Consider the following 102948-nt stretch of genomic DNA (forward strand, 5'->3'; position numbering starts at 1 on the left):
CATAAATCAGTATATGCATGAAATTACCCTTACTGGTTTCAGGGAAGAAGCTCTAAGTGCCAAAGGTGTTTGAGAAGAAGCTCAGGTATCTCTGAACACATCACACTAAGATGAGCGGGATCTGAGGCTGGAGTAGGCTGTGCTGGCCACAAAGGTCACAGGGGTTCACCTCCCAGGTACTGCAGTGGGAGTTTCACCTTCTTGAGAGACCTGGAGCCCATTCCAGAGCGGTGGTTGAACCCAAGCGAACCTTTCAGAGAGCCATTTAGTTGTGAACTAAGAGGCATGCAGTCACGACAGATTCGCTGCTCTTCACGAGAGGCTGTTCCAGCGGTTAATTGCTCTCACTGTCAGCATCTTATTTTCCTCTGGAATTTATCACACTTAAGTCCAATCAAGTGCTCATCTTATGAGCACTCTGTTATACGAGTTCAGTGAGAAGTGCTGGGTCTATTAGAGCAAAGATCCCTGTAGTAGCAGATGCCTGTGTTGACACTGAGATTCCACAGGCAAATAGTCCTCTAGAGCTTTCTTTTGGCAGGCTGAGCACACTGAACAATGCCTCTGTGTGCAGGTGTGTATGCTGAACCCCTAGCTTTAATGCACTTGTGCCCCCCTCTTAGAAGGTGAAGATCCAAACCAAATGCCACCTTTCAGCAATTATCTTGCCATCTTTATTAGTGGAGGCTATATCACTTGCTTGCTTCAAATCAGGATGCCAGGTGACAGATACCCTTCACGCCTCAGGACGACAACAAGAAGGGCACACTCATCTGTTTATGTACAGCTACACCAAAACTTTTTCAAATTTACCACTTGCTGGGATATATCTAGGTTTCAACCTCCTATAGCCCATCAGTGCTTCCTACATCTTTTCTTTCTAGAATTTTGCTATTGCTTTCAGTGGTATTGAAACATAAGTTGTTTGACTTATGTCCAGCTTGCCAAAGCGAAATTCAGAAAGCTCTGTGCCCGCAATCTGTCTGCACCGTTACTTGTCATACCATCAATCCTGATTGTCTACAAAATCTGAGTTTTTCCACACAATGAATAAAAAAATATTTCAAAGACCAGGACCTAAATATACTGCAACTGATACAATACTGAACAATGGGCTACAGCATAGTACTACTTACCATTTTGGAAATATCAAAGCATTTTGTCCGTTCATATTGTCTAGATTAATTTTTTTAAAAAGACTTTTTTCTCCAAGCAGAATGGTCCACAGTGGTAACAGAGCAGGTCCCAGAATTCCAATTCAAAGGTTTTTTTTTTCTTTTTTTTTTTCTTTTTTTTTTTTTTTCTTTAACTGGAAGTTATTATTTCACTGAATAGTTTGGGGATGGCTTTTTTCTCCCCATAAAATACTGTTGTTTTATTAAACAGTCCTTCCATTTAAAAATAAATAAATAAATGAATAAATAAAAGCTTTGAGGTACCATTTTTATTAGACCAGCTGTGATGGTTGTACAAGCAAAAATCCTACTTTCTCCTATCAGCTTGACTATTGTAAGTATAAAATCACTGTTGGTGTATTACACCTCTATAGTGAGCAACAAGTTTATTTGAAGGCATGCAAGATAAAAATAAAACTTTTATCCTTTTAGCTCCATTCAAGCTCTGCTGAAAGCTGAGAAACCTGTTTCAGTGAAGTGAAAATTTCAAAATTTCTTTTAATTCTGCTCCATAACAAGCTCCAAGATTGCAAATCCTACATGCAAAAAATTCTAAACATTTTCCTAAGATATTAAAATGGATGTTTCATTTTGTCCTTAAACCTTGAAATTCTGCTCACAGTTTACGTAAAATTTAATTGAAAAGTGCTAATACAGTTACATAATTTTTCCATTACCAGAAATCTCAGTGGTTTTCCTTCTTGAGTTAGTGCCTAACACCAGAGCAGCCCATGCAATCATACCTACTTGCCAAAGCCTCTTCATTTCAAGGGTCATCACGCATTTTAGTCTTGGAGTTCATCTACTTGACACGCATTGGACCAGCTCTCACATTTTACTCACACAGAAAGAAAGAATACAGCAACTGAGGTTATAAAAAGAGACATTTTCCCAAATGAATAAACCCCACCACATATTACATCATACCTGATTCTCATCATTTGATAATCTGTAAGATAAAATGTCAAAATTTAGAAGCCAGGGCTTTCTCGGTGTGGAGTTAATTACTGATGTGGTATTTGGCAACATGTTTATGCTCCCAATGACTACAATATAAAAATAAAACAAGGCAGGACTTGCTGGTATGAGCTCATGGGCTAAGCTGGAGTGAGGGGCTGCCCTGTTCCCTATGGCTGTCCCACCCCGAACAAGAATTTACATTTCTTGAAAGATTTAGGAAGAGTTTATATTAATTTTCTGCCCTTCCTGAGCTCTGGAAGGACCACTAAGCAAATACAGTGCCTACCATCCCACACCAGGCCTCATAAAAGGACATGGGGACCACCACAAATGGGCCAAGGGGAAATGAGGGAGGCTCTCAAGGACAGCTGTGTGGAGGGGAGAAGAGTTGGAGGGAAGCACTTGAGAGATGAGACTACTTCCTTTTTGCTACTAAAACCCACTGAATGGAACCTGACCCAGCACAAGCTGAAAGCCATAAGTCAAATAAAAGGACTCTGGTTGCACAGAAGACTCTGGTCTTTCCCCAAAGGCCCTCATCAGCTCTTGTGATACACAGATCAGCCTGCCTACAGCTGGGCAATGGTTAATCATGACCAGCATCACTTATTGGCATATTTTGTTAAAGGAGTCATCCAGTGACCGCACGCCAGCCACCTGTTCCACCTTATCCCCATCCTAGGCCATGAATGGCATGGCCTCCATTTACCTCATGTACATCCTGAGCTGGGCCCAACCGTAGCCTTTGGGACACATCCACCATACAAATATTAAGTAACGATAACAAATCCCACCCAGCTTTAATAAATCTTGCCGAAATGCAAATCCCTGCTACCCTTAGAGCTAATGTTATTACCATGGGGGCTGGTATACAGCAAGTTTCTGCAGAAATAAATAAAACCAGCAGGACACAACTGGTCTGCCAGACTGTTCCTTTCTTTTCAGTTTCTGCTGAAAGCAGCTGTCATGCTTCAAATTTGTATAACTTTCCTGAATTCTCTGAACCTTAAACCTTTTAAAAAAAATACACACAAATAGCTTACATTTGGGGATTCCTCCAAGTAGGTCTCAAACCAGAAGATGCTTTGGTCTTCCACAAACCTCCTGCCTGTGTTTGAAACTTCAGAACCCCTATCTCATCCACACCCCACTTCTGTCCAAGGGCTGTTAGGATTTGGTGCCTTACAACTCTCCTGGAGAGTCTTCTTTCCCTCACATTTCCTGACAAACTCAAGCACAAACTTCAAAGTCATCCAGCTGAGGTTCTTCATTGCAAGACTATGGGAAAAGTTATTCAAGACTCAACGCTACTCCCAAATTGAGATATTTATAATAAATACAGCCAGAATACATAATCTGGCATTCTCAAATATATGCGTCTGCTCTGATTTCCTTTGGCCACCAGTGATAACGTAAATCTGGAGTACAACTTGTCAAAAAAAAAAAAGAAAAAAAAAAGTTTAAGAGCATTTTCAGAAAGGTTCTTTTCTCTTGCAGTTGCTCAGTCAGGGCATCATGAACAAGATAATACAGATGGACAGAAAAATGGTGCCAAATATTTTTAGGATAAGCAGACATAGAATGAGAATTTGACTTATTTTCTAAGCCTTAAAATCAATGGAATAACCTACCTGACAAAGCAGGAGGCATACAGAAGCATGTATGGATTAATGCATTACAGATACCCAAATGTGAACCAAACAGCTGTAGGAACTGAGTAATAATGCGTGTGAAGAGTCACTTGGGGATTACATATTAGGAGCATACCATTAGGAGCATGCCACCTGTGAGCTAAAGCAGGAATGCAGCTCTTCAAGGAACTTTGAAGAGACTCGAGAACACTTTGGATTATAAAATACTTCTACTTTTGTCTCTTATTCTTAAACACATTTTCAGGCATGGTTAATTATATCATGTCTAAAAGTCAGCCAAGCCTTGAATTTAACATTCTACAACGAAGTTAGGAGTTTCGCAAATGAATGTGTATTTTGTCCTTTGGATCCCACTGCAAAGAATTACTTTGATTTTAATAATGCTGTTGTTAGCTGAAAATCTGTTGTTTGCTAGTGGTATCCTTTAGCCACCTATAGAATACAATTTATACAATAAACCCAGGTACTGCAGTGGTAATTAAAATCCTAAAGCAATTAGCCTTTTGTTTATTTCACTTGGGAATCTGACTAAAACTTCAATGAGAACACACACACAAAAATAAATAAAGAAATAAATTAAATTAAATACATTTCCAGTTTAGGCATAGGCCCAGATGTCTGAACGATGTCCTAATTAAGCTGTACTACAGCATCAAAACATAAGCAAGCCCATATGTATGTGTATATAGGTATATGTGCACACTTTATTATGCGCTGTACAGTTCTGACAGCTTCAACAACTCATTTCTAAGATCTGAGCATGTGGTGGAAGCAGAGGGGAAAATAATAAGAAATAAAAATAAATAAATAAATAAACCTGCATAAAACTTTAAAAGAAGTGCCCTGGGAACCTGTGTGTCCATCTGTGAGGATCAGCAAGGACTGTAAGCTACCTTAATGACAGAGCCCTGTAAGACTGCTGCACAGGGACATGTAGGCTAGAGACAGGCTGCCAGGTTCAGCAGAAGGAGGTGAAAATGACTGAGGTTGAGTGGAGTTGCACAAAACTTTCACCACTTGTAGGTCAAACCTAAACCTGCCAATGAGCTTCTTGTCTGCTTTGTCCCTCCTGACCCACACAGAGGGAAGATGCAGCTCATCTCTACAGACTCTAAGATGTGACCTATTAATGAAGTTTCCATCTATGTTAATATTTCTTAGTCTGCTCCCCAAAAGGGGGAACTCACCTTTCTGGAGCTTTTTAAAGACGGGACAGACCAGGTTCTCAGCAGGAGCCAGACACCCAGGGTTGTTTCTGGTCCTGGTTGCTGTAAGTGAGCAGGATTAAGACAGGAAATATTTTCCAAGAGCAGAAGAGCACCTGTGGAGAAGTACAGGTTTGGGAAAGTACAGGAGGGAAAAAAAAAATAAAGAGGAAATTAATTCTTTTTGCCAGGCACCAGGCCCTGAAAACCCCCCTGGAAATGCTGTACTTGACTGCAGAAACCAGCTAAATAATACCTTGATGATATCAGCTGCCTGACTGTACTCCCGTATTCAGTAAAATCACATGCAATACTCAGGAATATTCTTATGCATGAAAATATCACCACCATGGAGCACGTCCACCCAACCTCTTCCTTGTGCATTATTAATATCAACCCCCAGATTTGCATAGCTGCATACTCTACATGTGTTTATGAACAAATTTACCTGCAAATGTCTCTAGGAAAACTGAAGGATCACTGCTTGCTCTTGGTTATCATGTTGCAAATCTGAGCTGCAAACATGGAGGGAGGAGCAGCAACTGATTCTAGCAGTGCAAAAAGAGAGTAAAAGTGAGCATTTTTAACCGAAATGTACATATTCAGAATGGGTATTTGCTTTTTAGGGTACTCTATTTAAATAGAGTTCAATTGCCTTTAATAAGTCACAGTAAACACATTCAGCTTTACATCATATTTCAAGACTTCGGAAGATGCTGAGCAAGAGGGATGATAAACCAGCTCTTCTATTCCTGCTACAGCCGAAATGCACAGAGGGAGGTGAGCCGTTAGGTGAGGTTAGCAGGAGAGCTGAACACAGCCAGATAAAACACTCTGCTGTCAGAACTGGTCACTAGCGACCCATTTGTGAAGGAGTTTAAAGCAGGTTGGTTATGCACAGCTTGGAGGCTGGATCTGCCTGAAAACATGACAGCATTTACCCATGCCCAGTTCCACACCAGTATGGCCCTGTGCCATACTGGTGCATGGTTATCCTGTTAAATGCTTTGCCTGCATCTTGTTTCGTGGAGCAAACTTTGCTGATAAAAGCACATTGCTTTATCAGCTAAGGGCTATCAGAAGCACCAGCCATTCCTTTGTCCCTTGTGCTCCAGACATCCTTTATCTGTCCCCATACATTTTGGGCAACATTTTTATTTTTCTCCTCTTGCAGGAAAACAGAGTCGAACACTGTCCAGCTCCATTTTTCCCCCCAGCCTCTACAATATTTTTATGGGCTGTCCCTGAACTTATCTCATATCATCTCCTGTCTGTGGCAGGCATCCAAGATGACAATTGTATTTCAGAGAAAGAGCATCATCATGGCTTTTCTAGGAGTGGCTTAATCCTTCCAGAGGCTTTCCAAGAAGTCCTCAGCAGAGCAAACAAGCTGGTTTTCCCGATCTTTCCTGATGTGCTCCAGCTACAGTCCCAGCTTCCAGCCATTTTCCCCTCTCTGAGGATATTGGAGTTTTGTGGGCTCTCGTAACCTGTGGGAAAGGCAATCAATACTTTAGTATCAATATAGCTTGCACTGAACTTCCTGAAGGTCTTCAGAGCAAATATGCTACAAGGCTCGTGCCTCGAAGTGTGACCGGGCTGGGTTCAGATCTTGCAGCACTGCCTGTGGGCTCCCCATCCTCAGCTTCACACAAACCAGCTCCAGCTTTCACCTTGCACTGAAGAGTTAATCAAGAGCACCCAGACACAGCATGCATGCAAACAACAACGAAATTAAAGTCAAACTCAGAAAAGATCCCAGTCTGTTCTTGCAGGTTTTTCTTTCCTGTTGCCTCCATCTTCCTCCACCTCCAAAACATTCATTTTGCTCTCTTCCTTGATGGAACAACTAGCTCAAGCAGAGAAAGGGATAAAATAAACCCAAATACAGAAAAGAAAAAGAAAAAAAAATAAAATAAAATAAAAATAAATCCATAACAAACCCTTTTCAAATACTCACCCTTCAAAAGGATAAAATGATTTCAATTTTGGTCTGTCTCATTCTCTTCCCTCCCCCCGCCCTCCTAAGGTGTATATACATATCTGTATATTTAGAGAGTATTTTTTTTCGGTATTATTTAGTTAATATGAATTACAGGCCTCAAGCTGCCTCCCCTCTAAACCCAAAATGAAGAAGCTCTCTTTTTTTCTCTTTTTTTCCCCCTCTTCTTTCCCCCTCACCAACACGATTTACATTCTCAATGTAATGTATTAAAAAGTTGACAGGGCCGAAAGGATTCACATGATGTCGGCTAAGAAACCCAATTTCCATGATGAATTGCCCGGAGCCCCTGAATCACAAACCATTTTTTCCGCTGCTCAGAAGTTGATTTTTTTTTTTTTAAATCTTCTTAAAGCTTCTCTCCTAATCTTCGGCTAGAAGAGATGGGTGAAAGGATTTTTTTTTCTAAACTAAGGAAAGTATTAGCATCTTGGTTGTTGTGCATCAAATTTGAAAATGCAAGGTTAGTAATATTTCAAATCGGCTACGGTCCAAGCCACTTGATAAGTATGCTTGCTGTCTCCCTCTCCCCCCTCGCGCCAAGTTTCTGCTGGCAGGAGCGCAGTACTCCCGCAGGGACTGCGTGTGCAGGTAGGGCAGTGGGAAGGGACCTTCAGCCACCCCTTTTTTCCCTTTCTCCCCTCTTTCCATACTGCACAACTTCCAGAGGAGACCAAGCCATTCCCGTTCATGATGGGAGATGGGCATCATGTAAGACATCACCTTACACGATCAGTAAATGAAGCAACAGCCGAATCCAACACCAACATTTCCCATTTGGGTGCTGGGATATGAGCCCCACGCCCCGCAGGCACACTGACACGTCCATTTGTTTATAAATGAACTCCTTCTCCCCATGGAGCTCTCGGGAATAGTCATTTTGCCCACTCTAATGAGACACTCAACCATTCCCAACAGCAAGGTCTTTAATGAGATTTTCCTCCCTGCTCCCCTCCTTCCCCAGCACAGGAAAACCAGGCGGTGATCAGAAGGGCTGTGTGGATTTAGGAAGGACAGCAGGATTAAGGAAAGACAGCTTCTTTCCCCCACAGCTGCCACTTCCAAGCCCCTGCATTCCCTTCTCCATCACTTGTAGGGTGCCCCTACAGCTTACCCCCGAAGGAGGAATATGCTGGCAAAGGCGCTGTAGCCGGCCGCCTGAAGCGCTCGAGGCTTTCAGGAAATGGCTCACGCTGCAAGTGCCAGATGCAGACCCCAGGAAGATGAAGGAGCACAGACGTGAAGGACTCCCAGCAGCAAGTTCTGCATACAAAGAGTGGGGTCAGAGACAGGGTTAGCATAGCAAGCCATTTCCAGGGAATGCATCGCATTTTTCCCACTTTATGCTCCAAGTCAAAAGGCCTGGGACACTCAAGTGGTCCGTCAAGTCGTGCTTTGCCTCTTTCTCACTTGGGGCGAACAGGACAATAGCTGACAATGGTAGCCCATCTGTGACCATTTATTGAGTATGGGAAGGAAACTGCAAATGCCACAGAAAATACCAGGGCCAGGAGGAAGTCACTGGGACAGACACAGCACCTGCACCACCAGGGGCTGGAAGTGACCCAAAACACCAGCACACCTGAGGGATGGTCATCCAGCACTGCAAGAGCCAGCAGCTTAAACATACACTGTGCACAGAAACACCCCCCTTTGTCCATCTGTCTCCTTACCAGCATCATCTCACATCCTTGGTTCTCGTGCTGAAAGAGACACCAGACCTCCTGCTTCTGAGAAAGGAAAGTTGTAAACCAGCGACGTGTCTCACCTTACCAACCACCGATCTCCAAGCTTGCCTTCCTCAGTGTTCTCCATCTCTTTTAGCCATTTCCCTAGATGCCTAAAGGCAGGGAGTCAATTGTATTCATCACTTTGCATACAAATTTCACCCACTGAAGGAGAAAAAAAAAAAAAAAAAAACAGCTCTGCACTGTAGCCAGGAGGGAAAAAAATGCCTCAAATGTTTTTTGGTTTTTTTTTGTTTGTTTGTTTGTTTGTTTGTTTAACTGGGAGTGGTTCTTCTATGGGATATTGCCAGAGATGCTGGAAGGATTGAGCCTCTCATGACCTTGGCAGAGCTCCTGCATGAGCCTCCTTTACCTCTGCATCATGACCGTTCGTTCTCTTTCTCTTGGTCTCTCCCTGGTTGCCTCCAAGACAGGCTGCATTGCAATACTTGCCTCCAGTACTCAAAACGCCCCCTTTTCTCAGGATACATGTTGTTAGAAATGTGGAGTAGCACACCCCAGTACGTCATCAAAGCCCAGTTTTCTTTGCTAGAGCTGTGTTTGTTAGCCCCATCTCATGCAGAGCTGTAGGATCCATGTCTGACAGTCATCTCAACCACTTTCCCTGGTGCTAACATTACTTTCATTTCAGGGGCACTTCTGATAATTATGGCCCAAGGCCTGATGCTGTCTTCCAGATACAAACTTCAAGGCACAGCTGCCCAGGTGGCAGATGCTCAGCACTGTCTCGAGCAATTCCAGCCCCTACAGGTTCAGGAGGAGCACAGGACTTCAGCAGCTGGGTGTCGGAGCCGGTGAAGCCGAGCTCTGCTCCTGCAGACCCACCACCAGATTTTCCTTCCCTGGATTTCCCCAGGAAAACGCACACGAAGCAGCAGCCAGAGGGGGCTGACCAAGCAAGCACTGCTAGGAGCTAATCCAGGCTGCTCAGAGGGATGAAGGCCCCCTCCTGTGTCCTGAGCCCTCGATTCCTGCACGGTTCTGCCTTGCAGAGGGGCCTGGGGAGCCCCCAGATCCCACCACCCCCTTCCTCCTTCCCTGCTGTCAACCCTGGAGATGCCCAAAGCATCACGCAGTGGGTACCTGCCAGTCGCCCCGCCAGCCTTGGCTCACAGCCTACCTGCAGAGTGCCCATCATTTATTTATGCTCCTACCCAAAGCCACCAGCCCTGCCCTGCTGCCCTTCCAGGGCAGGGCCCCAGCTCTGCTTCTCCAGCCCCACACCATCCCAGGGCTTCACCACCAGCCAGACCAAGGGCGTGCAGGGAGGCATAAGGTGGAAAAAACTATCTGGACACCTGGGAGAAAGTAAGAAGCATTATCTGCAGTTGTTGAAACCTTGTCAGAACCTACACTGTGAAGGGGTTTGAATGTAAGGCATTATAGCAGGCAAAAGCCCAGAGGACTTCTACAAAAGCAATCACCAACCCCCCCCCCCCCTCCCCATTATAATTCTTGGAGAACTATGGAAGTGCTTCCCTTAGACTTAACATGCACTGGTATCTTTCAGTGGGGTTTTCCCTCCCTGCCCACTGAGGAAAGTATCTCCAAAGTCAAGCAGATAAATTATCAGCACCCTTACAAACTATGCCCTTTTTCCAGGACTTTGTGTCCTCTATGTGTGAAACAATTATGGCCTGTTTTCTTTATGATTCTCCTGCTCTGCAATTACTGCAGAAACTCTTGAAGCCCGGAACATTACCCATACCTTTCTTACTTCTCCAGACAGCAGCAGAGAACCTGCATGGCTTGCAGTTCCCACAGGTGCCACCTTTTGTCTAATACGACTATTGTCCATAACATTGACCCAGTCTCACCACACCTTTGAATGTCCAACTTGGCGTTTGCTTCACACCTAAGCCTGGTGCTTTTGCAGGTTGTCCCTTATCTAGATCGTGTTCCTTGCCGAGGAGCTTCAAAGTGATGAGAAGAACAAGTGTGGGGAGGTTAGGCTGAAGGAAGAAGGATGTTTGTACCTCACCAGGCTCCTCGGCAGCTGGGGTGGCTGCACGCGGTGCTGAGCAGCAGGCAGCAGCGCTGCGTTACGGGGCAGGATGAGCTCAGGGCCACGGGTGAGCCAGCACCTCGCCCACCAAGATGCAGTCCCACAGCTCCTGAACATGGCAGCCTGTGATCTGGTTTATTTTTTAATTTTTTTAGCTTCTACTGCCAAGAAGGGAGGATACTTTCCAGCCCTGCTCAGCTATGGGCTGCTGGAGGAGACCCAGGTGGCCTCCACTGTATCTCGTGTCTACACCGTGCTGCCTGGGCAGAGCTCCTGGGGGTGAGCAGGGCTTGCAGGCAGCTGCCTGCGACTGCAAAGACAGCAGCAGCCTCCAGCGGCCAGCTGGCAAACAGCACAAGCACGGTTATGCGTCCCGTGTCCCACGGTGAACACCCGTGGGGCCTCGTGTCCAACATCCCACGGCAAGCACCAGCGTAGTCTCACAGCTGACATCCCATGGTGAGACCATGGCTTCGTGCCCCATGTCCCATGGCAAACCCAAGCTTGGCTTTGCGCCCAGTGTCCTTGTGTGGCATGGCACCATCAGCCAGATGTGGTATCATGGTTGGCCTATAATAGCCAGAATTATGCCCTTTTAACCAAAAAGGCAGCTTTTTGACCACAGCAATGTGAAGGGGGCTCGTTCCTTTTCAGTTCCCTTCTTTCTAGCACCATCCTGGCAGCAATTACGTGATGTCACCATCCTTGGCTGAGCATGACTATAAATATGGCTGTAGTCCTCAGTGTCACCATGCCCCCAAAGCCCTTCTCAGCCTCAAGTGATCTTCATGACCACGTTGTGCCCTGGGTCCCCATGCTCTCACCCTTCCCCAGCGTCTCACCCCATGCGTTTCCAGGTTGTCCTCCTGGGAAAACATCCTGCAGAGGAGGAGCCCACCCAGGTGCCTGGAGAAGCTGCAAAATGGGAGTGGATGAGCTTGTTTTCTTGTTGTCTCCTTTTTCTTAGTCCTTTGAAATAATCACAAACATAGCAATTATTGCAGAGATAAAATAGCAAGGATTATGAAATCCTTACAGGCAAAGCTCTCCATCAATTAACTAAATCAATCCTTGCTTTAAAATATAATCCACAACAAGGAGCCACAGCAAGACACAATTAGAAAAAAAAATGACAGTAACAACAACAACAAATATCTTTGTGGAAGAGAAGAGTGGGGAGGAGAGAGGAGATTTTTATCAGACAGCAGAATAGTTTCGGGTTTTTGCATGCAGTGTAGAAGTACCAAAAATATCTCCACAAGCAGCACACCAAGACGGGCTGCTGAGGTTTTGAAACGAGGCTGAGGGACCTGAGGGGTGTCAAGACTTTGGAGGCACACCAAAAAAAGGCTTAGATCAAGATTTTTAAAAGCAGTACGTAAAATTAGATTCCTAAGACCACATTTGAAGACGTATAACCAGGAAAGCTCTATGGGACCACAAAATCCAGTCCCTCACAGCGCGGGCAGTGCTGGTGTCACCACTCACCAATATCAGGGTGCATCCATCCCCAGACAAGGTGCAAAGCCTGGTGGGCTGGTGGGGGCTCCTCCACAGCCTCCTCCTTGCTCTGCGATCAAAAAGCAGTCACTGGTGGTCAGCTGAAGTTTCTCCCAGCTTTGCCCCATTTCTTCCAGTACCGCTTCTAGTTGAATTAGCTGCCAGCTGCCCCAGTGCCTCTGTTTTGGGAGGAAAGCAAACAGCCTGCTTCTTGGCAGCCCGGGGTCTCCTGCAGCATCTACAGATGAGGTTGAGTGCTTGCTTGATTCATCAATTACTATTTAAAGTTATTCCTAGCGACTCCAGGCAGGGGCCAAATCACAACACAGCTATGGTGAGTTCCTGCCCTGAGTTCCTCCTGTCCACACAGCCCCAAACACTTGAGCAACACAGAGCCCAAGGTTTGCATCCCAGAAGTGCTCCCCTGTGAAACCCACAGCACCCCACAGTGCCTCACACATGGAGGTTGTGCAGTCCCCATGGCAAGATCCCCAACAGACGGGGGAGATGGCAACCTGGAGTCAGTGACGGGACACACACCCTTCTGGGGCACCCCAAAAACAGCTCACACATGAAGGACACAGGGGTGGTGAACACTGATGAGAATCATACGAGGCCTTGGAGATGTGTCCACCAAAAGCTGTAGGCCCTCATGACACTCAGTTTTGACCCTGCAGGATGGAAACAAAGCAATACTGATTTGCCATAGAGCTTTAGCACTGGGCTGGGGCCTTGAACAAGGATCAGTATCCTGTTTCACCAGGTAGGTAGGTAGGTTTGGGTGTATGGCCCAAATTTCACTTTGTAAAAAAAAAAAAAAAAAATCATTCTGTGCTGGAAGAGCAGGGAGAGAGCTTGGGCTTGCCAGGCAGGCAGGGCTGCATCCCCAACCTCACGCCTGCTTTGTCTTCCTTCTCAAACCCAGAGCTCTTCTGCTGCGGTGGAGAGAAACCATAAGAGACGATCAGAAAGGTTAATAAAAAGTTGAAAATGTTCTTAAATGACAGCTCAGGCTCAAAATGTGAGCCTTCTGTTTGTTTTTCTTTGTAGCTCGACTTGAATATCCCTGCTAATTTTTTGAATATTGCTGTAGTGTACAGAAGAATTGCTGATGACACATTTTCCTAACGTGCGCATTACACAAAAGGAGATTATATTTTAGCCTCTTTTAGAGACTATAAAATCAGATTCATCCTAATGAAACAGCAAATAAAAAGGGTTTTCCCTTTTCTTTCTCAATCTCTTGGCATTTTTTCCTCCTGTGGTTTTATTCTTCTCCTCCCCGCTCCTCTTTCTTACGTTATCTGTGTTTCCTGCTCATTTCAACTTGATGACATGTTGCTGGGACAACTAAGTCTCGTAACCTTCTTAACTTTGCCATTGTTACTGCCTGGAGTGTATTTAGGAGGAGTGTTTTAATTTCTTTTCGAATGCACAGCGCCTGCCCCATAGAAAGATATTAGAAATGGAGGGGGGTTTGGGGGAAGAAGGCTTTTCTTCTATAAATGTATGCTATTCAAATCATCTCTTTTTTTATTTCCTTTAAACCCATCATTTGTATGCTGTAGGTCGCTACTTTAAAACCCAGCTCGCTGTCGCTGAAAGGATCACCCGTATAATGATGTCATCCATATTCAGCTGAAACCTCGGCTCCGACGGAGCCCAGCACTTCCCCCGCATCCCCAGCCCCAGCCCCAGCCCTGTTCCCAGCCCCAACCCTACACCCGGCCCCAGGCTCCCAAGCTCGCCCCAAATTTCCCATGGGACAGCTCACGCTCCCCGACGGGGCGGTGGAGGCACCGGTGTGACATGAGCCAGGCTGAGAGATCAGTTTGCATGGGAGCATCTTCCCTACCACCACCAGCCATGCACCATGATGGTTCTGGGAGAAGGGACCAGCTCCTTCCTGGGGGTTATCCCATGGAGGAGAACAGGTCACTCGCACCGAGACCAAGGGATCCACCGTGCCAGGATTCACCTGATCTGTCTGTCCCTACACCTTTACAGCATGAGGAGAACCAAGTCCTGCAAAAAGGGTTTCACGGTACGGTGTAACATCACCCCAAACGCAGGTACCCAACCATCCACTGCAACCTGACGGCATAAAAATCCTAATCATACGTGTGCTGTTTGCACCATCCCTTCAGTGTCACCCTGACACACTTACTGTACCTGGATCAATGCTCTTTTAACAACTAATTGATCTTTTATTAACATATAATAACTTACTTATTAAATCTAAATTAAAGACTTAATTGAGACGCTTAATCTAGAGTGGCTCAGTATATCACCCTCATAAGCATAATGTATAATTTAATTAATTGACGGAGCTGATAATAGCGTGTCATCCGTCACCGTTTCTCCTGACCTGGGAGCTGCAGAGTCGGGAGAGGCTCTGCGGGGCTCAGGCTGTGCCTCTCGATCCGCCTGTGGGCCAATTCCCCCTCTGAAACACACACAAATGAATCGTCCCCTGCCTTGGATCGCAAATCGATGTTAAAACGTTATCTGTTCGGGAAGAGAAACAGGGAAACGTGTGCCACGGTACAGGCAAGGGCAACGTTGCTCTGCCTCTCCCCTCCCTCCGAGCAGAGGTTTCAGTTCCTCTCCCTCCCTGCTGCTGCCCCAAAGGGCGAGAGGTTTCCAAAATCACCTTCACCTCCTTTCCCCACGCATCTGCCATGAAAATGGGGCCAAGGAGGTGAGGAAGCGTCCCGGTGGACTGTGCTCTTCTGCCTCCCCCCCCCCAGCACTATTCCTTCTGCTGCGGCTTGGATTTGGGTCCATGCACCATTTTTCGCAGCAATTTCCATCGCTTCGCTCCCCCCAGCCCACCGCCGACTCCCCGCAACAGAGAATTTCATTTTAAAAATGGCAAGATTTAATTTAAAAATACAAAATGGCAAAGGGAGGGTTTCTTAAATAAAAAAATAAAGGTAAAGAGATGATGGTTGGAACAAAATGTTCCGGAAGAAAGCTGTTCCCTTGGGGTTTCTTTTCTTTAAGCTTTGCATATTACAATTTGAAATTTTTGTAAAGAGATCCCCATTTTATATTCACACTGGTAGCCTGAATTTAAATATCTCTCTCACCTGAGATTAATACAGGCTTCACCCTGAATTACTTCCCGGCTCTGAAGTACAGCTCTGGAGAGCTCAACTCTCCACAAATTCACTTCTCTTTTAGAGGCATAAAAGCTTAGGAAATATATGAAATATTAAAATAGCACGTGTGCCGGGCCAGAGAGGGGGAGAGAGAAGGCTGGGTCATGGGGGGGCTCCTTTGATATGAAAACCCACTTTTCCTCAAATGAAAGTGCGGATCTGCCAGCGCAGGACAAGAGCTCCATTAAACTCCAAAGGCAAAGATTTCAACCCAAAGATGATGGTCTTTGTTTTATTTTTTTAATTTATTTTTTTTTTTTAAGCCCTGCAAGGGGAGCAGAATGCAAGCCATGCCATGTGCTTAAGAAATTGACATTTCCGGCAGCAACAGAAAATATCAAGTTTCTCTGGAGCAAAACAACATATTCCCCACAAATGAGGTTATAAACAAAGTCGAAAACGCCGGCTCCGTATTGTGCTAGCTCAATATTAACCAAATCCACCTGATGGGGGAAAAGTGCCTTGTTTTACGTGCTGAGGGCCCATTAGCTAATTGCCATAGAAATCCAGCATTCTATATAATGATTTAACCCTGGCAGAGCTGTCACACCTGAGGAGGAGGGCACCGCAGGGTCACAGAATGGGCAGGGCTGGAGGGCACCTCTGGGTCCCTCTGGTCCAACCCTGTGCCCGTGCAGGGCCACCCTGACTATGTCATGGGCCATTGGTGGGAGATGCGGAGAGGGAAACTGCTGGAGACCGACGGAGAGGCAGGGACAGCCCAAAAGGTGCTGCCAGCGGCACCTGGTGCCACCAGCCCCATCGCTGCTTCCCAACCTGGGCAGGTTTTCCTCTTTCCTTAGACGGAAAGCTCTCTCAGGCTGTGCAGAAGCTTTTACCCTGCTCTATTTAGGCTCTACTTCATGCTGTAGCTCCCCTTGCAGGCACTTGAGAGAGCCTGGAGCTTCAGACAGCCAGCAGGAGGGTGCTGCCTGCGTGCTGTGGTGTTCTGAGGTTCTTTGGGGCTGCGCTCACCCCCACCACAGTGACCTCCCTTCAGACACACGGCTCCATTAGAAACCTTTCTCAGGGGATCACCAGCATTAAAAATGGCAACATCTGGTGCTCCCTGGAGTCTCCAGGGCTTGCAGGGTGCCCGCGGTAGCCCCAGAAAACATGAGGTTCACAAACCAAACCCAAAGAGATGTGGATGACCCGCCCATGTGGATGACCAACATGTCTCCACGAGCATCAGGACCAAACAAATTCACAAATCAGCTCAGCTCCAGTGCGGGACGTGCCAGCGGACCCCACTCCCGGACATCCCTGGGGCAAGCATCACTGTCTTCTCTCGAGCCCGGCGCTCCCCCAGGGCTGCTGGAGCTGGGTGAGGATGTGCCAGGAGCAGTGCAAGGCTCGGTCACACCACTTTCACTTCGCAGCTGCATTGCTCCACGCGCATGTGTGTGCATGTGTGCATGGCTTCACTACAAAGGTGCTGGCAGCCACGGCAGGAGGACTGGTGTGCCGCAGCTCCCTTCTGCCAGCTGCAATAAATTTCTTTGCTTGCGCTTCTCCTCTGAATCGAATAGAGTTTGTTTCATTTTAAGAAGTCTTTTTTTTTTTTTTTTTTTTTCATTTCAGGAAAATGAATGTTAGAGCCAGATAAGAAACTATAGTCTGCTTTCAAGAAGGTTACAAGAAAACTGCATCTTGCATTACTAATCCTTTATCTTTCATGTTAACAAAAAGATTACTGACATATTTTTGAATGAAAGAAAATAAAATAGCAAATGCATCTAAAGAACTGTGTAACTTTCATGCAACACACAAATCGGATGTTAAACGTGGAGGAAAAAAGGAGGGGAATGAAGGGAAGATTCATAATACATTTCCCTTTGTAAAGTGAGCAAACCAACTTTCTGTAATAAGAGAAACTACTGGAGGACCAGAGGAGCTCCTTTATTAGCGGAGAACAACGTTACTGTTTAACAAGAGGCCAGATTCGGAGGGGAGAGGAGAAAATCTCCCCTGCCCGGGTCCCTGCTCTGAGGGTCTCAGCAGGAGGGGGGATCGGGAAATGCCACCCCCAGGGGCAGGGTGGCCTCTGGGGAGCCACGTCCACCAGCTTCAGTGTTGGAGAAGCCTTTGGCAGAGCAAAACCCAGATATGGGGTGATTGTTTTTGGTTAGGGATAGGGGACATGGGCACTGGCCCCTCGGGACGAGCTGTGCTGGGGCTTCTCAGCCCCGATCCCAGCCCTGCTTCTCCAGGAGGAAGCCTTGGCACATGGTGCTTCATTAGGAAACCCATAATTGAATTCCCTGACCATTCAGCTCTAAAACCCCTTTGATCAGGAATTAGTTAATTACATTGGGCCCGGTATATTCCTTGTTACAAATTTTGCCCGTGTCCCCCAGATATGCAGTTGCGGGCTCTGCTCGCATTGTGTCCTTTGAAATGCGCTGAGGAGCCTTTGAAGCTCTCCCCCCTTAATGACGCATTGTTCCTTAATAAGTCTCCCGTAACACTTCCCCGTTAGGAAATCGCTGCCTGCCGCTCGCTTGGGCTTGGACGAGGAATAATAATCCCGATGTAATTGATGATGTTGCTGAATAAATGGGGATACGCGCTACCTGGAGCAGGGCCGGGGGGAGCGCGGCTCCCCGCCGCCGACCTTGGCTCCGACCGCCCTGCCAAAAATCCATTTGACTTTCAGACGGGCTCAAATCCGGCCGATAAGGGCTGGAGAGACGACAGGGAGCGTGGCGGAGAGCCGGGAAGCCGGGTAGGAAAGGAGGCAGATGGGGAGATAGCGGTGAGATGGGGAGATTGCACCTCGCTCGTGTTGGCAGGGAGGGGGTTAAGGAGATGATTTCTGTCTCACCACCCCCCCTCAAAAAAGAAAAAAGAAAAAAAAAAAAGTCTGTGTCTCCATGTCTATGTACCCAGACAGGAGCACAGCCCTGTGTGTCCATGCAGAGCTCCTGTCCTGACCAGGAGGGCATCTGCAGGATCGTGGATTTCCTGCCACAGAAACCCTTCCTTGCCAAGACACCCCTGGGTAAACCCAAGGAGCCAGGGATGGCACTGTCACATCAGCACTTTTCGCTTTAAAACTGACCCAAATTCAAGGAAGTTTAACCAAAGGGGTTAAATACCTCCCTCCTCTTCCTTCTGAATCTCTTCTTCTCCCTCCAAACACAAAGCGATTCAGTCTGGGCTCATGAAAGCATCATTTCACTTTAACTCCTGCCAAAATACCCTTGAATCACTCCATTTTGCTTCAACCTTCTTCTCAAGCCCTGACAAACATTGTTCCCCTTGCACATCGCTCCTGCCCGCACATCACTTCCCCATGCATTGCTCCTTTTGCACATTGCCTCCACCTGTCCCTTGCTCCCATTTGCACCTTGCACATCGCTCTCTACATCATCCTGCTTGCACGCCTCTCTGCTTGCACATTACTTCGCCTGCTTGCATGTCACCAGCTCGAAAACTGTTCCACTTGCACATCACTTGCAGTCTTGTCTCTTCCATTTGCTTCTATTGCCCTCTGCTGGGGACTGCCAAAGGGACGGCTGATCCCTCGGGCACTGCCTTCACCTCTCCATCTCCCTCTGCAATTTCAGGGGATCCCCAAGCTGGGGTGCCAGAGCACTGGGGACACAGCCTCATGCAAGGCTCGGAGCAGTTTGGCTCTGCTGCTGCATCTACTTGTGCACAGCTTGGAAGCTGTCCATGTCCAGAGCTGGGCCCGTTGTCAGTGGAGGAAAGGTTTCTCATTGAGTTTGTAGATGTCTGGAGGCTGAAGAGCATCACCAACTCCTCCAGGGGATGGAGAGCACATAGGAGGCTACCAGATCACGGTGGGAGCTCCAGCCAAACCATGCTGTGTCCCCAAGTTCACACTGTTAAGGCCCAGCAGCAATTTTGGGGGGCAAAGCAGAGTGCAAGCATCCCACCAGGGCCACACCGTGATCTCCCTGAGATTGCAGAAACCCCAAGGTGCGTTGCTTGGTCATGAAAATAACCCTGCCTCCACAGGCAGCTTGGCAAGGGAACAAATGGACAGCACAGGGAGGAATATTCTGCCTTTCCAACCATGTAATTTCTGTCCTCTGGCAGAAAAGGGGGGGAAAAATAGCAGCAGGATGGACGGGCAGAGGAGGGGACTGGTGCCCACCCCACAGCTCCTGCTTCAAGTCCTCACACACCCGCTGGATTACGGATGATGGAGGAGATGTACACCTTACAGCAATTAATTCCCAAAGTGTAATTAACATTTGGGCCAGCTCCGCACGATCCCCAGCTGCTAATGAAGCATGGCACCGCTTTAATTCCTGCAACGCCGCACCATCTTCTTATTAAATCCAGGGGTAGGCTCCAGCACATTTCCCTTCAAGGGAAAAAGGGGAAAGAAACAGAGCAGGATTTGTCTCAATGCAATATGATAGATTAGAGTTTTCCGGATAAAGAAAGTGGGGGGGGGGGGGGGGAGAAATTTCACATTTCGTACATGCGCGCCCGCATATTCTCTTTCGCAATGACCTCCTTATGCCCCATCCATCAGCCTGGGGTTGGCTTATTCTAACTAGCAGAGTCTTTTCTCGTGTAGAACAGGCCCATCAGACACAATCTGCATGCCAATTACTGGAGCAGACCCCCTGATACCGAAAAATGGAAATTAGCTGTCAAGCAATGGCATCAGCAGGCTGGGTTGGATTGCCTGCGCTCCCCGCTGCTCATATGCATATGGGCTCGGTTGTGCCGTGACAAGGGAGCCCCCGATGGAAAAAGTAATCTAGAATAATAATAAAATAAAATAAAAAGCACACAACTAGCATATTTTATTGTTATTTGCCTTGGTTGCCAGCTCTAGGGGCACAATGCAAAATTCACTGGAGGGCAAAAGCCAGCCGGAGGATGGGGAGGGGGAAGAGCTGGGATAATTGCATTCTGCCAGCGGGTACCTCGAGCGATGGACGGGAAGGACACAGGGAAGAAACAGGGAAGAAACGTGACCATAAGGGCAAAGCAGAGCCTGGTTTGTCTGATGCCCCATGCTGGAGGAGCCCCAGCACCCAAAGGCATCTTCAGCAGTACAGGACAAATCCCACCGTAGGACACAGGGGATGGGGAAGCAGCACATGTCGGCAGAGTCCCCAAAATCAGAATGAGGTGGTTGGAAAGGCAGCAGCTGGCACGCACCTGCCTGCAGGAGTCCTCCCTGCAGAAATGGGGACAGCAACAGGCTCCCTGCAGAACCCTGTGGGCAGGGCGTGCTCGAGCCAGCGCCTGTGCAGGCAGCCCTCGGAGAGCTTTGCCAGGAGCTGGGGGGAAAGGGGAGCTGGAGCTGGGTGCTGGCACCCTTGGTTGGTCCTGGAAGTGTTTGGAACCTGAGCTGTCTGCATCCTGAATCCATCCAACCCCTCTAGGACACACAAACCAAGAGTCCACAACTCTGCTGCCTTCACAGAAGCACCGAAACCCCGGAGGAAAGGAGAGAGGTGAGGGAAGGCAAAGGGGGAACAGGGGACAGATGGGGACACACATCACCCTTCGCAGGGGGCTGCGCTCCCCGGGGGTCACGGTGCCTGCGGCTTGACAAGTACCGCTTAACCTGCCTCCCCCTCTGTAATAACCTCATACATCAGCCGGGGGGCGACAGCCGGGGGGGCTCTGCTTCTGCCACCATCATTATCCCAGGGTCCCTCTGCTCCACCTGCAAACGGACCAGGCAGCCCCAGGAGGAGAGGGGCCCGTGCAGCCAGCATCACTTATCCTGCGTGGGCACGCATCCAGCCTGACATCTAGCGGCACTGGGCAAAACAGGGCCTTCCAAACTGGGCTGACTGGGAGCGCTGGAGAGCCTGACAGCCCCCTTTGCTCACTGCACGTCTCAGGAGCCTGGGGACCAGCTCCTTCCCTTCCCCTCCTACTCTTTGGGGCCACCCAGCAGCAATCTCGCATCTCAGGGCAGTTTTGAGAGGTGCTCACCGTCTCGGTCCTCTTCTAACTGCCCTGCTTTTTGTGGCCCTCCCCTCATCTCACACCTCCAGGGAGCACCCTGACACTCAGGGCTGCCAGGGTCCCCACGGAGGCTGTGGCCGCCACCCTCCTGCTCTGTCCCCTCTGCCTCCCACCCTTGTCCCAGTGCCTTGTGCACCATGAGAGGGACACGCTCCCTGGAACACAGGACAGCCACTGCCACCCAACCCAGGAGCAGAGGGACAGAGGGGACGGGGCCAGCGCAGAGGAGGAGGACAGCAGAGATGGAGGCTGTGCCTGGAGGAGGCTCAGCTCCACGTCACCTCCAGCAGGGCAGGGACGGCTGGGAGGCAGGCTCGCACGCAGGAAAGAAGCAGGACAGGCTGAACTGAGCGACTCAACTGCTTTATTGGGGCGGGGGGGACGGCTCCTCTCTGCTCACTCGGCGATGCTGCGGAAGGACTGGACGGCGGGGCTCACGGCTCCCCACTCCACAGGCTGGCGGTACTCTCCCTTGGGCAGCAGGTACTGCCTGCCCCGGTAGTTGGGGTGCTCGTAGAACACCCAGACACCCTCCAGCACCCGGCAGGCGTGGACCTCACGGATACGGCACTCGTCCATGATGGAAGGGCAGTCCTCGGTGGCCTCGAACATCTGCCCACCGAAATCTCCCTTCTCAAACACCTGGATGTGGCCCCTGCCTCCACTCGGCTGGAAGAAACAGGGAGAAAATTGTAAGGTGTTTGCTGAGGCACCGACAAATTCTCCAAGGGATGGGAGCAGAGCCAAGGCACAGCTGGGCTCAGGTCAGGCACCAAGCACTCCCAGCACACTGGGACGGCACTGAATGGCTCCTGTCAGCCCCCCAAACGCACAGCACGGGGCAATGCCCAACCACGCATCCCATGCAAAGAGGGCACTGAGCCCAAGCTGAGCAATTTCAGCTCAAAGCCCCACCACAGCCCCGCTTCAGGACGGGCATAGGGAGGACAAACAAGTGCCGGGCTCTGTCCCAGACACGCCGCCTGCGCAAACCCTTTAAGCTGCTCGGTGAGATCCGAGTGGAGCGATGCACCCCCTCCGCTCCCCGCTCCTCCGGGCAATGAGGAGTTTAATGAGCTGGTGACCCCAGCTGGGTTGTATTACAGCAGAACGCAGCGCGGGTATTTTCCACTGTGATTTCAAGCGCTGCGTTGCCTGAAGGCACTGCAGCAGTTTTAATCTGCAGCTGCCTGGACACCGTCCTCCCCCACCTCCCCTCCCGTCCGCGCTGGTTGCCGGCCCCAGCTGAGCTCTGCGGGGTCTCACGGATCCGTGATGCTGCTCCGGGTCCTCTGACCCTAGCCCTCCGAGCAGCCAGTCCCTGTGCATGGGAGGGGAGGCCAGGCACCGGTGGACGTGCAGCATTTCATGCTGGTGGAGGGAGCTGTGCTGCTGTTACACCTCCCGCATGCTCCTGCTCCATCCCTAGCACCAGACCAGAACTCTGAGCTGGCTGGAAACCCTCCCTGCTCTGCGCTGAGGGACTTACACCCACCTCAAACCCACAACAGGCTCAGAGTGGCGTTAGACCTCCAGACAAAAGCAAAGCCCCCTTGCTCCACGTGATGCCAAACCGTGGCAGCGCTGCTCACATCAGTGATGCCCAGATCCCCACCAGCATCTGCTCCACGGCTGGCAGACACAGCAGCACCAGCGCTGGTGTCACAGCCTCACACACCCACGCTCCCATCCTGCTGGTTTTAAGGCTGCTCCTCCAGGAGCTGCTCCCTCAGGGACTCAGCACCACTCGGATTCAGTCCCCTGGGCAGGGCTGTGGGAGCGAGCCCCCTCCAGCCGTCCTCTCCCCGGGCTCTCCAGGAGGACAGGGCCACCTCCAAGCACGCCGGAGTGGCAGGCACATAACCACAGAGGCCCCTCGGGCAGCACCACACTTACAATCTGGACAGCCCTGCAGGAACCGAGGCGGTCGTTCAGGCCCATCCAGTGGTGGTAGTCGGGATACTCGCCCTGCGTCAGCACGTACATGTTCCCCGAGAAGTCGGGCCTCTCGTAGGCCACCCAGGTGCCTCCTTCCACCCGGATGGAGTTGCAGCGGCTCAGGTAGGTGTGGAAGTCGGGGCAGTCGCTGTCGCACTCGTAGCGACGGCCCAGGAAATTCTTGTCTTCGTAGAAGGTGATCTGAAACACAAGGAATAGAGGGAGATGGGGGTGGTTCCTCACCCCGCCGTGCCCGGGGAGGCGCGAGCAGCCCGCGTGAAGGCACACCGGTGCAGGCAGCCACGAGCAGCGTCGGCATTGCCGCTGGAAGTGTCGCTCCAAAGCACACAGTCACACTCGGAGGTGGTCTGTAACCCCTCCTGCCTCTAACGTGAAGAGGAATAGAAAAAAGACCAACAATTTAATCTCCAAACTTCATTTTTCCAGGGAAAAGGCAGCCTTCCCAAGTCGTTTTCCAGAACCTGTATCCTATAGAGTCACAGACTGGTTTGGGCTGGAACACACATTACATAAGGATCATCTTCCACTAGACACGGCTGTAGCCACATCATGGTTTGAAATATTTGCAAACAGAGCCTTCAGGATGTCCATAAGTCGTCCAGCCCACCCACAGAGCAGGATCAGACGCATCCAAACAATCCCGGCAGCAGATCCACCAGTCTGGCCCCAACATCTCCAACCACCACCCTTCTCCAACTCTTCGGCCTTCCCAGCACCTTGCTCTGTCCCAGTCCAACCCCTGGAAAAGCCACTGTTTTCTTTGCAACAAGTGCTCCCACCTTCTCTAGATCAATAGTAACTAAATTACAGCCAAGGGAGCCATCAGTAGTCAATGGACCATACTAGGCAGTTGGCTTATTGAGCATTTGTAGTCAGGCCTCTATGACAAGGGAGTGGTGAGATCTCTTCCCTCCTGGGCCTTGTTTTCAAGCCCTGCGATCATTCTCCTTGCCCCTACCCAACCTGGTCCACAGTTTGCTTTTGAGAAAGTCGATGCCAACAACTGGATATCATTTGAGCTTTACCCATGAAAAAAAAAAAAAAAAAAAAAAAGTGCTTCAAGTATGTGGGTAGCTCAGTTTGTATCACTGATTGTGTTTGCAGTTGGCTTGTTCTGCTTTGGTGCTTTGCTGTTGTCACCAGTTTGACACGGCCAACAAATTCCCAATTCATCACCGTGCTTCTTTCCAAAGATCTGCACTACAGCCGAGCAGCTGACGGCAAAGCACTTCACTCAGGGGTGCTTTTTCCTCTTGCTTCATCACAACCTGTTCCAACCTGATCTTGAGAGCTGGTGAGCAGATCCCATCCCTCTCGCCCAAGGTATCACCAGGCCTGGAGAAGTGATGTCCACAGACTTCAGAGGTCCTTTGATCGCCAAGTCCTGGAGCTGCCCTTTGTGCAGCCCTCATTTTTGGTCATTCCAGATGACAATTACTCAAGAGCTGCTCTTTGGAGTAAGGGTTCCCAAACCACCACGTCTATTTTTGACTATATCCCTTGCTTGCTTATGGTACAGTGAAGTCAGACCATGACAAAAGCATTCCTACTATGAAGTGCTGTCAAATTTCTCCTAGAGAAAATTGGTTTGACATGAATCAGTCTCTTACTCCAGTGTCTTCTAGAGCCTTGCACTGAACCAACTGATCTGCAGGTCAGTGATCCAACGCAGTACAAACTCAGACAACATTCGACCTTTCCATTTTCCTAGGGTGGTTGGTTGGTCAGTGTGCCCCTTCAGCCCAACCCTAGTCTGGGGAGAGGATTTATGTCCTTGGTTATCTTGCCCTGTCACAGCAACGCTTTGCTGAATTGGTTAAGCTGGCCCTCTATTTCTAACACAGAAGGAGAGCTCATTTCATGTTCCTTTCCCACCTTGAGGAACGCAAGGGAATTTCCATTTGGCGATGCTACCCGCTGCTCCTTGGGAGATCTTCTCCCTGGACTTATAAAGCCACGAAGCCAAAACCAAATCTGAGAATGCATCAAGGAGCAGTGACCAACTAGAGGCGTGGTTTGTTGGTTTATTCTTTGAGCACTTAACAGGAAGATGTAAGGAGCAGGCTCCTGCCCACCCATTCCCCACCATCGCCCTTTGCACACCCCCTCAGCTCATTCCAGACCCTCAGACCCGGCACCCCTCAGCTTTCCTTCGGGGCTGTGGGCACAAGCAGAGCAGACTGATGGTTCTCACCAGCAGGATAACGACAGGTGAATTACAGATTTCAATTCCAGATCCGTAGGTTGGACACAAATCACCTCTGTCAGCAAAGCCATGGAGCTGCCCTGCTTGCAGCTCCGTCCCTTTAACTGCTCACTGCCCAAACATTGCTCTGGGGCTTACCTGGCAGATAACAGATTTGCCACGGCAGATCTTCCTTACACAACTGCAAAACTCTCCCTCCCTCAGCCACCTCATAGCAGTTATCACTTTTCTTCCCAACAGCAGGTCTGTTAGAGGGACACTTGTGAACAACATCCTTAAGCAATACCTGGCAGCACCCATGGCGTTCTATAGAGGCAGCATGGGGATGGTGATCCCTTTCTAGGGCAGACCACTTGCTTACGTTGTGGGAAATAGCACTTAATTCTCTCCTTTGCCTTTTTCTTCTCTCCCTGGAACATGCTACATGAGAGCACAGCACAGAGAACAGATAAGATTTGGGCTCATGCGCTGACTTCACTCATCCCAGACGTTTTGCTACACCACAGCACACAATCAGCCAGGGCAAAGCACTTTAACAGAGGACAGGGCTTCCAGCAGGGACAGCACACATTTAAGTATCTTCATGCAGATGGCAGGCAGTTACATCCTGCAGCACCTTCATGCACGGGTACATAAAGCCTGCACAGCTGCAGCCCCCAGGCTGGGAGGCAGTGGCACACCACGCTCAGTTTCTAAAGACCTCTCAGAAATAGCTCAATCACTTCAAACCAGACAAAAGGAGCAGGGAAGCAGAGAGTGGGTCCAGACCTTCCGCAGCACAGACCAGTGCCTGCAAAACCACTCTGCCCCCGAGCTCTCTGCCCGCTGGGCCTTAAAGCCTCCGCGGGCTAAGAGGGACATAATCTGGCAAGGGAATACAAGGGGACGCCGTTCAGCTGTCCACAGGCTCTTAGCAGTTGTTCAACACTTCCCAGGGGAAGCGGTCCACAAGCCCCAAGTTCTCACCCTTACCCCTGCGCCCCAATCCCAAGCCTACAGCACTGTCTGTGGGAACAGCCAGCAGGGCTTTGCCACCTCCACATCGAAGCTCCCAGCATCTGAGCTGGATCCCCACCTAACACACACTGCCCCAGCTGAAGGCGAGCGTTGTGACCTACCTCTTCAGTTTAAGTCACCCCTCCTGATTCCACCAGATCACAAATGGTTCTCCTCCCTTGTCAATGCTACTGCCTTTGGTGCTACAGCCATGATTCAGGCATCGGTCTGTCCCTTTGCTCCACCACAGAAGGGGGATTCAGCAGCTGCTGGTAGGACTCGGCTCATCCCAGGGAAGCTTTCCACGAGATCTCATTCTGCAAACGCGCCTCATCATGCTCACTGCTGGCACCGCAGCCTTCACCATCGATTTACAGGGCATCAAACCTCAGTGTACTTGAAAATATCGTGTGTAGGTTGCAAATAAACTTACCTTGGTTCCAGCTCTGGACATTTTCTGTTCCAGCCAAACTTCCCAGTGCTGGAGGCACGTCAGGACCTCTTACAAACAGCCAGGATGCGAGGCGCCCCTTTTATAGTGGGCTTGTTTTAAACCAGCCAGCCGCTTTGTCATGAGAATAGGATCCAAAAATTGAGTCAGTGATTCTGAGGCTATAGCCGGTTTCCAGAAAAACAAACGGGATTATGGAATAAAGGAAGGCTTCGCTGTCCTCCTTTTGTTACCATTTGCTGAGTCAGAACACCAAAACTCTGCCAAACGCACTCAAAGCACACAGCCCCCTGCCAAGCCCTGGAGGATAGGGTAGGGGGGAGGGCATTTTGGCTGCTCTCCCTTTTAAGCATGTTAAACAAGAAGCATCCTAGTCAGCTCTAAAAAGGCCCATCCCCGTTTGCAAGGAAGAAACACAAATATTTATTAGAGAACGTTCCCATGCAATGAAGGGTGCAGCTAGGAAAGGGTGAGCACGTGCTCAGAGCAGACCACAGCTCGCAAAGAACAGCCTCTGCTCAGAGGCTGTGCTTCAAAAGCCCTATGTGGAAACTTCACTGCAGCAAAGGTATCATGCATTTTTACAGCACGCCCTCAGCTGAGCTATGTTGCTCTAAACGGTGCCTGACATCAAGGAGAGGAAGCATTTCTGGCCATACACCCCAAAAGTGACAGTAAATAGCAAAGAATGCACCTGAATCTCTGAAGAAGTCTGCCACTGACACAAGTTTAACTCAGAATTCTTACCCCACTGCTTGCAGTTTAAGCAAGGGATCATTTCTTTTAACTGGCCCACCAAGCAGGGAGGGCGAGGAACGCTGGCTTCTGTACACCCGCACACCCCTGAGCCTCCACAATACAAAAACCACCCCTGCAGCTATTCACTGCACCAAACCCGCAGCTTAGCGGAACAAAGGCACAAAGCTGGCACCGCTGCGCCTGAAGCACACAGACCCCGATTCAAATCTGTCAGGGCAGTCTCACGACAGCGGCTCCACATGCCACCCCACACACGCTGCTGCAGCCCTGCTGAACACCGGAGGAATTCGCAGTCAGGTATGACCATCGGAGACAGACAGGTGCTCAGCAGCATCTCATCCTACTCCCATTTTAGGTGTCTTCAATCATCTAGTGCTGCTGCTCACATCTCTCACTGCCAGGAAGCTGTGAAGCCACTCACAGATATTTCATTTTTTAAATCCAAATGCTGTCCTGCAATGACCAAAGCCCGACCCAGACCAAGACCCTATTAGAAAGCAACCCAGTAGGTTCAGGACAGCTCCACTGCAGACAGGGTCTGCTAGCACAAAATGAGCACGGGATTCATTCATGTTGATACTCTTTGCAGGAAATAAAGGCAGGAAACTGTGTTTCTATCAAAACATTGCACTAAGATAACCTTCAAAGCCTTCAGCTCCTTTGCTGCTAAGAATTTGGTACTTTTCTCTCAGCTGACCGGGTCACCTTTCATCAAAGCTGTGAAGATGCTGTGTCCCTCTAACACCAACTGTGTAGGTAAAACTCATTCCCTAGAACACATGCCAGGCTTTTCTGAGAACTCTATTTTATTGACACTTGTCAAAACAAAGCAAACGTACAAGAAAGGTAATTCCACAAAAATCATATTGCTTAAGTGCCATCTTCGTATTTAAAAAAATCTATAGAATTTCATTCATAAAAAAAAAAATCAAAACATTTGCTTTTCACATTTATAAAAACAGTGCAGCTGGCTTGTATCATAAGGATGTGTGGGACAGCCAGGGCCCTACGTCCAGGGCCACACCAGGAGAGGCTCCTTCGGTGGACACCTGCACACCGCAGATGCTACCTGGCGCCAGCTGCCCTGCGACAAGGGGCAGGCACGCTTGCTCATCTTCCTCCAGCAGCATGCACTTCCTCAGTTACCAGCAGAATAGTTACAGCACATTCCTGGGAAAGTGGCAGCAACTGAAATCCTAAACCAGAGAGATGTCCAAATCCACTCTGAGGCTGGGCATCAGATCCACATCAAGCGTGTTCAGTCGTGACCGCTGCAGAGTTGTGATGAGAACAGCCTTCAGGGTATTGCTTTCTCTTCCTACAACTCTGTAACAAAGGAGAGGAGCAAAGTTTAGGCCCAACACTAGCAAAGAGAAAGCAACACGAAGACTAAAGGGGGAAAAAAAAGTTTGTTATGGTTTGAAATATGCAATAGCCGAAGAACAGGATAGGGGCCTGCCTCCAGCTTCTGAATCACTTCTGCTTAGGAAGAGAAAGAGACTGCAAAATAATTAAAGTCTCGCCCAATTCTCTTAAACAGAAAGTGAGTCAGGTGAGTACAGATATTAATACACAGCTTCTTTAAAAAGGCAGCTGTTCAAATAAGTTTTTACTTCAGATTATGTACAATAAGCCTATCTGTCTTCACAGATGCACACAGACGACCCCAGCAAATCAAACACCACCTGTGGAGAACAAGGAAGGTGCTGTGTACACACAGAACAGGCTTAAACTAAAAACAGGTTTTGACTGCAAAATGAGAACTAAAACCAAATGCACAGCTCTCGGGAGAATCTCCACCAAGCAGCTTCCAGCTTCTTCCTCCTCTGCCTAGGCTGTATGTACAAATACGGGACAAGTCTTCCAGATACAGAAGAGTCAAGAGAAGCCCTGTACTCACCCTTCCTTTCCTTTTGTTGCACAGGAACACGATGCTATCCTGCTGCCTGCTTGGAGCCCACAGCAGGAGGGACAAGGCTATCCAGCTGCTGACGGTTCCCTGTCTGAATCAGCCATTCATAGAACTTGCTTTCCACCAGCATCTGGAACTGCTTCCTCTGATCCCTGCAACCAAAAGAAGATGATCAGCAAGGAAGCATGCAAAAGTCATACTTTTTTTGTAGTATTATTCTTCTAAACCTCACCTTCTCTACCTAAACAAGCCTCTAAACATATCAGCTAAGAGCTGGGCTTGGTTCAAGAACTGCCTGTACCATGAAGAGAAGGTTTTTACCACGTGAATGTAACTAAAGTTAACCCCAAAGGTAGAACTCAGCAGTTATACAAGCGACACAAACTTCCCACTCCTTTAGCAGCCACCCTGCTCCATAAGGCTTCCTCTGCTTTAATCTTAGAGCACAGATTAAAAACCATCTGAAAAGGTAGAGAAGGATCAGTAATGAATGTTCAAGCAATGGAAACAGAAAATTTGGTTGTGACAACATCTGGAAAAGAGAGAATGGAGATGGGGAAAAGACATACGTATAAATATGAAGACATACTCCTCAAATAACTCCCTTTACTAGGAAATAACTTTTTTTTTTTTTGGCAAGACCAACAATAACAGGGTATATCACCTCTATCACTCTCTCTGGCAATGATCAAACGTCCAAGAGCAGCACAGTCTCATGGCAGTATTTCTCCAGAACTTCCCAGCCATCTGGGATCACTTCAGCTCCTGAATTTCTTATGCCAAAGGTGGCGTTAGTGTTGAATAGCTCCTGACAGACTTCTTTTTCTATGAGCTTACACAATACATTTCTGAACCAAAGTAAAACATGAACATCTTCAATATCCTTTGGAGATTTTGTGTGGTTTTGCTTTGACTTGTTCCTAATTTGTTTTGATGCTCCTATCCTGTACTGGGAAAAGCAGCAAACCATCCCTATTCATTTCTGCGCCACTCAGCTTCAGAGGGGCCCAGTTTACCCACACCCTTTTTTCAATTTAAAGGCTCTTCTTCTTTGTACTGTCACTTCCATTGGAGACATTCACTGACAAATTCCCCAGAAAGCAGGCTTCTAGGCTGGAAGCTAACCTAAATTCCTCCCCAGTGAACGTGAACACAAAGGCAGTCACTCCTCTCTTCTCTCATGGCTTTATCTTCTCCACGTGCTTATTATACACCTCGATCTGCTGCCGACCCTGAAAGACTTTGTCTGATGTGCTCAGAAAACAAGCAAGCAGGATTTGACGCTTCTGCAAGTTGTTCCTCCAGCTCTCTTACTGGTCCTGTCTTATGGGGTTTTTACCTTTAGCCTGGCAGGATTTACATTCTTTTATATTCTTTTTTTTTTTTTTTTTTTTTAAAGCCAACTTTCCTCATTCGGACAACTTCAAGTTTTTGAAAGATGGCTTTTACTGATAACAGTTTGTTTCACCTCCCTGCTCAAGCACCAGCAGCTTTTTTCTTTCCGCACACCTGATAATCTGCTTGATCCAAGTTGTCTGTCTAGTCCTCTCCCTGCCTGCAGGGGACAGACACACTATACACGGTCAGCTGCCCAGCTTCTTTTCAGCAACCTTCTAAACCTGGTCCCCTTCTTCCCCTTTTATGAAATAAAGAAATCCAGTACCAAGCTCCCACCTCCTGTGACTGCTATAGAGGACACTAAAACTACGCACATCATCCGCATTATCTAACATTCCTTCAGCTGTAAGATTTTGATGGGCAAAATACCTTCGTAAAACCCTGAGGGAAGAGCAACAGCACTGAGAGGGCAATGGCTGCAGAGACAAGAAGCACCTCAGATGAGGCTGATAAACACAAGGATGACTCCAGCACAACAGTCAAGGTTCAGATTTTCCTCTCTGCTGCTCTTTAAGATTTAAGGGCTTAGAGTTGTGAAGGTTTTTATACCTTTGTCACCGCTACTGGGTCACTTCTGCTCAACCATCCTCTATTTGTAGCAGAATCCCACCCAAGAATCCCTTCTCCCCCCCTCATTCTGGAGCTCTTTCAAACTGCAGGCTCCTGAGCTCTCTGAATGCCACAAAGGGACAGGGAAAGCTGAGCGAGCTGCTCCAGAACAATGAACAAACAGACTCAAATTCCTCAGCTTTGTATGAAAGGAACTATTGACTGACCCAACAGGTGGTTTTCATATTCCCTGTGTCCCACAGACCAAACCCCTCTGAGATCCCTGCTTCTCACCCAGTTACAAGCCCATTGCAACTCATCAGCTGAGCACAGAATAGGAAGAAAATATACACAGTGCAAGCACAGCTTAGGGATCAAAAGTTGTTTTCACCTCTTCAGGTCTTTAAAATCAACTATCTGCACTTCTACCCCCATTCTCTGTTTGTCCCGAAGCCAAATCCTTCAGGTTGCTACATCAAAATGGTTCACAGAAGATAAAAGCAGCAAAACTGAAGGTGACAGCTTTTTACACCTGCCCAATCTGGCTGGCTGCTCAAGAAAGTGTGTTAACAAAGGAAGGAAGGTGAACTCTTTCAGAACTCCCCAACAGGTGCTGAGAAAGCAAATGGATGTGTATCAGTACACAAGACAGGCTAGGCTGGGACTACTTAGTAAATGCTGGGCAGAGGATTTTAAAAAGAACTTTAAAAGCTACTGTCCGTGAGGTGATTTACAGTAATGGTCCACATGCATATTCTCAGCTCACCTCAACAGGTGGGACAGTAATTTAAAGCTTCGATCTCAATGTAAAGGTTGGGGCTAAGAATGATCACCCATCAGCTGCAGGCCAATAATTTGTGGAGCTGTTGTTCAGGGTGCGTGCCCAGATCTCACCCAGGTCAGCATGCGGCACTGGAAGCAGAACAGAGACAGCAAGGAGACAGTACCCAGCGTGAGGTAAGCTGTAAACTCGTGCCACCAGGACAGATCCCTCGCCTCGGCCCTCAGCAGCATCTAGGCATGCTTCCCCTTGAGCTTTGCAAGCATGCAATCAGGAGAAAGCACCTCCTGCAGAGTTAACTGTAAACATTATTCCCCTTGCCACAATACTGAAGATCAGGATCTCAAGATTGCCAAGTACTCGTACTTTAGGACTGGCATGCAAGACGTAACTCACAGAAACCGACCCATTACTAAAGCACTTTTGCAGAACCACATCAAATGAAACTTGTTTGTACGACCGCGCTGAGCTTCAGCGCAGCTCACACCCGTCGGGACGCGGCACTCACTTGCTCAGGCACGCCTCCTTCACCATTTTCTGCCAGATCTGTACCTTCTGCTCCCGCTGACTCAGTGCCTTCTGATAGGCGTGGGGAAGCCCCCCCGGCGTCTCCGTGGTGTCTCCTTCCATCTCAAAGGGGATGACAAAGGTGTAGAAGTCTGAGGGCGGCAGGAGGCGGAAGACGCTGGTGTCGCTGCTCTCCTTGCCCAGCAGCATGGGGCTGTCCCAGTAGTTGGGCAGGGTGGCCAGGCCCACCTGAGCCATGTGGTCTTCCAGCATGGGGTAGTGCGTGTGGAACGGGGCGAGGCTGACCGCCTGGTTACCTGCGAGGATGAGGGGCTGGGTGGGTGTCAGAACGTGGAAAGTACAGCCCGTGGTGGAAGAAAGGGACAAGCTGTAGCACACCGCGATGACCTTGACGTTGTCACAGCTGTGGACGTGAACGGACACCTGCACAGGGCCGAGCACGAAAGTGCTGTTCCGGCACTTCTCAATGGTCACAGAGCTGCAAAAGAGCAACGGAACGAAGACACAGTGAGCAGGAAAGACTGCAGCCAGAACTTTTTCGCTACTCAATCCACCTAACAAGAGCTTAGCACTCGAACAAACGCTGAAAAAATATTTGGCTGGGCCTCAAGGGAACGAAAACTCACCGAAGAGGAGAGAGGAGATAAATGAAGGACTCATTGCAGCGATGAATTCTTACGTGAGCCCCCACCAAGGTGTCCGAGCTCTTGGCCAGCGTCTGTTTGTACACCTGGCTCATTATCACCATGGGGAATACCTCTGGCACCACAGGAGCATTGCAGGCAATCTTTGCTCTCCTGGTTGTTCCCTCTACTGCAAAATAAAGTTAATATATTTAAAATGAAGGAAAACAAAGAGGCTATACATGCCTCCTACAGAGACACAGACACGATGGTTCACCATCCATGTTGCCTGGCAATCCCTCCCGAAAGGAATCAGCCCAAAACCTGACAGTAGCACGGTGACACCGTGTCACCACGCAACAGTCGTACCACCCACAGGTGCCTACTAGGCAGGACACAGCACTCAGAAGCTCCAGGGCACACCGAAAAATAAAAAAACCTTCAAAACCATTCAGAGCAGCCAAAGCCTCCTGCAAGCCAGGACACGGGCATCTCCATTTCCAGTTCCAGACACAAATCTGAGCTTGGCAGGAAGGTCTTTAGGGCAAGTGTTCAGCGTTGTGTTGAAAGTATGGACAGCACACTTTAAGACATGCTAAACCAGCAAAATGCTCCCCCTACAGCACAATCCTTGAGCAACCTCACTGTTCTACCTAACGCACTGCCACTCTTGCTATTGTGCGGTCAAATTAAAAAAAATAAACTTTTTTTTCTTCTTTCTAAGGGGAAAGGTGCCTTGGCTCTCCACAGTGCCGTTGTGGCCGAAGGGCTGGGATTCAAGGCATGAAAAATCCCAGTCAGTTCTCGGCTTTGCCACAAACACATCACATTATCTATTTTCTGAGTTTGGCTGTACTTGAATAATGAAGGTTGCAATACTGACCTTCTTCAGGGGGGTCTTTGAAAACTAAGTCATTAACATTTGCTCACAAAAGTGATCTGAGGACTGGAAAAGCACACACAGGTGGGGCACTCCTGCAGACTCACCCCTAAGCTCTCACTTTCCCCATCTTCACTATCAGCTGGAGGAAAGGCAGGCAATTCCCTGCCAGATCCTTGCTAAGCAAGAGGAATCGAGGCAGGAAAATTATTTCTAAAAGTAAAGGCAAGGCCTGCAGATACCTTGCTGTGCCCAGGCAAGCTTCTTCCCAGACCTGAGGCAGGCAGTCATTCCAAAAGGGTTTGTCGTCAGGCAGGAGCGCAGCCAGCTCTCCAGCTTGGGGAAGGAGAAGGCGTTGTTGTTCTTTGAGTAGCCGTTCTTCTCTTGACAGGGCTGCCAGAGGGCAAGCTCGTGCAGAGGATGGACGGTCCCTGAGCCCTCCACAGTCCCTTCAATGAGAAAGCTGAGGGCACAGACGGCTTCGTAAGACACCAAGCTGTTGCTGGTGGCGTGGGAGGAGGCGCTGAGCTGCTCCGGCTCCAGCAGCAGTTCCAGCATGTCCGAGAGGTGGGCGAGCAAGAAGGCAAGGTGGTCCTGGTCGTTCCAGTTCTTAGGGAGCAGAAAACCAAGAGTGAGGTGAGTTCTTAGAGAGATGACAAACTCCACCACTACCGTACAAACACCCTTGCCTAACTCGTTTTAAAGGAGGGGAAGATGGTCAGACATGGTGCCTGGTCCCACTGCTCTGCCCTTCCCAAACACAGAAAGAAAACCAGACTCATCAGCAAGTGCCTCCAAGAAGGAAAAGCGTTCTTATTCTAACTCCAAACACCAGCTATTTCATTCTAGAAAGCAGAAACGGATTCCCCTGCAATCCCTCCCACAGAAACTCAGCCAGCTGCTGCTAGCACTGAAGGTAGGAAACAAATCAATAGCTGACAGCCAAGGTCTTACAACTGCTCTGCTGGAAAATCGCTGCATCTGCTCCAGACCTTCAGCTATGATTAAGTGCTTCTGATGAGGAGCCGCAGAAAAAAAAAAAAAAAAAAAAAAAAAAAAAAGCAGGGGGTCATTTCTTCGCAGGCAAGTGGACCAATAAAGCAACCAACCCCTGAAAAAAGCACTAGTTCAGATTCTAAAGGGCTCCATACCACGAAGAGTGAAGGATTGGAGCCGCAGCAGACCTTAATAAAGACAACCTTTGCTGACCCGTGAGCTGCAGAATGAACACCCAGCTGCGGTTACACGTTGTCCTCACCACGTGAGGGGGCACAACATGCAGCCACAAGCATCTCCTCTGGAGATCCCAGCGTTGTGACAGAGACTCTCTCATGCATAGAGCAGCCTCGTTCCTGTTCAGAGTTTTGTGTCAAAGTGACACCTGAGCAGCAGTCTGAAGACAACATCAACTTTTCAATTCCACTGGGTGCTCCGGTGCCACCCGTCTCACAGCCATCTATCAGGTCCTCTCATTTCTTTCCTCGTTTGTTAGATCTCCTCGTTAAATCTAACAGGGCTACCCATTTTCAGTCACTTCAGCTTGCCCTGCCCGTGCTTGCACAGCTCAGAGCAGCCCAGCCCCAACAAACCTGCTGAGGTTTGCAGCCAGCCTTTATCCCGATGGGGTCAACCTATAACTCAGAGCTACACCCACCTGAAATCTGCTTTCAGGACACCTTACAGGTGGTGTTTGTGCTCCAGGTGGCTGCCTGACTGCATCACAGCCTCTCTGAGGCACAACCTCAGGTCAATTTGTCAGGGAGCACCCTGGGACCCCCTGGCTCTGTAAGAGGAGGTGGGACAGCAGCTTTTGAGGAAGGAAGAGCTGCCTGAAAGCGGAGGCTGCTGCTTCTTAACCAGCGAGCCGGGAGGGCTCCAAGCGAGCTCCCACAACCTGTGGGAGCACTGGTGCAGACCCCACACCCCCCTCGCATCACTTATTATTTAACCAAGCTCCCCCAGCCCAGAACCCCCACCACACGCAGCGCCTCACTCCCCCAGCCCAAAAACAGCCGTTTTTCCCCCAAAAAAAACCCCTGGAGGGGCGCTCACCTTGCTCTGCCCGGCTCCTTTCCCCGCCGGGCCGGGGGCTGCGGCCGCGGGGCTGGGCCACTGCTCGCCGCGGAGCGCCGTGCGCAGGGACAGGCGGCTGAGCTGCTGCAGGTAGAGGAAGAGCAGGAACTGCAGCGTGTCCACCGAGAGCTGCGGGGGGGCGAGACAACGACACAGGGACACACCGCGGCGTCAGGAGGGGCACAGGCGGACCCCGACCCCCAGCCCCATCCCCAACCAGCCCCAGCCCCAGCCCGGCCGTGCCTTGCTCCGCTCCCTCTCCAGCTCCTCGGCGCTGCCGCACGCCGCCTCCGCCTCCGCTCTCCGCAGGCTGCGGGGCGGCGGGGCCGGGAGGAGGCGGAGGAAGCGCTGGAAGTAGAGCCAGGCCAGGCCGCGGCCCAGCCGCAGCTTGCCGCAGGCGATGTGCCGCCAGCGCGCCCAGCGCAGCCGGGGGAAGCAGCCCTCGGCCGCCCGCCGCCGCGCGTACGCCGCCATCTTGCGCAGGTAGGGGCGGCCCAGCCGGCCGGGCGGCGGCAGCGGCAGCGCGCCCAGCAGCGGCGGCTCCGTACGGACCCAGAGCACCACGGCGGCCGCCATGACGGCCCCTTTGCCGTACGGCGACCGCCCCCACCCCGCCTCTAAGCGCGCTTCCCATTGGCCGCCGCCGAGGCGCCGGTGAAGTGTGCGCCGCGGATTGGTGGAGCGGAGCGGGCGGGGCGCGCTCCCATTGGCTGCAGGCGTGAGGCGGGCGGGCGGGGTGGTGGCGGTGCCTCCTCTTCGTCGCCCCGCTGCCGGCCCGCCGCCGCCATGGCCCCCGGGCGGCTCGGCCGCCTCAGCCTCCTGCTGCCGCTGCTGCTCTGCCTCTGCGGGGAGGCCGCCGCCGGGTGAGTGCCCTCAGCCCCCCCCCCAGGCTCCCCTCAGCCCCTCTCAGCCCTCCCCAGGGCTCCTCAGGCTTCCCTCGGCCGCCCCCCTCAGCCCGCCTCAGGCTCCCCTCAGGCGCTGACGGGGCCCCGCCGCCCCCCCCGTGTCTCCCCGCTGCAGGAGGGATTTCTACAAGATCCTGGGGGTGTCCCGCAGCGCCTCGGTGAAGGACATCAAGAAGGCGTACCGCAAGCTGGCGCTGCAGCTGCACCCCGACAGGAACCCCGACGACCCCCGGGCGCAGGAGAAGTTCCAGGACCTGGGAGCCGCCTACGAGGTGAGGGCCGGCGCCGGGAGGCTTCGGACTGGGGTAGAAATCGGCCCCACGCCCCCAACAGGGCTTCGGGGAGACGGAAACCCCCCCTCTGTGAGGCTCTGGGGAGACCCGGCCTCCCCTGGTCCTGTGCTGGATCTCAGGTGTTGTGCCTAATGAGAACAGGTGGGCAGAGAGGCTGCTGGGCTGACCAAAAAAAGTCGTTTTATAGTTGTTAGTCACATTAACGTAAGGAGTTCTGTTGCACGACAATAGAGCAGCATGTGAATAATAATCGATAGCATAACATACCACGTAAATTGTGTGTAAACTGCTAGCCAGGTGTTTTAAGTCAAAACCTGCTTTCTCCTCTGCCACGTGCATGGGCATGGACACAACTCACCGGGCAGCTGCTGCTGTTTCTTTCCTTTTGCTTCCTCTGCCACTGCTGGTCTCCTGCCGCCCCCTGGAGCAGAGGGCTCCTGAGGAAGACAAGAACACTGACTAACAGGGAGCCAGGTTGGGGGCTTGGTGTTACCTCAGAGGAGTCGGGCTGTAGGATGAGCTGGAACCAAGAGCTGTGGTCAGAAGGAAAGGGGCTGTCCCCCCTGTGCAGCCTGGTTGTGCAGCTAAACCTCTGGGTGCTGCAGGGCTCCAACTGCCGCCCCGATACTGCTCTGTTCTTCCGACATGCAAATACAAAATGAACGAGGAAGTGAGGTGAGAAATAGCACATCAGAGTCCAAGCTGTTCGGCATAAAATTGGGAGTTGTGGTGCCAGCACAGGCAAAACAAACACAGCATGCTCTCACCTAAACCAGGGTGGTTTTTACCACCCATAAAACATCAGCCTCTCCAGTGCTGCTCAAGGTTTGTCTTGCTGAGTATCTAGAGCAAAGTCTTTAGGAAAGAAATGTGGGGGAAGTAGGTTAATTAAACAGCTCAGTGTCCTTCCTTCAAACAGCCTGAGTGATTTTTAACACACCAGCTGAGTGGCACAGACACAGATGCTTCAATTAAAGGAGACTCCTACATGTAACAGCAGCTGTTAATCTCAGGATGGTTTGGGGATGAAGTTTTTGCTGTCTTTTTTATTTTTCTGAGCTTACCCGCTGTAGCTGCTTTGCTTTTGAGGCAACTTAGCATAACAAACAAGAGCTTTCCTTGTGATGTTTGGAGTGGTGTGTTCCACTGAAGCCTGCAGAAAGAAGCAAAATGAATGGAAAGGCAAATGTTTTGTTCTTTAATTCTTTGTTACTGCTTGTGATACTGTCAGTCGTCCACCAGGAGAATTCTGTTCCTTCACCAACAGATCACAGAAGGAAAAACTTATCCCGCTTCTATGAAACGGGTGCTTTAATGCAAATCTTAGGTGGCAGAGGGAGAACTGAGCTCTTATCTCTAGTCCTGGAAAGGTGAAGTTGATAGTTAAAGTCACTGTTTTGTGGGTTTTTCTTTTTCCTCTCCTTCTCCTTTGTTGCTGATGTTTATCGCTGGCTACGATTTCAGGCTGTTGATCATCATTAAGCCAGTTTCTCCACCTGTTCCCACTCCTTTCTAGCCTTCTGAAAGCTAACCTGGCAACCGTGACCTTCCAAAACATCATCAACTGGTCAGGAAAGGGAAGGGAGGCTAAGTGTGACTAGAAATTTGCAGATCTATGCCTGAGGAGCAAGAGCAAAGATCAACACGTAGGAATTAAAACTTTAAAGCTTTACAGCCTTGAGTGCTGTGTGTTGGGATGCGTTATTGTACCTTAGTACTGAGGCTGCTCCTTTTGAATTTGGCTGCTTTTAGAAGTGAGGGTCAGCGTTGGAGCTGGTGCAGAGTTAGGATACCTGGCAGATTCAACTGGGTAGGTAAACGTGCATTCATTGCTAAGTGTTAGGAAACACTTGTCAGAGGAATACGTGGTCCAAGGGTTTAAGAACAAGCAGAGAAATGAGGGGGGGCCTTGAGCGTTGTTTTCTTTTTCATTGAGAAGCAGTTCCTGCTTTGTAAGAGCTGGTTTTAAATTATTATTCCCTTCTTTCTCAACTCATTAAGATAAACTCAGTATTGTTCATATTTTCTGCATTGCTTCTGCTGTTTTAATAAACTAATTTTAACTTAAGGGCTTAACCAACAAACATTTAACTTCACAGCGCAGCAAACAAGTTGTAGCCAATGCTTCTGTACCCTGAAGCATTGCTGCTTGACCCCTGGTAAGAGCCTGGCACGGCTCTTCTCTGCCCCTCGTTTAAATAGCCCTGTTCAGCTGTGGGCAAAAGCCTTGTCCCTCTGTGTCCCACTGCCAGGTGCTGTCAGACGAGGAGAAGAGGAAGCAGTACGACGCCTATGGTGAGGAGGGGTTGAAGGACGGGCACCAGAGTTCCCATGGAGACATCTTCTCGCAGTAAGACTTTGCCACTTCAGGTTACTCTGTAGTCAGAACGGTAATTCTGTGATGCTTATGCATGCATTTGACAAATTCAGTGTTAAGGGCTTTTACTGGCTCAGGGGCACTGATCTGAGGTGACAGCTGAAGGTTTGAAGAAACACGTTTGCAGTGGATATCCCACATGCCGTTACATTTGTCTGTCTCATGGTGGCCCTTTCTCCAAGAGCAGTGAGTGGGAAGCAGTGTTGTCTGTCCACACGGACGGCTGTCACTCACGTGGGTGACTTGTGAGGTGCTGCAGCTGCATTAAACACACAGCTTCCCCCCTGCATTTTCTGCTACGTGGTCATTTAACATTTTATCACAGACTGTGTGTGCATGTGGGCGTTCTTTTCTTCCTTTTGCAAGGTAATGCTGGAGTGACTTCCAGAGAGCAACTGTAAAGTTTTGATCAATAAAATTGGAAGGCGTTCACTTGTTGCTCAGGCAGAACCTGATCTCGTAGTTGTTTCAAGGCCCTTCTGTTTCTGCTAGGAACTAATTTGCTAAAATAATTCCTTAAGTCGCTCCTCTCATGTAGTCCTGAGTGAGAACTTCCACCGTCTGCTGGTCCATTTGGGAAAGAACACCCAGACTTGTCAGGGTTTTTTTTTCCTCGTACTGCTTGTCCTTAAACTTGTGAAAACCAACCTGCTAGCGCTGACTTGAAGAGCTCAGAGCTTGTGCCTCAGGGTGAGGGTAGCTGAGCAACAGAGCCGTGCGGAGAGGCCTCCCGTTAGGCAGCTATCAGGTTCTGAGGCATTGCTGCTGCCTTGGGTGGCTCTCTTCAGCAAAGCCACCTTTGATCAGAATTCCTTCCTGAACTGACCGATGTCCTTCGCTCTAGCTTTTTTGGGGACTTCGGGTTCATGTTCGGAGGTAACCCTCGCCAACAGGACAGGAACATCCCGCGGGGCAGCGACATCATCGTGGACCTGGAGGTTACGCTGGAGGAGGTGTATTCAGGGAACTTCGTAGAGGTAAGTCTGCGGGCCTGTTGGGCTCTCCAGTGTGTTCTCAGCTCTCAGATCGCTGGCCAGGCCACTCTCTCTTCTCCAGAAGAAGAAAACTAAAACAGATGCTTGTTTTCTCAGTGTCTTGTCAGTGGATGATGTTATGATGCTGCTTGGTAGCAGATAAAGCAATACATTGTTCCGTCAGTTATCTTTGCCATCTGGCAACTTGCCTGTATGATGCTCTTGTGACAGTAACTTACTGCCTGTCAGGGCCTAGCTGTGGCCAGTCTGCAGTAGCACGGCTGGAAAATGTGTTAGCGGTTTCTCTCCAGAATTTATTGTTGTTTGAGGCTAAAACACTTAATTTAGTTCTCTGGTTTTCAGCAATCCTTAGAAAACCATGCTGTGGATTTTTTGTCACTTTTTTTTTTTTTTTATGTGGCCAAGCACATCATTATGAATCTCTGGATTGCATACTTAACAAACATATAGTGGCATTTTAATTATTATTTTTTAAGCAAGCCGTATTTCTGGTGCTCACAATCTCTGCTGTACTGTGTTAGAGTTCAAAATGCTCAAATTTATGTTATGAGTGGGTAAATGAGAAACTCAAAATAATTTTGCCCAGCGTATGGAACAAGGAAGCTATCACAACCAAAGCCGTTCAGGTTTCAGCTGAGGTTTCAGCCTAGTGTTACCTTTCCTAGTTAGGAAGGTGGCAATAGGACCTCAGAGATGGTTTTCTGGTGCTTGGGAATTTAGTGTGCGATCAGTGGGAGGCATAAGGTGAAAACCGCTTAGAGAAATTAAGGAGAAAATCACTTAGAGTTTTGCCAAGATCACATGCGGCTACCATGGAGGCAGCAGAGTGTGAAAAAACAAGTTATGTTCAGACTGTTTGGGGAATCAAGGCCCAGGGGTGCTGGTTTGTCTGCTTACGTCAGCCTCTTTTGTGCAGGTGGTTAGGAACAAGCCAGTGGCAAGGCAGGCACCTGGCAAACGGAAATGCAACTGCCGGCAGGAGATGAGGACCACGCAGTTGGGCCCTGGACGTTTCCAGATGACTCAAGAAGTTGTTTGCGATGAATGTCCCAATGTCAAGTGAGTTTTGTGCTCTTCAGTGCTACGTGCATGTTTATTCAAAACCTGCCACTAGATGGAGAAAAGCGCCTGTACAACCAGGAAGACCTGGGCAATCTGGGAGCATTTAACCCAGGTTTCTCGTGGCTAAGAAGAGAGAGTCTTTATTTTTAGAGTAGTAAGGGCCAGCTCTGTTAGATGAAGAGCTTACCAATTTAGTCTTTCAGCTCTTTACTCCTTGAACAATCAGTTGATGTAGTAGAAATTCCATATTGATATCTGAAACCTACAGAAGCAAAGTTGGAGAAGCCCACAGTTTCCAGCTGGGGACAGCTGGATGAGGAATGCCGTGTTGTAGTCGCGTATCTAGATGCTGGCTGTGCATTTAGGAGCGTAACTTTGCCCTCTCTCCTAGATGAGTATTAGTGTGGGAGAAAGGCCTCCAGTTTTAGATGTGAGCAAGGAATGTGTTAATGTGTGGGGGTGTTACCATTCTCCCAGGAACATAAGGAGCTGCTACCACCTGATGCTGGAAACTCAGCACTTGCTTGTTCTTCCCCTTTGCAGGCTCGTGAATGAAGAGCGAACGCTAGAAGTGGAGATAGAGCCGGGTGTGAGGGATGGCATGGAGTATCCCTTCATCGGGGAAGGTCTGTATACGGGCGCTGCCCAGCTGTAACTTGCTCCTTTTCCTTGCTGCAAGGGTGGTCATCATGACAGTGAAAGGGTCTGAGCCCTGCTTTGGGGATCTGTGGTGGTTTTACTCAGGTGGGCAGCCGAGCTCCACCACAACCGCTCTCTCACTCCCCCTCTCCTCAAAGAGGAAGGGGGAGAAAATACAACACAGAGAACTCGAGGTTTGAGATAAGAAAGGTTTAATTAAAGGGAAAGGGAATGGGGAAAAAACAGAGACAAAAGAAGCAATCAGTCCGCGCGGAAGCACAGAGAGAGGAAAAATTATTCTCTACTTCCCATCAGCGAGCGGTGTTCGGCCACGTCCTGGGAAGCAGGGCCCCAAACGCGTAGTGGTTGTTCAGGAGGAACAGCCCCCTCCCCCACGAGAGCCCCCCCTTTTATTGCTGAGTGTGACATCAGGTGTTATGGAATATCCCTTTGGTTGGTTTAGGTCAGCTGCCCCAGCAATGTCCCCTCCCCATCACTTGCCCACCCCCGGCCTGCTGGCTCTTGGGGGCTTGGAAGGAGTCCTGATGCTGTGCCAGCACTATGCAGCAATAGACACAACACTGGAGTGATATCAGTGCTGTTCCAGCTACGAGTGCAGAGTACAGCACTGTGTGGGCTGCTGCAGGGAAAAGGTGACTCCAGCTCAGACAGACCCAACACAGGATCTAATCAGCACGTGCTATTGGAAGTGCTGTGTCCAGTGCGTGCTGCTGAAATCCAGGAGCATGTAGGGTGTTATCCACGCTTAGCAAAGACTGTGATACACTCCCTCTGCTGGTATTGGACAGACACGCAAGAAAGCCCTAAATCAGATGTTGCAGATGGTAACTTGAACAGAAACACCTGCTTCTGACTTGAGTTTGTGTGGGAATCCCCTTAGTCCAAGGAATTCAAGTCCTTTAACAGGAAAAGGACGGATATTGTTAGTGTGTGGGCAAGTCGTTACAACAGCAAACCGAATTAATCACAGAATCACAGAATTTCTAGGTTGGAAGAGACCTCAAGATCATCGAGTCCAACCTCTGACCTCACGCTAACAGTCCCCACTAAACCATATCCCTAAGCTCTACATCTAAACGTCTTTTAAAGACTTCCAGGGATGGTGACTCCACCATTTCCCTGGGCAGCCTGTTCCAATGCCTCACAACCCTTTCGGTAAAGAAGTTCTTCCTAACATCCAACCTAAACCTCACCTGGCGCAACTTAAGCCCATTCCCCCTCGTCCTGTCACCAGGCACGTGGGAGAACAGGCCAACCCCCACCTCGCTACAGCCTCCCTTGAGGTACCTATAGAGAGCGATAAGGTCGCCCCTGAGCCTCCTCTTCTCCAGGCTGAACAAGCCCAGCTCCCTCAGCCGCTCCTCATAGGACTTGTTCTCCAGGCCCCTCACCAGCTTCGTCGCCCTTCTCTGCACCCGCTCAAGCACCTCGATGTCCTTCTTGTAGCGAGGGGCCCAAAACTGAACACAGTACTCGAGGTGCGGCCTCACCAGAGCCGAGTACAGGGGGACGATCACCTCCCTAGCCCTGCTGGCCACACTGCTTCTTATGCAAGCCAGGATGCTGTTGGCCTTCTTGGCCACCTGAGCACACTGCTGGCTCATATTCAGCCGACTATCCACCATCACTCCCAGGTCCTTCTCTGCCTGGCAGCTCTCCAACCATTCCTCTCCCAGCCTGTAGCTCTGCTTGGGGTTGCTGTGCCCCAGGTGCAGGACCCGGCACTTGGCCTTGTTGAACTTCATGCAGTTGACCTCAGCCCATCGGTGCAGCCTATCCAGATCCTCCTGCAGAGCCTTCCTACCCTTGAACAGATCGACACACGCACCTAACTTGGTGTCATCTGCAAACTTACTGAGGGTGCACTCGATGCCCTCGTCCAGATCATCGATGAAGATATTAAAGAGGACCGGCCCCAGCACCAAGCCCTGGGGATGGCACTAGTGACTGGCCTCCAACTGGACTTGGCTCCATTCACCACGACTCTTTGGGCCCGGCTATCCAGCCAGTTTCTAACCCAACGAAGCGTGCGCCAGCCCAAGCCAATGAATTCATTGAGGGAACGCTCTGAAAATCCTGGGTTGTTTAGCAAAAAATACTTGTTATCAGGGTTGTAGTCATAAGAATCAACTAGTTGCGTTTTTCCCTCGAACACGTGAGCTGCAAATCTCTGTCATGTATACATGTAGGTATTTGCTGTTTGTTGTAAAGAAACAATGCGCTGTTTGTTTCTGCAGTTGCACCAACTGGCTCCTTTAAACAGAGCTCCTCTTTCTTTCACAGGTGAACCCCATGTGGATGGGGAGCCAGGAGATCTGCGTTTCCGAATAAAAGTTCTTAAGTAAGTGGCTGGCCCTGTTGGACCACTCTTTCTGGTTACTGTAGAGGAAGTTTGCGAGCAGTTTTCTGGCCGGTGTTGCCTGCTTGGCTAGTGTGTAGCTTACCCTTCAGCAGAGCTGGTACCGCCAGGGGCCCAGTAGTCAGGGCTGTGCAGGATGTTCAGCCCCAGGGATGCTGGAGGGTTCACCACTGCTGAGATGCTGCCGTAGTATTCTGCTTTTGTTGTGTTTGCCCCGAGTTCTGGCATGAGTTAGCTCCTGCCTGAATCACATGAAGTATCTCCTTTTTCCATAAACATGCGATCTCCCTATTGTAAGAGAATGTAAGGAAGATTGCTGGGTGAGTCATCGCTTCTTGACACACCTTGCCACTCATTGCCCTAGAAATAGAAAGGTTATTAGTAGTACGCATCTCACACAGGAAAATGAAGCTAAATTTCATTCATTCTTCACTTCCTCTCTGACTTCTGTGAAATCTCTACACCCTTTCACAAAGAGAGGGGAGGAAGCTAGAGGACCCGCTTTTCCTGTAGGAAAGAAGGGATGTTCCAGTCTCTTTATTTCCACAGGCACCCAGTCTTTGAAAGAAGAGGAGATGACCTGTATACAAACGTAACAATCTCGCTGGTCGAGGCACTTACAGGTTTTGAAATGGATATCACCCACTTGGATGGGCACAAGGTGAGGAAACAGTTTGCTTTCCTGCTCTGTGTAACTAAAATTTAGCTGCCAGGCCTCTTGTGCTGAGGGCTGGTTTGCATGGGGGCTGTGCAGCTGCTGGCTGTGCCCAGCGTCCCCTCAGCTAGAGACTTCCACAACAATTCCTTCAGAGCCAAAGCGGTGTGTGGTGAGAACCTGGGTTCCCGGCTGCCAGAGCAGTATTGCGTGGGCTGTCTTTGGTGTTAGCACTGCCACGTGTCCTGGCAGTAATGCTCCCGGGACCTCTAGCATGTTGCTATCTCTGGCAAGCAATCAATAGCAGTTGAAGTTGTTCAGTGGGCTGCAAAGGGCGTTTGGGGGGTTGGGGTACGTACCCAGAACAGTAGCTATGAACCAAAACTTCTTTTGTCTCTAGGTCCATGTTGCTCGGGATAAAATTACAAAACCTGGGGCCAAACTGTGGAAGAAAGGAGAAGGTCTTCCCAATTTTGATAACAATAACATCAAAGGCTCGCTAATAATCACATTTGATGTGGAATTCCCCAAAGAGCAGCTGACAAATGAACAGCGGGAAGGTGGGTGTCTGACGGCTGGCGTGGCTTCGGGCTGTGCGGTTCTCTTAGGAAAGCTGATGAGAAGTCGGCATAACCGAACCAGGGGTCTGTAGTGGTCAGGAGGGGATTTCTTTTCCATGAAACTCTTGTACAACACAACATGCTTGGCCCAGTGCCCTCTGAATAGCTTTCAGTTTCTTCTGAAGCCTGTGAGCTTGGCTGCTGCAGTTGTAGGGAACAGGATTGGGTTGGGATGTGCCACTACTGGAATGTTGCACTTGGCAGACCTGGCGGCGCTTTGTTTTGTAGCTGGCCATCTGTCTGAAGCGAGGGACTTACTGGGCTTAGCCCGTCTGCTTTGCCTTTCCTGGAGCAGGATCACAAGCTGCTTTCCAGCCACTGCTTCTACCTGGGGGCAGTGCTTGTGAAAATCCCTCTGCAGTCAGGGGTAAACAGTGCCGTGCAGCATCCAGGGGGATTTGTGCCTCCGTACATCTCCCTGTACCCTCAGTGCCTCGGGCGTGCTCGGGGAAGATGTGTGCGGTGCAGACCTGTGGTTGGAGGGATCAGCTACTCAGCTCTCAGGGCTGGAATGGAAGCTCGTGAGTGAGGTGTATGGGAATCCTAAACTGATGGGAGGGCAGATGCTGTAATCCTAGCTGGAAATTCAGCTCTGCTTCAATGGCTTCTGCAGTAGGATCTGCTGCTCCGCTCGAGGCATCACAGTAGACATCAAGGCAAGACATCTTTGCCCCATCCTCTGCTGGGGGGCAAAGGAGTTCCTGGCCCACAGCAGTGCAGCTCTCCTGCAGAAAACCCTGCTCCCTAGCACTTCTTCCTGCTGGACAGGGCTATCGTACCTCCTTCTGAATGTGCCTTTTTACTGGACTCTGGCAGCTGTCCTAGTGGAGAGAAGCAAATGTGCAGCTTTTCTGGACTCCTAGAGTTTGTAGAGGGCGGCCAAGCCCCATGTGGTCTCTTCTCAGCCCTTCCTGCTGTGTCAACACTGTTGTGTGAGCTACCAGAGGGAGTCCAGCTGGTGGCTGCAGCTCCAGGGCTGGCCCATCTTCTGCGGCTCCTCCTGCTGCAGTCAGGGCTGCAGCTGCTCAGGCCGTGAGGTCTGTGTCCGCAGCAGTGCGAGGTGTCCTCCTTCCAGGCTCTGCTGTCCTTCTCAAGCCTGTACAAGGCAGCAGCGCCTCTTGCATGGACGTGAGGTTCTTCTGGCTGCTGCTGGTGGCAGCTTGAGGAAAGGCTGAGGGCAAGAAGCAGTGACCAAGCCCTGGGTGTTGGTCAGAACCACGAGATAGCGTGCCCAGGAGCTGGGAGGTGATGGTGCTGGCACGGGTGTGTTCAGGCGCAGGGTTTTTGGGTGTTTCATACCCTCCTAAAGCAATTCCACCCTTCCGAGGGGAAGGTGACTGGGTAAGCAGTCAGATGCGTTCCTGTGCACTGGAGTATCTCCAAACATCCAGGGATTTCAGGGTTTTTATGAGGGAATAGGTCTGCTCGTGTAGTGTGGCAGCAGCTCAGCGTACACACTCAAAGGAAGACTGAAGGCCTCAAAATTCAAAACATCCCTTTCCTTGTTGTTGGCGCTGTTCCTAATTTCTTATCTCCTAACCATATGGATGGCTCCTGGGGCAGTCAGAAGACACTGAGACTGAGAGCACTGCTTCTAAGCTCTTGGGTCAGAAACAATCTGCTCCCCTTCCTGTCTGCGTAGGGTCAGGGAACTTACTGCCTGCTGATCCGAAGTGACTTTCTCTCGTTTCTTACACATCTCTACCAACACTCATTTGCTGTCTTTAGGGACCCTTAAACCTCCCTCCAGAGTGCTCAGAGAGCACCAGCAGGCAGCACAGTGACTGTGTTGTGTTGTAACCTGTCACCTGCCAGTGGTGTCAGGAAAACTTGAAGCTGGCCCTAGTGAACGACTGAGGGTGCAGTGGCACCAAACGTCAGGCTTGCTGGCTGCCAGGACCAGATCCCCAACACTGGGGTTGGGGCATCAGATAAGTGTTAAAACTTCCTGCGCTCTAACGAGGCTATCTTTGGGGCCAGCGTGCATCTGCCTAAGAGCTAGTCAGCAGGAAACGAGGTACGAGAGTGGTGCAAATCCCACTTTTTCTCAGGATTGCTGGAGCTCACCTTTCTTCAGCTACGTCCTTCCTTTTGAAAGGCTGCACGGCCAGAAGGTACATCCGCTTACACATGGGCCAGGAAGTAGCTCCGAGCCTCCTATTTCCAGTTCTTTCCAGGACGGTTTTTCAGTATTTTAATGGAACTTCTGTGACCTTGTGTGCATCGAATAACCAGTCCTGAAGGACAGTAGTGTCTCTAGCCAGAATGGGTTAAAGTTTGCAGGGCAAGGTTTGCAGGGAGATTTGTTGCCTTTTAGATGGTCCTCCTAACAAAGGACTTGCATGCCTGGAGGCTTGTTTGTTTGTTTATTTTGTTTTGTTTTGTTTTTATGAGTGAGTTGGTTGATCCTTAATAACTGGTCTGCCTCTCCCTGCATGTGTACCCTGCCTGAAGGTGGCAACCACTGCAGAATTTTCCAGGCAGCCGAATGTGCTCTGCTGTGCAGACAGGCCCAGCACCCGCCCCCCTCCACCAGGACTCTGGCTGCAGCTCAGCAGGCTGGTCTGAGGCAGGACAGCAGTCCTCTCCTCTGTTGCATCGTGGTGCAAGCCAGTGTGCTTGTTTTGAGGCTGATGCTGTTTTGGGGCTATCCAACATCAGAATTAAAGCAATTCGGCTTTTTTTTTTTTTTTTTTTTTTTAATTTATTTGAAAGTTTGCTCTCACAATCCTTTCTGGTGCTGGTCAGAGCAGAGGTGTGCCCCGAGGGGCCCCACAGCCAGGGCTGGGAGTGCTGGCACTGTGGGTGACCAGGCTGACTCTGAACAGGGAGTCCCCTCTGATTTATCCCTGGAAAAAGTGTGACATGTAATGTTCTTGCCAGTCTGCTTTCTCTGGTCAGTGCAAATATGACCCTTAAGTAGCACTAAAGCCCTGCCAGTCTTTTCCTGAACGTTCTGACCCCAGTAGATTAGCTGCTGTGGTTTCAGTGCTGACTCACCCTCCCGTTCTCTAATCTTGCTCTGGATGCTGATAGGACATCAGGGCATGAATTCTTTAGGGTGTTTTATGAATGGGTTTTCAAGGGTGGGGAGGATGGCGTTTGTAAAGGCTGAATCCAGCCTAGCGATGCTCATCTAGTTACAAACACTGGCTTTCCAAACAGAAATGCGAGTTGTCTGTAGAGCATTCAACTCCACAGATGCGAGCAAGAGAACAAACTTGCTCTCCAGGGACTATTTTCGGTGAACAGTACTGTCCCCGGGCACCACACGCTGGTGTGAAAACCCCTGCTCTGTAATTATTCACCTGGCTTTCTGTAGCTGGCAATTCCAGAAGGAGCCAGATGTAGCTGTCCCAAACATGCTGCCAGAGGGTTTCTGTTGGGCTGTAGAGGGAGCCTGGGGAGACGAGCTAGACGGGAATTAAACTCTGGAAATGCTCTCAAAGCCGTTTCTTGGTGTAGTTATACTTAAGATGGCAAACTTGTTCTCGACTTCAATAGCAAAATGGCTCTGGGAGTCGGAGCTTTATCTCTAGCTTTATCCCTCACAGAGCTGTGAGCATCTCAAGGTGGTGCTCTCGCCTTTGAAGTGATAGCGGAGGGGATTTTCTCCTTGGAATCGTTGCCTTTTTGTGGTTCAGAGAGCGTGTGAAAGCGTTGTGCTGGCACTACTGACTTCAGTCCTATTTCTCCTTATAGAAATGGTGAAGGAGCACGTGCAAAGCTGTTTCACCTCTGGGTTTGGGGGGATTTTGGTGTTTTGTTTTTCTTGTTTAAATCATGCTCAGGGTGTCAGTGTTTGACAGCGTTACTCAGATACGTGGGCTCAGCCTCGAGAGGCTCGTGCCAGGGGCCTACAAGTCGATGTATAAATGTAGCAGGAGCTGCTAAATGCAGCAGCTGCAGCGTCCTCCTGCCTGTGCTGTGCAGTAACGCCTCCGTTTCTTTTGCAGGTCTCAAACAGCTGTTGAAACAAGGATCTGTGCAGAAGGTGTACAACGGATTGCAGGGATATTGATGTGGGGGGAAAAAAAGGACTTAAATCAAAAGTCAGATTTGTTTGCAGTTTTTTCTCCTGCCCATTGTAGAATGGGAAGAGGGAGGGTGGGGTGATTGTTGAGGTATATATGTCTTTTTTTTTTTTTTTTTTTTTTAAACGGTGGAAGCACTCAGATGAGCTGGGGGGCATACTAGCCTGTTCAGGACACAATTGGTGCTGCCTATCCTGTTCCATGTCCTGGAACAACAAAGACTCCTTGAGCAGGAAAAAAAAAGGGGGGGGGGTAAAGGAGTTTTAAATTCCACACAGATTGGAATTTCTGTTTTTTAAATATATTTTGATGTGACTTTTCTGCACCATCTCAGCATATTTCCATAGCATCTCCTATTTTTGATGTCCTTTGTGTCAGTCTCTTCTGAATTTTTGTATTTTTTTTTTAATCCTAGTCCTTCCCCTCTGAGTCCAGAGTGTGGTATTGCTTCAGAGTGTGTGTTTCTGGGGCAGGAGTACAGCTGCTGTTGGGAGTGGACTGGCAGGAGGGCCTTTACAGAATGTGTTAGACCCACACTCAGCTGGGGAAAAAACTTTCTGAAAGATCCTGTGGGCTCTCATCACTACCAAGTACTCCTCTTGGCCCAAAAGTTAATGTTCACTTTTAGATTCAAAGTCACAACGGTTTAGCAAAGATTCCTCGGACCTTCGGCATGAAATTTCGGGGAAAATAACGGGAACGGCTCCTCGTGGTTCCTCCCTGCCCCCAAACGTAACCAGGGGCTTGTCTGGAAAAGCTCACTCACCTCCTGCACTCTGTCCTCCGTGAGGACAGGGAAGCTAACGGCGCAGAAATAAAGATGTTTGAGTTGGAATGGCAAAAACTACCTGCTTCTGTGTCTCAGCAGCCCTTGCCCTGGGACAGCTGCAAGTCGTTGGACTAACGAGGTAGGGCAGCTTCACCCTCGAGTCCCTGCTCCTTTAAGCACCCCTGTCAGAAACGCGCATCCCTGCGTGTTATTTGTAAGTAATTTTGGGAGTGGTAGCGGAGAAAGTTCCCAGAGGTGCCTGCGTCAGTCAGCCTCGTGCTGCTGCGCTGTGACGGGGAGGTAGGAGCGGGGTGAGTCAGCTGCTGCAGGACGGAGCTCTGCTCCCTTAGCCCGTGCTCCTGCCGCATCCCCTGAGCTGGGAAACAGATGGGATCTGCCTCTTCCACGTGGAAATGCTTGCCGGGGAGAAGCAGCAGGAGACACAAGGTTGCTTTTTGGGGTTTTCCTTTTTGTTTTCAAGGTGGAGCAGCTCAGGTCTGAGCTTGGTGGGGAGGTGGGGAGCAGTGGCCCAGCCATTGTGTGCCGCAGTGGTCCAGCCGCGTCCCACCCAGCCCTTGAAGTCCAGCAGCAGCAGCAGGAGCTGACGCAGCGGAAGCGGCAGCACCGGGAAGGTTTCCTGTTGGATCCTTTGTGCGTTTGCTTTGGCAGAGCAAAGCTGGGGCTTCGGGAACGGCCGGGAGAGGGGCGAGGTGAGCCCCAGGTTGCCAGACCCTCGGTCTCAGTGCTCATCTTCCTCAAAACCCTCACTCGAGCCTAAGGCGTTCATCCTGGCTGGGGCTGCTAGAAGAGCATCAGCCCCTCGGGCCAGCTGTTTCCAGGTCTCTGTAGGTGGCTCCGTGCCCCGCTTCCCCACTGATTATGTTTTGAAACCTCTGACTGCACAGAAACCCACCTGATGGCCCTGCGCAGGGGGCTGCTTCGTGCTGTCAGCCCTGCAAGGGTCCATTTGCTGACTGCTCCATGGCCCTTTCTACCCTACCAGCATGCCCACACTGCCAGCACAGCAATAAAGCCAAAAACCTTACAGCAAAGTCTCGGCTTCTGCAGGAGATTTTTGGCTGCGACATGACCCTTCTAGCCCTGCCCCCAGCAGCAGACAACACGCTTATTCCGAGCACAAGTACTTGTGCTTGCCGCTGCTTTTCCTTTCCAAGCTAGTTCTTTTCCTTCCTGTAGTCTTTTTTTTCCCTTTCTATTGTGGATTTGTGCTGCTCCGAGGGGCCCGTGCTGTGCTGAGCAGCAACAAGAGCTGCCAAGCCATGGTTTTACCAGGGCGAGAGCGAGACACAAGGCAGCAGAGACCAGCTCCGTTGTTGTTGTGGCGCGGGTAACTCACTGAGATGTGAAAGAGGAAAAAGCCCGAAGCCCTGCCAGGCAGCCCTGCTTCCTCCCAGCCTCCTTGCCCTGCTGCACGGTGTGTGTGCACGGCTGGGGCTCGCTGCTAGCCCTGCCTTCAAGCCGGGCACCCGGCGCTTCCACGCTTCCTTCCCGAGCAGCAGCGCGCGTTGGTGCTTGCTGCGTCTCCTACGGACGCCCCACTCATTGCACTTCAACCCCCTCGCTTCAGGAGAGCTGGGCGCCTTCTGTGACGGCAGGAGGTGTGTTCCCAGCTGGTGGGGCTGGTGGGATGCGGGTCGGTGGCGTTGACGTCCCGTGCCCTCTGTTCGGTAAAGCTTTGCCAGCACGGGTGAGTCCTGGCGCGTGGGGACTCCGCTATCTCAGAGCCAAGAATTGCTGACCCGTCAGACACGGGCACCTTGTGCCACTCCTTCAGCAAGATGCCTGACCTCGAAATGTGTTTCTAGAAGTTCTCGCCCCTTTGGGAAGGGCTTGTTACATGAGGAAGTGGCTGCTGCCTGGCTGACACGGGATCCCGCTTCACAGTGATCGCTTCTGATCATCTTCTGAAGGTGTTTCTTCCACGTCGCACGCTGCGCTGTCAGCACGTTGTTGCCCTCCTTTGGCTGCATCCCTGCTGCCTCTGCATGGGGTGAGGACCCCCAGCCATGTCAGACCCCATTTTCCTGGCCATCACCTGGGAGGGGATGCTGCAGGTGAGGCCAGGAGCAGGTAACTGCATCTCTTCTCGCCAAGCAAGCGAACACGTGCCTCTGGCCTGCTGTTTTCCATGAGATAACTGGGCAAAGGGTCCCTTCGGTTCTTTGTAGGACAAATATCCCACGCAGAGCACTTGCATGGGGAGGGAGAGGCGGCTTCCCAGTAACTGCTCCATGACGTCTAAGCCTCGTCAGGGTCTTACCCTCTATGCTCTGGGCTTGCTGCCTGCAAAGCCACATCGCATGTGCCGAAGCAGCTGTTGTGGTTTGGAGACCACACGCAGGAGCAGCAGCGTTGGGTGCATGGGTCCCGAGGAGCCGCCTGGCCCGAGGGGGATGTTTCCAATGCCCTCAGCCCCACGGAGCTGCTGCTCCCCTATTTCTCCGCCCAACGAGCCGAACTGCTTGCCTGGAGCATTCCTGAGTCCGGGCAGGGGCTGAAAGCGTTCCCAAACAGCAGTTTGTCCTCCATGGAAACTTCTGGAAGCGCAGTGTAGGCTGGCCTGTTTTTTCCTAACAGCTTGTTATTCTAAAGCGCTTATCTGTTCATAAACTCGACTACATCTGAGAGACAGGCGGCAGAGATAGGAGGGGAGTGACCGCTGCCAGGAGCAAATTGCTGTCCTGAAGGCGCAGACCTGCGGCAATCCCCACGTACAGCTGTTCAAACAGGGCTGGAGCCCTCAGGAAGGTGAAGGGACAGCTCCTTGCCCGCATCTCTTACACCATTTTAGGTGGTTTTTAGGTGGTCGGCATCAAGCTGAGCTACTCGCTGCAGTCGGGCAGGGGCTGGCTCGCTCAGACCGGAGCTCTCCCTGGCGTGGGGACAGCAGCAGGGATGTCAGCGCTGCTCGTGCTGCTCCTGCCCCAAAAACCTCCGCTTGCCCGCCTGCCACATCACCGCCCGGTGTTGACTGTGGCCGGGGTCCAGCTTTCCCCTCCTGTTTCCGCAGGCTGGGTCAGGCATGCTGACCTGGGAGGTGAGAGGAAAGGGAAGAGGGCAGTGGTGGGTCCTGGGCACCCCTGTGCCCTGCAGGGGGACGCGTCGGCTCTGCCCCTTCTGCCACTGAAGCTTTCCGTGGGTGCTGCCCGCTCTCCCCTGGGAGCAGGAGGCACCGCTGGGCAGCGGCAGTGTGCGGTGGAAGAGGGCCTGGGTGCTTCCTGGTAACCCAAACGAGGCAAAAATACGTTACCAAAAAACAAACAAACAAAAAAAACCAAACAGCAAACCAGCAAACCACCCTCTCCCTGGAGGCACTGGCTAATAGCAGACACATTCACCCTGGTGCAAGAGCAGGGTTAACAGGGATGGCTGAAAACTGGAAACTCCGCGCACGAAAGCAGCCGGGGCTGTCGCAGGGTGACCTCTGAGGACAGCTCAGAGCACGGAGCTCGCTGAGGCCCGAGCGGCGCTGATGACACCAGCGCAGGCTCTGCGTGCGTGGGGGTGTTTGTGAGGCTAAGCCCTTCTTCCTGCCCTGCTGACGAGCAGAAGGTGCCGCAGCTTCAGCTGGGGCGAGGGGGACCTGAATCTGGGGACGGGGTGGGAAGAGGGACGCGGTGTGCAGGGAGAATTCCCGCACCCCCCTGCTAGACCCTGGGTCAAGGGGAGATGTGCACCCGTGGGGTAAGCGTGGAGGCGAAGGGGAAACCTGCCCCTACCCCGTGGGCATCGCCTTATTCCCTGCAACACCACAAAGAGCTCGAGGCTGGGCGCCTTATCTCCAACTGAGCAGTGATAGCAGCCTGAGTGATGGAAACCACGCAGCAGACAAAAAGAGAAACCCTCGTGGGGAGGGGGGACCAGCAGTGTTTGCTTTTAGTGTTTGCTTTCAAGGAGACGCCGCACAGGGGGCTGGGGAAAGCCCCTGGGGGGCTGTGGGGAAAATAAAGCAAGGAGCAAACTGCGCTCGCCCCTTGGATGCGTGCGGCGAAGGGCTGGCACCCGTCCCGCGAGGGGAGCATGGCCAGATTTTAGAAAGGACGGGCCCTGGATGCGGCTACCAGCTCCCAGAGCGATGGTAAATATTTAAGCAGTGTCTGGGAGCTGGCTGCAGCCAGCCCTTCCCCGCCTGTGACCCGGCATGCCACACGTCCCCGGCGTGCTGGTGCAGGGGCAAGTGGCGGTGACCCTGTGGTGAGGCAGTTTGGGGGTGGAAAGAGGAATTTTGGGGCTGGGAGGGGCACGGATGCTGCTGCGATAACCTTTCCCTCCGCTCTGTGTCATGCGTTGGGCGCGGGTGCTGGTCACTGCCGGGGAGGTGGCTCTGGGACAGGGGGGTGCTGGCTTTGGGTGCCCGGGGATGGCCAGGAGCCATCCTGGGGACACGGCAGGGTGGCAGCAGCAGCCTCGGATGTTTTGTGGAGCGCCCGGCCATGCGCAGCACACAGAGGCCTGGCAGATGGGAAAAGGCTTCCCCAGAGCTGCTTCAAGCGGAGACTTCCCCAGCCGCCCCAAAGCCGACGCGTTTCAGAAGCAAACCAAGCCCCGTCCTTCCACCCCCAGCCCCAGATCCGGGCCCTTCCTGGGTGCCCCCTGGCCGAGGACCTGGCAGGAGCCACGCGACCCCTTGGGAGAAACGTGCAGCTCAAGGCACTGCAGTGGATACTGCGATGCCCCGTGTGCCAAAGCAGAGCCCGTGGGGACATGGACACGGCCCTCACACCCCGCTGGAGGCTGTTCTCCGAGTGTTGACGCTCGCCTGCCGTGGTGTCAGCGCTTTGGAGGCTCGGGCCTCTCGTGCTCTGGCCGAGGAGCCCCCTAAAGGGTGGGGAGCAGCGGGACGGCCGAGCACGCCGCTCGGGGTGGAGGGCGGCCAGGGCCACCTGGCAGCTCCAGTGGATCAGATGAGATTTTTGGAGACCTCCTCCTTCAGCCCTCTCTGTGGACACCGCTGTGTCATCCCCCCATCCCGTTCCCGTTTCGTTTTCCATCTCCCCCTTCCCCTGCCTGACTCCCTGCTCCCGCGAGAAGCTGTGTGTTTGCAGCTCTGCTTTTACACAAGGACGTGCTTCACCAACAATCCTTCTCTTTATCCCCCCCAAAGCCCCTTCTATCCCCAGTCCCCGTCTCTGGGCAGTCTGTAGGTGACAGCAGTGAATGCTTCAGCCTGCCCAGGAAAACGGCCCGCGTCCCTCCAGTCCCCCTTGGTGTGCCAGAGGGAGATAAGGGAAAGAAAAACAAATTGAGCTGGCTGGCCCCGGGGAAAAATCCCTGCTGCAGTGAAAACAAAGCGGCGCGGGGATCACGACGAGTTCAGGCAGCGCAAGCCCCATGAGCCTCCCCCGAGGCCGAGCGAACTCAGGACGCACAGTCCGGCCCCAAAGCAAGACAAGGCAGCACAAGGAGGTGGGCAGAAGGGGTTTTATTGCACCAAAACCAAAGCAGGGCTGTCGTGCGTGGAGGTGGATGGCCACCGGTGGGTCCTCGCCCAGGTGTGCCACCTTTCCTTCCCCCATTCCTCCCCTACCGGAATGGGGGCGAGTGATGGTTTGAGCGCCTTTGAATGCTTTCTTGGCTTTCTTCTCTGATTTTTCACCGCTCCCCTTCCCCGTTTTTTCCATCCCGGCCAAGCGTGGTGTTGCGTTAAGCCTCGGCACACAGCGTGGGGACTGTCCCCAAGGCAGGGGAGGGACATCCCAGCCGGGGGACCCGCCAGCGAGGAGCTTGAGGCACGCAAGATCTGTCCCCTGCCTCCGTGGGGTGACGCTGGGTCGGTCCCCTGCCTCCATGGGGTGATGTGGGACAGCCGTGGCCACCGCTAGCAGCTGCCACCCGTGCACAAGAAGATGCCCCCGGCCATGCCCAGCACCGCCAAGACCCCCACGCTCAGACCCAGCGCCAGCGGGGCGTGCGACCGGCTGCTCTGCTTTCCTGCAAGAGATGAGAGGAGGTGACAAGGGCAGGACACCCCAAGCCCCTGCTCTCAAGGGACGAGCCCCCGGGAGCAGGGGACGATCCCCAGCCACCCCCGTCGTCCCCGGCACGGACCTGTCTCAGGGCTCTGAGCCCGCAGGATGTCCACGCAGGTGGTGTTGAGGAAATACTGCAGGTCCCGGGTGGTCTCCGGGTACTTCATCAGCTCCCGCTGGGCGAAGGAGGCCACCGCGTCCCTGCCGGGCCAGCGGCGCTCCCAGGTGGCGGTGGGGACGTGGAAGGTGAGGAAGGCCGTCCCGTTGAGGGTGATCTCGTAGAAGCTGTGAGCTGTGCCGTTGGGGAAGAGGCAGCAGCCCAGGCGGCAGCACAGGCTCTGCGTGTCTGCAGGGAGGCCGTGAGGACGGGCAGGGGACCAGAACCACCCTCAACACCCCCAGCGCCGAGCCGCCCTCCACGCACCGAGTTATCACGGCCCCGTCGGCATCCCCCCTTGCCCCAGCACTCACAGTTGATGGGCCTCTCCTTGCTGAAGAGCCGCACCAGCTCGCCGAAGTAGGTCAGGTAGTTGCCCACCGTCTCCTGCCGCCGCTCCCAGGTGGCCGGGGGCTCCAGCGGCAGCACCTGGGTGACGTTGTGGCCCTCCAGGAGGTGGCTGAGCCGCCCGCCCAGCGTGGCGTTGCCCCAGAAGTCAGAGCTGCCCTTGGACACCCGCGTCCACTGCAGCATGGTGAAGGCGAGCGGGGCTGCCGGGAGACGTCGGGGTCACCGTGGCTGGCGGTGGCAGGGTGACCCCAAGCCCAATGCTCGCCCGCCAGCTTGGCAGTGCCCCGCATAGCCCTGGGTGGCCTTACCTGTGCCTTGTGCCCCGCAGCCCAGGGCCCCGCAGAGCAGCAGCAGCAGCAGCAGCATGACGAGACGGGACGGGACGGGATGGGATGGGAGGGATGGGATGTGTGGGGACGGCGGCGGTGAGGGAATTTAGCGGGGCCGGGGAGGTGGAGCTGGAGGAGGAGGACGATGGTGGGAGTCCGGCCAAGGCGCTCCCATTTCCTTAGCCCGGGACAGCCGCACCCCTTCCCTGCCGGGCGCCACGGGGGGCCTGGGAGGGGGTTGGAGGGACTGGGGGGAACTGGGAAGGACTGGGAAGGACTGGGGGGAAAGGAGGGTTCTTGTAACAGCTGCAGAGTGGCCCGGTACGGGCACGGGGACTGCACGGCGGGCTGGTGTTGGCACGGCACGGCTCGGTAGGGCTCGGTAGGGCTCGGTACAACACAGCACGGCTCGGTACGACACAGTATGGCCCGGCACGGCTCGGTACGGCTCAGCACGGCTCGGTACGACATGGCTCGGCTTGGAACGGCTCGGCACGACACAGTACGGCCCGGCACGGCTCGGCACGACATGGCTCGGCCCGGCACGGCTCGCTACGACACGGCACGACACGGCACGGCCCGGTACGACACGGCCAGGTACGGCTCGGCTCGGCTCAACCCAGCCCGGCCCCCTACGCCCCCGATGCCCCCGGCCCGGCCCGGCACGGCTCGGCACGGCGCCAGCAGGGGGCGTGGCCACCGGGAGGGGGGCGTGGCCACATTGGATGGGCGTGGTCACCCGTGGGCGTGGCCTCTCGGGGGCGGGGCGGCGGCGGCGGCGGTGGCGCCGGTGCCGGGAGCGCAGCGATGGCGGCGGCGGAGCTGGAGCGGCTGCGGATGGCGGGGGCCGGCATGGCCATCGCCGTGCTCACCAGCGGCGGCGACGCGCAAGGTGGGGAGGAGGGGAGGAAGGGGGAGAGGCCGGGGGTCGCTGCCGAGCCCCCCCCCCGACCGCGGGGATGCGGCGGGTGCGGAGTCCTCGGTGCCGCGGGGGCCTCTGGGACGCGCCACGGGGACACGGGACGTGGGGACACGGGGGGTGCGGGCACGGGGCGTGGGGGGCAAGGGATACGGGGACAGGGGACGTGGGGACATGGGATATGGGGACATGGGACATGGGGGACATGGGATTTGGGGACACAGGACATGGGGGACACAAGATATGGGGACATGGGACATGGGGTACAAGGGATTTGGGGACTTGGGACATGGGGGACAAGTGGTATGGGGACATGGGATATGGGGACATGAGATATGGGGACATGGGACACAGGGTACAAGGGATATGGGGACATGAGATACAGGGACATGGGACATGGGGGACAAGGGATATGGGGACACGGGATATGGGGACACGGGGTACAAAGAATATGGAGACATGGGGGACAAGGGATATGAGAGACACGGGGACATGGGGGACACGGGGCATGGGATACGGAGGACACAGGATAGAGGAGACATGGGGACATGGGATATAGGGGCACAGGGTATGGGGGACACAGGATATGAGGACATGGGACTCGTGGGATATGGGACACACAGAACATGGGAACACGAGGGACACAGGACACACGGGGACAGCCATGCCCCAGCACGATGGAACTGTCGAGGGTCCCCTCCTGGCTGGAGGGGGTCTCCCCGTGGAGCCCCCCCCGTGCCACTCGCTGTCACATCTCCTCTCGGCAGGCATGAACGCCGCCGTCCGCGCCGTCACCCGCATGGGCATCTACGTGGGAGCCAAGGTCTTCCTCATCTACGAGGTTTGTCCACCCCCTGCTCCCCCAAAAGCCGCCCGGCCCTATTTTCATTCATTCACCCGTTCGTCCTGCGCTCGGGGACCTCACCTCCGCGTCCCCACAGGGCTACGAGGGGCTGGTGGAAGGAGGTGACAACATCAAGCAAGCCACCTGGCTCAGCGTCTCCAACATCATCCAGCTGGTAAGCCTCGCCCGGCGCCCCTCACCCTAACCCTAACCCACCAGAGGAGCCGGGGGCCATCACCCCCCCCCCCCCCCTCCCGTGTCCCCTGTGTCCCTCCCCACATCCCCGGCAGGGCGGCACGGTCATCGGCAGCGCCCGCTGCAAAGCCTTCACCACGCGGGAGGGCCGCCTGCGTGCCGCCCGCAACCTGGTGGAGCACGGCATCACCAACCTGTGCGTCATCGGCGGCGACGGCAGCCTGACGGGGGCCGATATTTTCCGCGCCGAGTGGGGCGGGCTGCTGGACGAGCTGCTGCGGGACGGTGCGTGGGGGCGAGGGGGGCGAAGAGGGGGATCCCCTGGGACGGGAGGTCGGAAAGGCTGCGGAGCTCAAAGCCCGGTGTTGCGGGGAATCGGGGGGAGCAGGGCAGATCAGCGAGGAGGTGGCGAAGGCGAACGGGCGGCTGAACATCGTGGGGCTGGTGGGCTCCATCGACAACGACTTCTGCGGCACCGACATGACCATCGGCACCGACTCGGCGCTGCACCGCATCATGGAGGTGATCGACGCCATCACCACCACGGCGCAGAGGTGAGCGGCACGTGCTGCCCCTCGTCCCCAGCACCCGTGGGCGCACGCCCAGCCTCCCTCCTCCTCCTCCTCCTCTTCCTCCCTTCGCTCTCCTTGCAGCCACCAGCGGACGTTCGTGCTGGAGGTGATGGGCCGGCACTGCGGGTGAGGAGCACGGCGGGGGGGCAGCGCCACCACTGCTGCGTTTTGGGACCCTGGGGACACGCGGGTGCCAATGCCGCTCCCTGCAGGTACCTGGCACTGGTGTCCGGGCTGGCCTCGGGGGCCGACTGGCTCTTCATCCCCGAATCCCCTCCGGAGGACGGCTGGGAGGACATGATGTGCGAGAGGCTCGGGGAGGTGAGAGGGGACCCATCCCCTGCGACCCCCACCAGGGACCGCAGGAAGGGTGCTGGGTGTGGGGACAGACCCAAATAACGCTGACTTTGCCAATGTGTTTTTTTTCCTTCCCCCTCCCCACGCTACGCCAGACGCGCAGCCGAGGGTCGCGGCTCAACATCATCATCATCGCGGAGGGCGCCATCGACCGCAACGGCAAGCCCATCACCTCCAACTACGTGAAGGACGTAAGGCCCCCCCCCTCCGCCTCCACCCGCTCCCCCGGCCGCGGCCGGATCCTGCCCGGCCTGACGGCCTCTCCGCTCCGCAGCTGGTGGTGCAGCGCCTGGGCTTCGACACTCGGGTCACCGTCCTGGGCCACGTGCAGCGCGGGGGGACGCCCTCAGCCTTCGACCGCGTGCTGGTGGGTCCTGGGCAGGGGGAAAGCTGCTGCGGGAGGGGGCCGGGAGCTCGGAAAAGGGCTGGGAGCACGGCAGAAGGGGGATTTGTGGGTACCCTGCCCCATCACAAGGATGTGCCAGCTTGGATCGAGCTCATACAGTCCCCCTAGGCGCAGCTGGGCAGAGCAATCACCCCATTTCCCTTAATTGGCTGTGAAATCACCACTTTTAAATAATTCAGTGGCTTTCCGACCATAAATAGGAAATGATCAAGCACGCCCCGCTGCTTGATTCCTAACCGTGCGCACCCATAGCGAGGTGCAGGCATCAGCGAGGGTGGCCCCAGAGTGACGCCCCGATGGGTGTCCCCCCCACCCCGTGCCCCAAAACCCTTTTCAGAGCAGCAAGATGGGGATGGAGGCGGTGATGGCGCTGCTGGAGGCCACCCCGGACACCCCCGCCTGCGTGGTGAGCCTGTCGGGGAACCAGTCGGTGCGGCTGCCCCTGATGGAGTGTGTCCAGGTGGTGAGTACGTGGTGGCACCGGGGGTCCCCGGGGGCATGGAGCCCCTGGCGGCACCGAATTTGCCTCCCGTCCCCGGGAGGTTGGGGTGGGCGTTGGGGTCGTCCTGCTCCCATCACCCCAGGCACGGGCGTCACGGCGCTCATCTCTCCCCCAAGACGAAGGATGTGCAGAAGGCCATGGACGAGAAGAGGTTTGATGAGGCGATCCAGCTCCGTGGGAGGTGAGGAGCAGGGTGGTGGCCACCACCGGGGGCCGGGAGGTGTCCCCAGAGGGTCCCGCTGGGATGGGGGCTCTCCACTCGAGCCATCGTTGTCCTCGCAGGAGCTTTGAAAACAACTGGAACATCTACAAGATGCTGGCACACCAGAAGCCAGCGCAGGAGAAGGTAAGGGAGAGTGGTGGGACGTCCCCTCCATCGTCACCTCCGCTTTTGAGGGGGGCAGGCACGTGTGGTGGCCAAGCCGCTGTCCCCATTGTGCCACCACCGTCCCCGCAGAGCCCCTTCAGCTTGGCCATCCTGAACGTGGGTGCCCCCGCCGCCGGCATGAACGCGGCCGTCCGCTCGGCCGTGCGCATCAGCATCTGCCAGGGCCACACCGTCTACGCGGTGAACGACGGCTTCGAGGGCTTGGCCAAGGGACAGGTCAGCGCGCCGGCTCCGAAAGCCCCAAAGGGCTTGTGAGAGGGGTGGCCGGGCTGTCCCCAGCCCCAAAAACGGGCGCTGCTTCTTGCAGATCCGCGAGGTGGGCTGGCACGACGTGGCGGGCTGGCTGGGGCGCGGCGGGTCCATGCTGGGCACCAAGCGGTAAGTGGTGAGCGCCGGGGGGGCACCGCTGTCACCCGGCCTCTCGAGGACCTCGTGGTCCTCACCCCGCCACCCTTCCCCTCCGCAGCACTCTGCCCAAGACCTGCATGGAAAAGATCGTGGAGAACGTGCGGAAATTCAACATCCAGGCTCTGCTGGTCATCGGGGGGTTCGAGGTGCGGGGAGAGCCTTTTGCACGGGCTGGGGAGGGCAGGGATCTGAAAGTGCCCCTCAGTGTCACCAGAGGGAGGTGGCATCTCCTGCGCCTCTGTGTGGGGACACAGAGGAGGGATGGGACCAGCCCCGGGCAACGGGGCGGTTTGGGACCCTGCTGAGGGCTGTGCCCGTGGCAGGCGTACGAGGGGGTGCTGCAGCTGGTGGAAGCCCGCGGGCAGTACGAGGAGCTGTGCATCATCATGTGCGTCATCCCCGCCACCATCAGCAACAACGTGCCCGGCACCGACTTCAGCCTGGGCTCGGACACGGCCGTCAACGCAGCCATGGAGGTGAGGGGCAGCGGCGAGGGGTCCCCCGCTCACCCCCAGTGAGCTTTGCCCGTGTGACCCCATCCCCAATTTTGTCCCGGGGTAGAGCTGCGACCGCATCAAGCAGTCGGCGTCGGGCACCAAGCGCCGCGTCTTCATCGTGGAGACCATGGGCGGCTACTGCGGGTACCTGTCCACCGTCACCGGCATCGCGGTGGGCGCCGACGCCGCCTACGTGTACGAAGACCCCTTCACCATCCACGACCTGAAGGTGAGCAGCCCCCGGGCTCCTGACGGCATCATTGGGGTGAAAAAATGGAAGGAAAACGGGGATGGGGCGGGCTCCGGAGGAGCTCTGGTGGGATCTGGGGGACGTGGGGTGGATGTAGGAGGCCTGGGACGTGCAGGTGGTTTGTCTCGCAGGCCAACGTGGAGCACTTGACTGACAAAATGAAGACGGATATCCAGAGAGGGCTGGTGCTGCGGTGAGTTGGGGGTCCCCCGGGGCGCAGGGGCACCTTGGGGACGCCAAGTGAAGGAGCGGCCCCCCCACCCCTTCCCTCTGCTCCCCCAGCAACGAGAAGTGTCACGAGCACTACACCACCGAGTTCCTCTACAACCTCTACTCCTCCGAGGGCAAAGGGATCTTCGACTGCAGGATCAACGTCCTGGGCCACCTCCAGCAGGTACTACGGGGTCAGGAGGGCCACCAGCACTGTGCCACGTGCCATGGGGGCTTGACATCTGCGTTTTCTTTGCACCCAGGGTGGGGCCCCAACCCCCTTTGACCGCAACTATGGGACCAAGCTGGGGGTGAAGGCCGTGCTGTGGATGTCGGAGAAGCTGCAGGAGGTCTACCGCAAGGGTGAGCCAAGGGTCGGGGGGACACCGGTGGCATGGGGCAGCTCGGCTGCTGTCCCCATGGCGAGGTGACCGCGGCCAGCCGTGTCCCCCCCAGGGCGTGTGTTTGCCAACTCGGCCGACTCCGCCTGCGTGATCGGGCTGAGGAAGAAGGTGGTGGCCTTCAGCCCCGTGACAGAGCTCAAGAAGGTCACGGATTTTGAGTAAGTCCCCGTCCCCTGTCCGTGGGGACCTTCCCGATGCTGGTGGCGAGGGCTGCCGTCCCCGGGGGCCACTGGAGAGCCGTGTCCCCCTCTCGTAGGCACCGGCTGCCCCAGGAGCAGTGGTGGCTGAACCTGCGGCTGATGCTGAAGATGCTGGCCAACTACCAGATCAGCCTGACCGAGTACATCTCGGGGAAGATGGAGCACGTCACCCGGCGCACGCTCAGCATTGAGAAGGGCTTCTAGGGGCTGTCCCCGAGCGCAACCTCCCCAAACCCTGCCTGAAATCACTGGTCCAAGGGCTGGGCCCTGCGCAGAGCGGGGGCAAGGAGGCTTCCTCGAGCCCGGCCGCGCAGCCCAGCCCCGTAATCATCCTCTTCTAGTTTATTGCTGTTATTTAATGATGGGGTTATCCTGATTCCTTCTTCCGTGGCTTGACCGCCCCAACCAAGTGCTGCTTTTAGCTGAGCGCGCTCGGCGCAGGAGGGGAGCGGAGGAGCAGGCACCGCTGTGCCGGAGCGGGCAGGGGGTGGCCCTGGGGGCTTCCTCTGCCCGGTGAAGCCCCCGGCCCCATCCCCCCGGAGTTGTTTCGACGCAGAGGTCTCAGCAAGCCCCTGTCCCCGGCCACCTTGCATGATGCTTGGCTGTGACCACCACCACTGTGTGGCCCTGGGGCCGTTTCCCATCATCTCACCGCCGCTCCGTGACCCCGCCGCACCTCGTGCCGCTGCGGCGTCGCTCGCATCTAGAGATAAAAACCGCTGGAGCCAAAGCTGCCTTGATGGTGTGGTCACTGGGCGCTGCGTCCCCATGGGGAGAACCAGGGTTGATGGTCCCCATGGGGTGGGCATTGGGATCAGGGGACAGTCCCATGCTGAGGCTGGTTTCTGGGGAGTGGGCGTGAGAAAGCTGAGCTGCGGGCGACGTGCCAGAGCTGGATCAACGCTGGGATGGGAGGTTTCCATGGTGTGTGCATCCCAAGCAGGGGTCCTGGGAGAGCAGAACCACAGGCGGCCTCTCCCATGCGCGGGTCCTTCCAGCGGGTGCAAAGTCAACATCCCTCTGCGGGGCGACCTCGCGACCCTGGAGGAAAATCACTTCCCCCTTGGTTTGGCTCCCACCTTCGAGGGAAGTTCAAAGCTGACTTCTCGGGGTGACACGCGTGGCTTTCACGCAGTTTCTCAGGGTGGCTGCCAAGCGCCACAGCCCTGGATCGCAGCACTGGGGCTCAGCTGATGCCAGACATCAAATTTCCCAGGACTCATCCCTCCCGGGGCCAGGCCGATGGGACATCACCAGCACGGGGATGTGTCACGGTCCTGGGGTTTGGACACAGCGTTGTTTTCTGTCCCGTGGAGTTGTCCCCAGTGGCGAGCCCCCTTTGATTTTAAGGGCAACGCTGTTTTCCCCTAGCTGGCCACGGTGCTTATTTTAAGCTCTGGACAAAGACGATGATTAGTGCATTGTCCCTGCCAGAGCTGAGCATGCAGAGAGACAGCAGAACTTGCTGATGTAGGAAACATCGTGGCTTTTCCCGGGCTGTACCTGCTCCGGGGACCCCAGGCACAGCTCCTACTGGGGCCAGGTCCCCCAGGGGACAGGGGGACGGCGGGCTCGGGAGCAGCAGGGGCACTTGGCGGCCGGAGCAGTGGCAGCAGCCAAGTATGACAAGCCCGGCACGTAGGCGGGGAGCTGTGCACGGGGACAGTGGCGCTGGTGGGGATTAGCAGCACAGCTTCTGTGAGCTGGGAGAGGAGGAGCTGCAGTGGAGCAGTCCCAGGCCATGGCAAACCCTCGCTCCATCAGCTCCATCAGCCACCCTGCCCCCCTGGCAAACCATGATGCCTGCTCTGGCCGCTGTCCTCCTGGCAAAACGGGGGGCACCAGGCCAGGGGGTGTCTACCAGGAGTGGTTTCTGCCGCCGAGCAGGCTGTTGGGGCAGCCTGGGAGAAGACTTAACCTCGGCACAAGGGCAAGATGCACACGAGATGACGGGTAAGTCTCTGGGGCCTTGGCTGTCAAGGGAAGTCTGGTGTATTATAAATCACACTAACTGGTTAAATGCAGCCGGGTTTAACGCAGCAGGCAAGAACTAGGTCATCCGAGGAGTTGAAAGCATCAGCAGTCCTCACCCGGAGGACAAGCTGTGCCCCCTCACACCAAGGCCACATAGCAGCCCGTGTCCCCGAGGAGCGCTCCCTCCCACCAGCGTGACACAGCACGGGGGGCTCGGGGGCCTGTGCTGACACCAGGAATAGAGGCACGAGAGGCCACCAAGGGCCACGTCCCCACTGCCTGGGTCCTGCCCCGGCAGGCTTTGCACCTCTGCATGAAACACACCGAGCGCTGCTTGATCTCTTTTGCTTCCTGCAGCCACTGTGCACTTGCTGCTGCGAGCAGCACCCCCGGAAAGCAGCTCGGCAGCAGGGAGTTACTCTGCTCTCGAGCAGCACTGCGGTTGCATGAAGCATTTCATGTCCAGTGGAGCGGGAGGGAGCAGGGGCCACCAGCCGCCCCGCGGCTAACAATGCGAGCCGTGACCCAGACATAACAGAGCAATGCCCAGAGTCAGTTGTTCTCACGATGGCTGCTGAGCCCCAGCCACAACTCAGGCGTCCTAGAGGGAAAATAGCTTTTATTTGGTATGTCACAACGTTTCAGTCAGTATGTAACAGCTCTGTAAAATTTTAGTAAACTCATCTTTCAGCTTAACACCGCCCTGGATACCTGTGCAATCAGATAATAGCGCCTGGCTTTTCTCCCAAACCACAAAATGCACAGGGGCATCTCGCTCCGAGGTTAAGTTTCCTTAAGCTGCTCTAATGCCTGCAGGGACACGCAGAGGTGAAACTACAGCTGAGCATTCAGGATGTGCTGTTTCACCCAGGCTGCGCCAAGGTTTTCTTTGGGCCACCTCATTGCCGAGTCAGATGCTGGATGTGCTAACGAGGGCCAGAAAAAGTCAGAGTTTAAGATAAATGAAGAATTTGACATTGACCTTCACCATCTGCACCAAACAGTTCTTGACGATTCTTTTAGGCAGCTTCTTCCCAACAGATTCAAACAAATCTTTGTGGCAGAAGCTGCCTTCAGAGCCTGCTACACACAAAGCTGGTGCCGTGACCGGCTGCGTGTTGGTCCAACAGGGAACAACCTAAAAGCAGCGATCTTCCTGGCTGCCAGTGGGCTTTGCCAACGCCTTCAGTCCCAGAGCACAGCAGCACCTCTGTCTGCAGCTCTGCTGGGTTTCGCTTGCTGATCCCCCTGCGGCTCCCACTAAATGGCCCCAGCCACACGCGATGTGATTTAATGGAGCCTGCTATGCAAAGAGGAAAGCTCCCGAGAGCTGGATCCTGCCAGCGCGACGTGCACAGCCAGGGGCAATGTCAGGAGAGCTAAAGGGGCAGTTTCCTTGCAGCCAGCATCACCCCGTCCGCAGGGAAAGCGCTGAGGCTTTGGCTGTAGCCAGGCATGTGTGGGCAGAGCGGTGCTGCTGGGCTGGGGCAGGCTCCCCGGCTCAGAGCGCTCCAGGGAGCTTTGCAACAGGCTCCATCACTCCTCCTGCAGCTCCTTCTTCCGAAAGGCCTGCAGCCTTCTCCCCACGGTCTGCTGGACGATCTCCAGACCTTCCGCGTCCAGTTCCTTCGTGAGAAGCAGGATGGCATTCAGCACGTTGTTCTGTCGGGACGAGACAGACACTGCTTTATACAAGCACGTTAGCGCCAGCCCCGAGAACGGGGTACTTGATCTTCCAAGGGCTGCTCCTTCTAGGAACTCCACCACCACTGCTGCCAGCAGTTTGCAACAGGCACCTGCACCTACGGGGACAAACCAACCCCCCCTGAGGCCGAGAGGGGCAGAGGCTGCCTGGGAGGAGGCTGACAGGAACGCAGGACAGACTCGTCCACCCAGTCCTGCACCAGCTGCCCACATGCCTCTGCCTCCTGGGCACCCTCCAAGCTGGCTCTGGTAAGGAAAAGCACGTTCAGCTGAGCAGTCGCCCTCCCTCTCCAGTGTGAATGTGTGTGGAGTGGGAAAGGATGTGTCCCCACTGCTCTGAGGCAGAGAATCCCAACAGCAGCAGCTGGAGGGAACCTTTGAAGGTCCCCAGCCCAACCTCCAACCAAGGTGGGACCGCTGCCAGCACCGCGCAGCAGCTCTGTCAACCCACGTCTTGAAAACCTCCAGAGGGAGATTCCACAGCCTCCCTGCGTACCTTGTAGGGAAAATGTTTTTCCTAACGTCCAACCTGAACATCCCCAGCTGCAATCTGTGGCCAAGTCCCCTTGTTTAATGTTTTCTTTTCCAGAAAAAAAAAAAAAAAAAAGAGAAAAAAAAAGAGGAAAAAGGCCAAGGCCTGCAGTACTCATGGTACTGCAAAGGAAGCTTAAAACATGAATGAATGAAACTGCGGGCAACAACTAGTGGAACGAGGCAGAACATGGTCCAGATCTGGCTCTGGCCTTCCTGTGCCAATTGAAGCGATGGCACCGAGCCCAGCATGCAGCAATTCCCGGCTGGGCAGCCAAGATCCACGAGGTTCATCTGGGGCTAAACCACTGAGAGGGCTGAGGAACCACCTAAGCACTGGATTCGGCAGCCTCCTGTCCCCCAGCTGCCCGATTTGTACGTGCTTTTAGCACAGCCCCAATGTAAGGACACGTGTGCTTATGTGCAGACAGATGGAGAGTACAAACCCCGCCAGGCTTCCTCCGCATTTGGTGGAAAAAAAAACAAAAACACTGCATGGCGTCTTAAGGATGAAAAGCACTTGGGTCTTTAAAGATACTCACTCTCTTCTTTCGGCTGCAGTCCGTCGCTCGAGGTGAAAAGGAGGAAAATTTGTCCCTGGGAACAGGCTTCATACCGAGCTGCTCTCGAATTTTGCTGAAGAAAAAGGGAGGAAGAGCAAATGTTACCAGGACCAGATGGCAAAACCTGACTCTGGCAGGCCAGTCCCCTGTGATCACAGGCAGCCATGCAGGGAGTATCCAGCCGAAGGACTCAGAGCATGTCTATTCACACACCGCCACTGCCTGCAGAACGCAGCACCCCGAGCAAAATTCCCCCCTGGAGTACGAGCCTCACGGTCAGAAGATGAGACCAGGCGTGCCGCCACCAGGAAGCTGCTCTCTCCTCATGCCTGAGGCTGGCTGGGACTGACCACATCGACATGTGCCACGGGCAGACGTGCACCAGAGCACGCTGCAGAGGAGCTGAGCAGGACTGGACAGGAGCTCACCTACCAGCGAGGATCCCTGCGGCCGATAGTAAGCAGCCAGCTACAGAAGAGCCGGTTCTGCAGATGGAGAACCAGAGCCACAAGCGCCACTACCCCAGCACGGCTCCACCACGCTGACTGGAACAACAGGAACCCGCGCCAGCTGCCGGCCTGGCCGCAGAGTATCGGGCTCGGCTGGCAAGGTCCTTTCACCCCGCCCCGGAGCTCAGCCCGGGAGGCCCAGCAGCTCACTTTGTCTCCTCCAGGCTGAAGTTCAGCAGCTCGCTCTCGGTCTCCGTTGTGGACTCAGCAGCACTGGGCTCAGCGGACTCGGGGCAGCCGTTCCCCACACTCCTCCTGACCGGCGGGGCCGTGATCTCCTCCCCATCAAGCAGGGCCTGGGACAGTTCCTCCTCTGTCACGGCTGCAAAAGCCAAAACAACAGCCTAGAGCCTGCTGCAACGAGCTCCAGCAGCCCAGGAAGACGGCACCCGTGACCAGGAATGTGCTGCTGCTGCAGAGCTGCGCGACGGGGGCTTCACCCAACAACTCTCCTTTGTACTAGCCTTTTGCTTTCACCCTTCTCCTGCAGGAAAACCCACACAGGAGAACACTGGCGGCTGTCAGCAACCTCCCAAAAGGAGAACGATATCAGGGAGGGATGCAAAAGATGCTTCGCAGGCTCCAAAAGCCACCAAATTACTGCCAGCAGGTGGAAAAGCTCTTTTTCTGTAACCGCAGATCCAATTACAGAATCCATCTTTGGCCAGAGCAAAGGAGAGAGCTCTGGAAAAACCACTAATTAGCAGTACATTCTCGGCTATAATGAGCCTCTTTCAGTCCCAGAGTGCTAACTCTGGAGCTGCAGGGCACAGAAGGGAGAAAACAGCTCAGGAGCGATGGCTCCCGGGGAGCCTCCGCCTGGCTGAGCCTCGCCAGCACGGAAGGGCCAAAGGACAGGCAGCACGGGGAAGCAGCACGAGGAAGCAGCACGGGGAAGCAGCACGTCCCTGCTCTCCAGCTTCGCTTCCCTGCCAACACCCACCTTGGTTATCGAGCTTCTGCAGGCTGGGGAGGTTGCGCAGCACCGTCATCCTGTAGCGGTGGGGGTCCGGCCCGCAGCAGGGGTTTTCAGACAGCCACAGCACCCTCAGCCGGGGCAGGTTTTTGAGGTAGAAGAGCTCGTTGAGGCTCCCGATGTTGTTCTTCCTCAGGTAGAGCTCGCTCAGGTTCTGGCACTGGTTGAGGGGCTCGAGGTCCGAGATGCCGTTCACGCTGCAGGGAGAGCAGGGGATGAGCGGGCGGGGGGAGCCCACCCGCCCTGGGGAGCCCACCCTCCCTCACCACACGGCAGCTCTTCAGCCCCTTTTCCTGCACCAGCTTCTCCGAGAAGCCTCCCAGAGAAGCAAGGGCAGCGTTAAGGAGCTTCACAGGGAGCAGAAAGGCAGCATTTTGTCTCGGTAACCAGAGGAAAGAATTAAAAAAGCGGGCACTGCTCTCTGCTCAGTGACAGCTTTTGGTTCCCCCGGGTACCCGTCACACTGACACCCTTTGCTCCAGCAGCTCCTCAGGCCAGGAGAACACACTGAAGGTTCCCAAGCCAAAAAACGTAAATTCGAAGACAGCAGAGGTTCTGCGTGACCCCCAGGACAGATGAAGGATGGGAGAAATGAGCTTTGTGAGATCCCAGAGGCATTTCAACCAGCCTTCTGCAAACTGGCCCCACATGGAGGCCCTGAAAATCCCATCTAAACCCTGCAGTATGACTTAGGGAGCAAAAATCCTGAGACATTTGAACTGCTCTCGAAACAGGGACTGTTTTCTCAGGTAGCAAGGGGAAAGGTGCAGAGGAGTGAGCTGAAACATCAGCATTTCCACATCTCTGACACTTGAGGAATGGGGCAAGGACAGCCCAGCAGCTCGGGGACACAGTCCCAGAGGCAGTAAGGAACCAAAGGCCAGGACGCGGCCCCACGAGGCACGTGAGCTCCTCCGCCCTCTCCAAGGCCGGCGATTTGGCATTCACCTGAAGGAGATCACCTCGACGTTGGGCAAATCCCGGCATATCGAGATCTGGGCAGGAAGAGAGAGAAGCAATAAGCGGCACTCCCAGGGAGAAGTAAACAAACACACACAGTGATTTTAACTGCACCCAAGTGAGATAAGAGCAGGAGAAGGAATTCAGGTTTGCTTCAATCCGACCCAGGCAGCGCCAGAGGGATTTGCTGCCGGAGCCAGCGCGGATCCAGCAGCTCCTCCACCCCCTGCCCCACCAGCATCCCGCTGCTCTCCTGCGCTGGCACCTCCGTGCTGGCTCCAGGACGGATCCGTCCCTCTTACCGGGGCAGCCCTTTCCTACAGATAGGGTTTGTGTGCGTGCAGGCTGCTGTCTGGTATGTGGGCACAGGCGGGGGCTCGCTGGGGCGGGCGGGTGCCAGCCCCGAAGGCTGGAGGCCAGCAGCGCGGTACTTACATCGGTGAGGTGGCTGCCCCTGTGGGAGGAGAGGGGTGTCACGGGAGGGCCAGGTGTCACCGCACCGCCCCAGCATCAGCCCTCTGCCCACCATCCCCTCACCTGGGGGACAGCCCCAGGCCTGTGCTGTGCCCCCACCACGTCCCTGCTGTCCCCTCACCTGGGGGACAGCCCCGAACCTGCCCCATGCCCGACCATGTCCCATCTGGGACCCTGAGGGGTGTGTGTCACCCACCAGCCTGGTCTGTCCCCACCCACTGCCTGTCCCCATCCCCTGCCCCATCCCCATCCCCTGCCCAGTTTCCAACCCCATCCCCTGCCTGTCCATCCCCATCCCCATCCCTGTCCCCATCCCCTGTCCCCATCCCCACCCCACCCCATCCACTACCCTGTCCCCATCCCCTGCCCTGTCCTCAGCCCTGCCCGACCCAGCCCTGCCTGTCCCCATGCCTGTCCCCATCCCCTATCCCCATCCCCTGTCCCCAACCCCTGTCTCCATCCCCATCCCCATCCCTATCCCCACCCCCTGCCTGTCCCCATCCCCGTCCCTGTCTCCACCCCCATCTCCTGCCGTGTCCCCAAGCCCTGTCCCCGTCCCCAGCCCATCCCCGTCTGTCCCTGTCCCTGTCCCCGTCCCCCCCCCACCAGCAGTTCAGCCGCCGGACACCATCGAGCGCGGCGGCCTTGGCGCGGGCCAGCACGGCCCCGCGGGTCAGCCTCATGGCCGCGCCGCGCCGCGTCACGGGGGCGGGGCCACTCGGCGAGGGGGCGGGGCTTCTACGCCCGGGGGCGTGGCTTCTACACGCCGGGACGGGGCTTCTACACCATGGGGGCGGGGCTTCTGCACCCCGGGGGCGGGGCTTATACACTCGGGGGCGGGGGCTCTACACCAGGGGGCGGGGCTTCTACTGGAGGCAGAGAGAAGGGGGCCGGAACGCAGCGGGAGCCCTGGGGAGCCCGCTGCAGGCGGCCGGCCGCAAGGAGGTGAATGAAACGGCAGGGCCTGGGGGCGAGGGAGAAGGGAAAAAAGCAGAGAAAGCCCCAAAAAGATGTCAGGGGCATTGCCGGCAGCGCTACAGCCACGCGTAAGGCTCCGGGTTTTGAAACAATGACCCAAGTGGTGAATCTGGGAGTTGTGTAAGTTATATTTTAAAACAGCTGTGGAGAAAGGCTTTTTTCAGCAGGTAATAGAGGAAAGAAAAAGTGCAGGGGAAAAAAGTGGAATTTCCCTTAATTCCTGATTTCAGGTGTGTTTGAGTGTGTAATAATACATCCACCAGCACAGCTTCTTTCTAGGAATGATAGAATGAAAACTACATCACAGAATCACAGAATTTCTAGGTTGGAAGAGACCTCAAGATCATCGAGTCCAACCTCTGACCTAACGCTAGCAGTCCCCACTAAACCATATCACTAAGCTCTGCATCTAAACGTCTTTTAAAGACCTCCAGGGATGGTGACTCCACCACTTCCCTGGGCAGCCCGTTCCAATGCCTAACAACCCTTTTAGTAAAGAAGTTCTTCCTAACATCCAACCTAAAACTCCCCTGGTGCAACTTTAGCCCATACTTGGTGCATCTCATGTGTTTTATCTCTATTTTTTCACTTCCTGATTACCAAATTAGAGAATTACTTGCTAACGAAATTTGTACGCGCTGGCACAACACGAGAGAGCAATAGGTCTTGTCAGACATGTCCAAAATGTGCCATTTCAGACCTCTGAGCCAGAAGGATGACCTGCCTGTGGCTGAGCAGCCTTGCATAGCTAACAGATAACCATGTGCAGCTGGAGTAGAGGAAAAATCCACTCCCACGAATAATGCAAGAGGAGGAAAAATAATTATTTTGACACATAGAGCTTTGTGATGTAAAAGGCAAGGTGGTGATGCTCATTCAGGGGTTGATAATAACTTTGGCACTAAGTGAGCAATAAGCAGTAATAACTAAGTGAAATGTGACTGATATTCCCAACCTACCACTATTCAAAGCAAAATTTGATGTGGGGAGTCAAATCTGACTTATACAGATACACCTAGAGGGGTAAATTTGACACAGGGAGTAGGATTTAGGCATTTATTTCCCATGGATGTCACCAGCTCAATCTATTTCCTTTTTACTGAGGCAGCAAAATGCTTGAAATCCAAGTAAGGTGGAAATATTCCCCATATACTGATTTTTTCTCAGATAGCATCCCCGTGAAGACGCATCAGAGACTGCACACATTCAAGTCCCACGTCAACGACATGCAGATTCCCTGTCGAATTCAGATGCTTTCAGCCAAAACCCTCCGCTGCGCATTTTGGGTGAGTATTACGGTTTCTAAACACAGCCCAGAATTTCTAGGTCACGCTCCTGAATGCTAAGCGGCTATGACAGCTCATGTCAGATGCTTCTCAGTACAGGATGTTCCTTCTTCCCTTTGTTACAAGCAGCACAGAGAGAAAACTGATAATTTTGGTGAGCTTTTCAGTGATTCAGTAAACTTCAGAGGTGCTTTCTGTGACCACAGCCCTCCAGGCCTGCTCATGTACAGCACTGACTGTGCCGTAAGGCCAGATGACTGCAACGCATTGTGATAAAACCGTTAAGAAGCAGCGTTAAAAAAAGCTCTGTGGTATCTTTAAACCAGTGAAAGCTGAGGAAATATCACTCATCTTCCTCTTTAGAGGTTGATATATTCATCTTCATGTTCTGGGGCTGGGAGGGAGAGGGAAGGCAGCTGAGCAGCCTGCAGCTTGTCTCTTCTCATGAGTGTCAAAGGCAATAAAAAGGGAGCTGGGCCAAAAAACGAAAAACGGAGCTGAACAGCCCCTGGGCGTTTCAGGAGCCATCACCTGGAAATCTGCAGAGCTGGAGCTGCTCACCGCCCAGCAGAGCTCGCCGCTGGCCAAATCGCTGCCTTTGCTTTGCTGCCTAACATTTTACTGCTGGGGCCCCCAGCTGCCACCTTTTAAATCTGTGTGGTGAATAACCAGAGGGAAAAAAAAAATTTGAAAGATACCAGGCCTTCCAGCTTTCTGCCTTGCTGCCTGTTTAATGGCAAGCCACGCGCACAGCATTACCCCTACTCTCACTACACAGAAAACGTATTTAAGTGAAAAAAATAAATTGTTGTTTTCGTGCCAGGTGGAAGCAGTAGCAGAGGGGGATCTCGGCCTTCAGGGGAGGTGTGTGGAGCAACTTGTGCCATGGTAGGTGCCAGCCGGGACCGACCCCTCTGTTTTGAAAACCTCCACCCTGGCACAGCCCCTCTGCTTCCAAAAGCACTTGGTAAGTCAATGCAGTGGGGTCAGCATTTTAAGTAGTGTCAGTTCCCTCCATTGCCTGATTTTGGACTCCCTGTTTGCTAGATGCGCAGGCAGAGCCGCGTTGCCCCTGTAGGGATGGATGGCGGTGCTTTACAACCACCGCGCCTCTGAGGGGGGACGAGGGTTGTGTCTCCCCGCAGATGCACCACGGGTTTTGTGAAGGGATTATTATGACGGGTTCTGTGAAGGGATTTACGAAGGAACGACCCAAGGGCTGAGCCAAGGTGCTGTGCTGATGCTGTGCTGCCCTCGCGTGGGTGTTTCAGGAACATCCCAGTCCTCCCAAACGAGCGCTGTTCAGCACCTCCTCCACAAAACCCGATGCGATCACAGCCATTTTTTAACCGTTCCCGTAACAAACACGCCGTCTGGGGAGGCGGCTTTGCTTTAAAGGCAGCGGGGGACCCCTGAGGGGGCTGGGGACGGAGCAGGAGGGGGACACACGGGGGGGGGGGCGGCGGGCGGGAAGGGGGGGGGGAAAACCTCGCCTCAGGGCGGGCATGGAGGGGGCGGGGCTTATTGTAATGGGGCGTGGCTTATCTTAGAAGGGGCGGGGCTTCCCCTCAGCGCGGCCGCCGGGGTGGGCGGGGCGTGGCGCGCGCGCGCGCCGCACGTCACTTCCTCTGCGGAGAGCGCTGGCGCCGGGGACGGTCGGGTGGTGTCGGCGCGGCGGCGGCGGCGTTGGGGAGCGGCGCGGCGGGACCATGAGCGACAGCGGCGAGCAGAACTACGGCGAGCGGGTAATGCACGGAGCCGCCCCGCCCCGCCCTGCCCCGCGCCGCCCCGAGGGCAACGCCATCCCCCCGAGACGCCCACAGCGCTCCGAGCCGCCTGGGCTGGGCGGGGAGCGCCCCGCTGGGGGCCGGGGCCCGGCTGGGCTCGGCGGGGGAAGATGGCGGCCGGTGGAGGGGGGGGGAGGGGAAGGAGGGAGGGGGGCGCGCGGCGGGGCCGCCCGGCGCCATCTTGGGCTGGTGACCGGGCGCGCCGAGAGGGACAAAATGGCCGAGGGCGGGCGGGCCCCGCCGCGCCGCCTCTGCCCCGCCGCCAGCGTGGCGGGGACGGGCTGGGGGGCGCGGAGCCTGCGGGATCCTGAGGGATCCTCGCCCTCCAGCCGGCTCCCGGCAGGTCGCCCTGCGGCGCTGCCCCCCCCCCCCCCAGCCTGCTCGCCACCCTCCCGGCGCAGCCGCAGCCCCGCGGCCCGGTGTCCGGGGCTCTCCTTACACGCAGGCGGCGCTGGGTGTGCAGCCTGCGGCGGGTGGCCCCGGGGAGCTGCCCTGCTGCTAATGCCGCAGGCGTGCTGAGCTTCACGTTGGTAGCCAAATCTGACAAACCCATAGCTCTTCTTTAGTGAACTGGGCTCTGATTTATTTTTTTTTTTCTACCACAACACACAAGTGCACTGCAGGGGTCGTTCCTGGGTTTTGTCCTTGGCATCAGCCCTGTAGCTTTTTAGCTCGTCGCAGCATCAGAGGGAGGTGTGGAGGTGGCAGGAAGTTGAGAATCTGAACCTTGGCTAGGGCAAGCAAACATATTAAGTGCTGATTTACTAAAGTATCAAATAACAATCCTGAGAGAAATTGCTATGCCTTGTAGTGTTGTTCTTCGGTGAACGTGGCACTTCTTATTCAGATTCACTCTGCTAGGCCTCAGGATGGGAGCGGTACTGCTTTGGGGAGGTTAGGCTAGAAAAATTTGGTCTCCTGGAAGCTGAACTTGGTAGGTGGAACTGAACACTGAAAGACTGCCATTGAAGGATTACGGACATGTTCTGCCCCAGTCAATCCCATTTGCACTGATACCGCTTCTAAGAGCGACATGAAGATCTGTTTTCAGTGCAGGGAGCGTTCCTGCTCGCGTGCTCAAGATGGATTCCTGCATGTTAATTAAAAAAGTTGATCTAATTTATGTCGTGTGAGTCAGGCAGAAAACCTGCTTAAAATGCTAGCCTAACTTTGGTAAAGCTTCTCATGCTAACCCGCATTGTATTTGCAATTAGGATGAATGCAAATGTTAAAACTCTTATTGTAAAGTCTTTTAGAAACACTTTGTATGGGATACTAGGACAGCAGTTGTTCCATACTCTTCTCTATTTTTATCTTCTGTGAATTTTATTTTTTTTAATCATGGGTGGACAATTTTCATCATGAACAAGGCTTAAAATAAGCTGCATCTGCTTGTTTAGAAGAACGTTATTTCTCTGTAACTGAACTTTTGTGATTCATAAATAGGTAAGTTGTATACCACATACTTGTGTTTGTAGAACTACAAGGTAGGACCGTTTAGCTACAAGCCTTCTATTTCAGACCAATTGGGAGTGGCTTTTTGAATATTATTACCAGTGTTGTACATTCTTATTTTTCACCTAGTTAAGGCTTATATTTTACTGAGTCAATGGCTTTTTACTTCAAGGTGGAAGTACTAAAGTCTGCTCTTTGCAGAGTAGGAACGCTGCTTGGGTAAATAATCTAGGATATGACTTTACAACTGTCTGTTAAGCTGTTCCAGGTCCGTGCTGCCAACAAGAATTGTGCTTCTGAAAGTGTGTTCCTGCTTTCTCCCTCGTACTGCTGTTTGTGCAGTCAGTCAGATCTGGGAACTGAATCAGCTGAATTTTTTTCTGATTCCCTTTCCAGCTGCGTTGGTTTGCAGACTTGACTTGATGATGTAGCCACAAGTCCTAATGTCAGCATTACGGGGACGAAGAAGAAATACCAGGTGCCATCCCAAATAACGGGATGTCCCGTTTTGGAGGCAACTTAACCTTAAACTGACTTTATGGCATAGGTTAAAAAAAAAAAATCCCTGTCAAACGATTTTTCAACTTATGAATCATGGTGAGATTAAACTAGAAACTTCTTTAAAAATGAAGAAACCATAAATTTCCAATGCTGCCAATACATCAGATAATGGATTTTTGACAGTGCACTGAAGAAAAAGGCCACTTTTTAAAGACAATTTTGTTTTCATTCATCACAGTTGTGCTCACTGAGATGTGTGTAATTCAGGCATGGACAGGTTGGAAAGAAGGGTGGCTGAAGTCTTTTTTTGAGTATTTGCGAGCTGCAGCTAGCCAGTGGCATCCTGTGAATGCGTTAATAGCAGCAGTTGTTACTTGGTATCTGCCTGGTCAGAAAGTATTTAATACAGTATCATTTTTTTTTTTTTTTTTGTCAGAAGCACTTTAATGTTACAAATACTCATTTCGTAGATCTACTTCCAGTACTTGGTCAGTGTTTTTGGAAGTACAGCCTCTAGTACTAAATTGTGGCCTAAAGAAGCAACGTGGGCAGGTTTAGAACAGCCTGATTGATAGCTTGGTGCCACCAAAGGGGCAGGTCCTTCTCCCTCTGCCTCCTTCGTGAGCTGTTGCTGGGTCTCACCTCTTGGTGGCCGATTGAGCACCCTGAGCAGTCAGAAATCTGCTTGTTTTTCGCAGAGGGGTTGTTCTGGCAGCTCAGCGTGCCCAGCCGCTCACCGGGTCGGTGTGGCAGGGAGCCGGGCTTGGCGCCGAGGGTCTGTTAGATCAGCTCTGTTTTCCAGAGCACCCTCCTGTCTTTTTTTGGTGGAGCTTGGAAACCGTTCACTAAATCAAAACATTTAGGCATTGCTTAGAGTTTTTTGGGAGCAGATAATAGTTACTGAATGGCACGTCCCTGGATTTACCTTGCATTAGTACTGCTTCTTGTTTATAAATCGGCTCTAACAGGGGCCTCGGCAGAACGCTGCTGTGTTTCTTGTTCTGCGGGCTGCTGCCAAAAGGCCTTGCTCTGCTTTCCATCTGCGACACGGATCCCCAGCCCCCAGCAGCGACCTGGTGATCGCGTGCTTCGCAGCGAGAGGCAGAAGCTGTTATTTTTTTTGTTGGATCAGCTGCTAGATTCAGTACTAGCAAGGTTGAACGAGTGTCAAGTTAGCCCCCTTGCACATGGGATGAATCTGGAGTCGCGTTAGGTAATGCACGATGGGGGGGCTCTGCCTTTTGGAAGACAAGTGGGAATTGCTCAATCCATATAAACTTAGCTTAAATCATAGTAATAATTGTGTTTGACTGTATTTTAAGTTGTGAAATAACTGAAATCTGTAACTTGCATTCCCATGAGGTTCAGTTGGATTGCAGAAGTACCCAAAAAAACTCAAACCCTTGGACCTCATTTGCATACCTTACAGCTCCTCCTGCCTGTGGAAATTTTTATCTCCTGTCCCCAAAGTCATTCTGCTGTTGTGGCTTTCCATGCTTAGAGGTTACTGTAACCTGTCCTTACAAATGTGCTCAGAGGTATTAAAAACAGTCTGTAATGCTGCACGGAAGATATTTTAATATGCCTAAAGTATGGAAAGAATAACTTGGAAACCACAACCCTGGACTTCAGGGCTTCCCCTGAATTCCAGTGGGGGCTGATGACTGGGAAGAGCTGCAGGTGAAGATCAAGGGGTCTGGTGGTTGTTAAAATCCTGCACTTCAAAAAGTCAAGCTTAGAAACACCGGCTGGCTATTTAACGGTGAGCACCGGCTTTGATCCGCTTCCAGAAGTGTTTGCATATAGGTGGGACAGAACTTTTTCATCTCTCTTCTTCCACATGTCATGACATGAAATTGTTTTGCCTTTTTTTAAAGCTTAAAAGTCTCAAAGAGCAAAAAGTAGAAAAGGAAATCACGGTGTTCAGAACCAAAGCAAATTGTAACTGCTCTCCGCTTCAAGCCAAACGTGGGAGAGGCTTGTGTAAACCCTCAGCGGGCATCAGTCTAGTGGGGCACACACCAAGTGCAGGGTTTGCAGGCTCCTGGTGTAACAAAATTTGGATAGGTGAGGTTTGCTTGGGGGCAGGGTGGGGAGGGTAACAGCTTTGAAACTTCAGGAGCTGTTACCAGTCTCAGTAACATCCAGAAAACTTCAGGTGCAGCCTTTTGAGGCTGGAAGTGAGGAGGAAGTGATGTAAGCCTGTAAAATGTGACAGAAGGTAAGAATTTTGGAGAAGGATGGTCCAGAAACAAAATGCGAAGGCTGAAAAACAGGAACATTTTGTAAAGTTTGAAGTTGGTAAAGGAAAACAAGCCAGCTGTTTTAATTTTCTATTTTAACACACAGGTGTCTTCAGGTTTTTCCTAAATTCCTTCCTCCGATGCTAGGCATCCGGTTTCCCCACACGTGCTAACATAACATAGCAAAGATTATCCTTTTTTTAAAAAAAAAAAAAAAAACTATCAGCGAGATGAAGACTTCAGTCATTTGCTTATGTGAATACCTCTTCACTATATTTCCTCAAAGCTTACTGACTTCTAAAAGCTCTGAAAAGGGTCCGCAGTGCGCTCATGGGCAAGGTGCTCCCTGCTGCTTCCCTCCCGCAGCACCGTGTGTTCCTCGTGTCCTTCCCAGCCTTAGAGCTGCTGTCTTTGGGCATCGCTCCTTCTGCCTAGCTTCAGTCTGCCAAGAGTTACCTCTAGTGAATGGAAGTAGTTTTCCTCCAAAGAACAGCAGCTTAGCGCTGTTTTTTATCCATTCTTCAAACCTTGCTTTGTCTAACTCTAAGAATGCTAAAGGCTTCTTGTGGCTAACGTCATGCATTTGCTCAGAACTCAGCTCCAGGCATTTATTTTTTTTCTTTTGAAGGTAGAAATGGATTTAGGGTAAAGTCGTTATTTGTAACTTAGTTCTCGATGCTTGCACTGCCCTCTGCAGGGTTTGTAAGTGTGGTGGCTGTCGTTTAAAACACTTCCGTACACAGATTGATAAAGATTGATAAAGCCTTGCCGACTTCGCTTTATTTCTGTTGCTCTCGGTATTAATTCAAAATCTGCTTCATCCTGCAAGTTCCTCCACCCCAACTGGTACCAGCGTGGTAGGCAACTGCCAACAGCTAAACGTGATTGTATGTCACATGGAAGTGGTTTAAGCACAATTAAATATTGGTTTAGCTAATGAATTTCTGGATGCTTAGTCTGAAATGCCTATAAAGTTGAGTGTTCAGATTTAAGAGATGTTACAGAGATAAAAACAAGTGGTTTGGAAGAAATTCTGGTAGTCTTGACATTGTTAGTAAGTGCTCCTGCTCGGACTTGTCACAAAACTTGGAATTGTTCCAAATAGATTTTTGCCGCTGAATTTTAAATTTCCTCTGAGCTCTTGAAATAATACCTCCTAGGGTGTTCACGCCAAGCGTCTAAGCCACGTGACTGAAGTTGAGCATTATTCTGCTTCACAAAAATCCAAGCTGAGAGCGCTGACTAGGTTAGGTCACCACCAGAGTTGGTTGCAAGCACGTAGCAGAGCAGAAGGGCTGCTGTTCCAGCGCAGCGTGCGAGCGCTTTGCACAGAAGTCTGGTTTTGCTCGGGAAAGCTCTCCCTTGGAAGCTCGAGCCCTGCGCCTGTAACCAGCCTTGCGCGGGCAGCGTAGCCGTGAGCGTGCTCGTCACAGCGGGCTGCCAGCCTGGAAGGCTGCCCCCGGCATAACACCGAGTGAAGTCGCGGGAAGACCGAGCGCGCTGTGCTTCCTGCCTTCCAGATCCTGGCAGCTCGAGGCGTCTCTGGCCGCAGCAGGGACTTAGCTTGGCTTACGGCACTTCTTGTTGATTTTGTCTAAGTGTGTGGCTGGCAAAGTACTTGAGTTTCCGAATGCTAGAATCGATCAGTAGACCTTCAGTTGATCTGTTGTGCACTTGCTGTTAAATGTAGGCATAAATAGCGAATCCAGCTGCTTAGTGCTTAAAGTTAAACTGAATTGACTGAACCTGTTTATAAAATAGTAGGGAATTCGGTAGATTCAATTCTTGAACTGCATATGTAGTAAAAGTCCGCAGAACATTTTTTTTCTAGTTTCAGTTTTGGCACTAGATTTTATCCTGGAGTTTTTAAATATTCTTCATCCTGTTCTTTTTCTATTAAGGTTAATGTTGAAGAAGGAAAATGCGGAAGTCGCCATTTGACAAGTTTTATAAATGAGAATTATTTGAAGCTCAGGAATAAGTGAAGCTGAAATTTGAAAAAAAAGAAAGTGAATGCATGCTAATTATCAGACCAGAAGTCCCACTTGGTAGAATATTGAGCAATTTGTGTGAAGTGGGGAAGATGAAAGAAGTCAGAATTTGAAACGGAAGAATGAAGAAAAGGAATAAAAATGAAGTTAAGATAAGAAGTAATCTGGAATCTGAAAGCACTACGCTAAGTAATTACTAGTCTGTTTATGTGTCCCTGTATATTTTGCTAAACATGCATGCATTATCTGTTTAATAGCAAAAGTATATGCAGGGTAAAGAAGTGTCTACCAGGGAAAAACTTCTTAAAAATCTAGGCAGTTCTAATGCCAACTGCCCGGACACATAGATATGAATTTTTACCATTTATTTCACTGGAGCTTGTTTACAGACCTTAGGTCAACCAGAACTTGTATACAAATTAGGCTTTCAATATCTGCGTGCAGGAATCCCGTTCTGCTTCCAGAAGCGGAAGTGCTCATGGGTCTGGCAAGTCGGGGAGGCACACCCCTGCAAGATCTCGATCTAAGGAGGATTCAAGGCGTTCCAGGTCAAAATCTAGATCCAGGTCTGAATCCAGGTGAGTTTACTTTTTACCTCTTCCTCCTCTTGCAAGTCAGTTGTCTTTGGATTATTATGTCAGAGATGAACTGAAGTCCTCTGTAGCCCAGTTCTGTTTGCAGAGGTACCTGGTGATCTGTGCACGCGGAATGCAAAGGGGCATGTGTGGTTTCTGGATTTGAAAAGCTAAACTATTGAGCTAGATCTTTGCAGCTTTTTCTGAGAGGTATTCTGCTACGAAGGCTTGTATCTCTGCTGAAGTAGTGTGTAGGTGCCCTGCCTTTTAAGTTTATCTTAAAAAAGAAAAAAAAAAAAAAGGCTAGCTTCTGAGCGGAAAGCGCTAGGGGCTCTAGATCCTAGTTTTTCTGTGTTAAAATAAATTAGTATATCAGCATATTTTACGCTTCAGGTCACCTTAATCTAAAGTGTTTTTTTCACTGGAAGCAATGATGCTTCCAGAGTGGTTCATGGTATATTCCACGAGAAAGACGCAGATAAGTATAATAAATGTGAACGTCAACTGGCATGTCTTACCTTTTAAATATGTGTTAATTCAACTTGAAAACTAACAAGCTAAAAAAACTTGAAACAGCTTCCTAAGTGCTCAGAAAAGTTGTGGAGAAAGTAGCTTAATTACTGTCATTGTTCCACAAGTGGATGCTATGAAAATGCCTTTCGGGCTGTATCACCAATCCTTACCTGTTAAACAGGCTGTACGCAGTGACAGGATTTCTCTTGAAACTGCTAACAGGCTTCTAACTGAGACATAAAATGTGCCGGGAGCCTAAAAATAAGATGATAAACGTCACTGCTAGCCACTTAGCGTTGGACTTAACAGGGGTGTTGTGTAAGGGGTACGTATTTAAAAAGAAATGAATGGAGAGGCAACGAAGCCTGTAAATGGCTGAATGACGTTATTTTTTCTGAAGAGTCTAGATAATGCAGTGCTGACTACGGAAATAAATGTGTAGGTGATACCTTTAGTCATTCGTAAGTGTTCAGAGAAGAAAAACAACCAAAAAAAGCTCGGGTTTCAGTGGTGGGGTTTCCAGCTGAGCTGCTCACAATACATTTTTGTGTATGAGCACTGAATTAGGCTTACCAAAGCCTGGGGGTAAGGGTGTGGGAAGGATGACATCTCTGGAAGACATCATGCAGTCACCCATGATAGAAAACAGTATTGAATGCTGTGTTTATCCCTGCTTGCAAGATCAAAATGATCAGTTTGAAAGGCTTTTGTGAGAAGGTAAACACTTTGGAATTTTGACAGCAGAGAAATGGGTTTGTTTTTTCGGTGTATTTCAGGCACAGTCACAAGTGTCAGATTATGCACTTGAGAATCCCTGCAGTGGGAGAACAAATGTCAGGTTAAATGAAGAAATGCTTGGAGCTGCTAGCATCAGTAGACTCCTAGGACAGCCTAGGAAAGGTCTGGTCCAAACCCGAGTTCAAGACAGAGTCAGCTGGGGGTTCAGGTGGTGTTCCCAGGGCTTTATCTAGTTGAGTTTTTAAAAGCTTTGAAGGTGGAGACCACACATGTTCCTTGGCCAGCCTTTTGCCTTTTAATGTGGCCAGCAAGTCAGGACAATCCAGCATGCCCTTCTGCACCCCAATCATAACCCCTTGGGCTTCCGTGGTCTTTCCAGCACTGTGCTTCCCACTTGCCGAATAACCACAGTACTACCTAGGAGTGCAATCACACACAGACTGCAGTCTGAAGTGACCAGGCAAATCACTTGCTCTTGCAAGGACTCCTTTAAATAGTACCCGGGCATCTGGCACTTTGCTTTTCGATGAACAGCAGTAGATGCTTATGTCTACGATGGCTTCCTGAGCATTTAACAGCTGTCTGCAAATTCCTGCAGCTGGAAATACTGAAAGTATGTTGCAGAGTTAATTGATTCGTTAGCAGATTTGAGCGGAATTGTGTCAAGGCATGTGTTTCGAACCAATATACTTGATTCTATTTTCAGTGCCATCACTCATCTGGATGTGATCACGAGCAGGTCACCCAACTGGCTCTCACCAGAGATAACATTGTGAGATCTTTCATATTTCGTGGTAGCTTCCATCGCAAATATATTTCTGAGTCACCAGCTTCATAAATTAAACTTTGATTGACGATCAAATCTGTGTCCTGGCGTATTTATCAGTTGGGGTGTGGACATACTTGATTAAAAAGTCCAAAGCTGTTCTTATTGAAGTTTTCATCCGCAATTTAGTGGAAACCCTGTGCAAGCTTGTTCTGTGTGTTCATGAAGTCTAAACAATTCTTTGCACCTAAGGCAGCAATATAAGCAGTTCCTATTTAACATAAGCCTTGTTCTCAGTGTTTTGTGTAGTTTAGGAGGGTCCAGCTTTCGTTTACTGTAACGGATGCATACTGTAACCTGGAACATCGGTTCTGTGTTTGTCTTCAGGTTTTCTTTATCAAAGGCTGAAATGTGGCTTTGTGCGTGTGTAGAGCTTCACTTATGTTCTTACTTCATTGTCTTTCTGTCTCAGGGAAGTTTTCTCTTTTTTTTTCCTTTTTTTTTTTTTTTAAACTTTGTTCCCCCAAATCACTTTTTCTTTCCACATACATAAGTGTTGTAAGGGGTCCAGCTGAAGTCATTTCTCTGGCACATGCATATATGCTTCAGGTCAAGGAAGACAAAACTAGCTGGCTCACTTCTGAAGAAGTCAAAGGCATTTTTTTGAGGCCTGTAATGTACAGAGTGTACGTCCCACAGTTTGGCTGTGTGGTGACACTTACCTGGTGACAAAGACTGACAGTGGAAGAAGCTGTTAAATGCTCAGGAGAGTAAAAACTGGGTTCACGTTGAGAGCAGCGTTCGTGCTGGTGTAGTGGTTGGCTTACTGTGAAACACGATTCTGCAACAGTGGCTTCTGGTCTCAGTCAGCTTCCACAAACAGGGGCAAGGCAATTAAGGTGTAAAGAAGAGTATGTAAATTAATATTTTATGACTAAGAGCCTTTGAATATTAAACTGTTTAGTGTACTGCTAAGCCTTGCAGCAGCTTTCTTTGTGGTTGCCTGACATGCAGGTTAGTGACTGCAAACAGCAAACCATGCTCGGGCGTAATATTCCAGTGTAAGTGCCTGCCCAGCTTTTCAGCAAAGACTGCCCGTGCTGGGAGAGCTGAGGGAAGTAGAAGGAAATGCAGCGTTTGTGACCTCAGCTCCACAGACCTGGTGCTGTCAGAGAACACTTCCAAAGAGAAGTGGGCCAAAATTAAGGAGCAGTTGCACCTTTGCCTAAATACATTTGAAGGGTGAACATATAAACATTTATGAACAGCTGATGTTAAATAACTATTGAAATACCGTAAGGTAAATAAGCCTTCTACCACTTAATTTCTTCAGCCCTCTTACGTGCTGTTTCAGATGTGTTTAGCAGATTCCTGTGCTTGTAAATATGCACTCACAAAAATATATTTGCTTTTCCATGTCACTGAAGGCAGTGTTATTCTGGAATAAGTAGAAGTGTGCACCTCTGCAATTGTGCATGTTCGATGTGAAGCCATATTTACTGTTAACTCGTGTTACATTTTTCTGCTAAGTCTTCCAGAGAGAACTCTCTCAGCTATTTTAATTTTACTTAGACGCTACTGTAAATGCTGTGGATATTCAAAGCATGTACTGTTTCAAACCAAGATATCCTTGTTAGAAAGTTAGAAGCTGCTGAGGAATTAAAAGCTAATTGAAGTGGATGTTGAGGTTACTGTTCTGCAGTAGATACGCTCTAGAGCATCTACAGTAGTCTTAATTGTAAAGATTGAGTGGTCAGGCCTTGAGATTAGTGACTAAATTGATTACGTCTTAATTGTGTAGTGCCTACCACAGGTCCTTAGAAAATGGCTGTTTAGACTTTGTGAGTAGCTGTTATTTTTGAAGGGTCCAGGGAAAAAAACACGACTTTTTTTTTTTTTTTCCTCAGATCTAGATCAAGGAGGAGTTCCCGTAGACACTACACAAGGTCACGCTCTCGTTCCCGCTCTCACAGGAGATCCAGAAGTAGGTCATACAGTCGGGATTATCGGCGACGACACAGTCACAGCCATTCCCCCATGTCTACTCGCAGGCGCCACATTGGAAACAGGGTACGTACCCTGCAGAGGAGGGGAGGAGGTGTAAACAGGCTTGAGTACGTCTTGAAGTCACTACATTCATTCCATAGGGTTTTCCACAAAATCATTCTGCTTCCTGCACAGGTCTATTTAAAAGGTATTGGTGAGGTTAATTGGCATTTGTTTTTTTGGTAAACCTTGGATTTCCATAAGTTTGCGTAGGAACCAGTGCAGGCTAATATCAGGATACGTGCTGTAATAAACGAGCAGCTGTATGCAGTGAAGGGCAGAGGCAGAGCTAGGAGGGAGGATCATTTGACTTTACTTGAGAAAGTCTGGAGAACTAAAATATTTAGTTAAAAGCTGTCTTGACATTCTCTTTATTAAGTGAGAGCATCCAATCCGGCTTGATTTTAGCTGCTGAGAGTCTCAGTTGACAGAAAGCAATGTACTTCATGTTAAAGTTAGGGGGCAAGTGATAACTAAAACGAAGATGCGATCCAGGCCCTTCTCTGTATCCATAGTCAGTAGTCACCCACTCTCTCTGGAGAGAAGACTTCAAGTACAGTAACTTTGTGTGTTCTCACTATAGTTGATACAGGAAAAATGCAAAGTATTTCTGTGAAAGGGTGCTTGTGTATCTGTAGGTTTTATTGTAATAGAAGTGTATAATAGCAAACTAATCCAACCTCAATCTAAGCAGTGTGTTGTTGCTGATATTTTCAGGGACTCAAGTTTGTAAAATATACCACGTGTTGCAAATGCAAGCATTTTTATTCTGATCTCTCTCTCTCTCTTTTAGGCAAATCCTGACCCAAACTGTTGTCTTGGTGTATTTGGGTTGAGTCTGTACACCACGGAACGAGATCTGAGAGAAGTTTTCTCCAAGTATGGTCCAATTGCTGATGTTTCCATTGTGTACGATCAGCAGTCGCGGCGTTCGAGAGGATTTGCATTTGTGTACTTTGAAAACGTTGAGGATGCTAAGGAAGTAGGTTGGGGTGTGGGCTGTATGGCATGTTTGCTGGGATGTATGTTCTGCCCCAGGTTGTAGCCTAGGAAAGCTTTCTGTTCGACCTTTAAAGTGGCATAGGAACCTTTTGCGCTAATCCGTTTGGCTAGATGAAATGATCATAATGCAAGCTAATGTCACAGTATCTTATCTTCCCTGCCTTCTCAGGGCCTAAAAAAAAAACTTCGCACCTCATAATAAATGTCAGTGTCTTGGTTCAAAAGATATCTTCTGTGTACCAGAGGAAACAGTGAAAGGGCATGAATTCTGGTCCTAGTGCAGGCTGAGTTGTTGTATAAGTCACAAAAGCAATCTTCAGCCTAGCATGGTGCAACTGTGCCAACAAGAAAAAGAAAATAGAAACACATGTTCTCTTCAAATTATGAGATGGAAGTTCTTCCCGAGCTCCACGTGACCCTCTGTTTAGTATTACTGCTCGGAGTGCATCAGACTGATATTGCACAGTTCTCAAACGCTCAGGTGCCCTGTAGGAGCTTTAGCATGCATCCTGCTGACTTGTAGAGCTTCAGAAGGAAAGTGGGGGAGTAGTTTTTTATGCAAAATAAAAGGCCAGGCAAATATTTCTGGCATTCCTGGTCTCTGCAAGTGACTGCCTGAAACCCTAAGGGACTGGGTGAATCGAAGTGGTGTCGATACCATATAATAGATTACCAAGTGTGCTTACAAGTGCTATGGAACGGACATGGGAAGGGGAATACAATTCTGTTCTCGGGCCTGCCTTGGGTGGCACTGTGTCTGTGGGCTGTGATCAGGTTTATCTTCTGCGTGAGTTCTAATTCTTACCATCTGGGGTATCTTTTTTTTTTTTTCAAATTCAGCATAAGACTTCCATGGTAGGTTGAAGCTTTGAATGTGGGCTATGCAACTTGGCAGAAAAAGAAGTGGTTTCAGGCTTTTTACTTCGTGTTTGCTTATGACTCAAATACTACTATATTCAAGGATATGGTAGATTTTGAGAACCTCTTTGAAGGGGGGAAGATTAAAAGAGCACCGATACATAGACTTAATGTCTAAGTATATTCTGTGTTTAGTGTTCCATGTTGGAGTAGTTATGATTTCCCTACACAAGCACTTTCAAAGGCTCCTCTTAATCATGTTAGAAACAGTTAATGAAACAAATGGTAAATTATGTTCCTCTTAGGCATTTCGCACAACGTAAGTCACCTTTAAGTAATTACTGAGGCTTATATCCAGCTAGTTAGAATGTCTTAAGAGTTTATGTTCAGTATGTAAGTATGGGGCATGTGTGAAACTTAGACTTGGGTCTTAACTGAGCTCTTCTGAGGACTTTCTAAATATTTCATGCAGTGGTTAGGAGCTTGTGTTGGTACTAAAGTTCATACCTACAGCTAATTGTATTTTTATCTCTGCTTAGGCAAAGGAACGTGCCAATGGAATGGAGCTGGATGGAAGAAGAATCCGGGTAGACTTCTCCATTACAAAAAGACCTCACACACCTACCCCTGGAATCTACATGGGAAGACCAACTTAGTAAGTTACCTCCTGATTTTTTTTTTTTCCTAAAAAAAATAACGACGGGTTATATTGTGTCCTGTGTTTTAAAATAAATAAAACCCACAGAACACCTCTTGTATATATTCCTTTGAGACCTGTTTCTGTGTGTTTTTCCTAGTTTATCAGGCTTTTACATTAATGTGCTATTCTGAAAGTTAGTGTCTACATGTAGTAGTTTGGTATGTGGGCACAAGAAGAACATACGTCCTTGCTTCTGGCTTGCATGCAGCACAGTAAGTGGATGTTTCAGTACTGGGAGCTAAAATACGAAAATCGTTGATGCCTAATCATATTTTAACAAGTCTCCTTAGGAAGAGCTGTGCTAACACTGGTGTGGCTGTTTGGCAAAGCCTCAGAAAACTAGAAACTCAGCTGATAAAAGAGGTTCTTCAGATTTATTTAAAAAGGAAAAACTCACATGGACTGCTATCAGTAGTAATATGTATCTTTCTACTCTTTAGTTATAAGGTGTTTAATTTATATAGCACTTGTCAGAGACTGATGCAGTGTCAGTCTGGATTGCAATAAGCAGAAACCTGTGTTCATTAGTTATGCCAAAACATGAGTTATCTAAACATTTAAGTCTGCAGTAAGAATCTTTGTTAATTTCTAAACTATTTCAAGTTGTTTCTGTTTAATGGATGTTCCCCTACGTGTTCTCAAATGCTAATGGCTTTGCAAGTTCTAGTTTTCAAGAGTACATCAACAAATACTATTGTGCAGCTTTGCAGTTTACCCTATCCAAAGTGTAAACATTTGACGAAGTTTCCAAGAATGTGAGTTGTTTTCCCAAGTGGTTTCCCAATTGTTTTCCCAAGACTCTCAGCGTATGGTATTGGTGGCTGTGTAGCTGATGTTGTATTGATGCTGTAAGCTTTTTTTTTTTTTTTAATAGAGAAGTTCTTCTAAAATAAGCTTTCTGAGAGTTAAAAGTGAATGAGGAGTTGCCACAGAATGGAATTCCTCTTGTGCCTGCGATATCCAAAGGTTAAGAGGTTTCAGACAAGGAGGAAAGGAGCAGTCTTAAATTCAAGCATTTTAAAAAGCAGTCTTAGGTAGATCTGTCTCCATCTGCATAGGTGGGAAACACTCAGCCATCACTTAAATGGTCAGGACAGGAGGTAGTCATTTAAGCCAGTTAAAATGGTGTGTACTTGACTGGATGCACTGCGAACAGTGCTTTATATTTTATTAAATGTAATTCTCTTCCATTACTTGTAGCGGCAGCTCTCGACGACGAGATTACTATGACAGAGGATATGATAGAGGATATGATGATCGTGACTATTACAGCAGATCATATAGGTGAGGCAATATTTGTAATTCTGGACTACTTTTTGAACTGTGCTTTCTCATCTATGTTTCTACCTTCAGAAGTATGCCAATATGTTTTTAGGCTCATCTTAATTGTGGTTTCTTTGTACAAAATCTGTACCAACGAGGCTACTTGGTGTAAAATAGATTAGTGGGAGATATACTTCGTGCTGTTTAGCAGGAGTTAATCCATAATGCTTTTTTCAATCATCAGTAAGTTCTGAAAAACAAAGTAACATTCTCTGTACTCTTTTTTCAAAAAGAATTCTTTGATTCCTCTATTACCATTAAAATGGTGGCAATATAGGTGCTCATTAATATTAGAGATTGTGTTATAACGCCAAATTACTTTCTGAGTGTAGTAGACAAAAAGTAGGAAGTGGTCACCAGGATCCCCTGTTAACAGTAGACATTTTAAGCACTGCCAGAAATGAGGAATCAGAAGTTGGAAAATGACCTGTTCTATACTGGACATTTTCATGAAAAAGTTTTTTGTTTTTTGTTTTTTTAGCCTGCTCTTGTCAGGCTGTGTGTAGATGATCTACTTGAGGGACTTGCGTATCTTACTTCTATCTGTCTTCAGTCCAAACTTAAGTGTTGAACAGTAGCTAGCTTCACCAAAAGAAGTGTGAATGTTCAGGTGGCAACAGATTGTCAGAAGGTTGGTGAAGTTAGTACAGAATTTGTTGAAAATGCAGTTGGCACTTCATTGGTTTTGGAGACAGAGCTCACTTATCTTCAGCATTCTCCATTTTGACTGCCAAATGAGCTTGTCCCATGTGAAATTCCCAGAATTTGACTGGGATGCAATTAAGTCGGACAGCAAGATGACAATTCATTTTTTCTGTCTGTAATTGCCCAATGTTTAAGAACGTCACTTTAAATGGTTGCGGAACCTTTGTTCAGTACGTGCAGCAGCACTGAGCTGTTTGGCTAGCTGTAATACGTCGGCACTGGGTGCGTTTGTGACCTGCCTGCTGCCAACAGCGCATTGGAGACGCGTGCGTTTGAATTGCGTTATCCTATTACACCTCAAAGATGATGAAAATGCTCAATTCTGTGATCCTCCTAGCATTCAGTACGCTCTTCTGTTCCTTCTTACATGTATAAGAAATATATTCTATATGCTTACGTTGGTATTTGTGTGGTGATCCTCAATCACTGAGGGCAGCTGTCTTTCTTACCCCTCCTTCTACTCTCAGACACTTTCTTCTTACCTTTAGCCATTGCTTCTGTTTCTCACCTCCCTGCCTTGCTTGTCTGATTTAAAGCAGAGGCCTTGTTTCTTCAGGTGTTTCAGCCCTGCTGGAGGCAGGGAGAGGTGCTCCACCTCCTTACAGTGAATGCAGGAGACACAAGTGTTCTGCTCACAGCTCTGGGAACACGGGGTATTTTCTGCCTCTATCCATTTCCCTACTGTGTCAGCAGCTTTGAGTGTTTTGGAGAACTGTAGCAGGATAAATCTGACTAAGCATACACCAAGACTTACTGGTTTTGCCTTGCCAGCTGTTGCATGTAGGCTTTCGTGAAGTAGCTGTGACACAAAAGTGTATCTTTGACCAAACTTTGTTTATTTCAGGGCACTAGGTGCAAAAACTTGCCCAGGATAGTTACTGCTATAATGCCTAATTTCCTTGCTGGATTTCAATTCATTATTTTTAGGACATTGCGTGAAGCAGCTCCATAAAATGCTGGGGAACAGACAACATGTGCCTTAAAACATAGTCTGCTAAACAGTCCTTGAAATCTGCTGTTTGTTGCTTGTGTGTTCTTGAAATGTAATTTGTTTGAGGTTATGGTATGACAAAAGTCTTCTGCTACCAGGAGTTACCTTTTGTTATCCCTGATGGTGCATTGTGGCTCGGATCTTTGTAAAGCATTATCAGAAGTTTGAATTACTTCACTTCTGGGTGTGTGCTAGTCAGCATAGTTGCAGAGACTGATAGTGAACAACTGATAGTGAGGAGGATGTGAATTAGGAGAGGAAAAGCACACTAATAAGAAGAAGATGGGCTACTTCAGATAGTGTACTGGTTTGTGTAGTGTATCGGAATTCACAACTATGCTTTGGTTCAGCACTTCGAGGCAGTCATGCTCCAGGCGATGTTCTGACTTTCCTGTGTGCTCTCCCGTCCTGTGTCTGTCGCGTGAATTAAGGGCTTGGGGGAGAAATTCTCAGAGCATTTGACAGGTCCAGCAAGAATGATTTCCATTCCCTGAAAAAAAAACAGGGAATTTTTAAAAGCTTTCTGCAGAAACTTTGTCTTCTTGGATATTGATACTGCAGATATTGAAATCTAGCAGATAAAGATTGAAAGTAAGCCACAGATACGCATGGCTACTTAACAAATGCCATGGTCTGTACCAGTTAAATACCTACTTCTTATCCTGCAGGTGTTGGTCGAAGGAGAGAGAAGAATAGTGTTGCATGTAAAAACGTGTAGATACAGAGCTTAGTGCTGTGGTTTAATGATGTACTTGGCAGTGCGAAGCTAAAGGTTGGAGCAGGTGATCTTAGAGGCCTTTTCCAACCTCAGTTAATTTATGATATGCCATGGGTGCTCCCTCGACAGGAAAGGGTCTAGGGGAATATATAAACTTAACATCTGTTTTGTACTCTGCACCCAGAAAATCAATTGGTAACAATTACTTTGCATTTTCTTTCTTCCTCGCCTGCTGTGTAGAGAAGCCTTAAGGGCATTTTCAGGACAGAGTTCTCATACTAAAACTTTAATTTCCCCATAATTTTCCCCATGTTGCTGTGGGATGCTTAGTCTTGTCTGGAAAAGTGTCTGTAAACTGAAGAATAACCTAAGAAGTATGCACACTGGCTATCTACCAAATGGGGAGGGAGGACTTCTGGAGGAAAAAACACAAAGTAAAATAGACCTGCTGGTCGGAAATGTGGTGGTTTTTCTGTCTTAAAATTATAGCCTTTTTGAGCTGCTGTGAGCCATCTGTGGTGGTCATCCCTGCTCTGTAATGCAAGCTTGATGCAATCTCCTCCCAGTAATGCTTAGCTGTATCTAAATCTGTGGAGGTACTGGACTGGCCACTAAATATCCTTCAATATTACAATCTATTGTTTCAGTTCTGTGCAACTTCTACTGCTGTTTTGAAGATGCCCTTGTTTAAGCGTGATTAAGTGAAGTGTTAAAATAACAGGGTGTCTGCTTTGCCCCTGCCTCAACCTTGAAATCAACTTGCTCATGTTTCCTCAGGACAGCGAACTGATCTCACTGCTTTAAAAAAAATAAATAAAAAAATTGCTTGCTTGGAATGGGTAAGCATCTGAGAACAGGAGTGCTCTTAGAAGCAAAGGCTCTGTACCGATCTCAAACTGCTGCTCGTTGGAGAGTATGCCCTTGTAAAATACAGCAATGGGCAGCTGAGCGTGAGTCCTCTCTTAACTTGCTACTGAATTCAGCCAGCTCATCCCAGTGATGCAAAAATGAGTGTAATGAGGAAGTAATTTTGTCCAGTGTAGGTACCAAATGCTTTCTTGTCTTCACATCATTTTCCTGTATTTGACAATACTTTTGCTTGTGTGGCAATATTTTTATTACTTCACTTTATAAATTTTTAAAATTGATCTGCTTTTGTCTTCACAGAGGAGGTGGTGGCGGCGGCGGAGGAGGATGGAGAGCTGTTCAAGATAGGGATCAGTTTTACAGGTACAACAGGAAAGCTTTTGGTGTCTGGTTAACAATAGAGATACTCATATATGGTATTTTGGGGATGTTTGAATCCAGTCTGGGATAGCTATAAACATACTACAGCAGTCGGGTGGCTGCTGAATGTTTGCCACTTCGCCGTGAGCAGTACAATTTATTTCAAAGTTTCCCTCATCAAGGGGTGAGGTTAGTATAGGGTCAGGTTAGTGCAGCTTTGCACAGGAAAATCTTCTGATCTATCCCAAGAAGTTAATGTCCTGAATGGTTTTCTTGAATGACAATTTAGGGGATTAGTGGAAATAAGCAAGGAAATGCAAAACTTTTGCCTGGATTGGAAGAGTATCATAGAGTTGAAGGTGGGATTTGGGAGGTGGCAGCAGAGAGTGCTGTTCAGATCAACTCTTCATCTAGAACAAGTATTTTAATTTAAAAGTTAAGGTGTGATTTGGCTTACTCTGCTTGTTTGGGATGCTCTTGGCTTGAAACACAACACTTGGACACAGTCAGATGCACAAGAGAGCATAATTCCTTTATTAGTCAAAAGTAGTATTAATCTGAATGCTTGCTCAAAAAAAGGGTAAGAAATTTCAAATGTTTGCTCTGTTATCCAGTATAAATGTTGATCAGCTCTTCATGTGCTCGTTAGCTTTTCCTGATAGCAGGATTGAGAGATACCCACTAAAAGCTGCTGCCACTCATCTGCCACAGGCTTTAACGAAGGGATTGTTTCTGTTCCTTTCTTCCACAGGAGGAGATCACCATCCCCATATTACAGTCGAGGGGGCTACAGATCTCGATCCAGATCTCGATCCTATTCACCTCGTGAGTAGTTACAGCTCTCATGTCAAAAGCAAATTTCCACTTTGCCTGAACTTCTTCCTTAGCTTTTCTATCCCCTAATAACTTCAGTGTGGTTGGTTTTTTTGAACTACGGTTCCCTTTAAAGTTTCATTGAGCAACTGGCAACCTTGAGGGCAGAGCAAATATTTAGTTTGCAACAAAATAAACTAGGTAACACCACTTTTTCTTTTTTAAGAAAAAAAAAGTCTGAAGTAGCACTTTTTTTTCTTGGGAACCCAGTTACGACAGCACTTTGTAGCAGATTGACAGTTTGGTTGAGTCTAGGACAGCAAAGCCAAATAGTCAACCCTTGCAGGTTCTGGTACTGGAACTAAAATTCCTGACAAGTTGCTGAAGAGAAGGCTAGCTCGGTCTGGGACCTAAGTGGTGCTCTTCTCCAAATTGCTTATTTGCATGAAGGATAAAGCTGTGTTTTTGCAGAAAGTTAATAAAACACAATAGCATTCCTAGCGTGTTCCCTTTGAAATGGATACAACCTGCATGGCTAGGTTCTGTTCTCACCTTTACCATTTGTGTCCAGATGAAAACAAGTGTAACTGCTTTTCCTGATACATGGGGAAACTGGCTTCAGCCCGTTACAGTGTGTATCCCATGCTGAAACATTAGCCCTGTGCATATATGATGTGAACTGGGCTTTTTCTTCAGGAAGGAGCTTCCTGACAGAAGAGTACTGACATCGTACTTTGTTGTAGACAAGTTCCTCATAGCTATTTAATGAAAAAATACAAGACACTGGGCACTTGAATTTGCACATTTGAGGCATATCTGTAAAGTTAGGTATGGAACTTGTAAAATCCGTTGATGCTTGGAAGTCTAATTGTATATATTGTTTTTTTTTTTTCAGGTCGCTATTAAAGCATGACATGTAGAGGAATTTCTAGCTACAGCCTTTGAGTTGAAATTGCAAGTTTGTGGACAATATTTTTATTGTCTCTTCTGTTTAAACAAGTGAACAGTGCCTAGTGAATAGGTGACTTTTACACCTTTTATGAAGACTACTTCTGTGATGTTAAATGCTGTTTCATTCTGCATATTTGTGTAGTTTGGTGCTTCGTTTCAAGTTGTGTTTTGAAAGGAGTATGTTTTGCATGTATTTTTTTAGTCTCAATTTTGACTCCTGAAAGGTTTCTATTGTAAAGACAAACTGTTCAGTTAGTTTTTTCTACTGATTCCAAGGTATTCTGAAGATCAAAACCTGTGTAAAATGCTTTCAAAAAGTGAAAAATAAAATAAAAAAGTTTGATTTTTTTTTTTCCTACTTACTTTTTCCAAGTCTAAGTTACGTATTGAAAGGGGACTGCTACACTTACTTAGTATTCCATAACCAAACCATAGCAAAAAAAATCCAGAAGTAAAATTCACACTAAGTTCGTGTTGTTGGGTAATTGCTTTCTAGGTGTAATGCTTCAGGTGTGTAAATCCAGGGTGTAGGGAAGTCCATATGAAACTTGTACAGTAGCAGGAGGAAGAAACGTTCAGTCACGCTGTAGATAGACATGGAGCAAGACTTCTTGTAAACTCAAGTTAATGCTGCTGAGCTTTGATTGAGGTGGGTGAGCTGTGAGATTCTTTATCCCACGTACAACAGAGACAAGTAAGGAGCCCTCAGAAATGGGGGTGGTTGTCTTTGGAAGTAGATAACCATACATTTACAAAAGGCAATGCCATAACATTTAGACTGCTTAGATTTCACTTCACCAACAATTGTCCTTTGAAGAAGTACATCTTTATCTACATATGTGAGTAAAATGATGGATGCAATATAACTCAAGTGCTGCTTTCCTACCATCTTTCTCCTTAAAATAGTCAAACATACCCTTTTTGCTTACTTGGATTCATGATCATCATGCACCTGCATGAAAATTACATTTGAGAGTTGAGAGCACTGTTGAACTAGAACTTCCCTCGGCTGGGTAGTGCAGGTGATCAGCTCTCACACTTGTCCTCATTTGGATTCCTTTTAAGCGCTACTGAGCGAAGGCTTTCATATGGGTAACTTCAGGAGGTCGCACTAGAGGAGAGGATCCATGATCAGAAACTCTTTCCCGCAGAACACAAAACGTGGCTGTATGAACTGCTGTGATGGCACTCGGTGAGAAAGAGAAGTGCCACCAAAGTCATTGCAGGTCAGGATTTAAGTGGTAAGATTTATTACTGTAAGCTTGTCATACTCCCCCAGAAACGTGTAACCTGTGGGAGCTGCTCTCGTAGTCCTGTCGACCTAACACAAACCAAAGGCTTTAATTCAGCAGGTACGTGCATAGCATCTGAGCTATACCCCAGTTCTTTTAGGAACAACCAATTATTTGCTGTCCTGTGAAGGACAAGTTGAATTTCAGGTTCCTCATAGGTATTTAATGAAAAAAGGCTATTTTTTTCATTTTAAAAACTGGCACTGGATCACTCATTTTGGTATTCAGCTATTAAGTTATCTGTTACATTTTAAAAAGTCTGGGCAAATACCATCTTACTGCATAGTAAGTCTGTGCAGTTGGATCTATGATCTAATGTTAATACTACATGGTAGAAAATGCATTGACCTTTCCATGTTGGTTCACAGTGAGCGTATTTCATGTGGATGCAGCAGTGTACTCATTTCTGGTTATATTCTGTACTGATATAGGAGAAAAACTTGCTTTTCCATTTTGCTCTCAGAAGGATAATTTGTCAAATTCTGTGCAATTGCATGAAGCAAGGCTGGAGGCTGAAGAAAGAAGCCCTACCTGCTTTGCAGAGGGCAGGAACGCTGACATCAATATGCTGGATGTTTGGTAAAGGGAAATTTCTGTAGATGCTTTTTTTAAATCCATTTCAGTTTTTACTGTGGCTGTAAGAACTGACAACAGGCTTTTAGCAGTAATTACTTCTAACTGAAGTTAACAGTAATAATCCCTTCCCTAACCCAGCTGACACCTCTGTTTAAGCTTCCCCTGGAGCATGTAGCAACATTCTAGGCTGGAAGCTCGTGCGTGGTTGCTGACCCATTGCAGCGTGAATCCCTGCACGAGGTCCCTGCTCGGTGTGGCTCTCAGGGCTGTGGTTACGGACACAGGAATGAGTTATCCCTGCAGAGGTGGAGTCACCGGGTGGTGCTGACCTTTGCAGAGCAGAGGGAGGCTGTTTGTTCTTTGGACCACATTTTGTTAGTCATGATCTTCTACTTCCTTTGACTCATTAAACAGGGGGGTCGACAAAAGCAGAGTCAAGAACATGTGTCCTCCGGTAAGCTTCTTCATATTTTAGTAAAATGAGGATTTCGCAATCTGTGGTGCAGTTCCTGGCAGCTGAACTCATCTGATGGCTCGTCGCTGCCAGAAGGGTGTCCTCCTGCTCCTACCCCCCAACTCCTGTACCTGATAGTTCTGGGAAGACCTAGATCCCAGCGAGGAGGATCAGCTGAATGCAGGGCTGGTCAAAGTGTGTTCTCCTGCACTGCCTCAGTGTTGCCATCCGAGAGCCTCCTCTCTGTGTGCTTCCTGCTGCTGAATCACTTGAGCTGCTCGTCAAGCCCAGAAACCAGCCCCATGCGAGATGCTCCCCAGTGAGCGTAATGCTGCCCTGGTAGGCAGGGGTGACAGATTGCTGTGGTATGCGATGCACTTCGGAAACACGCCTGAATCACTGCGGGATGTCCCCGTGCCCTGCCAGCGCTTCACACAGAAATTCACCCAGCGGGGAGAATCCTCAGCTTCAGGAGAAGCCGCCCGAGCGGTGGCGATGCCTCTGTGGACCAGAGACTGCAGGAAAGGATGGGAACGCTGTGTGGGACAGCCCTGGCCCCTGCCGCGGTGGGGGCTGTGAAATGTGGGCGTTTTTCTGCTTGATCTACTGAGAAACCTCCTCCAAGCCCTGCGCAGGTGCTGCCGGTGGCAATCAGAGCAACATCTGTCGGGTGGATGTGAGATGCTGTGCCCTGCGCTGACCCTCCTTCCTGCGGGACTGCGGCAAGCAGCAAACCTTAAAAGCACGTGGGAAAGAAAACACGGCAAGGGAAAGGCTACAGAAAGAGCTGATGCCTGGCTGCTGTTTTGCTGTGCTGGGAGCAAACGAAGAGCTGCAGAGGCAAGGTGTGAGTGGGGGGAGGAGCTGTTACCAGCAGGTTTGGGGTTCCTAAAGAGGGTTTGGGGTCCCCATGGCTTCATTAACTGCTGCACGTCAATAGTCGGTGCTTCTATGCGTAGTTTCCTGTCACAACTACGTAATTTGGATTTAGGCAATTTATTTTGTTGCTCGTGTACTGTTTCCTGCAAACTTAGCACAAAATACAGGTGGCCACGTGTATTGCTTCCCCTAACTGCTGGGTGTGCACCTCTGGGACCTGGCCTTTGCAGGGTAGACTTGGTCCTACACCAAGATCACGTTGGGATAGTCACCAAAAGGCTTAGCCCCTTGGGAAAGAGCTATTAGTGCATCACTACTGTCAGTCCATCATCCTCCTGTGAAAACCTTGAGTGCGAGGACTCGGCTGTGCTCAGCCCCTGCACAGCAGCAATGCCCAGAGAGGCTGCGCTCAAACCCTCGGATTCCACCTCTGGGATCTCCCCATGCTGTTTCATTCCAGCCTGGAAAGTAACTGGGTGGGTTTTCACTCGTGTTGTAGCAAATCGAGCAAGAATACGCCACCATTTTTCTTTTTTTCCAACCAAATTCGGAACTTTCTCAAAGCGGGACTAATAGTGCTGTCTGCGAAGACCAACCCCATTTCCATAGCAGCTGCCTGGTTTTCTGCTAGGAGGTTTCTGAAAGCCAAGGGATGGTTATCAACGTGATTTTAGATTTCAGTTCCTGGTCTCTTCCCAGCACAGTGTTACTGTTGCAGTCATCGTCACCGTCGTGATCCTCAGCCTTGTGTAGCTCCGCTAAAAGTACACCAAGATTTGGGAGGAACAAGGAGAGAAAGGGATGTTTGTATGGGGATTTCTGAAAATCCATCCTTTGTTAGAAACTTGGGCAGCAGCAGCAGTGTTTATCCCATAAAATCAAAGCTGAATTTCTCAAACTCTCCCTGACTGTGCTGGATTCCCTCTGCCTTGGGTCTGTGGGTCCTCGACACATGATTCAGCTGTTTATTTTGGGATAAAAAACCTGGAATAAACCGTCTCCGGCCCCGCAGCTCCTTGGGCAGGCTGCAGCCTCCCTGCTGCACGTTCTGACACCTGAGGTCACCGCTGTGACTTGGCCAGAAGGAAAACATCAGTCACTTTGCAAGGGAACTGAATCATTTTGGGAGCTGGAGGGGTTATTTGGGTGTTATTCGGGGCTTTTTGTTTGACGCTGCCTCTCTGGTGGGCACGGCTTTTGGCCAGATGTTTGTCCCACCTGCTCCCAAAACCTCCAGCCAAGGAATGTCCCCGGCTCCTTCTGTCCCGTGCCCGATCAACAAAAGCTCTTTTTCCCCAAAAAGTTTCCAGCTTTTTTCAAAGGAAAGCAGGGCCGTTATCTTCTCCAGCCTAAACAAACCCTCCCTCGACGTTCCTTTGCTCTCACCTGTTTTTTTCTCCATTTATCAGTCTCGCGGCTGCCTCCCGGACTTGTTACGCATCCGACATCTTTTCGGAGAGGCGTGACCTTGTGGCACACCCCACCTGCCCTTGGGAGAAGACCTGGGTCCTGCAGCACCTTCAGGACCATCGACCCTCAGCCCTGCCCTGTGCACTTGTTGCCTCTCCAACAATTCTCGATCGGTGCTCTTAAATCCTCCCCTCAGAGCACGTCCTTCTCTTGGCCGTCACATTGATCGGGACCGAGCCGTCGTTTTAAATTCTTGCAAGGTTAACAAAACTCTGGGAAAGCGAGGAGGGCTGTAGGGACAGGAAGGCATCTGAAGAAAGGCGTCGAGTTCCTTCTGCAGAGCCAAAGCCGTGGGCAGGGGGATGAGCTCACGCGGGAGCTCCGTGCGCTAAGTATTTGGGCAGGAGGAGCTGAAAATGCGCCTTCAGCTTTTCTTTGCCAGTTTGACGAAGGTGCTGGGCAGGGACAGCCCCTGGATGGGAAATGGGTTCCTCAGTGTCACCGAGCCCTGCTGCATCGGCTTCAGCAGAAAGGGAGCAGAGAGGGACACACCGGGCCCTAAAAGCACCCCAAAAAAAACAAAACCCAGCTCCTGATGCTGAGCCCAGCAGGAGCTGTGCTGGGAGCAAAGAAGAAGAAATCGGAGGAGAAGGGATTCTTCTCGCTTTGCATCATCGCAGTCCAACCACATCTATTTTTGCAGTACGCATGGCATCAGGCACCCGTCACTGCTATTCCTACTCCATCCAGCGCATCGGCACCTCCGCATGACACGGGAGCGGCGGCGGCGAGAGCGGCAGACGGGTTTCGGCGCTGTTCGCCCAGCTGAAAATCCCGGGAATTCCATCGCCGCCCTTCACCCGGCAAAGGACAGCTGGCACCGGGGCACCGCGCTCCTCTCCAAGGACACTTGTCCCCTCCCGCCAGGCCAGCGTCGCTCGCGCACCTTATTTTAGGCTCCGCTCACAGCCCTGACGCCCTTCCACGAGGATCTGGCTTTGTCGTCTGGAGGAGACAGAGGGGGAGAAGTCAGCTAACCCGGCCGGCCGGGGCAGGTAGCGGCACCAGCTCTCGGTCCCTCGTTCCCTTGGGGCCACCTTTCCACGTGCCCCAAAGCCCCGGGCTGAGAGCAGGCGAAACTCGCTGCCGGGATGCCGGCCGTGAAGGCGCTGGGCTCGCACGGGGCGAAGGCAAAGCAGAGCTCAGCCAGGGAGGGGCCGCGCTGTTGCGTTTTCCAAAGCAGCACACTGAACACAGGCTTCCCTTTCCTCTTCCCCTCTATTCTTTCTCTTTTTCTCCTTTCTCTTCTCTTTCCCTTCCCTTCTGCTCTTTTCCTTTTTATTTTCTCCTTTTTTTTCTTCCATTTTTTTCTTTCCTTCTTCCCACTCCCTTCCCTGTCTTCTTTCTTTTCTTTTTTCCCTCTTCCCCTTTTTCCCTTCATTTCTGTTTTTTCCCTTTTCTATTTTTCCTTTTTCTCCTTTCTTCCTTTTCCTTTTTATCCATTTTCCTTTTTCTTTTCCTTCTTTGCCTTTTCATTTTTTTTCTCCCTTTTCCTTTTGTCTTCACCTTTTCCTCTTTTTCTTTTTCCCCTTTTCCTTTTTTTTCTTTTAACCAATTTTCCTGTTTTTCCCCTCTTCCTTTTTTCTTTCATTTTCCTTCTCTTCCATTTTTCTTTTCCTCTTTCCCTTTCCTTTTCTTGCTTTCACTTCCTGTTCTCTCCCTTTTCCTTTTACATTTTTCTCATTTTCCCTTTTCTTCCTTTTCCCTTTCCCTTTTTTCTTCCTTTCCCTCTTTCCCTTTCCTTCTTTCGTTTCCTATTCTCTCCCTCTTTCCTTTCCTTTTTTCTTTTCCTATTTCTTCCTTTCTCTTTCCCTTTCTTCTTCCTTTTACTCTATTTCCCACTTTTGTTTCCTGTTCTCTCCCTCTTCCCTTTCCCTTTTTCCTTCTTTTCCCTTGTCTTCCTTTTAGTTACCTTTTTTCTTCCTTTCCCTCTTCCCCATTTTTCGTTTCCTGTTTTCTCCATTTTCCCTTTCCTTTTTTCTTCTTTTCCCTTTCTTCCTTTTCCTTTCCCTTTTTCCCTTTCCCTGTTTTGTTTTCCCCTTTCCTTTCCTGTCCTGTCCTTTCCTGTCCTTGTTTTTCTTCTTTTCCCCTTTCTTCCTTTCCCTTTTTCCTTCCTTTCTCTGCTCTCCTTCCCTCTTCTCTCCCTTTCCTTTCCCTTTTTTTCCTTTCCCTTTTTTTCCTTCCTATCCTTCCCCCGCTCTCTCCCTCTTTC

General features: G+C 50.9%; 7 protein-coding genes across 13 annotated transcripts; 3 read left to right on the forward strand and 4 right to left on the reverse strand.

The window, feature by feature from the left end:
- Positions 1 to 21780: 21780 nt before the first annotated feature.
- On the reverse strand, positions 21781 to 26999 carry CRYGS (crystallin gamma S; the record flags this gene model as incomplete). Its single annotated transcript, XM_084292317.1, has 3 exons — positions 21781 to 22053; positions 23281 to 23523; positions 26979 to 26999. The coding sequence occupies 3 exons, from the start codon at positions 26997 to 26999 to the stop codon at positions 21781 to 21783; spliced, it is 537 nt and encodes a 178-aa protein (XP_084148443.1).
- A 1607-nt stretch (positions 27000 to 28606) lies between these two features.
- TBCCD1 (TBCC domain containing 1) lies at positions 28607 to 37075 on the reverse strand (the record flags this gene model as incomplete). 4 transcript variants are annotated; one of them, XM_084291766.1, is made up of 8 exons in its annotated part: positions 28607 to 29081; positions 29656 to 29819; positions 32904 to 33054; positions 33220 to 33401; positions 33550 to 33736; positions 34669 to 35035; positions 36479 to 36628; positions 36743 to 37068. In XM_084291766.1, 7 exons carry the CDS (start codon positions 36971 to 36973, stop codon positions 29690 to 29692), a joined length of 1398 nt encoding a protein of 465 aa, XP_084147892.1. In that variant the 3' UTR covers positions 28607 to 29081; positions 29656 to 29689. The 4 variants fall into 4 exon arrangements, 3 of the variants coding, with proteins under 3 accessions (XP_084147892.1, XP_084147890.1, XP_084147891.1); XM_084291764.1 differs by having other exon boundaries at positions 32904 to 33401; positions 36743 to 37075; XM_084291765.1 differs by having other exon boundaries at positions 32904 to 33401; positions 33550 to 33733.
- Positions 37076 to 37243: 168 nt separating this feature from the next.
- DNAJB11 (DnaJ heat shock protein family (Hsp40) member B11) lies at positions 37244 to 50481 on the forward strand. Its single transcript, XM_084292229.1, has 10 exons — positions 37244 to 37362; positions 37520 to 37676; positions 39950 to 40047; positions 40919 to 41051; positions 41986 to 42128; positions 42675 to 42757; positions 45075 to 45132; positions 45700 to 45811; positions 46206 to 46365; positions 50382 to 50481. Exons 1-10 carry the CDS (start codon positions 37286 to 37288, stop codon positions 50444 to 50446), a joined length of 1086 nt encoding a protein of 361 aa, XP_084148355.1. The 5' UTR covers positions 37244 to 37285; the 3' UTR covers positions 50447 to 50481.
- Positions 50482 to 56695: 6214 nt separating this feature from the next.
- Positions 56696 to 58161, reverse strand: PROCR (protein C receptor). Its single transcript, XM_084291912.1, has 4 exons — positions 58035 to 58161; positions 57690 to 57926; positions 57298 to 57564; positions 56696 to 57180 (listed from the first exon to the last, which is right to left on the reverse strand). Exons 1-4 carry the CDS (start codon positions 58090 to 58092, stop codon positions 57068 to 57070), a joined length of 675 nt encoding a protein of 224 aa, XP_084148038.1. The 5' UTR covers positions 58093 to 58161; the 3' UTR covers positions 56696 to 57067.
- Positions 58162 to 58387: 226 nt separating this feature from the next.
- On the forward strand, positions 58388 to 64927 carry PFKL (phosphofructokinase, liver type). 2 transcript variants are annotated; one of them, XM_084291888.1, is made up of 22 exons: positions 58388 to 58652; positions 59742 to 59815; positions 59916 to 59993; positions 60109 to 60298; positions 60402 to 60567; positions 60667 to 60711; positions 60798 to 60906; positions 61038 to 61133; positions 61217 to 61309; positions 61686 to 61811; positions 61967 to 62031; positions 62133 to 62196; positions 62308 to 62454; positions 62546 to 62616; positions 62705 to 62792; positions 62970 to 63122; positions 63208 to 63372; positions 63525 to 63586; positions 63676 to 63787; positions 63867 to 63966; positions 64060 to 64165; positions 64264 to 64927. In XM_084291888.1, the coding sequence occupies exons 2-22, from the start codon at positions 59744 to 59746 to the stop codon at positions 64409 to 64411; spliced, it is 2256 nt and encodes a 751-aa protein (XP_084148014.1). In that variant the 5' UTR covers positions 58388 to 58652; positions 59742 to 59743; the 3' UTR covers positions 64412 to 64927. The 2 variants fall into 2 exon arrangements, with proteins under 2 accessions (XP_084148014.1, XP_084148013.1); XM_084291887.1 differs by lacking the exon at positions 58388 to 58652 and adding an exon at positions 58826 to 58947.
- Positions 64928 to 66792: 1865 nt separating this feature from the next.
- Positions 66793 to 72627, reverse strand: CFAP410 (cilia and flagella associated protein 410). The gene is made up of 7 exons (XM_084291799.1): positions 72505 to 72627; positions 71860 to 71878; positions 71413 to 71459; positions 70432 to 70661; positions 69639 to 69810; positions 68959 to 69052; positions 66793 to 67843 (listed from the first exon to the last, which is right to left on the reverse strand). Exons 1-7 carry the CDS (start codon positions 72579 to 72581, stop codon positions 67718 to 67720), a joined length of 765 nt encoding a protein of 254 aa, XP_084147925.1. The 5' UTR covers positions 72582 to 72627; the 3' UTR covers positions 66793 to 67717.
- A 3170-nt stretch (positions 72628 to 75797) lies between these two features.
- On the forward strand, positions 75798 to 96408 carry TRA2B (transformer 2 beta homolog). Of its 3 annotated transcripts, XM_084292408.1 has the most exons (10): positions 75798 to 75907; positions 82584 to 82717; positions 84672 to 84737; positions 86639 to 86801; positions 87571 to 87759; positions 89177 to 89292; positions 90538 to 90621; positions 94242 to 94304; positions 95053 to 95126; positions 96010 to 96408. In XM_084292408.1, the coding sequence occupies exons 1-10, from the start codon at positions 75872 to 75874 to the stop codon at positions 96018 to 96020; spliced, it is 936 nt and encodes a 311-aa protein (XP_084148534.1). In that variant the 5' UTR covers positions 75798 to 75871; the 3' UTR covers positions 96021 to 96408. The 3 variants fall into 3 exon arrangements, with proteins under 3 accessions (XP_084148534.1, XP_084148535.1, XP_084148536.1); XM_084292409.1 differs by lacking the exon at positions 84672 to 84737; XM_084292410.1 differs by lacking the exons at positions 82584 to 82717; positions 84672 to 84737 and having other exon boundaries at positions 75812 to 75907.
- Positions 96409 to 102948: the final 6540 nt, after the last annotated feature.

This window comes from Netta rufina (assembly GCF_964035555.1).
Source record: "Netta rufina genome assembly, chromosome: 9".
Lineage (NCBI taxonomy): Eukaryota > Metazoa > Chordata > Aves > Anseriformes > Anatidae > Netta > Netta rufina.

What these genes read in the sequence shown, in the direction of transcription:
- CFAP410 (XM_084291799.1), bottom strand. Translation starts at nt 72,581, where the DNA reads ATGAGGCTGACCCGCGGGGCCGTGCTGGCCCGCGCCAAGGCCGCCGCG. An exon ending in GTCGAGGTGATCTCCTTCAG is followed by an intron (nt 70,662 to 71,412) that starts GTGAATGCCAAA and finishes CTCTCCCTGCAG; the next exon opens with CGTGAACGGCATCTCGGACC. An exon ending in ACTGCAGCCGAAAGAAGAGA is followed by an intron (nt 67,844 to 68,958) that starts GTGAGTATCTTT and finishes TCGTCCCGACAG; the next exon opens with AACAACGTGCTGAATGCCAT.
- PFKL (XM_084291887.1), top strand. Translation starts at nt 58,863, where the DNA reads ATGGCGGCGGCGGAGCTGGAGCGGCTGCGGATGGCGGGGGCCGGCATG. An exon ending in GCGATCCAGCTCCGTGGGAG is followed by an intron (nt 62,032 to 62,132) that starts GTGAGGAGCAGG and finishes TTGTCCTCGCAG; the next exon opens with GAGCTTTGAAAACAACTGGA. An exon ending in TGGTCATCGGGGGGTTCGAG is followed by an intron (nt 62,793 to 62,969) that starts GTGCGGGGAGAG and finishes TGCCCGTGGCAG; the next exon opens with GCGTACGAGGGGGTGCTGCA.
- PROCR (XM_084291912.1), bottom strand. Translation starts at nt 58,092, where the DNA reads ATGCTGCTGCTGCTGCTGCTGCTCTGCGGGGCCCTGGGCTGCGGGGCA. An exon ending in CTGCGGGGCACAAGGCACAG is followed by an intron (nt 57,927 to 58,034) that starts GTAAGGCCACCC and finishes GTCTCCCGGCAG; the next exon opens with CCCCGCTCGCCTTCACCATG. An exon ending in CAAGGAGAGGCCCATCAACT is followed by an intron (nt 57,565 to 57,689) that starts GTGAGTGCTGGG and finishes GCCTCCCTGCAG; the next exon opens with ACACGCAGAGCCTGTGCTGC.
- TRA2B (XM_084292408.1), top strand. Translation starts at nt 75,872, where the DNA reads ATGAGCGACAGCGGCGAGCAGAACTACGGCGAGCGG. An exon ending in AGATCCAGGTCTGAATCCAG is followed by an intron (nt 82,718 to 84,671) that starts GTGAGTTTACTT and finishes TTCTATTTTCAG; the next exon opens with TGCCATCACTCATCTGGATG. An exon ending in TATTACAGCAGATCATATAG is followed by an intron (nt 90,622 to 94,241) that starts GTGAGGCAATAT and finishes TTGTCTTCACAG; the next exon opens with AGGAGGTGGTGGCGGCGGCG.
- DNAJB11 (XM_084292229.1), top strand. Translation starts at nt 37,286, where the DNA reads ATGGCCCCCGGGCGGCTCGGCCGCCTCAGCCTCCTGCTGCCGCTGCTG. An exon ending in TGCGGGGAGGCCGCCGCCGG is followed by an intron (nt 37,363 to 37,519) that starts GTGAGTGCCCTC and finishes TCCCCGCTGCAG; the next exon opens with GAGGGATTTCTACAAGATCC. An exon ending in GACAAATGAACAGCGGGAAG is followed by an intron (nt 46,366 to 50,381) that starts GTGGGTGTCTGA and finishes TTTCTTTTGCAG; the next exon opens with GTCTCAAACAGCTGTTGAAA.